Source organism: Muscardinus avellanarius, assembly GCF_963383645.1.
Source record: "Muscardinus avellanarius genome assembly, chromosome: 12".
NCBI lineage: Eukaryota > Metazoa > Chordata > Mammalia > Rodentia > Gliridae > Muscardinus > Muscardinus avellanarius.
The window spans coordinates 25,194,229-25,337,202 of NC_137798.1; the positions used below are offsets into that span (position 1 = coordinate 25,194,229).

Consider the following 142,974-nt stretch of genomic DNA (forward strand, 5'->3'; position numbering starts at 1 on the left):
TAACTCAAGAGATAGAAAGCACCTGAGTTCGATTCTCAGTATCACAAAATATAAAAGGATGTTGCCTTGGTCATGGGGGTCAACAGACCCTTTCTGACACCTTTTCCATCCGTCCTCTGAGTGCATTTCCACCGGCCACAGGCCAGCCAAGGAGGACTATTTGACTCCGGCAGGGTGATGGGCAGAGGGAAAGCAGGGGAGCTGGTAACACTTTGAAGCTGAGACCATTCCCGGGTGAAGCGAGCGGCGCTGCCAATTCCACACTGTCCACAGGGTGGGAGGAAAAGCCAACATTGTTGAGGGCAGAGTTTTTGAGAATTAGACCTATGGAAAATTTCACCCTGAAATTTTCGACCTAGTGTCTGTGTTCGGCAGAGAAAACAATAACAATGATAACACAAATAAACTATGTGACCTGAGGAGCAAGGGCCAGAGCGGGAAAACGCTGCTGCCTCGGACTCTCCGCTGCGCGCGAGGGCCCACAGCGCATCAGCAGCGCGTGCGCGTGCGCGTGCGCCGCCGCGGGGCATGCTGGGCATGCTGGGCTGCCGGGCCGCGCGGGGTTCTGGGGCGGGAGTGCGCGCGCACCTGCCAGGCGACGGCGTCTGCGGGGCCTAGACCAGGCTTCGCACCTTGGAGCCCTGCGGGTCCTGTGCAGTGCGCCTCCCCCCCCAAAAGGCTCCTTCAACTTGAACAGGGCAGGAAGCAGGGCCGGCTTGAGCCACTGCAGGTGTTTGTTTTAGGAAAATGTGGGGAGTTGCGTGTTGGCAGCACAGGCTAAGTATCAGGAAGAATTAATAATAATAATAATAATAATAATAATAGTATGGTATCTGAAACTGGGCAGCTGTCAACTCTATGCTGAGATAGATTCTGCCATCTTATTTTTATACTTATTGGAACAGAAGTCTTTCAAGCTTTCACACATCTTCCATGTTCATTTTTTAAAAACACAACTTTCTTGAGCCTGAACTAGGAACATTCACGTAGCTCTTGAAATTAAGCAACAGAAAAGGGTGTCACAAATTTTGAGGTAATCTACCTACGTGCGCCGCTGGAAGTGCTCTGATAGTATTTAAATGACTGCGCCTGTTTTTACTCTAATGCTGTTGCCTTCGCTTTTCTTTGTGATTTTGTGCTTACCTATTATCAACTGTAATTTTCTGCTTAATGTACATAGGCTGTTAGAATTGAGACTTACAATTAAACTGAGGAGGGTTAGAAGGGTGCTCAGGATGCAAACTTTAATGCTACCCTTTGTAACCAGCTTTTCGGATTAGCAGCAAACTTCCTCCTGGTTTGTGAATCCATACTACTAAAACCTTTTCCTTCAAACAAAAATGTTCCCTAATTAAGCAACTTTCTGCTAGTAACTTAATTCTAATGACACACAAGGAAATCGGAACAAATTCAGAGATGCATGTATAAGCCCTGTACTCCCTAACCTCCCTTCTGGCCAGCTGGGCCTTTTGTGCATTTTTTGGTTTTCACTGTGCCAACTATAGAAATATTAAAGTACAAAAAAGGTACTTTAAATCTCATTTAAAGTTCAAAAAAAACAAAGCCTTCAAATTTTAACTAATAACTTCCTGATTCTAGTGAAGTTACCTTTGCACGGCTATATAATCCCTTCCTGTAGATGTATCCAAGCTAATACGTACTTTGCATTAACACATAAACTCCAAATATGCCAATTTATCCATTCTTCTAATGGACACTGGTTTCAGGTTTTTACATTAAAAGTGCTGCACCAAACCTTCTGGACATGTCTCCTTGAGTACACACACCCAAATTCCTACAGGATAGAATGCCCAGGGCCTGGGTTAATGTATAAACATCTTCAAATAAGCTAGATGTCCCCAAGTGACACTCCACAATAATAAATTTCACTGCCACCAGCAAAGAATATGAAAGCCCACCACTCTAGACTCAGAAATATGCAGATTTGTTGGGGGGTGTCATATTTTGTTTTCATTTTGTCTATTTGATGTCAGGGAAATAGTATCTCAATGTTTTGGTTTTTTGGCTTTTGGTGTGTGTGTGTGTGTGTGTGTGTGTGTGTGTGTGTGTGTGTGTGTTTTATTTGGGATTGAACTCGGAGGCATTCTACCTCTGAGCTACACTCCCACCCCTATTCTATTTTTTATTTTGAAAGAGTCTTAAATTTCAGAAGACCTCATAATTTGTTGAGGCTGGCCTCAAACATGAAATCCTCCTGTTTCAGCCTTCCAAGTACTAGAATTACAAGTGTGCAGTACTACACAAGGCTAAATGTTTGTGTTGTTTGTTACGGTATTGGGATTGGAACCCAGGGGAATTCTACCTCTGAGCTATACCCCAGCCCTATTTTTTTTTATTCTTTATTTTATTTTTTTTTTTTATTTTTTGGTGGTACTGGGGTTCCTGGAAACCCTTCTACCTCTAGGCTACACTCCCAGACCTATTTTTTATATTTTTATTTGGAAACAAGGTCTCATTCAGTGGCTGAGAGTCTCACTAAGTAGGTGAGGCTGGCTTCAAAACTGCGTGATCCTCCTGTCTCCGCCTCCCAAGCGCGGGGATTACAAGCGTGCGCCACCACGCACAGCTTATTCTTTATTTTGAAACAGGGTCTCACTGAGTTACAAAGGGCCTCACTAAGCAGCTGAGCTGTCTGTGAACTGAGATCCTCCTAACTCAGCCTCCCAAATGCTGGAATTACAAGCGTGTGCCACCATGCCCGGCAGCTAAATGTTGTTTTAATGTGAAACTCTTTGTTACTTGTGAGAATGAACATCTTTTCATGTGAATGACTACATAGGGATCCTCATCTGTGAATTTGTTCATATTCTTTGATAATTGTCTTCATTTATATGGTCAATTATATGACATACAAACATAAATTTGAATTTTTTTGTTTGTTTGGTATTGGGAATGGAACCCAGGGGTTCCATTCAACCTATAACCCCAGCCTGATTTTTTATGCGTTATTTTGAAACAGGGTCTCAGTGAGTTGCAAAGGACCTCACTAAGTAGCTGAGGCTGTCCGCAAACTGCAATCCTCCTGTCTCACCCTCCCAAATGCTGGGATTACAAGCATGCACCACCACATCTGGCTTAGGTTTGAATTTTAATGTACATAAATATATCAACTTTTCCTTTTTTTTGCTTATGTCTACTCAAGTGTCTTATTCTGTGCTTTTAATACTTTCAAGGTCTTGCTTTTCTCATCCTTAATTAATCTTCCTAGCATAAATATTCTGTTTTCAATAGTTTTAAGATTTTCCTTTTCATATAGAGATCTTTAATTCATCCCTCCTAAAATAAGAAGCCTGAATAACAGTACGAGTTGTACAGGAAAAAGGGACTACAACATTAAAAAAAGCAAACATTCTAACAACCTCAATTTGATTGGAAATGGTAGTCTAGTTACATTTCCAAGTTATATTTAGCACCTTAGGGGTACAATACACATAAAATACACAGGGATGTATTTAATTTGCTTTTAGAATGAGATTTAATAGTTAATATTGACTATATAAAACAAAACCAACTAAAAAGGCAAAATTACTCAGAATAAGGATGGGTGTGTAGTTTAGTGGTAGAGCACATGCTTAGCATGCATAAATTGTAGGTTCAACCTCCAGCCCCAAAAGATAATAATCAATCATTAATAATATAGATATAAGAATTTTTCACAAAAATCTATTTTAAAAAGCAATGTAGAGATGCCACAAAATAGAAGCACTTGGTTTCAAGTGGTAGTTATACTAGACTTGAATACAGAAATAATTTTGATACATTGTACTTACAGCCAAAAATTTAGAATTTCAACAGAAGAGTGTGGACTCTTTCAAGGACAAACATGTTTCTTATTGTTTGTGTTTGTTTGTTTGTTTGTTTGTTTGTTTGTTTGTTTGTTTAAGCAAGGCCTTACTTTGTTGCCCAAGCTGGCCTCAAACTCCTGGGCTCAACTGGTCTTCCTGCCTCAGCCTCCTGAGTAGCTGGGAATACAGGTAGGTACCACCATGCCCAGATGTATCTTTTTCTCTTTCTTTAAAGATTTAACTTAGTTGTTTTTTTTTTTTTACATAAACTACTGAATGTTCATGAGTTGTATATTATTCATGAAGTAATTTCAAGAACTTCTATTTTATAAACTCTGACAGTACAATTTATTCTTACACATCATTTAAATTAGCGCGCGCGCGCACGTGTGTGTGTGTGTGTGTGTGTGTGTGTGTGTGTGTGTGTGTGACTGAAGATTGAACCCAGGGGCATCCAACCTCTGGGCTACACCTGCAGCCTTATTTTATTCTTTATTTTGAAACAGGGGCTCACTAAGTCGCTGAGGGCCTCGCTAAGTTGCTGAGGCTGGCCACAAACCTGTGATCCTCCTATCTCAGACTCCCAAGAATGAAGTGATGACTTTCCAACCATACCTGCATTGTATGTGCAATTTGAATCAATGATAAATATCCAGTAAGACTATATATAAAATGCTCCTAATAAAAGATTTCCTATTAAATGTCAGTAAACTTTTACATAGCTATTCCTCACCTGGTTTGTTTTGACAGTCATTCTTTATTGCCCCTAAAAGGACAAAACATAATCACATATAAAGAGTAGACTTGTGGGTACTTAGAAAGTTAGATGCAACCAGAATCGGGGCCTCCCATGAGGCAAGGCCGCTGCTTGAGCCAGCGAGGTCTGGATCAGTCCACTGGGTAGCCAGGCCACTACTGGGGCCGTCAAGAGTGGGATCGGCACTTGCAATGCGGCATGCACAGAGAAATATCGCAGAAAAAAAAAATCAGATGCTTCCCCTAATCAGCAATAACTAGGAGGAAAGGGGCAACAGGAAGAGGTTGAGCTATAGAAAGGGCCCTATAGTGAAGCAACTAGGTGACCAATCAGAGGGTATGGAATAGGGGAGGACGGAGCCTCTTTAAAATGCAGGAGGTACATAAACAAATGTATCAAAGTTAATCACCAAACAAGCATGGGATGGAGGGAGGGGGAGGGAATGGGATGGGGACTGGATGAGGGCTAATTGGATGATGTGTGCTTGTATATCCTCTCAAGTCTTGTATTCCAATGTGATGTATGATTACAATGCACCAATAAAAAAAAAAGTTAGATGCATACATTTTATATCAGTCTAAGTCCATTTCCAGGGATGCTAAAAAAATGATAAAAAACTTCCCAATAGGGATTTCAATTCAATTCACATCAAGTATTTTTTTGAGCATCTATTCTAGGCAAGATATTAGGGATAAGAAAAGAACATTTACAACTTAGCAAAGGATCTGAGAATGATAGAAGAAAATAATATTTTACTTTTTTGCCACATCTTACATTTTTGCAAGTTGATTCTAAAAAACTAATCCTGGAGAGGATTGATCTTTCATCTTCAAGAATCACGACATCATGCTGTAAAGAAAGAGGTAATTTTTAAACTGCCTTGAAGTTTGTGAACAGCTACTTTAGAAAGCTGAGTAAACCTTTTTTTTTTTTTTTTTTTTTTTTTTGGTGGTACTGGGGGTGGAACCCAGAGGCTTTCTACCTCCGGCCTATACTCCCATACTCCCAGACTTATTTATATTTTATTTAGAAACAGGGTCTCACTAAGTTGCTGAGAGCCTCACAAAGTGGCTGAGGCTGGCTTTGAACCTGTGCGATCCTCCTGTCTCAGCCTCCCAAACGTGGGGATTACAAAATGCGCCACCACGCCCGGCTTGAGTAAACCTTTTGAAATTTAAACATGAATGATTTCCTTGTATTATGTTCAGCAGTTCCCAGAATCAACTGACTGCAATTTCAGAGCCCTAGATCAGAGCTATTCAAATATTATTCCAATCAAAGAGTTCTCTATAAACTGTATCCCCATGTTTGCACTTAAGTTCCTTATCTCTCTTTTTTTCTAATCACAGGTACATTTTTAAAATCTAGAATCAAGCCTTGTGTGGTGGCACATGCTTGTAATCCCAGCATTTGGGAGACTGAGACAGGAGGATCTCAGTTTACAGACAACCTCAGCTACTTAGTGAGGCCCTTTTCAACTCAGTGAGACTTTGTTTCAAAATAAAGAATAAAAAATAGGGCTCGGGATATAGCTCAGAGGTAGAATGCCCTTGGGTTCCATCCCCAGTACTAGGAAAAAAAAAAAACTAGAATCATCTTACCTGCTTTGTAATTGTTTAACTCTGTAAAAATCAGAAGGCACTAGTGGATAGCCAACCTATATTTATGGTGCCCTGAGTGAAGACGAGTCAGCTTTGATACATGATGGACCAAAATCCCACTACCTAGGCTCCACACAGTGAGAGGAAAGCCATCAAAGTTTCTCTCCAACCACATTTTTTTAAATTATTTTATTTATTTATTTATTTATTTTTTATTTTTTTGGTGGTACTGGGGATGGAACCCAGGGGCCTCCTACCTCCGGGCTACACTCCCAGATCTATTTTATAGTTTATTTGGAAACAGGGTCTCTTAAGCCAGCTAAGGCTGGCTTTGAACCTGCACGATCCTTCTGTCTCAGCCTCCCAAGCTCAGGGATTACAAGCGTGTGCCACCAACGCCCGGCTTCTCCAACCACATTTTTAATTAACATCTATAAGAAATAAAGGCACCAAGAGACTCTTATGTGAAAGGAATCATCACACCACTAAATAAAAACTAAAAGAGGCCATTAAGGATTACCTGATTAGCTAGAAAAATTATGATGAATAAGTTAGTAAAGAAAAAACAAGCCGGGCGTGGTGGTGCACGCTTGTAATCCCCGCGCTTGGGAGGCTGAGACAGGAGGATGGCATAGGTTCGAAGCCAGCCTCAGCTACTTAGTGAGGCTCTCAGCAACTTAGTGAGACCCTGTTTCCAAATAAAATATACAAAATAGGTCTGGGAGTATAACCTGGAGGTAGAAAGCCTCTGGGTTCCACCCCCAGTACCACCAAAAAAAAGAAAAGAAAAAAAAGAAAAAACAAGAGTAATCAAAGAAAATGTTATTAAAACAATTATATAGGAGCTGGGCGTGGTAGTGCACGCTTGTAATCCCAGTACTTGGGAGGCTGAGACAGGAGGATCGCTGGTTCATGGCCAGCCTCAGCAACATATGAGGCCCTCCACAACTTAGTGAGACCCTGTTTCAAAATAAGTAATTAAAAAAACAGGAGTGGGGGTATAGCTCAGAGGTAAAATGTCCCTTGGTTCCATCCCCAGTACCACACACACAAAAAAAAAAAAATTATATAGGGATACACACTATAGTGCCACCTCCATACTATGCCTTATTTTAGAATTAAATTACTCTTTGGGAAATAGGGGTGAAGGTAATGTGCTGTAGGCCAACTGGAAGAAAGATCATAAGCAATGGAAACAAAACAATTATAGGCATGGTAGCACATGCCTTAATTCCATTTTTTGAGGGGCGGAGACAGGAAGATCCCAGGTTAAAGGCGCTCAGCAACATAGTGAAACTCGCAGCAATCTAGCAAGACCCTGTTTCAAAACAAAAAATAAAAAGGGCTGGAGTATAACTGGGAGATAGAACACCCCCGAGTTCAATCCCCAGTACTGAAAAGAAGGAAGAAGGAGGAAGAGGAAAAGGAGAAGGCCTTTAATAATCTTTTATGCAGATGTCAGAAATTGCCAGATAGTACAAAATGTAAGATAAATATATACACAGACTCTGATGATAAAATAGCTAATATGCTTTATAATGTTCTAAGCCCCATACATTTAACTAATCTTCAGAAGAACCATCCTAAGGCAGGTACTATTACTATGACCTTCTAAGCTATAAAGAAATTAAGAGAGCAGGGCGTGGTGGCGCACCCTTGTAATCCCAGCATTTGGTAGGCTGAGACAGGAGGATCATGGTTCGCGGACAGCCTCAGCTACTTAGTGAAGCCCTCCACAACTTCCTGAGACCCTGTTTCAAAATAAAGCAGAAAAATAGGGCTGGGGGTGTAGCATGGAGGTTGAATGCCCCTAGGTTCCATCCCCAGGACTGCAAAAAAATAAAATAAAATAAATAAATAAATTTTTAAATAAGATACTGAGATGTCAGAAAACTTGCCAAGGCTATATAACTGGTTAAGAGATAGAACATGGGATTAAACCCAGTGTGACTCCAGAACCTATGTGTAAGTACTATACTATGCTTCATCTCAACGTCTTTAATTGACTTTTTAAAAAAAGCCAGTCAACTCGCCGGGCGTGGTGGCGCACGCCTGTAATCCCCGCGCTTGGGAGGCAGAGACAGGAGGATCGTGCAGGTTCGAAGCCAGCCGCGCGCGCTGGCTTAGGAGACCCTGTTTCCAAATAAAAATGTAAAAATAGGTCTGGGAGTGTAGCCCGGAGGTAGAAGGGCTTCCAGGAACCCCAGTACCACCAAAAAAAAAAAAAAAAAAAAAGCCAGTCAACTCTAAGAGTATAGGGCTTAATTAACTTTTTACAAATAAAAGTTGTACAGCAACATAAAGAAAAATTTAAATTCATACTACTTTATTAGCTAGCTATGGAGTTACAAAACAGAATTTTCAAAGATTCACATACATGGCAAGCATCTCAATCTCAATCTAAGTCTTACCACAAAAGAAAAATGCAGTCATCATCTGTTATAGAACCAAGATTTTCAGCACTAAAGAGGTCCAGACTAGGAATGTAGACTCTTATGTGGTCCTGCTCTCTTCTGCAAAAGATAGCAAAAATCCAAAATTTTATTTCAAACACTGATATTAGTTTGAATTACTTCTATTTCTTGTATTTTACCCTGGCATCTACTTCATTCTATGCTGAGAAGGCAGACACAAAAATACAATCCTGTCCTATATAAGTTGTTTAAAACAACTTGAAATTATACATGTACATTATAAAGTTAGAAAACACAGGCTTACAAAAATAACAAGGTCATACATAAAACCTAATACTAAAAATAACATCCCCTAGTATTTAAGTATATACATTCTTTCAGATAATTTCTCAAGCAAACATATGCGTACAAAATTGTTTAAGCAGAAACATATTACTCTATAACTTATTTTTAACTTAATGTGTCACGATAAACTTTCCACTTCAATAACCATAAATCTATATCATAACTTTTATTTTTGTGGTACTGTGGCCTGAACCTAGGAATGTTCTACCTCTAAGCTTGGCCAATGCTAGGATTCTCTTATGTATAGTCTAATAAAATTTGTATTTATTTTCTTTTTTTTTTTTTTTTTGTGGTACTGGGGTTCCTGGAAGCCCTTCTACCTCTGGGCTACACTTCCAGACCTATTTTATATTTTTGAAACAGGGTCTCTTACGCCAGCGCGGCTGGCTTCGAACCTGCACGATCCTCCTGTCTCCGCCTCCCAAGCGCGGGGATTACAAGCGTGCGCCACCACGCCCGGCCAAAATAGTGGTTAGTTTAATCGCCACATTAAGTAGCTGATAGAATTATGTCAATTATAAGTGTTTTTTCTGTCGTGTTTAAATGTTTAAGGATTCCTGACTTTAGTTCTATCTCTAAGAGATTATCAAAAATGATCAAGCCAGCTGGGAGTTGGTGGCACACGCTTGTAATCCCCACGCTTGGGAGGCTGAGACAGGAGGATCACATCATGCAGGTTTGAAGCCAGTCATGCTGGCTTAAGAGACCCTGTTTCCAAATTTTTAAAAAAGTATAAAATAGGTTTGGGAGTGTAGCCCCGAGGTAGAAGAGTTTCCAGGAACACCAGTACCACCACCAAAAAAAAAAAAAAAAAAAAAAAGCCAGGCACAATGGTGCAAGCTTGTAATTCCAGTACTTGGGAGACTAAGACAGGAGGGTCACAGGTTCAAGGATAGCCTCAGCAAATAGTGAGAGTCTCATCAACCTAGTGAAACCTTGTTTCAAAATAAAATTAAAATAGGGCTGGGGGCATAGCTCAGAAGTAGAATGCCCCTGGGTTCAATCCCCAGTACCACAAAAGAAGAAGAAGGAGAAGGAAAAGGAAAGGGAGAAAGGAAGGGAGGGAGGGAATGAGAGAGGGAGGGAGGGAAAGATCAAAGCACAACAAAATGTTGGTCACACTATCAAATTCAAAATTCAAAAAAATTAACTGAGGTCATGGGATAAATTCAGTAAGAATTCCAAGAAGTAGAATTCAATTCCAGGTGTTTGCCTTGCTTTAGTCTGCTCAGAGCATGTGTTTAATCAGGGTGATCAGCTGAAACACGGACTTAGCATGCATTTCATCATAGCAAACTATAAATGACGGGTGAAGGGCAAATCACCACTGGATTCTCATCTCTATACCAGGAAAACCCTCGAAAGTTTGCAACTAGGGCTTTCTCAACCACCAAATTTGAACCACTAGACTGAACCCAAATCTAAGTAAAAATGAATGAAGAGCCTTCTCTTATACTTACCTCTGAGATCAGATGAATCAAGGAGTCAAGTTATACTAGAGGATAAGCTACATAGCATCATCTCTGGAAAATAAAATAGCAATAAATACACAAAGCTTATGTACATGGCAACTCACACTAGTGTGCCCCATATCAAGTCATGAAGAAAAACTGAATAATTGTTCATTCATTATTTGAATCTCCACTCAGTAATAAAAATTATTTGCTTTTGGAGAATCTCAAAATATCTAAAGCTCAACAGCAAATTAAGGCAGGACCTCTATACAAACCAAATTTTGTTAGAAGTTTGAATTAAACTGCAAAATAAGTCTAACCAACTTCTAAAAGTCTATAAAAGTCAAGAGTCTCACAATGAATATGCAAAAAGGAGTAAAAAATTCACTAGATTCAGAAAAATAAGAAGGTAATCCAAAATAGTCCTTCAAAACATATTTTAATTTCACTTGAGTCAATGTTGATTGTATTTAACCTTGCTTTACTCTTGGTACCCTGTCATGATAGACCTACCCTTGATGGAGGAATACTTAACTAGCATCCTTCAGAACCCAGGTCTGCCACAAGATGGCAACACAAGAAAGAGGCTTTCATTTCCTCTACCACAGACCCTGAATGTAATCAGAACTTCACAGGTGAAATTCAGACCAGACATACAGTGCATTACTGAAAAGCAACCTTCAGAATGTTCCTTATCCTTCACCTAACTACTATGTAGAAAAATCTTTAATTATGTATAATGATCATTTTAAACTCATTAGCTAGGGCCTGAGGATATAGTTCAGTGGTAGAGTGCTTGCCTAGCATTTTGTCATGCCCTAGATTATATTCTCAGCACTGTGGTGGGTGGAGGGAGAAAAGAAGGAAAGAAGACATTTTTTTTTTAAATACTAGAGATTGAACCCAGGGGCATTCTACCTCCAGTTATATTTTATTTTTATTTTGAAACAGGGTCTCACTAGATTGATGAGAGTCTCACTAGTTGCTGAGACTATCCTCATACTTGTGATCCTCCTACCTCAACCTCCCAAGGACTGGAATTACAAGCATGTGTCACCATACCCAGTTAAGAAATTTTTCAAGAAAGAGGAAAAAGGGTGGTGGGGGGAGAAAAACTCATTAAATTTTTAAAAAGTCACAGCCAGGTGTGGGGCACTCACCTATAATCCCAGTACTTGGGAGGCTGAGGCAGGAGAATCATAGGTTTGAAATCATCCTCAGCAACTTAGTGAGGCCCTCAGCGGCTTAGCGAGACCCTGCTTCCAAATAAAAAGTAAAGCACTGCTGGGGGTAGAATGGCCCTGGGTTCAATCCCCAGCATCACACAAAAAAATTAAAAATTAAATTTCTCAGTCACAATACTCACATTTTACTCAGTAGCCACATATGGCCATATTGGGAAGTAAAAATATAGAACATTTCTGTCATAACAGAAAGTTCCATTGGGCATCAGTGCCAGAAAGGACTCTGATATAACTAAAATAAGCTGATGGAAAACAGTAGCTATCATCTCAGAAGTTCCTACTATCTGTCAAGCCTATAGAAATCGTTTCATTTAAACTGTACAGCCTCATCTTTACAAGAACAGTGAGCTTCAGAGAAGGTGCATAAATCCACCTAACTGGTAAGAACTGGGATTTAGATCCAGGTCTGCAATACTCCATGCTTCTCCATGTACTTCCTACATGAAATAAGAAGCAGAGCTACAGAAGATGATCTGCTTTAGAACTGAGTGAGAATGACACACTGGCTCAGGAGGCCAGAAAAAAATCTGAGGTAGTGTTAAGTACCTCAGAGAGACTTACTTTAAGGGTTATGTGTCTTGTCACATAGCACAAAGCCCAGATGTAAATCATGATGTTGAATATGTGCTGCCCTTTCCAATGTGTGAAGCTCCTTGTATCACACGTGCCTCGCTGTCATTCTGCCCCACAAAGGCCATTCCATACTACTAAGTATCTTGTAAATTCTCCATAGGCAATCAGTGAACCACTCATTTTGCTGCTTGTGGGCAGTAAGTGCTTCAAAGTTCTGCTTGCATGGCCAGTCTGATATAAACTGAAACACTAAATCAGCAGATGCTCTCCCATTTTGTTTGTTTGCTTATTTGTTTGTTTGGTGTGTGTGTGTGTGTGTGTGTGTGTGTGTGTGTGTGTGTGTGTGATCCTGGGGATCAAACCCAGGGGCATTCTGAAACGGGGCCTCACTAAGTTGCTGAAGGTCTCTCACCAAATTGCTGAGACTGCCTTGAACTTGAGATCCTGTCTCAGCCTCCCAAGTACTAGAATCACAGGCATGCACCACCATGTCCAGCAAAATGCTTCCACTTAAAAACTGTATTACCACCCAATTTTACTCATTTCATTCCAATTTACTTCATGCTTACTGTGAGCCTAGCATTACAGAATACAGTAGTAACTCAAAGAACCTTTGATCTTTTCAGTTAGAAAATACACACATAGGTGTCAGAGAACTGAAGGCAGCATATCTTGCCCAATATTCAAAGATCTACCTTTTAGAGTTCCATCAGTCACTAACCCTCCCTGTTGAAAATGTCCAAATCCAAACCCATTTGACTTTCAAGGGGTCCACAGATGTCATGAAGATTTTCACAGAGCCACTTCTAGGCTGTCACACAGGTGCTGAAGCCCAGGTCTTCCCTCTTCTGTGGATTTCATCTTCAACCTGAAACAAAAACACAATGAGAAAAAATAAATGCGAAACTGATTGCGGCTGGCTTCGAACCTGCGCGATCCTCCTGTCTCCACCTCCCAAGTGCGGGGATTACAAGCGTGCACCACCACACCCGGCTAATTGGCAGTTTTAAAGAGAGTTCCATAAGGCATTGCTATCAGAACAGACTCGAGGCTTTATTTCCCACTCACTGTCAGCTACTTTAGCTAAGAGTACTCCTTTTTGTTTGTTTGGAGGGGAGCTTTTTTGGGGGGGGAATGGGGGAAGTTTTTTAGGGTGCTACTGGGGATTTAACCCAGGGGCATTCTACCTCTGAGCTACACACCCCAGTCTGGTTTGTTTTGTTTTTGGTGTTTTTTTTTTTTTTTTTTTTTTTTTTTTTGCGGTACTAGGGATGGAACCCAGGGGCATTCTACCTTCGAGCTATGCTCCCAGTCCTATTTTGTAGTCTTTTTATTTTTTGAAACAGGGTCTCACTGAATTGTGAAGGGCCTCGCTAAGTAGCTGAGGCTATCCTTGAAGGAGGATTCTCTGGTCTCCCTCAAAATGCTGGGATTACAAGAACACCCAGCCCCTGTCCTTATTTAATTCTTTGTTTTGAGACAAAGTCTTGCTAAGCTGCTGAGAGTACTCACTGTTTCAACCTCTAAATGTGGGAGGAAGCTACTCTAAGAGTATATAAAATAAAGCTGTGAAATCAGAAACTTAGATTAACCATACAGCTCATCGCAAACTCATCCCACCATTTCACTCATCCCAGTTCCACAGCTGGTAACAAAATTAAAGCATAGTGCCTCAGGGCTTTGAGTCAAGATGGCAAGAAGGTAAACTTGAAACCAGGAGGCAAGAGGCAGTAAAACCTTCCCTACTCTATAACTGTTTTGTCTATTTCATAATCCTTTGCCCACCTTAAAATTTATAAAACTCTTTCCATATATCACCTCATTTTGCAAGTTCTATGTCTTCTCCATTTTATACATATACAAGCGAAATGTGGAGACTCAGTGGCAGGGCTGGGGCTGGAGCCGAGTGGGAGAGCACTTGCCCAGCATGTGAAAGGCCTGCAGATCCCTGGTACTGCCACGAAGAAAGAGAGGAAGAGATGATAGAGACAGTGATTGATAGAGCGAATGAATGAGGATGGCAGGTAACTCAGCTTCCTGGTTAACATAATCTTTTAGAGTTTACTCTTTCCCCAAGTTTATTAAGGTATAATTGACAAATAGTATATCTATCATCTCACTCACTGTGCATGTGTGTGGTAAGAACACTTAAAATCTACTCTCTGAGCAATTATTAAGTATGCAAAACACCTCATTAACTATAGACCATGCTGCACTCCAGATGAAGATCTTCATGTCCATCTCCAGAACTTACTCCTCCCAAGGATCCGGAACTTTGAAGCCTTTGATCAACATCTTTCCAAACCTACCCACCCACGCCACATGTACCAACGACTTATGTGCAAGGCTATTCATTTCGAGAGAAATATCAAGATCATAAATTATTTAAATGTCTACTAGTAAATGCTACGTAAATTATGGTATATACATACATTAGAATGCCGTGTGACAATAATAACGAATATGGATATTCTTTGACCATACATAATATTAAGTGGGAAAATGGACATGTCCGTAGCACGTATAGAAGAAGGGAAAATAAGTACAAATGTCTGCTTATCTGGATATTACATATAGTAAGGATATACATTAAAAACTGCTACCTAACACTGTTTTTAGGGAAGGAAATTGAAGGGACAAGAATATAAGACTTCATTGTATGCACTTGATCTTGAATGTAATTACCTATTCAAAAACTACAATTAACAACAAAGCTTGATAATTATAAAGATTATAGGAGGCCTACAAATGCCTATGGCTATACTCAATTAGCTAGTCTAATACTGTCTTTCTCACACTTTCTGCCTATAAGGATAACCAACACATATATTCAAACTAATATGTATCAAAGAAAAAATGAGAATTTGGTGAAATTACCCTAAAGGTCACTAGGTAAAACTTTTTATAAGAAAAAAAGAAATTCAAAATATTTATTATAAGCATATATATTGCCTACTTCTAGGAAATTCTTAACATTTATTATATGCAAACTAGGGCTTGACCTTTATACATGTACTTGATCTTTGCAAGCTGAGCCCAGAACACTCCATGCTTCTCCCAAGGTCATCGGTGAACTGTGGTGCTAGAATTTGAATATCAGTTTGAACAAACTGGGAACCCTGGTCTTTTCCAATATAGCTTAAGCTTGTTAAGACACAGCACAGTGTGTGTCCAAGGAGCTCACTAGGCTTACTAAAATCATCTCTCATCACATTCTGCTCCGTAATCTCACCAAGAAAGCAGGAATGCTCTGAGAAAATACACTGTGCAAAAGCTCTCACAAACCCATGTGTGCACATGGGCTCTACAGAGACTCGTCAGACAATTAAAATGAACTGTGCTGAACTCCTCCCAAGATCTCCCCTCACCCAGGGAGATGTAAAACAAGACAACATTGGGACAATATTATGGTATTTTCCCTGCAAACAAAATAAAGCATTTTCAAAGAATACATTCACTCTGTACAAAAATCAGAAGCCACTGTAAGACAGGAAAATTCAGTACTGCAGAGGCCCCCATGGAAACGAGCCAGGCAGAGCATTTCACTGCTTTCCCCCAACCTCCACACAGACTAAATTAATCACCTAGCAACTTACACAAACTCCAGTATTAGCCTGGAATAAAGGCCTGCCACCTGGGTATGTGGCTCAAATGGAAAAAATATGCAAAACAATTTGAGAGCAAAATTAAGTGCACACTCACCAGCCCACCAAAACGAAGAGGGAGAGAATGTGGAGACAGGAAGTGGCCTTGGGAAGTGGCCTCTGAACTCGATTGGCTAGCGAGTTCAAAGAGGATGCCCTCCTCCTTTACCTTAAAAGGTGCTGGCAGGATGCAACGCCTCCTTCACCCACTTGTCTCTCTAGACTAGTGATGCCTCCTGCACTGTTTTTAAATTGAACTTCTTAAACCAAGTGTCCTCTTGGGTTAATGCATTTAGCACAAGCAAACACAGGCTGATTTGAACTATTTGTGCACATTCCTATTTTAGATGGGCCTTTTGCAGTCTAGTGCAAACAAGTGTTATCTTTTGTGGATGAATTCTTATCCTTTGTGAGTTCAATATGGTCAGGTTCTGCAAGGTCCCATTATAAACAGTCTTCATCCATCCAAGTTCAAATTTACTTTCAGGTTACTATTCAAGCTAACAGACTTCGTGAATAAGAGATGGGTGGTTAGCTGCTTCAGCTTCCAGGTAAAATTAAGCTGGTTTTTAATTCAAGCCTTGCATTCTCTTGCATACATCTAAGCCCCAGGTTCTCCAAATACAAAAAGAAAAAAATGATGACATCTTCTTATGACTGTTTTGAAGATTAAGTTAAATAAACCATATAATATACCCAGTACAATGCCTACTACCTGGGACTCGACAACATATAAGCTATTACTATTGTTATTACATAATTTCTTACCAGACTTATCTCCCTATACATATTATAACCTAGAGGGCAAAATGTATATTATATATGCCTCTAAGGACAAATTAAACTGTATATCCTTACTTTATCAGGTTTGCTTTTTATGCTTTAGAAGACTCACTGGCACAATAGTCATCATAATTCTTAATAAATACAATCTAATTTATACAGTTTAAAATGACACAAAGGCTGGGGGTATCACATGTGCAAAGCCTGAGGTTTGATCCTCAGCACAGCAAAAATAAATAAAAAGCAAATATATATACACATATTTTATGTATTTATGTATATGTTATATATGTATATATTTTCATATACAGATCATATTTTATGTCTATGTGTGTGTGTGTGTGTGTGTGTGTGTGTGTGTGTTTGTTTGTGTTTAGTGGTACTGAGGGTGGAATCCAGGGGCTTTTCTACCTCCGGGCTATACTCCCAGACCTATTTTGTACTTTATTTGGAGTTTACTTTATTTAAAGTTTTCCAGGCAGAGTGGTACATGCCTATAATGCCAGCTACTTGGGATGCTTGAGGAAGGAGGATTGAAAGTTGGAGGCCAGCCTTGGCAACTTAAGAAGAACATATTTCAAAATAATTTTTACAAATGGGGTAGGGGACCTAGAGATGTAGCCCAGTGTAGTATGCTTAAATGAAATTATATATATAATTGAGGGGGCACTACTGGGGATTACACCTAATGACATTCTACCTCTGAGCTATGCCTTCAGCCCTTTTTATGTATTTATTTATTGAAATATAATTTTGAGCCGGCCGTGGTGGCACGCGCTTCTAATCCCCGCGTTTGGGAGGCAGAGACAGGAAGATTGCACAGGTTCGAAGTCAGCCTCGCTGGCTTAAGAGACCCTGTTTCCAAATAAAAGATATAAAAATGGGTCTGGGATTGTAGCCTGGAGGTAGAAGGGTTTCCAGGAACCCTGCACCATAATTGTTAGATGTTTTTGACCTGCTACTGGAACAGGTTAATCAATCAATCTAATCCAATATTTATTAAATGCCTACATTTTTCATATTTATTTTCAAGTATTGATAAGCTTTGATGTGATTGTAAATGGTACCTTTTCTAAAAATTTTATTTATGGGTCAAGCATGGTGGTGCACACTGGTAATTCCAGTACTTGGGAGGCTGAGACAAGAGTCTTGCAGGTTCAAAGCCAGACTCAGCTAGTTAATGAGACACTGTGTAACTTAATGAGACCCTGTGTCAAAATAAAGAATAAAAAATAGGGCTGAGGGTGCAGCTTGGAAGAAGAATGCCTCTGGATTCAATCTCTAATCCTGCAAAGAATGGAAAAAAAATTTATTTCTACTTGTTTGAAGTTCTTTTATAAATATGTGGTTTATTTTTATATATTATTTTCTATTTGACTTTCTAGCTTCCATATGAGGTTTAAAAGTTTACCCTGTAGTTTCTTCTGGAATTTTCTTTTAATACTCATAATCAGATCACATACAAATGAGAATTTTTTTTCTTTCAAAACTACATATTCTAGAGCTGTACTCATGCCAATTAAATCCCAATTCCTTTTAAATTTTATTTTGAGGCAAGGCTGGCAGTAAACCTACCATCCTCCTGTCTCAGCCTCCCCAGTAGCTAGGATTATAGGCATGCACCAACTCGCCCAACTAAACTTACCATCTTTTGATGAACAAAAATACTTAATATGATCAAACTTACCAATATTTTGCTATAACCAGTGACTTTTGCGTCTTAAGAAACCATTACCTACTGCAAAGTCTAAAAGATACATTTTCTATCTACACACACACACACACACACACACACACACACACAGCCGGTAGCCTCGATAGGCAGAGCCTGCCTTGCTAGAGCCCTGGCTGCCTCTGGCTCCCGCTTCATCTCACACACTTCTTGCTCTCATTACTCCAGCCATTTCCTCTCCTCACTTACTGCTTTTTTTTTCTTGTCATTTCCTTAGGAATAAATCTCCCAATCTCCTCCGCTAGAATTTCCCCTAAGAAGCCGGGCATGGTGGCGCAGTTTGTAATCTCCGCGCTTGGGAGGCTGAAACAGGAAGATCGCGCAGGTTCGAAGCCAGCCTCACCTACTTAGTGAGACTCTCAGCCACTGAGTGAGACCCTGTTTCCAAATAAAATAGAAAATAGGTCTGGGAGCGAACCCCGGAGGTAGAAAGCCTCTAGGTTCCACCCCAGTACCGCAAAAAGGAAAAAAAAATTTTTTTCCCCTAATATCCTGAGTGGTGCTTGTTGAAGCTATACTTTCACATTTGCTTGTGCAATTGCTATTAATATCTGTCCCCAACTACAAACGCTACGGAGCTAAACTGTTTTATTCCAAGAACCCAGCAAAGTATTAAAACATGATAAAAGAAATACACTAAATATTTGTTGAAAAAAACAAATCGCCTAATTTTGAGCCATTTTTTCATCTCTGGAGTAAAACTTGCATTATTTTGATCTACTGTTGGATTTGATAGCTCTCAATTTAGCCTAACAGTATAATTTTTTTTTTCTTTTTGTAGTGGGGAGCATTCTACCTCCGAGCTACATCGCCAGCCCTGTTTTCTTCTTTATTCTTAAACAGGGGCTCTCAGCCTTCCTAGTACTGGGATCACAAGGAGGCCACCACGCCCAGCTAACAGTGTGATTCTAAATGACATTGGTGCAGAAATTACCTAGTGTTTCTTTTTTCTTTCTCTCTCTCTCTCTCTCTCTCTCTTTTTCAGCACTGGGGGGTGGAACCCAGGTGCATTTTTACCGCCGAGCGACACCCCCAGGCCTGTTCTTATTCTTTATTTTTGATTTTTTTTTTTTTAAACTTGCAAAGGGCTCGTTAAACTGAGGCTGTCGGAGAACCGCGATTCTCCTTTCTCAGCCTCCCAGATGCTGGGATGACAAGCGCCCGGCTCAGTCTTGGTTCTCCAGGTTAGGGCTCCTCATCATGACCCCCCTATCCCATGATTTTTGTGCAGCCGGGCAACCGGGAGGCGGTGCTCTAATTTTACTAGGTCCCAGACGACTTTGGCCAGGCATTCCTGAGACTTTCTGGCAACTAAGAAAAGGAGCTAAAAGTGGACGGGGGAGAGTAGTCTGAATTGGGTTATGAGGCCCTGCGGTGCCTCACCTCAGCCATTGAACTCACTCTGCCGGCCGTGAGTCTGTTCCAAGCCCCGGCGAGGGAGGCATCCGCCGGGGGCCGGGGGGCGGCGGCCCGGCTTCTCCTGCCCAGTCTGCCCTCGCGCGGAGCCCCGCTCTCTGGGAACTCACCTCCCCGCGCTCGGGGAGGGCCCTGTTAGGGCCGCTGCTGGCCCCAGTCTCAGACCTTCCCAAGGGACACGGGGAGTGACGCGGCGCACTCAGCTCGTAGCCCCACCGATGAGCTTCCCTCCGCCCTACGTGAAAGCCGGCTGCCGGGCAGCCCTTATAAGGCTCTCGTACCTAGAGACATTTCCAGATCATGGTGACTACCCATAACGCACAGCGACATGCAAATTTCATGTAAAGCGCCTCCCTCTGCTCCTCCCACGCCTCTGTCGAGCCACAGCGTTCCCGCCACAGCGTTCCCGCGGTCCCCGCGAGCGGGTGGATGACGTCAGCACCTGGACGCCATGGCGGCGCGGCGGCGGGGAAGCCGGGGCGGCCGGGCGCGAGGTTCGGAGCGCTTTGGGGCAGGTGGGGGTTGTGGAATGCCGGGGTCCGGAAATCGGAAAAACAACTGCGCCCTCTCTTCTAGCACCTCCCTCACCCACCTCCCCAGGGGCTGCACTTGGCTCCCAACCTACTTTTACGCCGTAAACTTTTAATATAATGAGTAAAGGTTTATTCAGCTCGTGATACTCCTAGGCTTCTTAAATTGTGTTTTTCATATTATGGTTCTTTAACCCAAACAGGAGGTAGAACTGTTAATACTGAATGGCACACAATTAAAATTGTGAGGTGCCTCATCATTTTATGCACCACTAAGTAAGCCTAAGCGCTTCTAATTAAGCCGTGATTCATTACTAATAATATGCCAGCCATTGCAAGATGCAGCCCAGTTTCAGAGAGAAGTAAAACTTGAAGAATTAGATACCACTGTTCTCTGGATTTAGAGCAGTTGAGGTACAAACAGATCGAAAAACTTTCCCCCATGGTTTCACAGCTAGAAGCAGAGCTGGGCTCTCACCTAGGCCAGACCCTAAAGTTTGAAAATAACTTTAACTCATACTACCTCAGGTAGTTTAACAGTAGGAATTTGAAGAGGGAGATGAAATTGTACATAATGGAACAAAAGAGATAAACAGACTAAAGAGACTTATATGTCAGTCCCTAGTGACTCCCTTTATTTTATTTGGCTGGAATAGGAATTTAGGAAAGATTATTCAGATCCTTAACAGTCCTGTGTCCGTTGTTAGGTTTTTTTGGAAACTTACAAACTTTTCTTTTTTTTTCTTTTTTTTTTTTAGTATTATGGGTTGAACCCTGGAGCCCTCTGAGCAATACCCCAGCTTTATTTATTTATTTATTCATTTGTTTATGTATTTATTTTGCAGTGCTGAGAATGGAACCCAGGAGCATTCTACCTTCGAACTACATCCCAAGCCCAATTTTTTAGTATTTATTTTGAAACAAAGGCTCACTGAGTTCTGGAGGGCACAAGTAGCTGAGGCTGTCCCCGATGGGTGATCCTCCTGTCCCAGCCTCCCAAGTACTGAGTTTACAAGCATGCGCCACCATGCCAGACTTGTTTTTTATGTTGAAACAGGGTCTTGCTAAGTTGCTGGAACTGTCCTCGAACCTGTGATTCTTCTTTCTCAGCTTCCCAAGTACCTGGGATTATAGGCATGCACAACCATGCACTCCCATGCCCCACCCAAACCATCTTAAGTCATTTCTTTTTTTTTTCCCCTGTACTGGGGATGGAACCCAGAATCACTGTACCTCCAAGCTACATCCCCCAGCCCTATTTTTTAGTCTTTTTATCTGTTTTTTTTTTTAATTTTTTATTTTATTTATTTATTTATTTTGTGGTACTGGGGATAGAACCCAGGGGCATTCTGCCTCCGAGTTACACCCCAAACCTATTTTCCAGGCTTTTTTATTTTTGAAACAGGGTCTCACTGAGTTGCAAAGGGCCTCACTAAGTAGCTGATCCTCCAGTCTCAGCCTCCTAAATGCTGGGATTACAAGAAGTTTTGTTTTTGTTTCCAACATAGGACCAAATTCACTCTGTGCTCACTTTTTCTTGTTTACTCGTTTTCTTGCCCTTCCGTAGCATCAAATGAAACCAAGAGAATGAATAATGGTAATACAGCAACAGAAGACTCTCCTGCCAAAAAAATTCGAAGATGCCAGGCATTGGGAGTGAAAAAGGAGCCTGCAGCTAGAGGAAAGGCTGCTAAGGATGGGATAGAAGACAAACAAGGTAGTAGGCCAGGGAGAATATAGGCGGCAAGTAGGTCTCTGGGAGGGGTGGGAGTGATGTCTTATTCTTTCAACTCATATTTTTTCCTTCCTTGATGATATAATTAATTGATTTCTCTATCCTTCGGGCATACCACAGTACTAATCTACCTTATTGAATCGTCATTTTTATGTATTTGAGATGGATTGAGACTAAGATTGTTTAGGAATGTCAAAGTTAATTATGATTGGTTTCTAACTATCACATCTACTTTTGATTCCCATATCAGTAATGGTATTTTTCTTTCCCCAGAATCTGTGAAGGCCTTGCTGATAAAGGGAAAAGCTCCTGTGGATCCAGAGTGTACAGACAAGGTGGGAAAGGTAAGAGACTCTGAGACCAATCCTTAGTTCATTGATTTCTCAGAGAATAGTATTTTGTTATTGTTGTTGTTGTTGTTTTTGTTGTTGTTATTAGGATTCCTGTCTGAGTATTGCTAGGATTTATTTTAGGAATTATCTGAAATTTCTCTAGTGAGTTTCTCCAAGGCTGAGAGGTAGGAGTGGGTAGGGTTTGGAAATAATAATCAGGGTGTTACTATGGCTACTTTTGAGAGTTGCCATCAGCCTTCCACGCTTCATTCTCTTTCAACCAGAAAATGATATCATTGTTAAGGAGAACCGTCTTCAAATGAGACACTGCCCTGGAATAGCAAGTGTTATTGATGATTAGGAAAATATTTGAAAAATACAGAAGAAAAGCTGCTGTGGGATTTTGTTTTTAAGTTGGAATTGTTTGTGTTTCTGTAATTAGAAAAAGGTAACATGTCTTCATTATGGTAATGACAAGCTATATGTAGAAAAAATATTTGGCCGGGCGTGGTGGTGCACACTTGTAATCCCTGCGCTTGGGAGGCGGAGACAGGAAGATCGCACAGGTTCGAAGCCAGCTGTGCTGGCTTGAGAGACCCTGTTTCCAAATCAAAAAGTATAAAAATAGGTCTGGGAGTGTAACCCGGAGGTAGAAGGGTTTCCAGGAACCCCAGTACCACCAAAAAAAAAAAAAAAAAGAAAGAAAAAATATTTGCATTATTTTTCCCCTGGAAGATAGATGTTCATGGTTCTGGGGAGTGAACCTTGAAGCATAATAAAATCTAAAGCTCCACAGGGCGAAGAGTATAATAATATCATTCTCTTTCTCTCTAGGCTCATGTGTACTGTGAAGGAAATGATGTCTATGATGTCATGCTAAATCAAGTAAGAGGAGAAGCCATTCTATTTATGGGAATTTCTTTTTTATAATTATCGATGACAGCACCTCAATGCACAGAAGTCCCTTTATTAACCAGTAGTTAAACTTGTAGGTATTTAGCCCCATCACAGTCCATCAGGCAGTAAAGTCTACTATGAGAAGATCTATTTGCAAACTTTAGGTTTTTTTATTGAATCAGTAAACTGTTGGTATTCTTTTGCACATTTTCTAAGAGATTTTTTGTTTGTTTTACTGGCTTCAGGAAACTTTATATAATGTGGAAAGTAGCTTTTTGTTTGTAACATACATTGTTTAATATGTTTTCCAAATTTGTCATTTGCATTTCTACTTATAGAGTCTTTGTCCATATTAAAGTTTTAAATTTATAGGTAAATATTTTAGCTTTTAACTAAACTTTCTGTCTTTTTGTGACTTAGATAATCTATTCATTTGGTTAATATATATTTCCTAGATATCACTTTATACTTGACTTTATGGATTTAACATATAATTTTAGTAGCTGACTCCTTTTTTACTACTGCTGCCACCTAAAATATCATAAGCAAACAGAAAATATCTTAAGGTCTCTTTTATTCTAACATCCAGTGACTTTATAATGTCACCAGGCAGAAAGTAAAGGTAGAAAAAGGGCAGTGTGTTGATAACGCACAAGCTCAGCCTCCTGGCTGCTGTGCCTTATCATGGACCACTGTCTCTTCATGCTGAGTGAGTTGCTTACAAATACCTTTTTTTAGATATTAGTCATATCTAAACAACTCCAAGTCAAGGTCAGGTGAAGGATGAGACAAATGTAGCAGTGGATTCTGCATATCCTTTGTCCCCTGACAACATTGTCATGATCTCAGCTCACTGTCAGATTTCTACAGCTGACAAACTACAGCTCTAAGAATTATCAAAGAGTTCAAAACTGAGCTAAACAATCATAATAGTTAGAGACCTGTGGAGCAGCAGAATTGATTTTATTTGGAAAATAATTATTGGAAGTAGATTAGGAGTTGGAAAACACAGATGACCTACGGAGGAATCTGAAGCAGGAAAAACCAATCGGTGTAGGACATTAAGGTCAGGTAGAGTTTTAGGAAGCTTCCAGGCTCCAACATTAATTCCTAAAAATCTAAAGTTAATAAATAAACCCTCTTCTTTCATTATATCCTTTCTCATACAGGAATTTTTTTTCTTCACTCTTTGCTATTCTTTTCTCAATGGAAATTACTGGTAATGTGACCAAGAAAGAGATGTTGTTTTATATGACTTACATTTGCAAAACTGTCTCCTTTGATGTTCATTATTCTCTCATTCATCATAGACCAATGTCCAGTTCAACAACAACAAGTACTATCTTATTCAGTTGTTAGAAGATGATGCCCAGAGGAACTTCAGTGTTTGGATGAGATGGGGCCGAGGTAATGACTTTTGTCATAGATTTTATGAGTTGTCATTCAGAAAGCCAGAAGCAGTGTAGGATAGGAGTGGCTGAGTTTAAACTGGGTAAATAGGGGGTCTGAGATTAGGGAGGGGACTAGGAGTCAAATTAGGCTTCTTCAAATTGGAAAGCAGTAGACATCCTTGTTGGGAAGATCCCATTAGAAAAACTAAGAGCAGCCCTTTGAGGCTGAGCACCATCCTGGGATTGGACTGCTAGAACTGCTTGTAGTCCATGGCAGTAAGTGGGTAACTTATATCAACATGATCAGTTCCCCAGTTCCTTTCACCTTTCCCTTCTCCTTTTTCCTATGCTTTTGTCAGATGTAATCAGAGAAACCTTAGAGAACTGGCTTATTACTATTCTTATACGTGGCATTTACTTTGCAGTTGGGAAAGTGGGGCAACACAGCTTGGTGGCTTGTTCAGGCAACCTCCAAAAGGCCAAGGAAATCTTTCAGAAGAAGTGAGTGCTAAGAAATGAGTTCTAAAAAATACCCTTCTTCTTCTTCTTGATCTATCTTCTTTTTAAAAAAAAATTAAGTATGAGCTGGATATTGTTGGAGCACGCCTGTAATCCCAGTACTTGGTAGACTGAGACAGGGGGATCAGCAGGTTCAAGGACAGCCTCAGCCTGTTTCAAAGCAAAAAATAAAAATGATTGGGGGTGTAGGTTAGAGCTAGAATGCCCCTGGGTTCAACCCTCAGTACCACAAAAAAAAACCCTCAGTAGGATATGGCCTAATGTTCTTTCCATTCTGACAGTCTATGATTAGAGCACTAAATCACATCCCTGATTAGTGATTAAATCAACCTAGAACTTTGAAACTGATGAAAAGAAGAAGAATCTAGTATATATAACAGACAACAAATAAACTTAGGAAATTTTGGAAAAAGTAGAGACCATCATAGGGTAGAGAATATCCAGTTGGAGATTTTAAAACCTTTACTATAATATGGATGAAGCACTTTTAGGACTCTTTGAGAACAAGTTTAGGGAAAGGCATTGGGTAGATCTCTTGTTTAAAATCTCAGTAGTTTTAATAGTGTTTGGGGACCTTTGGGAATGCAAGGATTTTCTTTTCTTTTTTTTTTTTTTTTTGTCTGTTTAATTTCTTTGTTTCAGAGTTTTTATATTCTCTTTAGAATTCAGGATTATGAAAAACAGATTTGTAAAGGAGCTCTTTGAGTGGAAATAAAATTTTTGGATATTTCCTATCTAAGGAAATAGTTTAAAATCCATCCCTAGTAGTAAGCCTTTATTTATAAGGTTTTCTTACCACCTTATACTCCACAGGTTTCTTGACAAAACAAAAAACAATTGGGAGGATCGTGAGAAGTTTGAGAAGGTCCCTGGAAAGTATGATATGCTGCAGATGGACTATGCCACCAATACTCAGGTAGCCTCTGAGATAACCACCTCTTATACAAAGGGTAAAATCCAACAGGATGGCCGGGCGTGGTGGCGCACGCTTGTAATCCCCGCGCTTGGGAGGCAGAGACAGGAGGATCGCGCAGGTTCGAAGCCAGCCGCGCGCGCTGGCTTAGGAGACCCTGTTTCCAAATAAAAATGTAAAAATAGGTCTGGGAGTGTAGCCCGGAGGTAGAAGGGCTTCCAGGAACCCCAGTACCACCAAAAAAAAAAAAAAAAAAAAATCCAACAGGATAGCTTAGGTCAGCCCAAGGTCTGAAAAGGTCCAAATATCTTGGGCCATTGTTACTTGTCACCTCAGGGAGAAGCATCAAGCATCTTACTAATATCAAAAAGGTAGAAAGAATGAGGCTAGAATGTACCTATCTAATCTCTGTTATTTACTGTGATTCTTATGAAAACTGAATCTCTACTTCTAGAAGTTTAATGTCATGAATGAAAAGAGTGGTAAATGATCTAACCATGAAAACTACCTTTAATATTATCTTAAATTTCTATTTCTGTAACAAATATTTCTGTAAAGGAATTAATTTTGACAAACTGAGATGCACCAGGATGTTGCAAATTGTTACATATCTTGAAAAAGGGGTGTTAATTGTACGAAGATCAGAAAGCCAGGTGTAGTGGTATACACCTGTTACCCCAGCTATCCAGGAGGCTAAGGATCACAAGTTTGAGGATAGCCTAGGAAATTAGTGGGATCCTGTCTCAAAATAAAATGGCTGGGGATGTAGCCCAGTGATAAATTCCCTCACAATGGTTCTATATCTCACCTTCTCAGCCTTTGGAAGACATTAAATTGCCATTACGCTGAGGAAGACAACTCCAAGGCATGCATGAGGCTGTGGGTTGAATCCCCAGTACCACAGAAAAAAAATCCAGAGGATTTGAAATATGATAGCTATCTTTACATACATAGTGACCATTGGGGGACCTTTTAGATGTACTGTGAGTGTTGAGTACTCTGAGTGGGAGATAGAACAGCACTCAGAAGAAGTCACATTGAGTAATTTTTTTAATAGTGGAATGTACCTGTATTCAAGCAGAAGGTAAGTGAGGTTTACTCTGTAGAATTCCCCTTGCAAGCCGGGCGTGGTGGCCCACACTTTATAATCCCAGCATTCAGGAGGCTGAGACCAGAGGATCGCGGTTTGCAGACAGCCTCAGCTACTTAGTGAAGCCCTCTGCAACTCAGTGAGACCCGGTTTCAAAATAAAGAATAAAAAAAGAATAGGGCAGTGGGTATAGCTCGGAGGCCAAATGCCCCTGGGTTCCACCTCCAGACCTGCAAAAAAAAAAAAAAAGAATTCTCCTTGCATGGTCTTAAAGTAGATCCTTTCAGATTTTTGATTGTTTACTTTGCTATAGGATGAAAATGAAACAAAACAAGAGGAATCTCTTAAAGCCCCCTTGAAGCCAGAATCACAGCTAGATCTTCGGGTCCAAGAGCTGATAAAGTTGATCTGCAATGTCCAGACCATGGAAGAGATGATGATTGAAATGAAGTATGACACCAAAAAAGCCCCACTTGGTAGAGCGTCAGATTCTGTTCTCTATTCCCTCTTAATATCTCCTGAATCTTTTAATGGGATATTTTATCACTATCATGATTTAAAGCTAGCTGACAGTACTGAATGACAAAAAGAAGATTGGGGGTGAGAGGTTATGGGTTTGGGGGAGAAACTGTTCTGAAAGTTGAGAGGTCATAGTCCCTGTGGGCAGGGTTATAAGCATTGCTTATAGGATGGGACCCTAGTTCAGAGTCTGATTTCTGGCTGGGCTTACAGGGAAGCTGACAGTAGCACAGATCAAGGCAGGTTACCAGTCTCTTAAGAAGATCGAGGATTGTATCCGGGCTGGCCAGCACGGACGAGCGCTCCTGGAAGCATGCAATGAATTCTACACCAGGATCCCACACGATTTTGGGTAAGACCTGTGCTATTATTTCACTTTGCTCTTCTACCCACCTATATTACCTGAAACATTTAGCAGCAACTACAGTCCTTTTAATCTTCTGTTCCTAAAGAAATTATTCTAAATAGATACAGAGCCAAAATGATTTGAAGATAACATAGTTGTTAGCTAATTTATAAATATGGGGTACAATCTCCTGGCGTAATAACAGCCATAATCTCTGACCAAGTGGAAGTTACTAACTCAACAGAGAATAGGTCTGACTGTCCAACCACTAAGCAAAACACGTTTAGGCATATCATCCCTTTTTTCTTAGGGTGACTAACCATACTAGCACCATTTCTGTGAACTCAAATGATACTAGATACATAAAATACATTTTTATCTTTGTTTATTCTTTATTCTGATTTTCATTCTATTTCTATTCCTTCTATTGCTTTTTAGAACCCTGTGACTTACAAATAACACTGAGTAGTTAACAGGTCTACTTCTGCCTATGCTTCTAGACAACACTATATCCAAAGTATTCCTTATTGATGTCAGTGTGTTGTGGCTTATTTTTTAAAGGATCCCATAAAATTTCAACTGTAGTCCCAAATGTGAAAATTTATGTAGTTTATTTATCCTAATCAGTATATACTTAATATCCTTTTATATGTTTAGAAGGTAAAGTCTTTTTATGAGGCTCTCTCTTTATAATAGAAACCCCCAGTTTCTAAGATCCATTTTCTAAAGGAACTATTTTTAGCTTGCTATTTTTTAGTCACAGTGCCTTTTAGCCACAAATAGAAAGCTCATTATGGATTTTATCTCTGTCCTTAGACTCCGTACCCCTCCACTAATCCGGACAGAGAAAGAACTGTCAGAGAAAGTACAGCTGCTAGAGGTGAGGTGTATATGGATTGGAAAGTAGTAAATCTCTTATCCCAGGTTCTCTCAAAATGATTCTATATCTCATCCTCTCAGGCTTTGGGAGACATTGAAATTGCCATTAAGCTGGTGAAGACAGAACTCCAAAGCCTAGAACACCCATTGGACCAACACTATAGAAAACTACGCTGTGCCTTGCGCCCTCTAGACCATGAAAGTTATGAGTTCAAAGTAAGAAAAGTGGCATTATGCTCGAAAGACCCACTCTTTCCATCCCATTACTCCCTGACTAATTCTGGTTAAAAGTACACTCTCAAATAAGACACAATTTCTGTTTACTAGGAATTGGGGGAGGTAGACCTCTAAATGCCTTATAAGAGCATTTGGGAACTGAAAGTACTGCCAAGTTATACCAAAAGCCCCAGCTTCTTTATTTCAGCCCAACCTCTCTTGTAGAGTCAACACCAGCCATTTCTCTCATTCTTTTCCACAGGTGATTTCCCAGTACCTACAGTCTACTCATGCTCCCACACACAGTGACTACACCATGACACTGCTGGATGTCTTTGAGGTAGAGAAAGAGGGTGAGAAAGAAGCCTTCAGAGAAGACCTTCATAACAGGTGTCTGTCTAGGTTTGGGAAGACATTTCCTTGGCTGAAGTACAGCTAAGGAACTTGGAGGGTGGCAGAGGCAGTTCTTAGCTTTTTATGTTAATGGCCTGTGTTTGCAGGAGAGCATCAAAGTATAATAATGACTTTTTCTTAGGATGCTTCTGTGGCATGGTTCCAGACTGAGTAACTGGGTGGGAATTCTGAGCCATGGACTTCGAATTGCCCCACCAGAAGCTCCCATCACAGGTTACATGGTGAGTAGAAAGTGAACTCTGGAAGGAACACAAGGGTGAAAGGACATGGTAATGTTCTCCATCCTCTGCCTGCTTTTTTTCTAGATTCGAATTAGGTGGTACTCCTCCCCAAGAATTAAACCAGCTCACAGATAACATGGTCATCTCTTACCATGTTCCTCTTCCTTTAAATTCCAAAAAATATTTGTTCATTTTTTCCAGAAGGCAGATATTCACAAGTGTTTCTACCTCTCTAGAACAGAATTGTGAAGTGTAATGGAATAGGCTCTATATTGTGTTTAAGAGAATGGAAAAACAGTTCAGTGATATGGGTTCTAGCAGCTGACCTTGGTCTGTCTTTTTGTATTTCAGTTTGGAAAAGGAATCTATTTTGCTGACATGTCTTCCAAGAGTGCCAATTACTGTTTTGCCTCTCGCCTAAATAACACAGGACTGCTGCTTTTATCAGAGGTGAGACAGAAACATACCCATCATCTCTAGTTTGTTTGGTTTGGGTTTTGGGCTTTGGTACTGGGGGTTAAACCCAGGAGCATTTTATCTTTAAGCTACACCCCCAGCCCTTTTTGTTTTATGAAACCACACCTCTACAGAGTTGCGGAGGGTCTCACTAAGTTGTTGAGGCTGCTCTCAAACCTCCTATCTCAGCTTCTCAAGTATTGGGATTATAGATGTGCCCCACTAAATCTGGAAAGTTTGTTATTCTTATTTTTTTCAGTAAGAAAAGCTTGACTTGAGAGGAACCAAGTAGAATTTCTGTTGCATTAGATTCCTCTGCTGGAGTAAAAGAAGAAAATTCAAGTGGGATTTTTCTGCTTGGCTTAAGAGCCACCTAATTCTCAATAGCATATAGGTATTCAAAGATCTTTTGTTTTGCAGGTAGCTCTAGGTCAATGTAATGAGCTCCTAGAAGCCAATCCTAAGGCAGAAGGATTACTTCAGGACAAACACAGCACCAAGGGATTGGGCAAGATGGCTCCCAGTCCTGCCCACTTCATCACTCTGTAAGTACTCAGAACCAAGACCAGAAGACTTCTTTGGGACAGATCAGACTCTTTACTTTCTGCATTTCAGCTTCTAAACCAAAGGCTAAACCAAAGGCTAAAGTTGACATATTTTCTTCTACTTGGCAGGAATGGAAGTACAGTGCCTTTAGGCCCAGCAAGTGACACAGGAATTCTGAATCCAGAAGGTTATACCCTCAACTACAATGAGTTTATTGTCTATAACCCCAACCAGGTCCGTATGCGATATCTCCTAAAGGTTCAATTTAATTTTCTGCAGCTGTGGTGAATGTTGTTAAAACAGAGGAACAGTAAGCAAGAAAATGAATAGGATTGTGCTTTTGAACTTCTTGATATTTTATATAATAAAAAATGTATAAACCTGCCACTGGATTCTCTGGGCTTTCCTTCTCTAAACACATACTTCTGACATTAATAATTTTCATTTCCAGGACAAGAAGCACCCACTGCTCTGTGTGTCTAAGAGGTAGCTTCAGGTTAGATTGCTCTGGATCCTGATACTTCACAACACTGAGGGAACTAAAGGGGCAATTGTTTTTCTCCTTTGACTCAATTCTGCCACTAGAGTATTTGTTGAGTATTATTATAGGAAGGATCATGACCCCAAAGACTGAGTTGTCCTTTTTTCCCATTCATCTTCTTGATTGCCTTTATCTAATCAACTGCAGACCAGATTTAACATCCTAGTCCATCAGATAGCCAAAAATTTGGGAAGCCCTTAGAAGAATGTCACTAAAAATAAATTTAGGGGAAAGGAGAGAAATAGGATGAATTTGTATGTATTCTGTTCCATCTAAGAAGTACTGTAGTCCAGATCAGGTCAAAGACTTCCTGATTATTTTTAAATACATGCAACAAATTTCCTTAAATAACAACAGTGACCTGATGCTTGCTTGCTTGTTTGTTTGTTTGTTTTGGGTGAAGGGAATTGAACTCAGGGCCTGGAACATGTTAATGACATGCTCAACCACTGAGCTATACCCTCACCATCTAATGAAGGTTGTTTACCTTTCCCCATCCTCATCCCTCTAGCTTCAGCTGGGGTGGTGTTTGTAACATGAAAGACAACTGTTGAGGAATGCTTGCGTCAGGTGGAAAGCCAGAAGACTCATTTGGCGTTGCCTTCAGTGCCCTGGCTTCCCACCTCTCATCTGGGCAGTTCTAAGAAAAGGACCGTTCTGTAAGGGACCTAGTGTTGTCGGGCGAGTACTGGGGATTGAACCCAGAGCCTCACACATTCTAGGCTTTACCACTGAGCTAAACCCCTGGCCATGTCCTGGTTCTTTCTAAGAGCCCTGATGTGCTGTTGACTCCTCTTCCCTCCCTCGATGACTTTCTCTTCCTCCAAGGGAGAGTTCTTCAGTCCTCTTCAAAGTGCTGGCTAACACCACTCTTTTCCTCTTCCTGGCGGGAACTGGGCCAGGAGGAACACAGGAATTCTAAAGCCCAGTCTCAGAGAGTACCTTGTAAAGATGTGGTTCACTTTCTTGTAGTTCTAGCAAGAATTAACGTTAAACCAGGAAAGAAACATGTTAGAACATAATTTTCCCTCTTGGTCTAACTCCACATGAGGACAGGCAGGACTACATTTAAGATTTCCTGACAACATAGAAGGGGAGGGAGGAGAGGAGTGGGGAGCAGAGTGAAATACAGAGGGAAACGCACCAAGCCATGTATGAATGTATCACTTTAAATTTTACTATGATGTGTAATTACAATGCACCAATCAGGTTTTAAAAATGCTAGGTATGCTGGCACACATCTGTGATCCCAGTACTTGGGAGGCCGAGCCAGGAGGTATTAAAGCTTTGAAGCCAACCTTAGCAACTTAGGCCCTCAGTAACGTGTGTGTGTGTGTGTGTGTGTGTGTGTGTGTGTGTTACTGGGGATGGAACCCAGGGGATTCTACCTCTGAGCTATACCCGCAGCCCTAGTTTTTAGTGTTTTTATTTTTGAAATGAGGTCTCACTGAGTTTCAGAGGGCCTTGTTAAATATCTCAGGCTATCTCCAAACCGCAATCCTCTGGTCTCAGCCTTCTGAATGCTGAGATTACAAGTGTGCACCACCACGCCCGGCTTAATTCTTTATTTTGAAACAGGGTCAGAGTTGCAAAGGGCCTCACTAAGTAGCTGAGATATCTGTAAACCTGGATCTTCCTCTCTCGGCCTCCCAAATGCTGGGGTTACAAGGGTGTGCCATTACACCTGGTTTCCTGTTTCAAGTTTTAAATAATAGAGCCGGGCATGGTGGTGCACGCTTGTAATCCCAGCATTCGGGAGGCTGAGACTTGGAGGGTTGCGGTTCGTGGACAGCCTCAGCTACTTAGGTCCTCTGAAACTTAGTGAGACCCGGTTTCAAAATAAAGAATAAAAAATAGGGCAGGGGGTGTAGCTCGGAGGTCGAATGCCCCTGGGTTCCATCCCCAGCCCTGCAAAAAAAAAAAAAAAAGGACTGGGGTGTAGCTCAGGGGTAGAATGCCCCTGGGTCCAATCCCCTGTGCCACATACATACATAAAATTTGCAGGGGGGAATATTTTTTCTGACACTTTATTTTCACTTTATTGAAAAAGCAGACAGTGGTGTCTTCAGGCTTTGCATCTCTAGCTCAAAGTCTTTCCAGTTGGTGCATTTTCATTCCCAGGACAGAAAGTATACGTTGCCCTGAGTGTCTCCCACAGCCAGGTGCAGGTTGGAGTTGGGCCCCAGCCAAGGTTCCAGGCAGCTCACTGCCCCTTCACATCGGAACAGGCCCAGCTAAAGGAGGAACAGAATGGAGGAGGTGAGGGCTACAACACTGGGCTCTACTTGCTAACTTACTCTTCTCTCAAATGAACACCTTTTATTTACAGGATTAAGTACAAGAAGGATTAAAGAGAATTTTAACGTTTTTGCCCTTCATTACCCTAAGTTCATTCTCTTGTAACAATCTCATCTGCCCCTTCTTGCACAGGCGTGCACATACACACACTTACCAGTTGCATAGTAGGTCTCTCCCACAGCTTAACATCTCTATCCTTCGAGGCTGTCACGAGCAGCCCGGGCAGCACGTGGAGGGCTGTGACAGGGCCGGCGTGAACCTGAAAAGGGAGTGTGTGGCACAGTGAGTCCTCAGGAAGGAAGCAGACCCAGAGCCTTCTCCCCTGCCCGTGGCCCTTCCCTCAAACTCACCTTTCTACACTGCCGTGTCTTTAGATATAAGTATTCTGGACAAATGCTGTCACTGAATTCCCAGCATACAGATGGCTCTGTCTGGGTTTCTGGAGGCTGGGTTTCGGGCATTTTTGCTTTTTCCTTCCAGATGTTCCCTGTGACCCATTCTCCTTCGCGGGTGCAACCAGCTAGGCTCCATAGCATCCCATCAGAGCTGGCACACAAGAATGAGGACTCTGCCATTTTAAGGGCAGGGTTAGAGCCAGGTGTCAGGCCTTGACATCCCATCAGCCTCCCCTAGGCATCTCTGGATTCCCTGTGTCCTCCCATTCACACTCACCAGATTCAGGTTTGGCCTGAGTTATTGAAATTGGGGTCCTACTAGGATCATTTAAATTCAAGTAGAAGTCTATGCCCTCTTCAAACTCTCCTGATTCCTTTTGCTTCTGTGGAAGGATAGGTAAGTTTGTTCAGCCTGCCCGTATCTTGTCAACGCAACAGTTTTCTGTTCAAGGATAGTCAGAACATTTTTTTTTTCTCAAAACTATAATACTGCCAGGCATGGTGGCACATGCCTGTAATTCCAGCCTCCCAAGGGAGGCTGAGACAGGAAGATGGCAGGTTTGAGGCCAGCCTCAACAATTTAGTGAGGTCCTCAGCAACTTAATAAAGCCCTGTTTCAAAATAAAAAAATAAGACTGAGGGTATATTTCAGAGGTAGGATGCTCTGGGGTCAATCCCCAGTACTTAAAAAAAAAAAAAACCCTATCATATAAAGCACACGAATCTTAGATGTACATCTCAAGGGATTTTTACACATGAATACATCCATGTAGTCAACCACACCCCCCCCCAGATCAAAATGTAGAACATTTCTGCTGGCATGGTAGTACATATCTGTAATCCCAGTATTTGGGAGGCTGAGACAGAAGGATCACTGGTTCAAGGCCAGCCTCAGCAAGTTAGTGAGACTGTGTTTCAAGATAAAGAATAAAATCAGCCGGACATGGTGGTGCACGCTTGTAATCCCAGCATTCGGAGACAGAGACCGGAGGATCGCAGTTTGCAGCCAGCCTCCGTTACTTAGCAGTGCCCTTTGCAACTCAGTGAGACCCTGTTTTAAAACTAAAAAGACTAAAAATAGGGCTTGGGGTGTAGCTCAGAGGTACAATGCGAGAGAGCTAGAGAGGAGAGGGAGAGAGGGAGGAGTAGAGCTTAGATGTAGAGTGTCTCTGGGTTCAATCCCCAGTATGTTAAAATATATATATATATATATATATGTAGAAATATTTCTGTCACCCCACAAGCTGCCCTCATGCCCTTCCCAGTCAATTCTAGGCCACCCCCAGAGCTAACGAAATTCTCACTTATGTCACTATAAATTAATCTTGCTTGCTCTTGAACTTGGTCTGAGTGCATTCATAGAGTACGGACTCCTCTGTGTCTGGCTCCTTTTGCCTAGGATATACTGGTGATAAATAATGTCTGTATTGTTCCACTCACCAACATTCAGTACTACATTTTTTTGCCACCATGTAGCATTCCATTGTATCAGTATTTCACAAATTATAGACTTTTAGGTTGTTTCAGTTATGATGAATAAAACTGCTATAAACATTCTTGTACCTGTCTTTTAGAGAACATGTGCATATATTTTTCTTAGATATATATTTAAAATCACTGGTCATGAATAGGCTTTAGCTGCTAACTTTAGTAGGTAGCATCAGGTCAGGATTTAATAAGCTTTCCAGGAACAAGGAACCTATCCTTAAAGAGAATATCTACTTTTGGCACACCATATCACTAAGTGTTGAAGACATATGAGGTAACTGCTAAATGTGATGACAGAGACAAGACGTAGTCCTTGTTCTTGAGGTGCTAATGCTCACAGTGCAAGACAAGAGAGGCATGACAAAATGCAATTGAGAAATCTAGAACCCAGGGCATGGTAGCATGGTGGCTCAGGCTTATAATCTCCATACTTGGGAGGCTGAGACAGGAGGATCACAGTTTGAAGGTCAGCCTGAGCAATTTAGTGAGACTATCGGCAATTTAGCAAGACTGTCCTAAAAATAAAAATAAGTAAAAATAAAAAGGGCTGGGGGTGTAGCTCAGAGGTACAGTGCCCCTGGGTTCAAGCCTTAGTACCCAAAACAACTAAAATTCTTAGGTTTGTACTTTTCTTAAAGAGTAGAATCCTTTTTTTTTGTACCAAGGAAAGCTTACACGGAAACCTAATATCCAATGCTCTAAATTAGAACTACTCTAGCTGAAGGAGGGTAAGGTGATTTGAATCCAACAGCCTTTCCCTTCCCCTAATCCTCCATGCTAGGCCTCGAGATTTAAAAACACTAGTCCTACTGGTGCTGGGGCCACTGGCCGGCATCAGAGCCTTCCGTGAGGTAAGGCCACTATTGAGGCCTCTGAGGCCGGGATCAGAGCCTGCCAAGGGGTTAGGCCGGTGCTGGGGCCTCCAAGGCCAGGATCGGAGCCAGCTGAGGGGTTAGGCCAGTGTCGGGGCCAGCGAGACCAGAATCGGGGCCTCCCACGAGGCAAGGCCACTGCTTGAGCCAGTGAGGTCTGGATCAGTCTACCGGGTGGCCAGGCCACTACTGGGGCCGTCAAGAGTGGGATCGGCACTTGCAATGCGGCATGCACAGAGAAATATCGCAGAAAATTAAAACCAGATGCTTCCCCTAATCAGCAAAAACTAGGAGAAAAGGGGCAACAGGAAGAGGTCGAGCTATAGAAAGGGCCCTATAGTGAAGCAACTAAGGTGACCAATCAGAGGGCATGGAATAGGGGAGGATGGAGCCTCTTTAAAACGCAGGAGGTACATAAACATATGTATCAAAGTTAATCACCAAACAAGCATGGGATGGAGGGAGGGGGAGGGAATGGGATGGGGAGTGGATGAGGGCTAATTGGATGATGTGTGCCTGTATATCCTCTCAAGTCTTGTATTCCAATGTGATGTATGATTACAATGCACCAATAAAAATAAATTAAATAAATAAAAACACTAGTCCTAGACAAACATCTGCTTTAACATGTACCCAAACAGGACTTACCAAGAAAGAAAGAGATCCAGAGTCTCCTAGCTGCAGGGAAAACACCCCATACTCCTGGTGTGTGGACAGTATCATAGGAGTTCCTGCATACTTGTTCCTGGTTTATAAAAAAGTAAGGGGCTAGCCGGGTGTGATGCGCACACTTGAAATCTCAGTACTTGGGAGGCTGAGACAGGAAGACTGCAGTTCTTGGACAGCTTCAGCTACTTAGTGAGGCCTTCTGCAACTTAATGAGACCTTGTTTCAAAATAAAAAAATTTTTTTAAAGGGTTTGGGATATAGCTGGGTTAGAATGCCCTTGGGCTCTATCCCCAGTACCACAAAAAAAAAAAAAAAAAAAAAAAAAAAAGCTGAGCCCGAGACTACCTCTCTAAGGCCCCAGTGTTTTGTTCTAAGTTAGATTCACCCTCAGGGTGAACACTACCCACTTTTTCTCCAACTCAGGAGAAAAGACCGTTTTGGATCTTACCATATCACAGAGGGAGCATCCCCCGGAATCATTTGTAGAAACTGCAAATCCGTGTTGACCATGATGAGGGAATAACCATCAGGGGCCAGGCAGAAACCTAGCAGGATGCCTACGTCCTGCAGAGCTCGGTTGAGGTGAAGACTATACTCAAAAAAAAAAAAAAAAAAAAAAAAAATGTACATGGACAGAGAAAAATCCTAGTTTAGTTAACCTCCCTCAATTTCCTATGGATTCCTCATTCGTGAAGTCTAAATCAAAACACATTACCTTTCCTGTGTATCTTGTTCCTTACTTTTACTTGTTTTTGTGGTGCAGAAGACAATATTATGTCTTCCCTGGGCTAGAACAACAGCTGATAAAGGCCCAGATAACTCCCCATTCTTCATACCCAACCTCAATATCAACTCTTTCCTACATTTTCTCAAATTCTGCAGCCCCAGGAGCTACTGTGGGCTTCCTTAATTAAAGAATAAAATTCATTCATATCGGGTTCACACTGCCTGGCCCAGAGCTTGGCTTCAAGTAGGCATTTGAGAATTATTCACTTAAATGGACATGATCAGGAGCAGAAAACAATTTCCTGCCCCATAGCATCTCTTGACCTAGTTCAGAAGCACAAATCGAGTTGTCTGAATAAAATCCCAGGTGTAAGGGGCAACTGTTCCTCTCTCATCCTCCCAGATGCCCGTTTCACCTGAATTTTCTGGATGTAGAATTCTTCTGTAGTTCCACTTGCCACTCGCTGATGTTTTCATCAGCGCTGAGAACATAGAAGGTGTGTGCCGAGGACCAGATGAGAGCACTGACCCGGCCTGGAGCCTGGTGTGCAGAACAAGTTCCAGTTTTTCAGTTCTGAAAAGCCAGGATTGTCCTTCTTTCCCCTCCCAGGCACACACGCCTCCTCTAACCCTGCCAGATACCATTCAACACGCAGCCAGGGCAGAATTCACATCAACCAAGAGCTAGGTTGCCTCACCGACCTGTGCTGTGGCCACAGCCTTAGCTTCCTGCCACAGGGTCAGCTCCCCATCTTGATTTCCAGACACTGCCACAGACCCATCTGGTGCCCAGGACACGGCAGTGATGGCTGCAGAACTCCTGGACACGTGTGTGGTATCTGGAGAAAAAAGAAAGCAATTCACTGGGACCCAGGCTACTTCTAGGTCAGAGAGCTGACATTATTCCCCCCACCCCAGGAACTGAACTAAGAGGTATTTTATCTCAAAACTGTACCCCCAGCCCTTTTTATTTTTTATTTTAAAACAGGATCTCGCTAAGTTGCTGAGAACCTGCTATTCCCCCCGTCTCAGCCACACAAGTGCTAGGATTAGAGGCATGTGCTGCCATGCCAGGATCCCTGGACCTTTGTCCCAGTAACACAGCCCACTTTCATGCCTTGCCTCTCTCCAGGCCTCACTCACCTGCCTCTTTAGGTACCTGCCAGAGCCGTACAGAACCATCCTCTGAGGTGGTGAGCAGGAGGCCTGAGGTCTCTGAGACAGCCGCTGCACTGACTGGGCCACTGTGTCCCTGCAGGGTGCAGGTTTGGCACACCTAGCAGGAAGGAATGCAGATGGACCATCGGAGGGTTGACCCAACAGCTGTTAAAGGTCCAGAAAACTCCTACTCATTCTTTATGCCCAACCTCAAACATCAGCAAAAGGTTACCCCACATGTGTTCTCCATCCTCCCCCCACCCCAGTTCTTCAGGGAACTCACCAAGAGTGGATACCACAACCGTGTGGCCCCGTCCAGTCCAACAGTCACCACTAGGAGCTCTGATCCAGGCTGTCCAGCTGATAAGACACAGAGATGGAGTCAGAAAATGGAAAGAGCAGGTGAGCAGGGATGAGGCGGCGGGGAAGAGGAGATGACATCTCACCACCTGGGCGGGGCTTCAGGGCAGCTGTGCAGTGGCTGATGGGTCCTGAGTGAGCAGGTATGCTGGTCAGCTCCACGCCCTGGTGGTCCCACGCTTTTAAGGTCCCATCCCGGCCCACGGACACCACGTGCTCCTCCTGCCCCCAAAGCCCAAGATCAGATCCGAGCCATACTGAGCAGGGCATAGGAAGTAGGACTCCAAGAGGTGAGGGCTGAGCATCAGGGACTCAGAAGGTGTCAAAGAGTGAGGAGAACTCAGGAACAGTGAGCTCAATGGCGCAGGACTGCAATTCTGCCATGATGTCCATGCAGTGTTTTTATGGTCCCCTCTCCATATCAACCCTCCGCCTCAACACTGCGATCAATCCCAAGTATCTCACTCTTTTTCACTCCTGCTTTGGGGACTAGATACCCAGTCCACCTGGGTATCTAGTCTCCTAAAGCCCCTGTACCCTCCCAGAGGCCCTGGCTCTCAATTGCCTTCTCACCACGGCCACCACGGCGCTCACGGCACTCTGATGGCCCAGGAACTGACCAAGCCGCTGTCCGGACTCTGGGTCCCAGAGTCCCACAGAGCCATCACTGGAGCAGGAGACCTGCAGGGGAGGAGTCAGAGGAATGGGATTGTCAGCATCCCTCCAGTCTCTCTGAATGTTCATAATGTGGAGAGGAGGGATGCACACCTTGCAATCAAGAGCACCAGCTCCCCTGGGTTCAAATCCTAGCTTCACCTTGTGATCTGGGACACAAAGCTATCAAAGACTTGGTTTTCTCAACTCTTCAGGGAAGATGATGATACAGCTATGGAGCTGGGTGCCTCTATACAAAGGATTATTACTCTGCTTGGTACACAGTGAGGGTATAATAATCATGATTGTTCTTGTTATTATCATAACATCAATGGCCAGGCATGGTAGTGCACGCTTGTAATCCCTGTGCTTGGGAGGCTGAGACAAGAGGATCGCACAGGTTCGAAGCCAGACTCAAGTACTTAGGGGGGCTCTCAGCAACTTAGTGAGACCCTATTTCCAAATAAAGTATAAAATAGGTCTGGGAGTATAGCCCAGAGATAGAAAAGCCCCTGGGTTCCTCTCCCAGTACCACCAAAAAAAAAAAAAAAAAAAACATAGCATCGATAAATCTAGATAAAGCTGGACTGCCAACGAGACTTCCTGCTGTCCAGAAGATAGGGAGGGGTGGGATAGACTAGATGAATCTATTCAAGTGATGTTCCTCCTCTCTCAGCTCTTTCTGAGAACAATGTGGGGACCCTATGCTGGGAAACTAGGCTTCACCAAGCCTGAATGTGTGGTTTAAAACTCGTTTTGAGCCTTAGAATCAAAGAAATCTTAACAGTACCTTTTACCTGCAGGGCCAGGGCATCCCAAACCCTGAAGAGATGGTAGCCCTAGAGCAATAGTACTGTGTTCTATTAAGAACATGGGCTTTCTCATCAGAATGTTTAATAGTTCAGCTTTATCATTGATATAACCTTGGAAATGTTTTTATTCTGAGTTCAGCATGTGTGTGTGTGTGTGTGTGTGTGTGTGTGTGTGTGTGTGTGTGTTTTACTCATGATTAAAATCAAGTGCACTCTACCACTAAGCTATATCACTATCTTTTTATTTGTGTTTTTGTTTGTGGTATTAGGGATAAACTCAAGTGTATTCTACTTCTAAACTACACTACCAGCCTTACTTTATTTTATTTATTTTTCTACATACAATCTACACCCCCAGCCCTATTTTATTTTTATTTTGAAACAGTCTCACTAGGTTGACGAGAGTCTCACTACTTGCTGAGACAGTCCTCAAACCTGCAATCCTCCTGTCTCAGCCTCTCAAGTACAGTGATTAGAGGCATAAGCCACCACACTTGGCTTATTTTTTTTTATTTTGAAACAGGGTTTTGCTAGGCTGCTAAGAGTCTCATTAAATTTACGAGGCTGGTTTTGAACCTGTGATCCTCCTATCTCAGCTTCCCCAGTAGTGGGATTACAGGTGTGTGCCACCTGACTTGACTGTTACTAAGGGGTGCTAGAAAAAGGGTGAACTGGAGAGTGTTGTCCCCCCGCCCTCCAGAGCCCTGCTGGGCTCTGCACCACCCCATCTCATCACTTACCAGTAGGTTGTCTGTGGTCCAAGCACAGCCAGTGACCCAGTCACGGTGACAGGCAGGAAGGGAGCAAATCAGAAGAGGGGCTTGGAGTGTCCTCACATCCCAGCAGAGGAGGCTCTGGATAAGTCCCAAGGAGAGGGAGCAGTCAAGACCACAGGAGGGAGGCAGGAACACCAGGGCCCCCACAGGCAAGATGTTTTAAGGAAAGAGGGAGTGAAGGAAGCACTCGTGGGCAGATCTGCTGGAGATTTTGCAGAACCGAAAGGCAAGAACAAGCAAAGGGAAATGGGCTGCTGAGGAACCCAGGAATCAGAGGGCTATGGGGCCATGGGCTTGCAGCTCACCCGATCCCTGCCCCCAGTGGCCAGGCGGCCTCCATCGGAGTTGAAGCTACAGCAGGTCACGGGGCCCTCGTGTCCCCGGAGCTCAGCACCACAGGGAAAGTCTTCTGCCTTGTGTGGCTGCGTCAGCAACTGCCTCGGCCACAGCCGCACCATGAAATCCTCTGCAGTGGAAATAGAGAGAGGGAGGATTCCTGAAGGAGGAAGGAAGCTGCTCCTGAGAGGCCTAACACAGGGGCAATCATGGGGGCTGAGGGCACAGCTGCCAGAGAGGAAAGCAGTGAGTCACGTAATGTGTGAGGCCCTGGGCGAGGGTCAGTCATCACAGAAATACAGCTCAGGCCAGGAATGCCGCTCCTTGTCTGTCTGTCAGTCTCTCTCTCTCTCCCTTTCTTTCTCTCTCTCTCTCTCTCTCTCTCTCTCTCTCTCTCTCTCTCTCTCTCTCTCTCTCTCTCTCTCTTTTTTGGTAACTGGGGATTGAATCCAGGGGCATTCCACCTTTGAGCTACACCCCCAGCCCTTTCTACTTTTTTATTTTGAAACAGGATTTTGCTAAGTTCCCAAAGCTGGCCTTGAACCTACAATTCTGTCTCAGCTTCCCAAGTCCTGGGATTGTGGGTGCTGTCTCTCTCTAACTTCCTCTGGCACTTCTCATGGCAGCTGCTCAAGACCTTTCCCCTTCTCAAAGGCCCAGTGTGATGTTCTGCTTGCTATCTGTGAGGGATCTCTCTCTCTCTCTCTCTCTCTCTCTCTCTCTCTCTCTCTCTCTCTCTCTCCCTCCCTCCCTCCCTCCCTCCCTCCCTCCCTCCCTCCCTCCTCCCTCCCTCCCTCCCTCTTTCTCTCTCTCTCTCTGAAACCCACCTATTCACACAGCAAAGTCTCCTACCAGATAGAAACATGAAGGGTTACTAGGAGTTAGGAAGCCCCAAGGAGGATTAAGGAGCAAGAAGAAACAGAGAGTATAATTATTATGAAAGATACATGTATTCAAAAGCACTGTGAAGGTTGCACGCACACAAAAATTGCCTAGATGTGTATATACAGATACACATATGTACATATAGTATAAACTGAAGGCAAGTGGAAAGTGTCAGTATATTTAGAAGGAATAATGATCTGGCAATCCTGCACACTGCTCAGTAGTACCTGAGGCAGAAGCCAGCAGCTCCTGGGAAGTGGCCAGTCCCAGAACTGGCTTCTGGTATCTGGACAAGAGCCAGAGGGACTGGAGAGAGCTTTTCTTGAGTGTCCAGCCCTGCAGGGACCCATCTTCTGCACCACTCACCAACACCTGGGGGCTTATCCAGGCCAGTGCAGATACTGCCACATCTAGCATTTGACACTGAGCCCCCTGGGCGCCTAGAGAATGAAAGAACAATTGGCAAAGTGCAGGGGAAGGGGCGCCCTCTCTTAGCAAAGGCATAAAAAACCATCCAGTTCCCCTTTTGTACCTGAAGAGATTCTATAGATCCTAATGCCATCTGCTCGGTACCCAACAGCAACCTGGTCACCATCTGGGCTTAGAGCCACAGAGAGGGCAGGAGACAGAGGAAGGGAGCCCAGACATCCCCAGGGCTGACCCAGAGACCCTGACCACACCTGAACCTGAAGACCAAGAAAAGGACTTAAAGGTACTCCGCCATCTGATCCTTCCCAACAGCTACAACCAGCCCCACTAGAGTCCCTCTTCCAGAGACTCCTTTCTTTCTTTCTTTCTTTCTTTCTTTCTTTCTTTCTTTCATTTTGTTCTTTTTGCTTTGTTTGTTTTTGTACTGGAGATTGAACCCAGGGACATTCCATCTCCAAGCTACACACCAGCCCTTTCTATTCAATCTTGAAACAGATTAAGCAACTTCTCACTAAGTTGCTGAAGCTGGCCTCGAACCTGCAGCCCTCCCATTGGAGACTCCCAAGTACTAGGATTACAAGTGTGTGCCACTCTGCTGGCTTCAGAGACTCTTCACGAGAACAGCTCATGCAAACACCACAGCCCTCTCCCTGCCGCGGCTGCCACCCAAGCTCCTCCTGTTCCCTCAACAAGGGTCCCCACCCTCACCCAAATATCCCCTCCTCTGAGTCCACCATAAGCCCGCTGTCCCCTGACCTTGCCGTCCTCTCCAGCTGTCAGCAGCTGGCATCCAGCACGCAGGAAATGCACAGCAGTGACAGAGCCGCAGTGGGCAGGGAAGGCGGCCAGCCGCATCCCCTCCTGCCAGGCCCACAGCTCCACCGTCCTGTCCAGCCGGCCAACAGCCACAACCCGCCCGGGCACGTTGAAGGCCAATGTAAGGACAGAGGCTCCTGGGGCCCCCAGTTCCTGCACCGGGGGGCAGAAGTGGAAACAAGCCCAAAATGACACAGAATACAGATGTCGTTTCCCAACTCCCACTCCTGAACACCTGTGTTTCCTCCCCAAGAGCTGCCTGGGGCATCTCACCTTGGTGACTTTGAGTCCATCCACCTGGAAGAAGCTGACGTTGCCAGCCCAGCTGCCTGTGGCTACTACCTTCCCCTCGGGGTGGAAGGCAATGCAGTTCAGGGACTTTGGACAGGTGTGCTCGAAGGCCAGCTGCCCACGGACTGTGTCCCACAGCTGGAGGAGAGAGGACCGAAGTCAGAGTGCTGAATACAGAGGCCTGAGCTTCTTGGTCCAGAGCCCCAAAGGCTGCCTTGTCCAGCCCCTGCCTCAGCAGGTAAGGCCTCCCTGGGCCAGGCAGTCAGCAGCTCTGCCATATTGAAAGAACAAGCTCACAGTTTAGAGCCCCTTGGTCATTACCTTCAGGCAACCTCCCAGGCACACGGTGGCCAACAGCCGGCAGTCTGGGCTCAGGCAGCAGCCAGTGACTTTGTACTGATGAGCCTTGATCTGCAGCACCCTATTGCAGGAAGACAAAGTCAAGCCGCTGGGGCTGCCGGCCACAGGGTCCACATGGGGAGAGGCCCCTTACCGACAGCCCTGCTGCAGGTCCCAGAGCTCCAGGAGCCCATCGAAGGCGGAGAGGAAAAGGGCATTGTCCGAGAGGAAGGCACAAGAGGAGATCCCGTCACAGCGGCTCACCAGGGACTTCTCCTCCTGTGAGAGCCAGTGGGGAGCTGTGGCTCAGGTCACTCCCTTGGCCCTCCACAAGCAAGAAGAGCTGGAGCCCTGGGCCCACTACATTCCCAGCCCAAACACAGGCCAAGTGCACCTCATGGTCCAAGCGGGGCCGCGACCTCAGCTCCACCCCAAACCCCATTCCTACTCCCCACGTCACAGGGGTCGGGATGGTGTGGGTGGGAAGAGGAGAGAGGAGCTGTGGCTGTGGGACTCCCCTCTCCAGCCCAATTTACTATGGCCCTCCCATCACCCCTGCTGCAATCTCTAGTTCTAGCTCAAACCAGAAGGCCTGCCCTTCTCTGTCCTGTGTCTCCTCTGTCTATATGACCCACACATCTCCTCTCTCTCTCTCTCTCTCTCTCTCTCTCTCTCTCTTCTCCTCTCTTCTCTTCTCTTCTCTTCTCTTCTCTCTCTCCCCCTCCTCTCCTCTCCTCTCCCCTCTCCCTCCCCCTCCCCCCTTCTCTCCTCTCTCCTCTCTCTAGAGGGTTCAATCTAGAGATTGAACCCGGAGCTGAGCTACACCCCTAGTCCTTTTTATTATTTTTAAATTTTGAAACAGGATCTTGCTATGTTGCTGGGGCTGACCTCAAGCCTCAAACCTGTGATCCTCTGTTTTAACTCCCAAGTACTGGGATTACAGGTGTGTGCCACCATGCCTGGCTTCTCCACTAGCTCTTTATCGTGTCAACAGCTGTGATTCGGTTCCTTTTTACCTTGTATGTCTCATCTCCCAGTAAGGTTGACCACTTGGTGGGCAAAGACAACGTGCTATGCCCTGTGCCTTTGTCAGGCTAAGTACACGGCCTGGGATGGAGGCTGTGCAGCAAGTACCAGGCCCTTTGATTTGATGTGAGGGGGGTAAAAGTGCTGATCAACCAGGGTGATGGGGTGTGTCTAGAGCTTGGGCATCTGCGAGGGTTTTCTAAAGTCACTTCTGCCCAGCTTTGCAAGTCACACCTGCCAGGTTCTCACATCCAACAGGTAAACGGTCCCACTAGCAGTGCCCACTGCTGCTCTCTGCCCATTGGGGGAGAAGGCCACAGCTGTGGGAGATGAGGGAACTTCCAGAGTCAGGCTGGAGCTGGAGAAAGTAGGAAAAAAAGAGAGGAATTAAGGGAAGAAAGCAAGTGGAAACCTACTGCATTTCCTTCCATGCCTGAAGCCGCTCTTCCACGATTCTGGTCTGCTCTTGCCTAATTTCAGAAAGGGCTGTTGTTGCCCTCTGGTGGGCTTCCCAGGATGTGGAGGCAGGGGCCTTACCTCGGCTGATCCCCCATGGCCTGGGGTTTATTAAGCCACCGTAGTGGACGCTGGAGGTGCCATCGCTGGGAGAGCAGAGGGGCCTGGCAGCAAAGAGGTGAGTCCAGGGGCTGGTTGGCGGCCTGCTGGTGCAGGAGTAGGGGGTACCGGTGTAGGAGTGACGCCTGCTGCCTCAGGAAGGTGTGGAATGCTGCAACATCTGCCTCAAAGGGCATTTGTTCCTCCTCAGAGACTGAAGACGCTACAGGGGGTAAGGGGGGTGTAGAATATCACTAGGGAGCCACTAACCTCAGCATCAAATTAAATATGATGTGAGATGGGCTTGGTTGTGCATGCCTGTAATCATAACACATGGGAGGCTGACAGGAGGATCACAGGTTCAAGGCCAGCCTCAGCCATTTAATGAAATCTTGTTTCAAAATAAAATATAAATCGGGGTTGGGGGCTCAAAGGTGAATGTTCCTGGGCTCAATCCCCAAAACTACAATAAATAAATAAAGCCTGGGAGTGTAGTTTGAAGGTATAATGTCCCTGCATTCAGTCCTTATTACCCCCACAAACACACAAATTATATATATACTATATATATAAAATATATAGTATAGCCTTGAGGTATAAAAGCCCTGGGTTCCACCCCCAGTACCACAAAAATAAAATAAGATAGCTGGGCGTGGTGGCGCACACTTGTAATCCCCGCGCTTGGGAGGCGGAGACAGGAGGATCACGCAGATTTGAAGACAGCCTCTCTGGCTTAAGAGACCCTGTTTCCAAATAAAAATATAAAATAGGTCTGGGAGTGTAGCCCAGAGGTAGAAGGGTTTCCAGGAACCCCAGTACCACCAAAATTAAAAAATAAAATAAAATGGTAAGTTTTTTTAAGTGTCACCCTTGGCCTCAGATCAGAAACACCTGTTCAAAGCATAAAGCTTTGGGCCCCACTTTTTCCCTGACCTAGGGAAGCAGAATCCAGGGATTTCAGGATCTACAATTTGAACACGTTTCCCAGATAATTGTCTGCCCACCAAACAAAGTCTGAGAGCTCCTATCTAAGAGATGTAAGCAAAAGGTCTCTGAGAACCACCTGCTCACCGCCCTCCAGGTGTTTTCAGCTTGGAAGGGAAATGTGGCTGTTTTCCCATCACACCTCTAGCCCAGGGCCCTCAGGAGCACCCTCACATTCTGTATCTCAGAGAAGAAACCTTCCAGTCCTCATCTCACCATAGAGAGCGTGCGCCTCCAAGAGCCGAGAGACCAGACCCAACTCCAGGTGCGCAGCCACCACATGGATACTGGTCAGGAACTTTGCAAGAAGTTTGTGGTTCCGGCTCTGGAGCTGGGGGAGTCAGATGAGATTCTTTAGGGATGTGAAGATGCTGTTGAGGAGGGGTTGTGTAGCCATGGGCCCCGCCTGTGCTACCAGGACCTAGATCCAGGACAAGTGGACCCGAAGAACAATGACGGCAGACAAACAGAAAGCAGAGAGGTAGAGGGAGTTTGGGGTGGAGTGAGGCAGGGTGAAGTGGTGGTGATAAAGGGGAGATGGGTCTAAGAACAGCCCAAGACGTTACTTGGGAAGAGGTGCCTACGGGGCCTGGGGACTAACCAGGTGGTAAGGCAGATCTCCCAGAGCTTCGGGAGGGCAGCTGCGGAAGGTGCCTAAGGCGTCGGGATCGCAGGTCTTCCAGAGCTGAGCTGTAAGAACAGAAGCTGAGAAGTGCTCACCTCACAGCAGCCCCAAGATCACCCTCCCGGGACACCAGCGGCATCATCTACCCGCTGGAATGGAGAGAGAGGGCCAGTAGGTGGGAGCACCGGGCCACACAGTCAGCGCCCGGTGGACTGGCTGCCATACCTGCGACAAGGGCGTGTGCTGTGCTCTCCAGCTCTGGCCTCTTCCCATAGCGACGTTTCACCGCTGTCCTCAGGGGCCCGTCAGTGAGGCAAAGGCGTGCACCGGGGCGCTCCAGAGAGCCCTCCCCCAGCAAGCTGTGCCAGAAAGGATGGAGAGGAGCAGGGGTCGGGGGGCATGTCATTGTACCCCTTCCCTCCTCAAATAGTGATAACGGGCACAGCAGTCCATTCAGGGCTTAGTGGGCAGGCATGGGGTACACAGAAGGAAGAATGGAGTAAAGAAAGGATCAAGGGGCCTGGCTCTAAGCTGGGCAGGCACAGTGGGGTCAGTGGGAGCTCGGCCAGGCGCCTGTACCTGCGCACACTCTGGACGAGGTAGGCAAACGGGCCCATGAGGCAGGAGTCTCCACAGTTACCAGCAGCCACTGCTTCTTCCCAGCTCACAGTCCCCCCGGGCAGCGTCCGCCAGGCACTCAGCACCGCGTGCAGCTGCTCCACCGTCACACCTGGAAACCCGGGCTTGCTGAGGCCCAGACCAGAGCACCGTGCGCCCTCTGCCTAAACCCACCAAAACCCAGGTTAGCTGACCGGGGCCTCAGCCTCCCGTCCTGCCCCACCCGCTGACCACTCCGCGTGACTTCAAGGGTGGCCAAGGCTTGCGGCAGGACGTCACGGCCATGTTCTTGCTCTAGCGTGTCCAGGATGTGCTGCAGCAGCAGGGGGACAGTGCCGGGCAGGGCCCGCAGCCGCTCGGACACCTGGGGGTTAGGACACTAGGTTTCAGTGGGGAGGGGGGACGAGGGAGGAGCACTGGGGAGGAAAGGAAGGGGTGAGGGGAGAATGGGGCCACGCCAAGGAGGAGAGATGGGGAGGCAGTAAAGAGCCCAAGAAGCTGCGTAGAGAATAGAACTGGGTAAGGACGTAGGGGCCGAGGAGCCACCAACCTGCTCGTAGAGTGCGAAGAGCCTCAGGTGGTCCGTGACCAGGCGCAGGTAGAGCGGCAGGCCTGACGCCCGCTTCACCAGCAGCAGCTGCATCTGGGGAGACGGAGGACTCAGCGTGGGCACAAGGAGCCGGCCACAGCCTGTCTCTGTCCCCAGCACCAAGCTTATGGCTCCTCCTCTGGGAGTGCCACGGGGGACAGGTCTACAGCATCCCCTCAGGACCAACCCTCCACCTCCCAGCCAGCCACTCCGGGGGAACTCCTGTGGCTCATCCCCTTATCCTGGCATGCCTGGAGAGGCCGCTCACTGGGAGGAAAGTCAGGGTGATCTTATAAGGAATCGTGGTTATCTTACCAAGCACTTCCCCTGGTAAAAAGTTTATTTTGGTATTGGGAATCGGACCCAGGAGCATTCTATCTCTGAGCTATCCCCTCAACCCTTTTTATTTTTTATTCTGAAACAGGGGCTTGCTAAGTTGCTGAGGCTGGCCTCAAACCTGAGATTCTCCTGTCTCATCCTCCCAAATACCGGGCAGGTGTGTGACATCATGCCCAGCATGGGAGTTCTAGAGAAAACAAAGGCGCATCCCACACAAGGCAGCCTCGGCAGCCTGCATCCACCTGGCTCCCAGATCAGCCTGCATCCACAGGGCTCCCAGATCCGCCCCCCGCCCAACCAGCCCTGACCTAGGTCCAACCTGGTTGTTAAAAGGCGACTCCTCCAGCCGCTTTCCATACAGCGCCAGCTCCTCTCTCACCAACTGGGCCTGGGAAGATGGCTTCAGTGGCCCCAGGGCCACCAGGTGGGCACCCTGGCTCTGCTCAAGGGTCTCCCCCAAGCAAGAGTCACTAGACATGCTCAGCACCAGGTGCACCCGCTGAGGTATTTGGGCAAAGGATGGGAAAGAAAGAAGAAAGGAGGGGGAACATTAGAGAACTCCTCTCTACCTGTGGCAACTCTTCTCCCGAACCTGCCTCCCGCCCTGCCTCCTCCTCATACTCACCCGGGGAAGAGACTTCGGGATCCAGTCTGAGATCATCTGTCCATTCTGGTCCACCAGCCGGTCAGCCCCGTCGATGATCAGGACCAGAGACTGGCGGGGTTGCAGGGACTGAGCGACGCTGGGCAGCAGCCTCTGCTGCAGCTCCCACACCAGGCCTCTGTGTGGAGGTACACGGGGGTGAGTGGGAGAAGGAGCCACCACGGCAGGACCGGCTAATGAGGGGACCCGTACCGGTAGGTGCTGGGGAGGGCACTCGGCTCCTGCAATTTTCTATGCAGATATGTGCAGAGGCGTCTGAGCAGGTTGAAGGCAAGCCCGTGGTCAGGGCAGGCCCCTGAGAAGTGAAAGAAGACTGAGGGGGGCACCGTGGCCCCCTCTGAAGCCCTCAGGGCTGACACGAGAGATGCCTGCATGGGACAGAACAAAAACACGGTTGCATTCTATTACATGCAGGAGCGCGGTGTGCCCAGCTCCTTGGCCCTCACAGCCCTCCGCCTGCCTGGGTCCCTGAGGCTCATACCAAGAAGGCAGTCTTGCCCTGTCCTGCCTGCCCAGTCACCAGGCTCAGCCTCCCCTGGGGCAGCCTCAGCCGCTGCACCATGTCCTGAAGGAGCTGTGGCCGGCCTGGACTCAGGGGCCTCTGCAGCTGCTGAAAGGTGGCCTGGACCAAGTCATCATCTGGGAGGGTCCCGGGCTGCTCCGACGGGGCCCCGGGCTGAGAGCACAAAGAGTAGTGACTACCCATGTTTCCAGGCCCCTCAGAAGCCCCAGGCCCAAAGCCCATAGAGCCCCCACCATGTTCCTTCCCACCCAGGCTGCCAGACCGCCTCACTCCCCTGTCCATTCCCCTGGCCGGGCTGCTGCCAACCTGCAGGTAAAGCTTCTGGATCATATCCCACACGTCCTGGAGAACCAACTGTCCAAACTCCTCCAGTGCCCCAACATAGGGCCGGCCAGCTGCCACACCCCCCCACTCACAGGAGTATCTGCAGGGAAAGCAAGTGCGGCCGGTCAAGCAGGCCGCACCTCCCTGCGCACGCGCTCTCTACCTCCCTCAGCTCACCTGTGCCAGGTGACCTCCTTCTGTCTGCTCAGGTAGCTCTTCAGTTCGGAGATCCGATGTGCAGCCTCTTCAGACTCAGCAGTGAAGTCAGGTTTCCAGGCATCTGGCACAGAGCTGACCCCCAACAATACCCCAGGAGTGGGGCCAGGTCAGACACTCCTGGCCTCGCCAACCACCAGCTATGGCTGCCACGCCCTGGCACTTGTGGCCATCCCCTGACCAGCTCCAAGGCTGGCTTGGGAGTCCTGTTTCTCTCTTTCAGCTCGCCCCTCCTGTACCCTGAATGTTAACGAGAAAAGGCTGCGCCTGCCGGGCCTTCCAGAAAAGAAGAACTGTCCCAGGATGCAGCAGAAGATACCTGAGGAAACTGGAATCCCGGAAGTACAGGAGAGCTTGGGCAGAGGGCTGCCGGCCTCGGTCCCGACTCAGGAACTGCATCACCTCCATCTCCGTCACGGAGCGCCCCAAAGGGTACTGCTGGGCCTGCGGGAAGGGCAGAGACAGGCGGTTCCATTCAGGGTCACACTAACCCCCCTCCTTGGACACCCGCAAAGTCTCAGTGCTCCCTCATCTCAGTGAAGTCCTCCTCCCTTCGGACACATACAACAAAATATAGATCACAGCTAACATGTACTGAATGCCTGATAGGCACTGAACATTTTTTTTAAAGAATTTATTTATTTATTTATTTATTTTGGTGGTACTGGGGCTGAAACCCAGGGGCTTCCTCCTGTGGGCTATACCCTCAGCCCTATTTTATAATTTATTTGAAAACAGGGTCTCACTAAGTTGCTGAGAGCCTCACTAAGTAGCTGAGACTGGCTTTGAACCTGTGTGATCCTCCTGTTTCAGCCTCCCAAGTGCTAGGATTACAAGCGTGCACCACCATGCCCAGCTAAAAATAGATTTTAATCCTTTTAAAATATTTATTTATTTATTTATTTTGTGGTCTTAGAAATTTAATCCCAGAGGCATTCTACTTCCATGCTACACTTGCAGCCCTATTTTTTTTTTTTTTTTTAGTATTTTTATTTTTGAAACAGGGTCTCACTGAGCTGCGAAGGGCCTCACTAAGTAGCTAAGGCTGTCTGCGAACCAAGATCCTCAGGTCTCAGCCTCCCGAAAGCTGCAATTACAAGTGTGAGCCACCACGCTCAGGTTTACTTCATTTATTTATTTATTTATTTATTTATTTATTTATTTATTTATTTATGTGGTACTAGGGATGGAACTCAGGGGCATTCTACCTCTGAGCTGCACTCCCAGCCCTATTTTTATTCTTTATTTTGAAACAGGGCCTCACTGAGTTGCAGAGGGCCTCACTAAGTAGCTGAGGCTGTCCGTAAACTGCGATCCTCCTTTCTCAGCCTCCCCAGTGCTGGGATTACAAGCGTGCGTCACCACACTTGGCTTTTATTTCTTTTATTTTTGGAGCAGTCTCACTAAGTTGCTGAGGCTGTCCTGAGACAATCTTCCTGTCTCAGTCATCCAAGCAGTGGGATTAGAGATGTGTGCCACCATACTCAGATCTTTAACTCTCACAATAAACCTGCAATGTAGATGTTACTGCTTCTCTTTACTATGTGGGAAACCAAGGACAGGTAAGAGTAAGCTCTTCCTACAAAGCTGTGCTCCCTGAAAATGGCAGAAGGCAGAGCAGAATCCAGATGCAACTGAGAGCAAAACTTAAACAGGCCTATCCTCAGCCTTACATCCCTCAGCCAGTCCAGAAGTACTTCTCAAAAGAATGTCCTCATGCAGGACCAGGCTACATGCAGAATTCCCACGACCCCCCACCCCCAGTACGGAGGATGGAACCCAGGGACATTCTACCTCTGAGCTATACCCCAAGCCCGATTTTTTATCCTTTATTTTAAAAGAGGGTCTCACTGAGTTGCAAAGGACCTCACTAAGTAGCTGAGGCTGGCTGCAAACTGCGATCCTCCTGCCTCAGTCTCCCAAATGCTGGGATTACAAGCGTGCGCCACCACGCCCAGCTTGGGCAAAATCTTTTGCTGGTGTTTCACTACAAGTCTCAAAGACCTGCCTGTGCACAGTCAGTCCCGGGGTTCCTGACAAACTGCAACTTTTCCCCAGGCCTTTCCTCCCACCCCTCCTTACCCAGCGGAAGTGAGGAAGGTCTGGGAGGTTGCACTCGGGGGGAACGTAGCCATAGCGAGAGCCCAGGATCCCCACAAACAGCTGCGAATTCTCCACCTCCCGGAGGCACACTTCCAGTTGTCTGCAGGGCAATAACAGGAACTTGCAAGAATCGCTGGGGCAGAGTGTCAGGGAATACCAGGGAGCCCTGCCCACCACAGATCCAGCACCTCAGCCCCTCTTCTCTGCGCCCCCGCACCTGTTCTTGCGGCTCTCCTCCTCCGTGATGCCCCAGCGCAGGTCGATGCCATGGAGGCTGATGCGGTGGGGGGCCGCTCGGGCCTGCAGTGCTGGCAGCACCGACCTCAGCAGCAGGTCCCGCTCCCCATGCATGTCCCGGAAAGTGGATGAAATGAAGAGCCGGATGCTGCGCCAACTGAAGGGAAGGCGAGGGTGGGCTCAGGCGAGCCATCAGCCCCTCTCAGCCCCACAGACACTGCTGCAATCGCCCGGCAGCACTGAGCACAGCCAGGCACTACTGGCAGCAGGAGTGCCCTGCCGGCCTCCAGGGGCCCCCGGCTTGTGGTCCCCTGTGCAGAGTCCTGGGTGAAAGTCCCTGCACCTCTCCTTTTTCAGCTAGTCACTACTATACACTTACTATTATTTGCTCACGATGACACAGTAAGGGAAACACTATCATTTTCTCTGTTTTACCAACAAAGAAACTATATCTTTGCCAGGTACAGTGGCACACACTTGTAATCCCAATACTTGGAAGACAGACAGGAGGAGTGCAGGTTTGAAGCGAGCCTTAGAAATTTAGCAAGACCCTCAGCAACTTAGAGAGATCCTGTTTCAAAACAAAATAATAATAGAAAGGGCTGGAGTGTAGCTTGAAGGTATAATGCCCCTGGATTCAATCCCGAGTACCAATAATGATATTAAAGTAAAAAGGACTAGGGGTATAGCTTGGAGGTAGAACACTGCTGGGTTCAATCATCAGTGTGGCAAACAAACAGAAAAAGAAATAAACCACAGCTTTGCCAGGCATAGTGGCACATGCCTGAAATGCCAGCAACTCAGGAGGTTGAAGGAGGAAGATTACAAACTTAAGACCAGCCTTGGCAATTTAGGAAGACTCCATCTCAAAATGAAAAATAAAAAGGACTGAGGATGTAGCTCAGTGGTAGAACACCTCTGGGTTCAATCCCTAGAATTGCAAGACAAAACAAAATAATGCTGGGCATGATGGCGCACACCTGTAATCCTAGTACTTGGAAGGCTGAAACAGGAGGATCACAGGTTCAAGAACAGCCTCAGCAACATAGTGAGGCCTTCCACAACTTAGCAAGACCCTGTTTCCAAACAAAAACGAAACAAAAAAAATTACAGCTGGAGGTATAGCTCAGAGGAAAATGCTGCGAGGTTCAATCTCCAGTACAAAAAAAAAAAAAAAAAAATATATATATATATATATATATATATATATATATATGAGGGGGGCAAAACAACTAAGCGTTAAGAAATTAATTAAAGACAGGTGTGGCCGGGCGTGGTGGCGCACGCTTGTAATCCCTGTGCCAGCCTCTCTGGCTTAAGAGACCCTGTTTCCAAAAATAAAAAAGTCTGGGGGTGTAGCCCAGAGGTAGAGGGCTTCCAGGAAGCCCAGTACCACCAAAATAAAAAAAAGCCAGGTGTGGTGGCACATGCCTATAATCCCAGTACTTGGAAGGCTGAGATTGAGGGTGGCAAGTTCAAGGACAGCCTCAGCAAGCAGTAAGACGCTCATCAATCTAGCATGATAAACAAACAAACGAATGAATGAATGAATAGGGCTGGGAGGTAGAATGCCCTGGGTTCAATCACCAGTATAGAAAAAAAAGAAATTAATTAAGCAACTAGCCCAAGATTCAAGCTACTATTTGATAGACAACGTCAGAGCTATTCTCCTAGGCCCTTCACCTACGCCTTGGCTGTGTGGCAGGGCGACACTGCCCCCTGCATTTTAACCTCCTTCCGCACATGGAGAGTTCCTGGTGCTAGAAAAGCCCTTGCCTGGGAAGGAGGAGGCACCTTAGCAGATAAAACAAGTGGCCTCCCAGCAGCCAGCTGTGACATCCCAGTGGTCACAGAGTTTTTCCAGGCTTTGACCACAGCCCTCCCAGTTCACAAAGGCACAGAAACCTAGACTGACCCATGCTGGGGGACAGGAGCCAAGGCGCTGGGCGCATCCTCTTCCAGTGGCCGGAGAGTCGGGACCTGTGTCTTCCCTGGGGGTGGTGGGATCTTGAATATTTTGTCCATTTGGCCCACATGTTCCAGAAGACGGGAAGCCCCATGCTCTGCAATGAACCTAACATAAAAAGCAACAAAACAAATGAGAGAAAAATATTCGAGGTCAAAGTCAAGAAGAGCATCCAAGGATGGTGAGCAAAGATATGGCCAGCCGAGGCCACCCAGTTAACCAGAGCTCCTGAAGAAGATGCCCATGGCCAGTGAAGGCAGGCTTAAATAAGACTTCAGGGTCATCGGAACGAAGGAGAGAAAAGAAACCCAGCTCCAGGCCCTCCTGCTGTGCATGGTAATGCTAAGATTTCTCTTGAAGCCCTATGTGGTGGTGCACACCTAAAATCCCAGTTATTTGGGAGGCTGAAACAGAAGGATTCCAAGTTTGAGGACAGCCTGGGAAACGTAGCAAGACCTTGCCTCATAATAATATTTAATAAGGGCTGGGAGCGTAAGTCAGTGGTAGAGCGAGCACTTGCTTAGCACATATGAAGCCCCTGGGCTCGATCCCACAAACTACACACAAACACAAAATGGCAAACTCACATGTCCCTGCTCCTCTTTCCTACTGGATATAATACAAACTTGGCTGAATTTAAAGATGGCTAGAGGTGAAAGAGCCATTTTAAACCATGAAGTAAGCCAAGCATGGTGGCGCGCGCTTGTAATCCCAGTACTTGGGAGGCTGAGACAGGAAGATCACAGGTTCACGGCCAGCCTCAGCTACTTAGTGAGGTCCTCTGAAACTTAGTGAGACCCCGTTTCAAAATAAAGAATTTAAAAAATGGGGCCAGGGATGTAGCTCAGTGGTAGAATGCCCCTAGGTTCAATCCCCTGTACCAAAAAATAAAATAAACCATGAAGTAGAAGTTGCTGATGGTTGGGTCATAAGATACGAAGTGCCCAGATCCCTGTAACACAGTTTTACTGCTCAATCTAGACAAATATAAAATGATAATTTTCTGTTTGGTGTGTGTGAGTGCATGCATGCTTGGGTGCATGCGTGCATGCGTGCGTGTGTGCATGCTGGGTATTAAGCCTACAGCTTTAAGCATGCTGGACAAGTGCTCTACCATGAGCTATATCCACAGCTCTTTTATTGGGGGGGGGGGGTTGGTATTGGAGATTGAACCCAGAGGCATTCTAACTCCAACCTACACCTCCCAGCCCAATTTTTATTTTTTGTTTTAAAACAAGGTCTCACACAGGAAGTGGTGGTGCACGCTTGTAATCCCAGCATTCAGGAGGCAGAGACCAGAGGATGACGATTCGCAGACAGCCTCAGCTACTTAGCGTGGCCCTTTGCAACTCAGTGAGACCCTGTTTCAAAAAATAAAAAGACTAAAAATTAGGGCTGGGGGTATAGTTCAGAGGTACAATGCCCCTGGGTTCCATCCTTAGTACTGAAGAAAAAAAAGCAAGGTCTCACTAAGTTGTTGAGAGTCTCACTACTTGCTAAGGCTGTCGTCAAACCTGCTATCCTCCTGTCTCAGCCTCCCAAGTACTGGGATTACAGGCATGGACCACCACATCCAACTCCCAGCCCTTTTCTTATTTTAAGATAGGGATCTTGCTAAATTATCCACGCTCGCTTTGAACTTGTGATCCTCCTGCTGCCTCTGCCTCCAGAGTAGCTGGGATTGCAGGAGTGCGCCATGCACCAGCTGTCAGATAGTTTCTACGGAAGCTCCAAGCTCTCCAACACCAATCTTGTACTCACTTTAGTATCGCGTCAGTACAGCCTGAGAGTGTCACATCTTTAGGATTCAAATTTAGCGACCTGGCAAAGGAAGAAGCAGTCACTAAGCATCAGAAGCAGGGCGTGGGACAGCCACCCTCCATGGCCCTGAGATGACCCCACACCCACACTCCTAATAGGATTGTGTGGCCAAGGACGGAGCTCAGTGGTAGAGCACTTGCTTGGCACGCATGAGGCCCCAGGACCAATCCCCAACACCACAAAACATTATCGTATTTATTTATATATGCTAGACTAGAGTGGACCCTCACAAGGGCACCCACAGTGAGGCCAGGCTAAAGTCTTCTGAGAAGGTTCTAGAACCTGAAGTGCAACAGAATTAAGAAGGCGGAGCCAGGAGGCGCCACACAAGTGGGAGTTTCCCAAGCTGTGCCGGGAGCAGCAGGGGGCCGGGGGCCACTGTCTCCCGGCACTGGGTAGGGAGCGTACGCGTCCTTACACATATGAGTTTTTTCTTAGGAGGACACCGACGAAGAGACACTTGGAATTCACATGCTGCCAGATGAGCTGCTTGGCTGCATCCAATATTCTGTCCTGCATCGTGTGGCCAAAGAGTACAACCCTGTCCACCTGTAGGACGAAAGACAGGGCCTGGGCACGGGGAACAACAGAAATGGGACTGGAGAGGTCAGACAGCGAGAGAAGAGATCTCCGAGGACTGGAGTAGAGCCCTGACAACTGTGGGGAGCTGCCTCTGGTCACTGTCCTTCAGCGAGGGAGCTGCTGCACCCCGACCTGGGGAGAACCAAGACGGAGATGGATACGGCGCTGATAAGCTGCAGCTGGCTCGTTCAGGCTCTCGAGAACTGGTGGCTTAAGTATGTGGCATTTTGCTAGTCAGTTGTTAAACACAACATTTTATTTTATTTTATTTCTGTTGCTGAGGAATGAACTCTGGGCCGTAGGCATGCTAGGAAGGCACTCTACCACTGAGCTACAACCCCTACCAACATGGCCATTTTAAACATCAATTTATAAAAACAAAATTAAATTAAGGACTGGGGGGAAGCTCAGAAGTAGAATGCCTCAGTACCAAAAAAAGGAAGAAAGAAAGAAGAAAGAAGAAAGAAAGAAAGAAAGAAAGAAAGAAAGAAAGAAAGAGAGGGAGGAAGGAAGGAAGGAAGGAAAGAAGAAGGAAAGAAAGAAAGAAAGAAAGAAAGAAAGAAAGAAAGAAAGAAAGAAAGAAATATAAGGAGTGAGATGTATCAGTTGCAGGGGGAGAAGGGGTTCACGAGCCTGAGCAGTACTCACAGGGACCCTCTGGACAGCCAGAGACAGCAGGTACTTCCCAAAAGTAAACAGGGACCATTCATCATTTCCCTCCAACTCCTGGAAGGATAGACCCATGTTACGAAGGCGCAATGCAGTGATCAATGGGATGTGGTTTGAGCGCCCCCCCAAAGGTTCACAGGGTCCATGTGTTGAAATCTGATTTCCACTGTGAGATACTGAAATGATGAGAATTCAATCCAAGCATCGTATTGCGGTGGGATCTAGTGAGAGGTCCTCTGGTCATGAAAGGAACCGCCCTTGGAAGGGACTAAAGGCAGCTCCCATGAGACTCCTGAGTCCTTGCAAGCTGTTATAAAAGTCTGAGCCTGACCCATGAATCACTCTCCAGCTCTTCCTCATGTATATGTTCTTACACACACTATCCACCATGAGATGCTCTGCAGCCGAGCTGCCAGAGTCATGCCCTTGGGCCTCCAGAACTGTGAGCCAAATAAACCTATTTTCTTTATAAATTAGCCTGCCTCAGGTATTATATTATAGCAATAAAAACCAAACTAATACAATCAATCAGAAAGAAATGCCATAGTCTGTTTGGGAAATCTTCAGAACTGTGTTATCTATGCCAGCACTAACCATCTGGGCTGTTCCAGGTTCATGTCCATTCTACATTTTTGGGGGGCAGCGATGGGTGTCTGACCTGAACTTGAGCCTGCAGCTTGATGGCAGTCTTCAGGATCCCTTCTTCTGCGTTGAGCACTGCAGTCTTCACTCTTCCTCCTCCACACAGCAGGAGCTCCACCTGCTCTGCCCGTGCTGCCATCATTCCAATCAGGAGCAGCACGTAGTTCAGGGGGGGCTGATTGGACAAGCATGGGGGGTGAAATAAAGCTACCCACCCTTGACCACCAGCCCTGGAGGCCAAACACCTCTAACCCCTTGGGGGACGCTTTTTAGTTGCGGTTTGGTTTTTGGTTTTGTTTTACCCCTTGTACGTTGCTCTTGGGACAGAGTTTGTCTGCATCGGCATCTGTCAAATAGACCAAGAGGGTGCGGCCTGGCAGCGGGGGCAGGCTGTGCTTCACAGAGAGGTTCACGGCCACCTCCAGGGCCTGTCGGTACCGGTCCAGCATCTCGGCATCATAATTCCACCGTCTGCAGGCAGGAAGAGGGACACGGGGCCCAGGGGCTTATCTGCCTGCCACCATGAGGTGGAGGACGAGACAGGAACTTACACTCAGGATCTTGAGTCCTCTCCCTCCCTCCTCAAGCACGACCAGGTCCTTCCACAGTCCGCCTCCACTGTCATGTAAAGCTCCCCTTCGCCCATCCTACAGGGCTCTTGTAATCCCAGAGAGGGGAAGTCACCTGGAGAGCCGCTCTCTGAAATCACTGGCTACACTCACCACACAGATCCAAACTCATTCATGAGGCAAGATTTAGCGCTCCATATTTTATTTGTTCTGTGGTATTAGGGATTGAACCCAAGGGCATTCTACTTCTCAGCTGCACCCCTTGCCCTAACTCATTGCATTTGTCTTGCTAGGTTGATGCCAGCCTCACTACTTGCCGAGGCCGTCCTCCACCCTGCATTCTCGTATCTCAGACTCTGAAGTACTGGGATTACAGGCAAGCACCACCACACCCAGCTTTGAACTGCTACATATTTTAAAATCATATTTGAAAGAGCAAATACTAACTCCCTTCTCAAAACTGGCAGTTAGGCAAGTGTGGCGGCGCATGCTTATGATCCCCGTCCTTGGGAGGCTGAGACAGGAGGATCGCAAGAGTTTCAAGGATGGCCTCAGTGAGGAGCGAGACTCTAATCAACTTAGTGGCTCTGATTCAAAACAATAAAACTGGGCGAGGTGCCCAAACTGGGGAGCATTGGGGATACCAGAGGGACTCCAGATAACAGAGGGGAAATCTCAGCAAAGCTAGAATGGAAGGACAGGAGAGGAAGAAGGCTGAGGTTGAGTAATGGAGGAGCTACATCTGAATATGTGTAAAAGTATGAATATAGCACGGTTAACCTGGACACTCACTGGTGGGAGGGGGAAGGGGAACCGGAGGGGGGGAGAGCACCAAGCACAGTCTAAATGTATACCATTTTTGATATGTTCCACATATAAATAAAATTTTTAAAAAAGAAAAAATTAAAAAAAATTGGGCGAGGGTTGTAGTTCAGAGGCAGAATGCCACTGGGTTCAATCCTCAGTACAAAACAAAAAAACAAAACAAAACACCTGGCAGTTAAGGGAGAGAAGTGAATCATCATCTCATCTTTCCTATACAGTCTCTGTGGCTGACTAACTAAGCAGCTTTAGTCGAGGGGGTAGGATCTTTTCAGATTTCCAACTAACAGATGTGGGAGAATGGACAGATAGAAAACTCCTCTGCTGCAACAGCCAATGAAGCACTTGGTTCTGACCAAGGTCATCACCGGATGAGACTTTAACCATCGTAAACAGATGAGGCTCTCAGCATCCCGAGAGCACCCATTAATCTTAGTATCATGGAACCACCAGTTTTCTGTGCCTCCTGATTTTGTATTTTTTTTGTGTGTGTGGTACTGGGGATGGAACCCAGGGACATTCTACCTCCGAGCTACACCCCCAGCCCTATATTTTATTCTTTATTTTGAAACAAGGTCTCACTGAATTGGGAAGGACCTCACTAAGTAGCTGTGGCTGGCCACGAATCGTGATCCTCCTGTCTCAGCTTCCCGAATGCTGGGATTGCAAGCGTGCGCCACCACGCCCAGCTCTCTGATTTTGTATTTTATCAAAACACACAAAAAACATTAAATAGTGTACACAGAATCACTTATAAAATTCTTGCCACATAAAGTAAATCTGAATGTATTCAAGGCTGTAGTGTCAATGCCTGCAGTATATGTAATAGAAAAACAAGTCAGGCATGGTGGTGCATGCCTGTAATCCCAATACTTGGGAGGCTGAGACAGGAGGAGCTGCAGGTTCAAGGCTGGCCTCAGCAAATTAGTGAGACCTATCTAAAAAAAAAAAAAAAAAAAAAAAAAAAAAAAGGTCTGAGAGGTCAAAATAAAAAATAAAAAAGGTAAACCAACCCTGGGTTCAATCCCCAGCACCACAAATAAATAGATTAATTAATTAAATAGCTGGGCATGGTGGTGAATGCCTATAATCCTAGTACTTGGAATGCTGAGACAGGAGGATCTCAGATTTGAGACCAGTCACAGAAATTTAGTGATATCCTTAGGAACTTAGCCAAACTCTGCTTCAAGATAAAAAAAAACAATAAATAAATAAATAAAAGATCTGTGGTGAAGCTCAGGAGTAGTATGTCTTTGGGTTCAATCCCCAGTATTAGGGAAATACACACACACACACACACACACGGGGAGAGAGGGAGAGAGAGAGAGAGAGAGAAAAGTAACAGAGAAGAAAAAAGAAAACCATGTACCAGTTTAGTGGCAAAGAGGAAACCAGTCTGCACTAAAAGAAAGAGAGATGCTCCAAGCCGGGCACGGTGGCGACGCTTGTCATCCCAGCATTTGGGGGCTGAGACAGGGGGATCACAGTTCACGACAGCCTCAGCTACTTAGCAAGGCCCTCTGCAACTCAGTGAGACTGTTTCAAAATAAAAAATAGGGCCAGGGGTGTATCTCGGAGATAGAATGCTCCTGGGTTTCATCCTCAGTACCACAAAAGAAGAAAAAAGAAAAGGCAATGCTTCGCAGACTCACAGGCCCTACGGGAGCCAACGAAACTGTCACAGATAACAGGATGGAGCCGAGGCACAGACTGTGTCCCTGATCTCTCTACGGGACAATGTTAAAGACTAGATCTGCTGTGCTAGCAATGACTGGGGCCAAGCCGGCTAAGCCACAGGATGGCTGACAAGCAGATCTTTACGAGAGAATAGCTGGCGGTTTCCCAAGCGACCCCCGAGCCCTGCCAGGCGCCTCTCGCCGTCCGTGGCTCCCAGACGGCGCGCACATACCTGGCTTTGTGCTCTTTCTGCTTCTCCCGCTTGAGCTGCTCGTACATCACAGGTATCCTCATGGCTGCCCGAAGCCACCGACAACTCAGGTTGTGCAGCTTCTTGGCCGTGGCAGGCCTCCTGACTTTTTTTGAGAGTCTGATCATTACCCGCCGCATCAGTTTTGTATTGGAAGGAAAGGGCAATGCTGCGTGAGGACAGGTAAACACCCGAGTCAGGCCGCGTCTCTTCCCTCATCTCGTCCCAACATCAACGTGTCCCCAGTCCTGACCTCCGGGGCTGGTAAGCATGCCCACCCCACACCGAGTCCCCAAGGCTAAAGACGTCAGGGGTGAGCCTCAGTCAGACAAGAGAGGCCACAGGAGCTGGAGGAAGTGGGTGATACCGTTATTTCTCAGCTGCGCCTCGAGGCTGTCGATCGAATCATGGGCATTAAGGAATCTGAAGGGAAATTGACGACTGTGGATCACAGACTTCTGAAAAGCGAGAAACAGGACGTGAGCAGAGGACCCGGAGGATGGGGGCCACAAAAACTCAGGGACCAGGACCTCACCAGGTAACCACATTGTTAGATTGGTGGGAGGCGAGGAGGGGGACAAAGAAATTTAGAGAAGAGATAAAGAGAAAGGGGAAAAAAGAGAAAGTAAGAGGTAAGAGCCCCATTTCTTCCACAGCACACTCTCTCTGAAGTCTAGGTTACTGAACTCAGAAAATAAAAAGGAGCAAGGAGCCGTGGCATGCACCTGTAATCTCAGTACTCGGGAGGCTGAGACAGGAGGATTGCAGGTTTGAGCCCAGCCTCAGCAATTTAATGAGACCTCAGCAACTTAGCAAGATCTGGCTTCAAAATAAAGAAGGCGGGGGTTGTAGCTCAGAGGTAGAAGGTCCCTGGGTTTAACCCCCAGTACTGCCGGGCGTGGTGGCGCATGCTTGTAATCCCGAGTTTGGGAGACAGGAGGATCGCGCAGGTTCGAAGCCAGCCGCGCTGGCTTAAGAGATCCTGTTTCCAAATTAAAAATATATTTTTAAAAAATAGGTCTGGGAGTGTACCTGAAGGTAGAAGGGTTTCCAGGAACCCCAGTACCACCAAATAATCATCATCATCATCATCATCATCATCATCATCATCCCCAGTAACAAAAAGGAAAAAAAAAGGAAAGGAGAAAAAGAAAGGGAAAAATAAAAGTTCTTACATTCAACTATAATTTCTCTGAGCGCTGGCTGAATCCCAGACCTGTCCTTCCCAGGGCATCTGTGTTTCTACACTCATTCACAGCCCACATGAAAAAAGACTGGGGGCCATGACTTCCCTCAGCCACCTGGGAAGCCTGGCGGCAGCAGCATCTCCACACCACAACTAGTCACCGAGCCACAAGTAACCCACCCGCCCCTCACACGGACCGCGTGCTGGAGTCTCTGGAGAATGAGCTCATGGTGGCGGCTGCTGATTCCAACCCGCAGCAGGTTGCACAGGTTCCGAAGCATGGCCATGAAGGGAAGCTTCCCGTTGTCTGTGGAAGGTAGGGCGTGGGGTAAAGAAGGCATGAGAGCCCCGCCTGAGGGTGCACACCTTCATCCTAGTACTTAGGAGGCTGAGACAGGATGACACGTTTGAGGCTAGTCTCAGCAACTAGGCAATACCCCTCAGCAACTTAGTGAGACCCTGTTTCAAAGATAAAAATAAAGCCGAGTGTGGTGGTGCACACCTGTCATCCCAGCAGTTGTTTGGCTGGGAGTGTAGCTCAATGCTAGAATGCACGCTTAGCACAAACGAGGCCCGGAGTTCAATCCCCAGCACTGAGGAAGAATTGTGGCTGGAGGCTTCCAGAAGGATTAAAGCTTCTAGCTACAATCACAGTGAATCTTAGGTCAGCTTTAAAAGGTAGCATCGTTCTCCTGACGGAAGCTGTTGCCGGTGTGGACCGGCGCTGAGAGTGTGTGGTCAGAGTGGAGGACTGGAGGCTTGTTCTCCACAGTCACCTGAATGCACCCCTGGGAGCCTGCAGGGAAAAAACCACACCTCCTATCTATAGTTACTGTATCAACTGCCTGTGGAGATGGGGTCCTACATGTTGCCCAAGCTGGTCTCAAACTTCTGGGCTTAAGTGAGCCTCCTGCCTCCTCAGCCTCCCACCCAGCTGAGGCTACGGCGGCACCGCCACGCCAGGCTCCAGTCATAGTTCTGATTCACAAACTGTATGGAACAACTGGCTGGTAAACCTCCTGAGAAGGACGTTTGGGAACTCATGCGCCGTCGCAGCCAATTTCAACTCAAGCTTCTCTCAACTGTTTCTATGCATGAAAGGTTTTCTGTGTATGAAAGGTCATTTTTATAAGAAATAAAGTCTAATAGCATATTTATAATCCCAGAAAATTAGGTATTTATCTTTCAGATTAAGAAATTTACTTTTTCCATTCCAAAATATTTTTAATTATTTATAAATATATATTATTGATGGCACCTAAGAACTCCCAAAAAGAGTCCCTATATCTAACTATATTATATATATATTACAAATATACATATACACACATATATACGTGTGTGTGTGTGTGTGTGTGTGTGTGTGTGTGTGTGTAATGCTGGGAACTGAACCCAGGAGCACTCTACCTCTGAGATTCAACTGCCAGCTCTATTTTACTTTTTATTTTTCTATTTTGCTGAGTTGCTGATGGTCTTACAAAGTTGCTGAGGTTGAACTTGAACCTGTGATCCTCCTGTCTCAGTCGCCCAAGTACTAGGATTACAGGTGTGCACCAATACCTGGCTTTTATCTTATCTTTTTATATCTTATATTTTATCTATATATCTATATATAGATATACGTCCTTTTATTTATTCATGTTTGTTTTTATATCTACATTTATATTTTATGCATTCCCTAAAGCACATAATGTATTAGTACAAGAATGTATTTTTATATTTATTTATTTATTTATTTATTTATTTATTTATTTTGCGGGTCTGGGGCATCTGACCTCCAAGCTACACTTTCTGCCCTGTTTTTTATTCTTTATTTTGAAACAGGGTCTCACTGAGTTGCAAAGGGCCTCACTAAGTAGCTGAGGCTGTCCTCGAACGGTGAACCTCCAGTCTCAGCCTCTCAAATGCTGGGATTACAAGCATGCACCACCACGCCCGGCTTTAAGAATGTATTTTTTAAAATACATACAAATATATTCTGAAGCATTTGAAAAACTGTTTTATATGATCTCAAAATCCTGCAGTCCATGGGATTAAACTGGGCATTTGCCTTGGCCAAGGTAAATGACATAGTTTAAGCTGTTTTGAGCTGGGTGTGGTGCCACATGCTTGTATTCCCAGTACTAGAGGGCTGAGGGTGCAGCTTGGAGATAGAATGCTCCTGGGGCCAATCCCCAGTACCACAAAAAAAAATTTTTATGCTATTATTAGGGTTTGAAACCAGGGTCTCATACATGCTAGGGCAAGCATATATCCTCAGATCTTTTTTTTTTTTTTTTTGATTGATTGATTGAGTTTTTGTGATGCTGGGGATTGAGGGCATTCTACTTCTGAACTACACCCCCAACCCGATTTTTCATTCTTTACTTTGAAACAGGGTCTCACTAAGTCGCAGAGGGCCTCACTAAGTAGCTGCGGCTGGCCGCAAACCTGGATCCTCCTGTCTCAGCCTCCCAAGTACTGGGATTACAAGTCTGTGCCACCACACCGGGCTCTTTTTGTTTAGAGACAGGGTCTCATTAAATTTCCATCCTGGCCTAGAAGTTGCAACCCTCCTGCTTTAGCCTACCAAGCAGCTGGAATTACAGGTGTGAATCGTGGTTTCCAGCTGACATAGGGGTTAAACTTTCAGGGCCAGTCATTCTCAACTAGAGGAAGAGAGCGGTGCTATACGTACAGAATCATCTCCCTATACCAGCCGCTGTCCACGTCCCTTTAGCCACTACACCCTAACTTATTTCACCTGTTGGAAAGAGGTTATCAGGTGAGGTGTGTGTATGTGTGTTTTCATTCCCAGGTGGTTCCTCCCAGGTGGTTCCGGTAGACATACCACCAGTGAGAGCGACAAAGTGAGAGAGTGACACGCAGCTGTGCTGACTCTGAGTGGGAGGCACGCGGAGTCCAACGTTCCAAAATATGAAGCCTACAAAACTCAGTCAAGCCAGGCGTGGTGGCGCATGCTCGTAATCCCAGCATTTGGGAGGCTGAGACAGGAGGATTGCTGTTCGTGGACAGCCTCAGCTACTTAATGAGGCCCTTTGCAACTCAGTGAGACCCTGTTTCAAAATAAAGAATAAAAAAAGGGGTTGGGGGTGTAGCTCAGAAGTAGAATGCCCTTGGGTTCCATCCCCAGTACCACACACACAAAACAAAAACCTCAGTCAAAAGGTCTAAATAGCTAGAAGGTTTTCAACAAAGAGATATTAACTTTAAATTTTCAAAGATAAAAATGGAAACAAAGTGTGTGTGTGTGTGTGTATGTGTGTGTGTGTGTGTGTGTGTGTGCGCGCGCGCCTACATATATGCATATATTGAAGGTAACCTGGCCCTTCCTAAATTGAATTTGTTTATTTTTTCAGTATGGGCAAATGACCTAACATTGCCATGCCCTAAGTATGAGCTTCTGTAGAGACCCCAATATGCCAGAAGCAAATCCTACCTTGTTTGAAACGAGTTGCACAGATATTAATACAAGTGCAGTCAGAGAGGAGGCACGGCTTCTGTCCTATATTGATAAAGACTCGTGTACCACCTAGCCACATCTGGAGTGATCAGCTATCGATGACACCAGCACTACTCTAAGCAGGCGCACTGTCCACTCTTGTGGTCAGCGGCAGACTAGATACATCCAATCATTTCCAGTGATGCAGCCACCGGGCAAGAGAATAACTGCCTCACACCATGGGAATCTTCAAGGAAGGGTCTGAGATGTAGAGGCATGGGTGGGAAGAGAGGAAGGTCGGCCTACCTATGAGTTCCTCCCAGACAGAAGCTTTGTTCCCTCGCAGGCTCAGCTCCCGATCCCAGGTCTCCGGCCTAGACAGCTTCATGCGCTTCCCAGCTCTGCTAGAATCCCATGGCCCGGGGAGGTGACTCTGGGAAAAGAGCTGTAGGTTGGAGGGGTACCTGGAACAGAGAAGAAGGCACACATCATTTCAAAGATGGCAGGAAATAGAAAAGGCAAGTGGAGTCGGTCAGAGCCGATCAGTCACGCTTACAGGCCAGATCTGCCCAGACCCTGGCGCTGGGGTGAGCACTACCTGACCGACGAGCCTGACCCGCAGGCAGGTTTGGGACGCAGCCTCTCACCTGCAGCCCAGCAGGGCTTGCACGTGCTGGGCAGGCTCGTGGATGTGCAGTCGCTGTACCAGCTTCTTCAGGGTGAACCTTGACTGCTTCTGTTTCTTTGGCACTGCATTGTAGGCTTCCTCAAACTGTGGAAACACCCCAGGTCCCACAGGGATCACTCACTTCATCCATGATCATGAATATTCTTCAAAAAGCAGAGCCTAAGAGCATCCTATACCTAAAGGGTCATTTCTTTCCTCTAGGTAGGTTCAAGCAAAGAGCAGGATAGAAGGTAACAGTCTGCAGCAACGGGAGCTCCTGTGTCGAGGTTAAGACAGCAGCTCCTAAGCAGAGAGCAGTGGTGCGCCTGTAGTCCTGGCTGTCTGCGAAGCTGAGGACAGAGATGGCTTGAGCCCAAGAGTTGGAGGTCAACCTGGGCTGACAGAGAGACCCTGTCTGAAGAGGGAAAAAAAGGATAGCAGCAGCGCTTTGTGGTCCCTGTGTTTAATTCACTCAGGATCAAACCATCCATGGTTGACATGGGACGAATGGCTTGATAAAAGCAAGCTTGAGAGAGAATGAGCAGAGAAGGTCCTTGTCCTTAGAGGAAGGGAGAGGGAAAGCAGGTCTCACTTATATTACTGAGCCTATAAACAGGCAGACGGAGGCATCCACGCAGGCGGTGAGGCATTAGACAGCTGAAAGCCTCTGTGCTGGGAAAGCTGAGCTTAGGATATGCTAACAAGATGAAAAGACCAGTTGACCAACTGAGAATGCATTTTCTCATAATACCAATATATATTTTCCTCTATCACTATATTTCTTAATATTTTCCTATTTCACTATATGGTAATAGAGATTATACCTAACAGGACCTGAGTTCATCTTCACAAGCCAACGATGTCAGTTCTGCTATTATCACCTTTTTGTTATTTTATTTTATTGTGGTACTAGAGATTGAACCTAGGAGCATCCTACCTCCAAACTACACCCCTAGCTCTTTTTATATTTTTGTTTTGAAAGAGTCTCACTAAGTTGCTGAGAGTCTCACTAAATTGCCGGGGCTGGCCTTGAACCTGCAACGTCCTGTTTCCACCTCCCAAGTGCTGGGGTTACAGGTGTGCACCACAATGCCCAGCTTTCCCCCATTTTATATACGAGAAAACTGAGGCAAGAGAGGTTACGTCATAGTCGGGTTGGGCACTGTGGCGCAGTGGCGCGTACCTAGCCTGGTTCTGTAATCTTAGACAGGAGGATCACAGTTTCTAAGGACAGGCTCAGTGGGTAATGAAACTTTTATCAATCTAGGGAGACCCTGTTTCAAAATAAAAATAAAATAGGACTTGGGGTATAGCTTGGAGGTAGAATGTCCCTGGGTTCAATCCCTAGTAACACACACACACACACACACACACACACACACACACACACACACACACGTTGTCATTTTCTAAGATCTCATAGCCAGCAAGGGATGGACATAAGGTTCAAACAAACCCAGATGAGCTAAATTCACCTTCTGTACCTCTTTTTTTTTTTTAATACTGGGGATGGAACTGAGGGACATTCTACCTCCAAGCTCCACCCCCAGCCCAATTTTTTATTTTTTATTTTGAAACAGGGTCTCACTGAGTTGCAAAGGGCCTCACTAAGTAGCTAAGGCTGTCCACGAACAGTGATTCTCCTGGCTCAGCCTCCCAAATGCTGGGATTACAAGCGTGTGCCACCACGCCCGGCTTTTCTGTAACTCTTAATTGCTAAGTCCAAATCCTTATTTGTCATAAAAGTAAAAAAAAAAAAATGTTTGTTTTAAAAACTTCCTACGGAAGTTAAGTATTTCATAATTTTGAGTGTGCATGTGGTACTTAAGATTAGACCCAGGGACATTCTACCCCCAAGCTACGCTCCCAGTCCTTCCCATTCTTACGTTTTTTGAAACAGGGTCTCCCTAAGTTGCTAAGGCTGGCCTCAAACTTGCCATCCTCCTGCCTCAGCCTCCCAAGGACTAGGATTACAGATGTATATCACCATGCTCAGCTTCTATATATATATATATATATATATATATATATATATATATATATATATATATATATTGGTACTGGGGTTCCTGTAAACCCTTCTACCTCCGGGCTACACTCCCAGACCTATTTTATTTTTTTTAATTTGGAAACAGGGTCTCTTAAACCAGCGAGGCTGGCTTCGAACCAGCATGATCCTCCTGTCTCCGCCTCCCAAGCGCAGGGATTACAAGCGTGCGCCACCACGCCCGGCCAGCTTCATAATATTTTAAACTCATTTATCCAATTGAGGATACCACTTATCAGTAAAGTATAATACCAATGAGAGCAAAATAGAAAAACAAATAAAAATGAGCCTTTCCCAATATCCTCAGAACTAGATTACATAACAGTGACTCAGAACCCCCAGACTAGAAGTGGCACCTGCCTGCCTCACTCGCTCTTTGCATTCATAAACCTAATGGAATTTTGTTTCTAAATATTAGTCCAGAAAAGACTATACCTGTTCATATATATCCCCAGAACAAGGGACTCACCTTTATCTGCTCATCTTGAAGAGGCCAAAGGTGCCCTGGGAACTTTGGGTTTTTCTCAGAAAATGGACGCTTGGTCTTCTATGGGGATAGGAGAAGCAGTTTCAAACAGAGAAATGGAGGTTGGCCCCAAAGACACCCAATCCAATAGCCCTGACGATCCTCGCTACAAAAAAATCAATTAAAACCGCCAGCTGGAGAAGAGGCCTGCCCTCTCTTACTGCCGCCCGAGCTCTGCTCCCAACTCCTTTAGCTCCTGGCATAGGCATGTGTCATCTGCTTACCGCAGAACCCCCAGACCACCATGTTCCTTTGCCCCCCCTTTCCAGGGAAAAGGGGCCTGGACTGGGAATGATGGGGCACTGACTGGGGGCCGGGGCGGTTGGCGGGGGCGGCTCTTGGCACGGTGCTTCCGAGGATTGTACTTAGCCAACTGGTACTCATTGAACTGGGCAAATTTGTCCTTCATAGCAGCACGGAGGCAGGCAGGCAGGGGCACCAGCTTGTTGCAGTCTTCTTCAGCCAGGCCCTGTCAAAGAGAGAGGAGACCATCAGAAGCAAGACCAATCCATCTCCACCCAAACAAAACAAGACCATGGGGCTGCAAGAGACCATAGAATAGAGAGCAAATTCCTAGCCCTGGCTCTCAAAAAAGTTTTTTTGTACTTGTGGAATTGGTGATTGAACCCAGGGGCGTTCTACTTCTGAGCTACACCCCCAGCCCTATTTTTATTCTTTGAGATAGGGTCTCACTAAGTTGCAGGGGGCCTCACTAAGTAGCTGAGGCCGGCTGTGAATCTGCAATCTTCCTATCTCGGCCTCCCAAGTACTGGGATTACAAGCATGCGCCACCACGCCCTGCTTTCAAATGACATTTTTCATGGTGCTAGACAAGTCAATCATCTTCTCTGATTTTTGTTTTCTTCATTACAAACATTACAGCCCTTCTCGACAGTGTCCTCCCTGCTAGGCAACCCAGCCTGGTACAGGGAGGGGTGATTCTGTTGGACACCAAGGCTGAGGGAAGGGAAGGGAAGCCAAATTGTATGAGGACTATCTCCAGGGGTGCAGTGAGTGAAAGAGAGGGAACCCGGTGAGGGCCAGAGCTCCAGGAACTGAGTGCCATACCTGGTAGAACCTTGCTACCTGGATCCAATCGGAAGGCAGGTGGACAATGGCACAGAAATACCTGCGCAGGTGGGGACGGCAGACTGGGAGGAAGGCAGCAATGGCCAGGACTCTATTGGCCAAATCCCGGAGGTTGAGCTGATGCCTGGCATACAAAGATGCCTACGGTACAGAGAGGGCAAGGTTGACATCTCAGTGCTCCTCCCAGTCCCCTGCCCTAGACAACCCTGATTGTTGGGTCTGCCTGCATGAAATTTTCCCAATCCCTCCATATTGTTGCAAAAGATAAAAGCCCGAGTCTCTTGGCATTTTAAGTCCTCCATACTCTGGCCCTATCTGCCTTCACAGCATATATATATATATATATATATATATATATATATATATATATATACACACACACATATATATATACATACATACATACATATATATACACATACATACATATATATATACACACATATATATACATATATATACACATATACACTAGGGATTGAACCCAAAGGCATTCTGCCCCTGAGCTATACCCCCAGTCCTTTTTATTGTGAAACAGGTCTCATTGAGTTGCTGAAGCTGACCTTGAACCTGTGATCCTCCTGTCTCAATCTCCTCCAATCTCAATCTCAAAACTGCATTACAGGTGTGTACAACCACACCAGACTTCCAGCATGTCTTCTTCTGAGTCTACTGACTCTCTTCCAGGTGAAGCAAGCCCTTTCCCTCTTTGGAAGATTGTTCATATCAGTATATATATATATATATATCAAAATCTTACCAAGGGTTCAAATTGCTGATTAAATCTGCTGTGTTCCAAAGCTTCAGGGAAAACATTTCCCCCTTCTCTGCTCCTTCTGAAACATGCACTCCCTACTATCCCAGTTGAATTCATATGATATTTGGGAAAGTGGTCTACTTTCCTAACGTAAGTGCCTTAAATACCAGAGCCAAGTTCCATCATCTGTTAATATGACTCTCCCAGCCCACCACTGTATACTAAATAAACCAACCCTAGTATTCCCTTTCCTAATCTCATCTCCTCCACTCTTCCCAGAGCCCCAGGAAGTAGGCCTCAGACTCACCCAGAGATTCTATTCTTTTGCTAAGTGAAGCCCCCGGTACACCATATGACAACAACCCCACCTCCCAGCCTCCAGTCCCATCGCCCTCTTCCCACCCCAATACCTTGAGGATGAACTCGGGCTCCAGGGGGGCGAGTTCACTGCAGACTTCAAGGATGGACTCCTGAAGGACGTCAGCTGCGTTCTTCATTATTACATCGGAGGCCAGAGCACTGTACAGCAAGCTCATCAGCACCATCTAGGATTTGGGAATGAGAGGGAGGAGAGGAGTGACGTAGCAGGATGAACAGAAGCATGCATTTGTCCACGCAGAACAACTTGCAAAATGACGCAGAGAACCAGCGCCAGGTTCTGGAGGACTCTGTCCAACTGAACAGCTAGCACAGGGGATTAGGACGTGAGAAGTGAGAGCTGGATCATGTCCCCTCCTTCCCCTCCCAACTAGGAAGGGGCCTTGGTCTAGATCTCCACCCCAACCTCCCCTCCACCTCCACTGCCCTCTGTCCAACTCTGCGAGTTTCACCTTCTTTTCCTGCAGGACCTGGTCAACTGGCTTGAGATGAGATTCCGAGTCCCCAGAGGTGAGTTTCAGGGCCAGGGCCGCCATCTCTTCCTCCTCTCCCAAGCTTAGACAATAAAATGGTATTTGGTCCGTGGTGCCTTCCTTCTCTTCTGGCTTTCTCTCTTCTTCTGAAGAGAACCTGCTATGACCCTAGGGATGGTGGCAGTTAGAAATCCCAGCACCCATGGACATGACGGCAGCTCCCAGAGACAGAAAGGGCCACATCTCTAAGCTGGTGCTGGCAAACTCTGCTCCCTTGTACCTCAGCCTGACCAGCACCGACCCGCCCTGTCTCTGACTCCGTGCTCTGTCCTGCCACTGTTCCCTGCTCACCCTCTAGGCCCTCGCCAGGAGCTCCATGGTCCTCCACCCTGCTATTACCTCCTCTCCAATGCCATAGCCTGGTCCCCTCACACTCCTCCTAGAATGCTATTAAGACAGTTCTGGGCTAGGCGAGGTGGCACATGCTTAGAGTCCCAGCATTTGGGAGGCTGAGACAGGAGGATCACGGTTCACAGAGAGCCTCAGCTACTACTTAGTGAGGCCCTTTGCAACTCAGTGAGACCCTGTTTCAAAATAAAAAATAAAAAATTGGGCTGTGGGTGTTACTCTGAGGTAGAATGCCCCTGGGTTCCATCCCCAGTACCAAGAAGAAGAAGAAGAAGAAGAAGAAGAAGAAGAAGAAGAAGAAGAAGAAGAAGAAGAAGAAGAGGAGGAGGAGGAGGAGGAGGAGGAGGAGGAGGAGGAGGAGGAGGAGGAGGAGGAGGAGGAGGAGGAGGAGGAGGAGGAACCACGTCCCATACTAATCCCCTAGCAACCTTGAGCTGCAGAGCCTCATCGAGCCTCCGCTTGCTCACTTATTACCTGACAGTACCTGACAGCTACTGGAACAGTAAATAGAGTGAAGCCTATTTCACTCTTCACAAATAACAAAGCCTTAAATCAGTGTAAAATGGCGATAGTTTTGATCCTTAGTTATAATTATATATATTATATATACTTTTCATGTTTTATGCAATATACATATATATTTTATATATTGTGTGTGTGGTACTGGGGCTCAAATCCAGGGGCATTCTGCCTCTGACCTATACCTCCAACCCTTTTTTTATTTCAAAACAGGTTTCTGAGAGTCTCACTAAGTTGCTGAGGCTGGTCTTGAACCTGCAATCCTCTTGTCTCAGCCTCCCAAGTATTGGAATTACAGGAGTGTGCCACCATGCCCAATTTACTGTGTGTGTGTGTGTGTGTGTGTGTGTGTGTGTGTGTGGTACTGGGAATTGAACTCAGGGGCATTCTACTCCAAGCTACATCCCTGCTCTTTTTCTTTTTAATTTGAAACAGGGTCTCACTAAGGTTGCTGAGAGGCTCACTATGTCGCTGAGACTGTCCTTGAACCTGTGATCTTCCTGCCTCAGCCTCTCAAGTACTGGGATTACAGGCCTGCAACACCACACCTGGTTTTTTACTTCATTTTAAACGTGAGGAAACTAATAAGACTTTGAAGAGTTAAGAATCTTGTCCAAGATTGTATACTTTGTAATTAACAGAGTATGAGGCTGAGGCTAACTTTCCTTCACCCCAATTCCAAGTCTACACAGAAACAGTGTACTTGTCTACTTCTGTGAGTGTGAACAGTGGGTGTGTGTTTGCACAGGTAAAGGGAGGGCACTGAGCTCGAGCAGAGGCCTGCCTCATCTCAAAAGCACCGGGCTGACTCTGCTGTATTAATAGGCACTGACTTTCCACCCAAGCAGAGGCTTTGAGGACAAGGACTATTTTTGATCTACTGTTTTTCATTTACTGAACTGAATTACAGTAAGAGATAATTACTTTACATTAGTAAGATGCTAATGAAGACAGCCCTTAGATAAAGAGCACCTCAGAAGAGGCTCTGAGGAGAGAAGGAGCTAGAGACAGAGCAGAAAAGAGGGAAACCGAGGCACCAAAAGCTAGTGAGAAGAGCATATAAGAAGCATGGCCGGAGTCGAGATGAATGTCCAGGACTATTACCAAAGTTGTTTTCTGAACTCTTTCTGTAGCAGAGATGGACTTCGGGACATTGGGGCAAGGCAGTGTCTCTCCCCCAGAGAGACGCTGAGCCCTCCAGCTCAGAGGCTCAGAGAGCAGGCAGCTGCTAGTGCTGTGGCTGCACAAGTCAGCCTGCATCATGTGAGGTCTCTGGAGACACTGGAGCAAGGGGCTGCCGGACACGATGCTCTCTCCACTGGGGAGCGTAGCTAGGCACCGGTTCTCCAAGGAGAGGATGTCTGAGTGAGCAGACTCATGCCCATGCGGTCTTCCTATGGTCTTCAGGGCAGGAATTCTGATGTTCTCCAAGGAGAGGATGTCTGAGTGAGCAGACATATGTCCATGTGGTCGCTCCAGAGACCTCAAGTCAGGTAGCATGGCCAGGCACCGATTCTCTAAGGAAAGGATATCTGGACGGGCAGACACCTGCCTCGGGCATCTCTCCATAGCTACAGCCCAACTTCTATACGCCTAGAAATGAACAAAAAAAGATGAGTGATGAGTATTTGGCTGGAAAGGAAGTGTATTTACACTGGGAGTGTATCTTCACCATATCGTACCAGTTGTTCTGAAGACAAAGAAGAACCCATATTTTTTTTTTCTCCCGGACTGGAATCCAGGAAATATTCTAAAGGAAGAGGTTAGGAAAGGACAAAGCAGAACCTTAAGAACAAAAATTTTTTTTAATGGCTGGAGGGGAAGTTATTATAGTCTGGATCCAAAATGTCCTCAAAGGCTTATGTGTTGGAGACTTAGTTCCCAGTTAGCAGCACTGGTGGGAGGTGGTGAAGACTCTAGGAAATGGGGCCTAATTGGAGGAAGTAGGTCATGGGGGAGTATCCTTAAAGGGTGTGTCTTGTCTCTGACCCCTTCTCTCTTTCTCTTTCTCTCTCCTCCTGGCTACCATGAGGTGAGCAGCCATGGCATTCAGCCTCATCTGAGGTCTAAAGCAATGGAGACCATCGGCTGAAGCCTCTGAAACCATGAGCCAAAATTGCTCCTTATGTTAATTTTGCTCTGGTATTTTGTCACAGTGACAGAAAGCCAACTCTAAAAAACTGGTTGCTGTGACTCTACCTCATGGTGTGGTTCAGCAGCTTTTGGAACTGGTTTGCATGAGGAATTTGGAAACGTTTATAGAATCAGGCTAGAGATGGTTAGAGCATTACAGACACGGCTTAATGGGAAATTTTGGTGAGAGTTCAGAAAACCAGAATGTTGATAGTAATTTAGATAGTAGCTAAGCATGGTAGCACATGCTTGTAATCCCCATACTTGGGAGGCTGAGATAGGAGGATTGCAGGTTCGAGACTAGCCTCAGCAATTCAGTGAGGCCCTCAGCAGCTTAGCAAACCATATTTCAAAATAAAAAATAAAATTGGACTGGAAGTGTATCTCAAAGGTAGAATTCCCTGGGTTCGATCCCCAGTACCACAAAAATAAAATAAAGTAATTCAGACAGTAAAGGTCAGGCTCTTGAGGCTGCTGATGGGAATGAAGACGTTCTATTGGGAAATTAACTAGAAGCCAGTTCCAACAGTATTACATTCTGGCAAAGAACTTGTCTACATTTTGCTCATGTCCAGAGATTTTGTGTGAATTTGAGTTTAAAGGTGGCCAATTGCCAGGCGTGGTGGCACACGCTTGTAATCCCCACGCTTGGGAGGCAGAGACAGGAGGATCGCACTGGTTCAAAGCCAGCCTCTCTGGCTTAAAAGAACCTGTTTCCAAATAAAAAAATATAAAAATAGGTCTGGGAGTGTAGCCCGGAGGTAGAATGACCCTGTGTTCCATCCCTAGTATCACCAAAAGAAAAAAAAAAAAAAAGGTGGCCAACTAATTAATGTAGCAGACAGAAGAAATGTCAAGGCGGCATAACATTCAGGGGGTGGCGTGGTAACTGATGGCTGCATTTAGCCATATTTACAGTGAGAATCATGAGGAGAAAACAGAGCAGAAGGATTTGAAAAACCTGCAATTTGGCCAGAAAAGCACATGCAAAATCGGGGCCAAGGAAAGTGTGGTTGCTGAAGGAACTGCACCATTAAAAAGAAGCCAAGTACTCTAAGATGCCTTAGGAACGCCTCAGGAATTGGTCAGACCCACTTACTACAGGCTCAAAAGTATAAACTTCTTTTAAAGACTTTGCTTTGAGAAGAGTGTCTGAGCAGCCTTCTCCCACAAAACCACCTAGGAAGTCGTTTCTGCAGGATTCATTCCATCGTGTTCAGCCATCCAGACACTTAGAGGTCTCTGCAGTTCTGAAATTGGGCCCAGCTTCTTATGGCTTGAGCCAGTGGCAGAACTTAGCGTGGTCCATAGGATGCTGGTTTTACAGACACGAAAAATCGAACAGCTGTGAAGTTCTGGACATTTCCACCCAAATTTCAAAGGAAGGGCCGGGAGGTCAGGTGGTATGTGGAAGGGTCGCGGTTCCTGCAGGCAGCCCCAGGGAGGACAAGGCTTCAGGTGAGCAGCTTTGCCCCACCACATGCTCCCCAGCCTCATCCGTGGCCTGAAGCAATGGGAACGAGTGACCACGGCCTGAAACCTCTGAAACCATGAGCCAAAGTAAACCCTTCCTCTTTAAGTCACCTTAGCCCAGGCATTTTGTCACAGCGACAGAAAGCTAATCACCACGTGAATGAATATGTCTTCTCGTGAGGGAGTAAAGAAGACACTATCAGCCGGGCGTGGTGGTGCACGCTTGTAATCCCAGCATATGAGAGGCTGAGACCGGAGGAGCCTTAGCTACTTAGTGAGGGCTTTCTGCAACTTAGTAAGACCCTGTTTCAAAATAAGCATGAAAAATAAAGCTGGGAGCTGGGCATGGTGGTGCATGCTTGTAATCCCAGCATTCGGGAGGCTGAGACTGGAGGATCATGGTTCATGGACAGCCTTAGCTACTTAGGCCCTCTGCAACTCAGTGAGACCTGGTTTCAAAATAAAGAATAATAATAATAAAAAAAAATAGGGCAGGGGGTATAGCTCGGAGGTCAAATGCCCCTGGGTTCCATCCCCAGACCCAAAAATAATAATAGTAATAATAAAATAAATCTGGGGGTGTAAGTCAGAGATACAATGCCCCTGGGTTCCATCCCCAGTACTGCAAAAAAAAAAAATTGGTATCAGTGCATTATAATTATACACAATAGTGGGACTCGCTGTCACGCATCTGTACATGCACAATGAATGGGCTTCTTGATACGGCCGTGAATACAAAGGCACATCTTGGCCCTTATCTTACTTCACCACTCAAGGAGAACACAGTGTCAGTGATCACTCTCTCATGGAAGCTCTTTCTTCCTTTGGCCTCCACAGTGCTACCATCCCCATTCTCTTTCTTCTTATAATTGCAGTTAGGACTCCTTAGTTCTTCTGCTGTTCTTTCTTAAAATTGACATGCCTGACAGTTCTATTTTAATCCTCCTACATACTTTCCTGAGGTGGTATCATCTGATCTGTGGCTCCAAATAACATTTCCATGCTGGCAACTCATAAATTTATTCCTTGACCTAGATCTTTCTTCTGAGCAATGTACACACTTATGTATTTGCCTACTGAACAGCTATCTCTACTTGGATTCCAACTCAAAGGTACCCCAAGTTCCCCAGATCCCAAACACTTCACCGCTCCCTCACTCCTACCTCTGCCCCCAATACATCTCCCTTTTCCATCACCTCTATTCACAGGACTTTGCAGTGAGCCAGACCCCACATTGAATTCTGGCGCCTCCACCACCGGACCTTAGGCTTTAAATTCTCTTTTGCCTCTGGATGTTTTTGTTTCTTTATCTCCAAAATTAAGATAAATGCCTACCTCACAGAGTTGTTACAGGAATAAATGAGAAAAAATTAAGACTGAGACAGGTGGATCACGTAAGTTTGAAGCCAGCCTCAGCTACCTAGTGAGGCTCTTAGCAACTTCGTGGGTTCCTGTTTCCAAATAAAACATAAAATGGGTCTGGGAGTATAGCCCAGAGATAGAAGGCCCTGGGCTCTATCCCCAGTGCCACACACACACACAAATTATACATATACATATATATATGTATGTACACATATATATATATATATATATATACACACACACATACACACACACACATATATACACACAGACATATATACATACACATACACATATATATGAACACATATATACACATATATACATACATATATATATGAACACACACACATATAGAGAGAGAGCAATACCTGACACTTACAAAGTGTCCAATAAATGAAGGCTATAGTTTGTTTTATTTTCCAGTGAACTATCACATCACACTGACTCTACTCTTTCACTATCTCGCCAACGTAGGTACTTTCCTCTCACCACAACCTTGGTGGGAACGCTCTAATCCTTGTGATGAGTGGTGTTCTGTACTGGAGGAGCTGAGAAGCTGCATATGGAGCTCCCCTCGATACCTCAGCCGGCACCTGTGATGTCATTTTATTATCTTCATCATAATTAAAAATCATTCAAGCATAGTGGTGCATGCCTGCGATCTCAGTAATTGTGAGACTGAGACGGGAGGATCACAGGTTTAAGTATAGTCTCTGCAACTTAATGAGGCCCTCTACAACTTAGCAAGACCCTGTTTCAAAAAAATAGGGCTGGAGATATATATATATATACACACACACATATATATCATATATCATATATATCATCATCTTGTGCTAGGTGTGTTGGTGCATACCTGTAATCCTAGAATTTAGGAGACAGAAGGATTGCAAGTTCAAGGCCAACCTCAGGAACTTAGTGAGATACTGCTTCAAAATAAAAAATAAAAAGGCCTAGGGTGTAGATCAAAGGTAGAAGTCTCCTGGGTTCAATCCGGTACCAAAAGAAAAAAGGCATCTTGTTTATTTGTCTATTATTTTCTCCTCACTGAAATCAAACCCCTTTTTGTCTCATCCCCCTCTGTATCCCCAGTATTGCACACATAACTAGTTCCTGATCACCTCCCAGCCTCATTTCTTACTGATACCCAAACAACCCCAAAGCTTTTTGTGTGTGTATGGTACTGAATTGCCAAGGTATTTTTTACTCTGCACAGACACAAATCTAGAACACTCTTCCTTCTATCTATACAACACCTCTTCTAACCCTGCCTTTACCAGGCCAAATTCTACCTCTGCTCACTCTGTAGACCTCAACGCAATAGTCCGTCCTTCCAAGGGGAATGCTGACACCCAGCGCCTGGTTCAGGTGGTCTGCTCTAGATCTGCACCTCACCTGCACTCCCCTAGTCGTGGAACAAACACATCACCATTTGTCTTGTGTCCTGCTAGAAGGGAAGGTCCTGTGCACAGAGCTCCTTTAAGCCTTGCTCATCATCCTTTCTACAATTCAGGGGCTTCTGAAATCTGGTAGAAGCTATAAAGCTTTTTATACAGGAAAAAAAAAAAAAAGCTTATATACTTCTTAGCATTAAATTTCCAAGAAGTCCATGAAGCCCACTCTTGGATCCTCCAGGATTTCCACAAACTTCAAAATAAGACTCTCTGCTTAAGGAAATGCCATAATTACACTAGGAGGAATGTGCTAACTTATTTATTTGGACAAAGATTTACCTTCCATTCATATTGAAATATTTTAAGCCTTGTGCAAATGAGTTTATGGTCAGAAATGTAAAACACTTCCAAGATGATTTTAACAAGTCCAGGACTAGAAAAGACAATCGTAACACTTTTTTTTTTTTCCTGGGTACTGGGGATGGAACCCTGGGGTATCCTACCTCTGAGCAACACCCCCAGCCTTAATCTTTATTTTGAAACAGGGTCTCACTGAGTTGCAAACAATCTCACTAAGTAACTGAGGCTGCCCCAGAACCGCGGTAATCTGGTCTCAGCCTCCCAAATGCTGGGATTACAAGTGTGTGCCACCACGCCTGGCTCAGTGGTAACTCTTTAGACATCAGTGTGGATAGCAAGAATGATGGCTTCTGAGCCAGACACATAGGCACAGGCCCACAATCTCGGCCATTCAAGAGGCTGAGGCAGGAGGATCAAAAGTCAGCCTCTGCAATTTAGCAGAACCCTGTCTTTTAAAAAAAAAAAAAAGCAGATGTGGTATCACATGCTTGTAAGCCCAGTACTTGGGAGGCTGAGACAGAAGAATTGCAGATTCAAAGATGGCCTCAACCGGGATCGGAGCCTGACGAGAGGTAGGCTGGTGCCGGGGCCAGCGGCCAGCACTGGAGCCTGTCCAGAGGCAAGGCCGGTGCTGGGGCCTCCGAGGCCAGGATAGGAGTCTGTCGAGGGGTTAGGGCGGTGCCAGGGTCAGCGAGGCTGGGACAGAGCCTGCCTTGAGGCTAGGCTGGTGCTGGGGCCACCGAGGCTGGGATCTGAGCCAGCCAAGGGGTTAGGCCGGTGTGGGGGCCAGCGAGGCCAGAATCGGGGCCTCCCATGAGGCAAGGCCGCTGCTTGAGCCAGCGAGGTCTGGATCAGTCCACCAGGTAGCCAGGCCACTACTGGGGCCATCAAGAGTGGGATCGGTACTCGCAACGCGGCATGCACAGAGAAATATCACAGAAAATTAAAACCAGATGCTTCCTCTAATCAGCAATAACTAGGAGGAAAGGGGCAACAGGAAGAGGTTGAGCTATAGAAAGGGCCCTATAGTGAAGCAATTAAGGTGACCAATCAGAGGGTATGGAATAGGGGAGGATGGAGCCTCTTTAAAACGCAGGAGGTACATAAACAAATGTATCAAAGTTAATCACCAAACAAGCATGGGATGGAGGGAGGGGGAGGGAATGGGATGGGGGCTGGATGAGGGCTAATTGGATGATGTGTGCCTGTATATCCTCTCAAGTCTTGTATTCCAATGTGATATATGATTACAATGCACCAATAAAAATAAATTTTAAAAAAAGACGGCCTCCATAAGTAGTAAGATGCTCATCAACATAGTGAGACCCTGTTTCAAAATAAAAATAAAATGGGGCTGGGGGTATAGCTCAGAGGTAGAATGCCCCTGAGTTCAATTCCCAGTAACACACACGCACACACACACACACACACACACACACACAGCTGGGTGAGGTGGCATGGTGCAAGCCTGTAATCCCTGTATCGGGGAGGCTGACACACGAGTATCACAGGTTCAAAGCCAACCTTAGGGACTTAGCAAGGCTCTCAGCAACCTAGCAAGATCCTGTTTCCAAATAAGAAATAAAATTGGGCTAGAGGTGGGGGTGTAGTTCAAAGGTAGAGTGCCCCTGGATTCAATTCCCAGTACTACAAAAAATAAAATAAAACAGGGCCGGGCACGGTGGCGCATGTTTGTAATCCCAGTACATGAGAGGCTGACACAGGAGGATCTCAGGCTTGCGGCCAGCCTCAGCAACTTAGTGAGATCCAGTTTCAAAATAAAAAATAAAATAGGGCTGGGAGTGCAGCTCTGAGATAAAATGCCACTCTCAGCATCAAAAAAATAAAATAAAATAGGTGAGGGATGTAGCTCAGTTATAAAGTGCCCCCCGGGGTTAATTCCTAGTTCTTTAAAAGAAAATAGAAAACGAGGTCTCAAAAGAAAATTTTTTGCGCACTGGCATTTTCGAAGAGAGATCTAACTGAATCACAACTGAGAAGTTAAAGTTCTCCTCCCCAAGTGAAAGGCCTCTCCCCACCGCCCGGCCCCTTCCCCCAGAACTCTCTTTTTCTTTTTTATGGTATTGGGAATGGAACCCAGGGTCATTCTACCTCCAAGCTACACCCCTAAGTGGGCTGAGGCTGGTTGTGAACCTTCGATCCTCAAGCCTCATTACAAGCTTGTGCCACCACGCCCGGCCCGGCCGGAGATAACGCTCGTCAACAGTTTTACACTAAGCTCCGGATAGTTTCTGTGCATTAGGAATACATGCATAGGGTCGGGTCTCCACCACCACCTGCTTTAAACCAACAGGACCATAATTTCGAGCCTGTTCTGGGCCTGGGCTGTCGCGGGGACCTGGCGGGGCCCCCGCGGCAGCGCCCGCCGTGGAGCAGGGGTGCCGCCCGGGGCTGCCCTGTTACGAAGTGCTGGGTGGCGGCTACTTCCTCCTTCCGAAGAGCTCGCCCGGGCAGGGAGGTGAGCCGGCTCGCTCTCCCGCGTCCCTCCCTCCTTCCTCTTACGCCTCCCTCCCTTTCCTAACCTCGCCCCTCCCTGGCGCCCCGCGCCCACCGCCTCGGGCTGGGCCCTTCCCCGCGCCGCCCGTCGCCTGGGCTGGGCCGGCGCTCTACCTGGCGGCGTCCGAGCTGCGGCCGGCGAGGCGGGCGGAGGGCCGGGTCTCGCTCTCCGCGGCGGCGCAGGAGCCGGCCGGGCGCTTGGAGGGAGGCGTGGGCCGCGGGAGGAGCCGGCCGGGCCATGGAGGGAGGCGTGGGCCGCGGGAGGAGCCGGCCGGGCGGTGGAGGCGGCGGCCGAGGGCGGGCCCGGGAGGAGCCTGGGTGCTGCTGTCTCTGGGGCCTGAGTTCAGTTCACTTACCTTTTTCTCTTTTTCTTTCCTTGGTCCCCTCTTCTCTCAGGCATTCAGCTCTACCAAATTCACCTCCTCGTTTGCTAATTTTCATCTCCTTCCTTTTTTTATTTTTTTAATTTATTTTGTGATACTGGGGATTGAACCCAGGGATAATCTACCTCTGAGCTACACCCTCTAGCCGTGTGTGTGTGTGTGTGTGTGTGTGTGTGTGTGTGTGTGTGTGTGTGTGTGTGTGTTTGGTACTGGGGATTGAGGTAGTCTACCTCCAAGCTACACCTTCAGACCGTTTTTATTTATTTGAAAACAAGTTGGAAGCTGGCTTTGAGCTTGTGATCCTCCTTTGAACCTGCGATCCTCTCAAGTACTGGGATTACAGGCATGTGCCACCATGCCCGGCTTATTTTTATTTTTATTTTTGAAAAAGGGTTTGGCTAAATTGCCGAGGGTCTCGCTAAACTGCTGAGGCTGGCCTTGAGCCTGCGATCCCCCTGTTTCAGCCTCCCAAGTAGTGGGATTACAGGCATGCACTATCACAATCTGCTTTTTTCTCTTTTTATATCTTCAAGCACTGTTTATTGAAAAAGACAAGCATGTTCGCTGCCTATTTGTGTACCTTTTTTCCTGGTACCAAAGATAATTGGGAGCCAAGTATGGAAGTGCAGGTTCAAGGCCAGCCTCAGCAACCTTGTGAGGGCCTCGGCAACTTAGTAAAACCGTTTCAAAAGAAAAAAATAAAAATAGGGCTGGGGTGTAGCTTGGAGGTAGAATTCCCCTGAGTTCAATCCACAGTATCACAAAATAATAATAATAATAATAATAATAATAATAATAATAAATAAACAATAATAAAATTTTAAAAGGGCTGGGCTATAACTTGGAGATAGGATGCCTCTGGGTTCAATCCCTAGTACCACAAGCTAGGGGTGGTGGCACACATTTGTAATCCCAGTACTTGGGAGGCTGAGACAGGGGGATCTCAGGTTCACAGCCAGGCTCAGCTACTTAGTGAGACCCTGTTTTAAAATAAAGAATTTTTAAAAAGGACTGGGGGTGTAGCTTGGAGGTAGGATGCCCTGGGTCCAATCCTCAGTACCAAAAAAAAAAAAAAGAAACAAAAACAAACCAAAAAAATGGAGATGAAATGAAAAGTCCAAAGCAATCAAAGCAATGAACCCTAAAAGAAGTCTTGATGTCAAACAGAGCAGGAGGAACTGAGTGCCCCCGGCCTCCCGCCTTTCAGAAGAGAGATCGGAGCGCTGGACCTGGTAGTATGTGCTTTTAATCCCAGTAACTGGGAGGGTGAGACACGAAGATCACAGGGCCGCTGTCAGCCCCAGAATATTAGGCCCTCTGCAACTTGGACCCTGTTTCAAAATAAAAGAATAAAATAGGGCTGAGGGTATAGCTGCGACATAGAATGCCATTGCATTCCATCCTCAGTACCACAAAAAAAAGGAAGGAAGGAAGGAAGGAAGGAAGGAAGGAAGGAAGGAAGGAAAGGAGAGAGATCTGAGGTTTACCAAGCATGTGTCTGAGCCACCATGAGCAGCTAATGCAGGATGGATGTGGAGCAAGATACGCCAGGAGACTTGTGAACATGTTTGTATCACTTTGAATTTCACTGTGATGTGTAATTACAATGTACCCATAAAAGTATAAAAACTAAAAAATAAAGAGCAGGGCCAAAAATAGCATAGACATAGAATTTCCTCATGTGAAATCAATTAGCTGTCTTCTGGAAATTATCACTTTCCTTAGAAAGGGAACAAGTGAGCCTCAGGTAACAAGGCAGCTTCAGCTCAGAATTGGTGGCACTCTGTCTTCTCTATCAACTGACCCAGAGCTGCCTTCCTCCCGTAGACCCCTCCACGCGACCTGTCAATCCAGCACTCCCCACTGTGGCTGCATGCCGTGCCCCCAAATGCACATACTGAAGCCCTAAATCCAGGTGACGTCTTCTGTGGTGGGACCTTTGGGAGGTGAGGTCACGAGGGTGGAGCCCTCGTAAGTGGGATTTGTGCCCCTTCCGGACAGGCTAGGAACTCATTGGCTAGCTCTCTTTCTGCCACCGGAGGACATTGGGAGAAGCCAGCCATCTGCAGCCTGCAGGAGGGCCCTGGCCAGAACCGGCCCACACGGGCATCCCGGGCCTCCAAACCAAGCCGCAGAACCTTGAGAAACAGCTGTTGCTCTAGACAGTCTGTGGGATTTGCTATATCAACTCAAACCAGGGCACACCCTTTTAAAAACAAACATTGTACGCTCCTTTTATTAACCTGAAATGAAATTCATATGTAACAACCTCCACATACAGTTTAAAATATTAAGCCAGATGCTCACTTTAGCAGCACATATACTAAAATGGAACGATACAGAGAAGATTAGCATGGCCCCTGCGCAAGGATGACACGCAAACTCGTGAAGCGTTTGTTTTTTAGGAAACTGGATGCTCCCTCTAATACGCAGAAGCTAGGGAGAAAATGGGTCATAAGAGGAACTCTAGACGAAGAAGGAGATACTATAGATGAGCAAATACGGCGACCTAACTGAAAGGATGGGAGGGGGAAGAGGGAAATTCTCTAATGTACCTGATGTACATTAACAAACATTAAAGTCAATCATTAAGCCAAACATGAGAAGGAGGGAGGAAGAGGGAATGGGGCAGGAACTGGGTAAGGGATAACTGGTGATATGTGCATGTATACCTCCACCATCTTGTACTCCATTAAGATGTATGACTACAATGCACCAATAAAAATTAAAAAAAAAATTAAACCAGGCATGATGGTGCACACTTGTAATCCTAGTACTTGGGAGGCTGAGATAGCAGGATCATAGGTTTGAGGCCAGCCTCAGCAACTTACTGAGGCCCTGTTTCAAAATAAAATAATAAAGCCAGGCATGATGGTGCATGCTTGTAATCCTAGTATTTGGGAGGCTGAGACAGGAGAATCACAGGTTTGCAACCAGCCTCAGCAATGTGTGAGGCCCTCCGCAACTTAGCAACACCATTTCAAAATAAAGAATAAAATAGGTCTGGGGGTGTATCTTGGGGGTGGAATGCCCCTGGGTTCCATTCCCAATACTACAAAAAAATAAAAATAAAAATAAAATAGTGCCGGAGGGTGTAACTTAGAGGTGGAATGCCCCTGGATTCAGTCCCCAGTACCACAAAAAATAAAAATTAAAAAATTAATAAAATGTGGGGCCGGAGCCAGGCATGGTGGCACACACTTGTAATCCCAGCATTTGGGAGGCTAAGACAGGAGGATTGTGGTTCGTGGACAGCCTCAGCTTCCTAGTAAGGCCCTTTGCAACTCAGTGAGACCCTGTTTCAAAATAAAGAATAAAAAATAGGGCTGGGGGTGTAGCTCAAGGTAGAATGCCCTTGAGTTCCCACCCCAGAAACATACACACACATAAAAAAAAAAGTGGGGCTAGGGATATAGTTCAGTGGTAAAGCATGTGTTTAGCATGTGCAAAGCTCTGGGTTCAATCCTAGCACCAAAAACTAATAATAAAATGTCCTAACTGGGTATGGTATCATGCACTTGTAATCATAGTACCTGGGAGACTGAGACAGTCTCACCTACTTAGCGAGGGCTTCCATAACCTAGTGAAACCTTATTTCAAAATAAAGAATAAAAAAACATGGCTGGAGCTATACCTCAGAGGTAGAATGCCCCTGGGTTCAATCTCCAGTATAAAAAAAAAAAAAAAGTCCAAAAACAGGAAGTTGGTTGTAGTGATGCATGCCTGTAATCCTAGTACTTGGGAGGTCAAGACAGGAAGATCTCGAGTTGGTGGCCAGCCTCAGCAACTTAGCGAGGCCCTCTGCAACTTAGTGAGACCCTGTTTCAAAATAAAAAATAAAATAGGGCTTGGGTATATCTCAAAGGCAGAATGCCCCTGGGTTACAAAAAAAGAGTGCTGAGAGAGAAAGACAGACACAGAGAAGAATAGTAGAAGGTGGTTAGATAGATACAGATAATCGAGAGATATGAATTTTGACCCAATGTCCAGAGATTCTTCTCCAATCAGACAGTAACTGCCTAATTTGTAAAGAATATTTCAGCTGGGTTTTGGAGGAACCAGATAAACTATCTTTGCTTGAAACAGAGAAGTGCTTTCAACTGATAAGACGTTCACAAAGTGCAATCAGTTTTCTTTCCCAGGAACAGAGATTAATGCACACGACCAATATTTGCTTCTTTGAGTCCTGCTTTCTTAAACAACCGCTCACTCCCTTGAACTGAAGGTTTTTGTTTTTTGCTTGTTTGTTTGTTGTTTGCAGTACTGGGGATGGAATCCAGGGCCATTGTACCTCCGAGCTACACCCCCAGCTCTGTTTTAGTCTTTTTTTTTTTTTTTTTTTTTTTTTGAAACAGGGTCACCCTGACTTGCAAAGGGCCTCACTAAGTAGCTGAGGCTGTCTGCGAACCACGATCCTCCAGTCTCAGCCTCCCGAAAGCTGGGATTACAAGCATGCGCCACCATGCCTGGCTGGGTTTTTCTTCAAACTATAATCATTCATTAAATAAGGAGCTTTGTCAATCAAGTAACTGTTCTCAAACTCATTTTTTGCTGGATTGAATTCATTTAATTCTCAAAGAATTATCTTATTAAAAAAGTTTTTTGGGGGACTTCCGGGAAGATGGCGACCGAGAAAAGCGGGGCTTAAGAGTCCCGCTAACAACCAATCTCCATTACCACAAAAAGAGCGCCTTTCATAGCCAGAAAACACCATCACCAGAAAAACAAAAAAACCACCAGGCTCCAGAGAGAAAGCGGACTGAGAACAGAGCTCAGGGCCACAGAGGAGACACACGCGCCCGAGGACGCGGCAGCAGCGCCATACTGCCGGCGGCAGCGGCGAACTCAGCGGACGGCTACAGCAAGCCGAGGTGAGCCGATGCGGAACAGCCAGGCGGGATCTTTCGGCGCAGACAGCATTTAAAGCTCCCAGTGGCTGAGCTCAGCACACGCTGCAGGGATTCAGAGTGGAAATCAAAACCAGAGAAGAAAAAATACGCCAGCCTCATGGCCGAGGGCGTGGCTGCGGCGCCATATTGCCACCGGCGGCGGCAGCAGCAGTGAATTCACCGAGTCCAGTACAGCTACATCTACGTACTCAAGAACAGTGAGTCAAATTGCGGGCCACAGAGGAGAAATCCCAGTATTGTGCCTCCTGGGACTTGACCCAGTGAGGGAGTGGTGGTGGCAGAGATATCACACCATAGGAGAACGTGCAACCTGGCACCCCCCATAGTTTAAAGCAGCCTCTATCAACTCCCTGGGTCGGAGACTCTGTGATACAACCCAGTAAAGGAGTAGTAGGGTCTGAGATAATACAGACTCGAGATCCAGAGCACCTTAAGTGAAGCCATAGTGACCCAAGGGAAGAACCCAGAGAAGGCACAAACCTCCGAAATCATGGGAAAGAGGAATAACACTGAAGTAATGAATGTGCACAACCCCACAACATCAGAACCTGATAAAACAGAAAATCAGAGATTTCTAGAAGATCAAATCAGGAAAATAACTGTAGAAATAATAGAGGTGCTTCGAAAAGAACTCAGAGAGAGCCAAAAAGAGATAAAGGATGCAATTAATGAAGTAAAGGCCTCAATTCAAAACACAAACAACCGATTAGACCACATGGAGAACAGAATCTCGCTCTTAGAAGATGAGCAATCCAAAAATGAATGCATAGTTTCTAATCTAGAAAAAGATATCCAACAGCAGGAATCTGACATTGAAGAAATATGGGCCCATCTTAAGAGAGCTAACCTAAGAATAATTGGAATAGAGGAGGGAAAAGAAAGTGATACCAAAGGGATCAACAATCTCTTCAAGGAAGTAATAGCAGAAAATTTTCCAAATATAGAGCAAGAGGTTGATACACAGATCCAGGAAACTTATAGAACTCCCTTTAGACAGGATCCGAGAAGAGGATCCCCACGCCATATAATTGTCAAAATGACCAATGTGGAAGCCAAGCAGAGAATCTTAAAGGCAACAAAAACAAAGGGCCAAGTGACATTCAGAGGCAAACCAATTAGAATCACTCCAGACTTCCCAAACCAAGTCATGAGAGCCAGAAGGGCTTGGAGTAACATATTCCAAACTCTGAAAGAAAACAACTTCCAGCCAAAAATTTCCTATCCAGCAAAACTTTCTATCAAATTAGATGGAGAAATAAGAAGCTTCCATGACAAACAGAAACTGAAGGAATTTATGTCTTCAAAACCAGCGCTAGAGAAAATACTCAAAGAGATTAACTACAAAGAAGAAATAGGTAACACTCACCAGAACCAGAGAAACAAGAGTTTCCATCCAACAGATAACTAAGATTGGTTATCTGTGGAGATTCATTATTTATGTTAGTCTTTTACCTATCTCTAAATTGTATTGTTTGCCTTTATTGTTGTTAATTTTTAGGATTTCTAGTTGGAATATTAATATACCTTCAGATATAGCATTTGGAAATATTTTATCCAATTCTATTAGTAACTTTTAACTCTGTTTACATTGTCTTTGGATATACAATATTTTCTTTTATTTTTTAGGGAGTTTGTATATTCTTCTGTTGCCTGTGCCATTGAAATCATATCCAAGAAATCACTGCCAATTTCAATGTTGTGAGGTTTTATGACCCAGATTTTCTCCTAAAAGTTTATAGTCTTAAGATTTATATTTAGGTCTTTTATCTAGTTTGAGTTAATACTTGTATGTGGGATTAGGTAAGGGTCCAATTTTATTCTTTTCCATGTAATTATTATTTTTCAACAATATTTAGTTAAAAGATTATTATTTCCACCACCAAATCTTCGTGGAAACCTTGTCAAAAATAACTTGACAATATAGGGAAGAAGTTAGCTCTAGGCTTGTATTTAACTCCAATGGTCTATATATCTGCCTTTAGAATAGTACTACACTGTTTCAATTATTGTAGCTTTATATGGTTTGAAATCAGAAAATATACATCTTCTAGCTTTGTTTTTGCTTCGAGATTGTTTTGGGTATCTAGAGTCCATATTCCATATCAGGATAGATTTTTTTCTGAAAAATAAATATATGATAGTTTCACCTAAAAAAAAGAAAAAAATATTCTCTGGTAAGAAAGAAAGCAAAAAGAAATATTGAAATGTTATCTTTAAGACATCAAAAGCTTGGTATCAGACAAATGAAACTGTTATGTGAGATTATCATTTTTAATTTTGGATAAATTGCTATAATACTAGATGTCAACCACTAAGCCAAGCATGGGAGGGAGGGATGGGGAGAGAATGGGGTGGGGATCGGGTGGGGGCTGACTGGGCGATGTGTGCATGTATGTCTACAAAAGTTTGTATCCCACTATGATGTATGAATACAGTGCACCAATAAAATAAAATAAAATAAAATTAAATTAAATTTTAAAAAAAAGTTTTTTTTGCAGTACTAGGGAAAGAACCTGGGGGCACTCTACCCCCGAGCCACATCCCCAGCCTTATTTCTTATTCTTTATTTTGAAACAGGGTCTCACTGAGTTGCAAAGGGCCTCACTAAGTAGCTGAGGCTGTCCTCAAATCGTGATTTTCCTGTCTCAGCCTCCCAAATGCCAGGACTATAGATGTGTGCCACCACACCTGGCTTATTTCCAAGTTCTTAAAAGATAGCTCGCTCTTTTCTTCAAATACAACCAACACCCCTCATCGTGGATCAGTGCCATTGAGCTGCAGCGGTCAACAGATGAGCGCAGTATCCAGACTGCGTGGTCCCTGGGATGGAGTGCATCCCCTCTGTCTATGGAAGCCCTTTGTGGAAAGGTCCTGCCTATTAAAATTGTTCACTGCTGGTCATTTTAGGACATACTCACCATCCTCTTCTACTCAGATTTGACAAACATCTGCCAAGCACCTGTCAAGGGCAAAGGGTAGCGCTAATACCTGTGTAAAACATGCCACCTTCTCAAGGATTCAGAGATGGGCATATGCAGAAGCCACAAAAACATAAGGCAGCGAATGAGAAGTGCTGTATCAGAATAAGGAACAGACTATGGGTTGGGCAGGTGGGGGAGGGATCTGGAGCCACTTCCTGGAGGAGATGGACTTGGAACTGGGAAAGGCTGCTGTCTTCTGAGCTGAGAGGGGAGCGAGCGGGGAGGAGAAAGCAGATGGAAAGGCCATTGATTTTACCTGATTTATTTCTCTTGTTTTTGAATATTTATTTGGTGCTAGGGATTGAACTCGGGGCATTCTACTCCCTAGCTACACCTTCAGCCTCTTTTATTTATTTATTTTAAATTTTGAAAGAGTCTCACTAAATGGCTAAGACTCTAGTCAAAACTGTGATTCTCCTGTCTCAGCCTCCCAAGTCCTGGGATTATAGGAGTGTACCACCTTTAATACTTTTACATTTACCATAGCCACCACCAAATTTACCATATCACAGAAGTTGTGGTATATGAATAAACACTTACTCCATTAGCCCTTGACACCCCAAACGAGCCCTCCTGGGCACCTGAAAGTAGCTGAAACCAATCAGCAGTTTACAAGAACTGCAGGGTCCTCTCCCTTCTGATTCCTCTGACTCTAGTGCGCTGAGACCAGATCTTTAGTCATTTTATTTATTTATTTATTTATTTATTTATTTATTTATTTATTGGTGGTACTGGGTTCCTGGAAGCCCTTCTACCTCCGGGCTACGCTCCCAGACCTATTTTATACTTTTTTTTTGATACAGGGTCTCTTAAGCCAATGCGGCTGGCTTTGAACCTGCCTGATCCTCCTGTCTCCGCCTCCCAAGCACGGGGATTACAAGCGTGCGCCACCACGCCCCCTGGCTATTCATCTTTTTTAAAGAGTCATTCCCACTGACTAGTCTTTCTTATCAGGTGTGGTATGTTAAAGCAGGCCATGGATTCTTTGCCTCCCCTCTCATTGAGGAATGGTCTGATTCATTACTTCTTGAATCGAGGCTGGCCTAGTGACTTGCTTGACCCATAGAATGTGGCAGATCTCACATGCGGGGACTTCGGGATAGGTCAAAGGAACCTTTTACCCAGGACTTTGAAGCACTCCCTCAGGAAGCCCTCAGTTGCCGAGTAAGTCCAGCTCCCCGGGGCTGCATGCGGAAGATGCCACATATAGGTGCTTCAGTTGACAGTCTCTACGGACCTCAGTCTTCCAGCCATTCCAAGCAGGGGCCCAGACATGGGAACAAAGCTCTCCTAAGCCCTCCAGATCAGCTGCCAACTGAAGATCCTCATATACTTCCTCAACCCTGCTTCATTTTTTTTTTAATATTTCTAAATTGTTGAGAGCTGGCCTCAAACCTGTGATCCTCCTGTACTCCGCTTCCCAATTATTACAGGTATGCATCACCACGCCCTGCTCATCATGTAACTTCTACTAGTGACACAATGGACAGAAGAATATGTAGTGGAACGCTGCCTAAATGTAGTGAAATAAATGACATACAAAATGGTGAAAGCAAGCCGGGCGTGGTGATGCACGCTTGTAATCCCAGCATTCGGGAGGCTGGGACAGGAGGATCACAGTTCGAGGACAGCCTCAGCTTAGTGAGGCCCTTTGCAACTCAGTGAGATACTGTTTCAAATAAAGAATTAAAAAATAGGATGCACTTCCGGGAAGATGGCGACCGAGAAAAGCGGGGCTTAAGAGCCCCGCTAACAACAAACCTCCATTACCACAAAATCAGCGCCTTTCATAGCCAGAAAACACCATCACCAGTGAAACAAAAAATCACCAGGCTCCAGAGAGAAAGCGGACTGAGAACAGAGCCACAGAGGAGATACACCGGCCTCGTGCCCGAGGACGCGGCAGACGCGGCAGCAGCGCCATACTGCTGGAGGAACCGGCGAATTCACAGGACGGCTACAGCAAGCCGAGGTGAGCCACTGCGGAACAGCTAGGCGGGATTTCTCCGCGCAGAGAGCATCTAAAGCTCCCAGTGGCCGAGCTCAGCACACGCTGCAGGGATTCAGAGTAGAAATCAAAATCAAGAAGAAAAACGCCAGCCCCATAGCCGAGGGCGTAGCAGCGGCGCCATATTGCTACCGGCGGCAGCAGCAGCGAATTCAGCGAGGCCAGTATAGCTACATCTGCGTACTCAAGAACACTGAGTCAAATTGCGGGCCCCAGACGAGAAGTCCCAGTACTGTACTCCCTGGGACTTGACCCAGTGGGGGAGGGGCGGTGGCAGAGATATCACACCATAGGAGAACGTGCAACCTGGCACCCCCCACAGTCTAAAGCAGCCTCTATCGACTCTCTGGGTCGAGACTCTGTGATAAAACCCAGTAAAGGAGTAGTGGGGTCCGAGATACTACTGACTCGAGATCCAGAACACCTTAAGGGAAGTCATAGTGACCCAAGGGAAGAACCCAGAGAAGGCACAAACTTCCGAAATCATGGGAAAGAGGAATAATACTGGAGCAATGAATGCCCACAACCCCACAACATCAGAACCCGATAAAACAGAAAATCAGAGATTTCTAGAAGATCAAATCAGGAAAATAACTGTAGAAATAATAGAGGTGCTTCGAAAAGAACTCAGAGAGAGCCAAAAAGAGATAAAGGATGCAATTAATGAAGTAAAGGCCTCAATTCAAAGCACAAACAACCGATTAGAACACATGGAGAACAGAATCTCACTCTTAGAAGATGAGCAATCCAAAAATGAACTCATAGTTTCTAATCTAGAAAAAAATATCCAACAGCAGGAATCTGATATTGAAGAAATATGGGCCCATTTTAAGAGAGCTAACCTAAGAATAATTGGAATAGAGGAGGGAAAAGAAAGTGAAACCAAAGGGATCAACAATCTCTTCAAAGAAGTAATAGCAGAAAATTTTCCAGACATAGAGCAAGAGGTTGATACAAAGGTCCAGGAAACTTATAGAACTCCCTTTAGACAGGATCGGAGAAGAGGATCTCCACGCCACATAATTGTCAAAATGACCAATGTGGAAGCCAAGCAGAGAATCTTAAAGGCAACAAAAACAAAGGGCCAAGTGACATTCAGAGGCAAACCAATTAGAATCACTCCAGACTTCCCAAACCAAGTCATGAGAGCCAGAAGGGCTTGGAGTAACATATTCCCAATTTTGAAAGAAAACAACTTCCAGCCAAAAATTTCCTACCCAGCTAAACTTTCTATCAAATTAGATGGAGAAATAAGAAGCTTCCATGACAAACAGAAACTGAAGGAATTTATGTCTTCAAAACCAGCGCTACAGAAAATACTCAAAGAGATTAACTACAAAGAAGAAATAGGTAACACACACCAGAACCAGAGAAACAAGAGTTTCCATCCAACAGACAATTAAGATTGGTTATCTGTGGAGATTCATTATTTATGTTAGTCTGTTACCTATCTCTAAATGGTATTGTTTGCCTTTATTGTTGTTAATTTTTAGGATTTCTAGTTGGAATATTAATATACCTTCAGATATAGCAATTGGAAATATTTTATCCCATTCTATTAGTAACTGTTAACTCTGTTTACATTGTCTTTGGATATACAATTTTTTTTATTTTTTTATTTTTTAGGGAGTCTGTATACTCCTCTGTTGCCTGTGTCATTGAAATCATAACCAAGAAATCACTGTCAATTTCAATGTCGTGAGGTTTTATGACCCAGATTTTCTCCTAAAAGTTTATAGTCTTAAGATTTGTATTTAGGTCTATTATCTATTTTGAGTTAATATTTGTATATGGGATTAGGTAAGGGTCCAATTTTATTCTTTTCCATGTAATTATTATTTTAACAATATTTAGTTAAAAGATTATTATTTCCACCACCAAATGTTCGTGGAAACCTTGTCAAAAATAACTTGACAATATAGGGAAGAATTTAGCTCTAGGCTTTTATTTAACTCCAAGGGTTTATATATCTGCCTTTAGAATAGTACTACACTGTTTCAATTATTGTAGCTTTATATGGTTTGAAATCAGAAAATATATATCTTCTAGCTTTGTTCTTTTTCAAGATCATTTTGGGTACCTAGAGTCTATATTCCATATTAGGATAGATTTTTTTCTGAAAAATAAATATATAAATATATGATATTTTCACCTAAAAAATAGAAAAAAATATTCTCTGGTAAGAAAGAAAGCAAAAAGAAATATTGAAATGTTACATTGTCTTTGGATATACAATATTTTTTATTTTTTTAGGGAGTTTGTATACTCTTCTGTTGCCTGTGCCATTGAAATCATATCCAAGAAATCACTGCCAATTTCAATGTTGTGAGGTTTTATGACCCAGATTTTCTTCTAAAAGTGTATAGTCTTAACATTTATATTTAGGTCTTTTATCTATTTTGAGTTAATATTTGTATATGGGATTAGGTAAGGGTCCAATTTTATTCTTTTCCATGTAACTATTATTTTTCAACAATATTTAGTTAAAAGATTATTATTTCCAACACCAAATGTTCATGGAAACCTTGTCAAAAATAACTTGACAATATAGGGAAGAATTTAGCTCTAGGCTTTTATTTAACTCCAATGGTTTATATATCTGCCTTTAGAACAGTACTACACTGTTTCAATTATTGTAGCTTTATATGGTTTGAAATCAGAAAATATATATCTTCTAGCTTTGTTCTTTTTCAAGATGGTTTTGGGTATCTAGAGTCCATATTCCATATTAGGATAGATTTTTTTCTGAAAATTAAATATATAAATATAGGATAGTTTCACCTAAAAAAAATAGAAAAGAAATATTCTCTGGTAAGAAAGAAAGCAAAAAGAAATATTGAAATGTTATCTTTAAGTCATCAAAAGCTTGGTATCAGACAAATGAAACTGTTATGTGAAATTATCATTTTTAATTTTGGATAAATTGCTATAATACTAGATGTCAACCACTAAGCCAAGCATGGGAAGGAGGGATGGGGAGGGAACGGGGTGGGGATCAGGTGGGGGCTGACTGGGCGATGTGTGCATGTATGTCTACAAAAGTTTGTATCCCACTGTGATATATGAATACAGTGCACCAATAAAAATAAATAAATAAATTTAAAAAAAAAAATAAAGAATTAAAAAATAGGCCTGGGGTGTAGCTCAGAGGTAGAATGCCCCTGGGTTCCATCCCCAGTACCATATACTTGGTGGGACACACTTATAATCCCAGTACTTGAGAGGCTGAGACAGGAGGATTGAGGTTCAAAGAAAGCCTCCTCAACATAGCAAGACCCTGTTTCAAAACAACAAAAAAAAAAAGTGGCTAGGGATATATCTCAGACGTAGAAGCCTCTAGATTTAAGCCTCAGTGCCACAAAAATAAATAAAATAAAATAAGTGAAATACACAGAAGATTCCTTCTCCATGGTTTAGCTTTCCAAGACTTCAGTAACCCACAGCCAATAGAAAATATTAAATGGAAAATTCCATAAGAAAACAATTCATAAAGTTTAAAGTCTTTTTTACTAAGTTATATTGTCATAGTTGTTCTGCTTCATTATTAGTTGTTGTCAGTCTCATACCATACCTTATTTATTTATTTAGTGGAACTGGACATGGAATTCAGAAGCATTCTACCTCTGAGCCACACCCTAACCCTATTTTTATTTATCTTTTTTTAATCTACAGTATTGAGGATTGATCCCAGGGGCATTCTACCTCTGAGCTACATCTCCAGACCTATTTTTTATTCTTTATTTTGAAACAGGGTCTCACTAGGTTGCTGAGAATCTCACTAAGTAGCTGAGGCTGGCCACAGACTTTTGATCCTCCTGTCTCAGCCTCTCAATACTGGGATTACAAACTTACACCACCATGCCCAGCTTTTATGTATCTATTGATTGATTGATGGGTTGATTTTGATATAACGATTGAACCCAGGGGCATTCTACTTCTAATACCAAGGCCTTATTTTATTTTTTGGTTTTGAAACAGGGTCTCATTAAATTGTGGAAGGCTTCACTAAGTATCTGAGGCTGGCTAGGAGCCTGTGAGCCTCCTGTCTCAACCTCTCAAGTATGGAGATTACAGGCATGTGCCCCCACACCTAGCTCTTATTTTTTATTTTGAAACAGGCTCTCATTAAGTTGCTGAGGCTGTACTCAGAATGACAAACCTGTCTCAGCCTCCCAAGTACTGGGATTAAAAACGTGCACTTACTATGCCTAGTTCTGATTTGTAATTTTATCATAGATACGTTTATAAAGGAAAAAAACATTAAATACATAGGATATGGCACTGTCTGAGGTCATAGGCATCTACTGGGGTTCTTGAAATGTATCCTCTATGGATATGGAAGGACTATTATAACAAAATGGTTTGTTTAGGGTGTGTGTGTGTGTGTGTGGACTATTATAACAAAATGGTTTGTTTAGGGTGTGTGTGTGTGTGTGTGTGTGTGTGTGTGTGTGTTGCTAGGGATTGAACCCAGGAACATTCTACCTCTGAACGATACCCCCAGCCCTATTTTATTTTTTCTTAATTTTGAAACAGTCTCCTAAGTTGCTGAGGCTGGCCACCAACCTTCAATCCTCCTATCCTAGCCTCCCAAGTACTAGGATTACAAGCATGCTTCATCACACCAGGCAAAATGTTTATTTTAAGCCGGGCATGGTGGTGCACACTTATAACTGCAATACTTGGGAGGCTGGGACAGGAAGATCAGAGGTTCAAAGCCAGCCTCGGCAATTTAGCAAGGCTCTCACCACCTAATGAGACCTTGTTTCCAAATAAGAAAATTAGGCTGGGAGTGTAACTTGGAGTTAGAATGCCCCTGGGTTAAACACCCTGTACCAAAATAAATAAACGCACAAGCAAAATGGTTCTTTTAGGAGATTAAATTTTGAGCACCACTATGCTGTCCCCCAAAGGCCCATGTGTTAAAGTAGCAGATCACCAGCAACTGATACCATTGGGAAATGGTAGTGTTCCTAATTTCGTCCCCAAGGGACCTAATTTTCCCTTCTCAGAATAATAAGACCACAATGATTCCACAGTAAAGGAAGGTTTATTCTTGACCATGAATAGGAGAAGCAGGAGGAAGGCTCATGGACTGCCTTTGTGACCCACTGGGGATTGGTAGGTTATAGACAGAGGATAGTAAAGATTTTAAGGAATTCGAGGACCATCTTTTCATTCCTGTGGTGGTTCTTTCTGGTTGTCATCATGACAACTGTCAGCCATCATGGCACCTGTGGGGTGTGTCAAATAGCAGATGGAAAAGAATGAAGTTAGAGGTTGTCCTGTGGTTACTCTGGCAACCTGCCTGAGGAGCATCTGGCCTTCAGGCCCCTGTCCTAAAGAGAAGCACGATTAGGGCAGGGTCAGAATTCACCAAGGTTACCTAGGCAGGACCAGATGAGAGCAAGGTAACAGAATCTTAAGAGGTGGGGCCTTGCCGGGTAATCCTAGTACATGGGAGGCTGAGACAGAAGGATCTCAGGTTGGAGTCCAGCCTCAGCAACTTAGCCAGAGCACGTGTCAAAATAAAAAGGGCTAGGGGTATAACTTGGAGGTCCAATGCCCTGGGCTCAACACCAATACCTCGGGTGGGGATGGGGGTGGGGGAAGGTGAGGCCTACTGAGAGGAAGTTAGGTGACTGGGGCATGGCCTTGAAGCGGCTACTGGGTCTTTCCTCTCTCCTCCTCTCCTTTGCTTTCCTGCCGCATGAGATGAGTGGCCTACATCACACGCTCCCCATGCTGCTCCGCCTCACAACAGGCCCTAAAGCAAGGGGCCCAGTGACCATGGGCTGACACCTCTATAACTGTGATCCAGAACAAACCTTTCATCAAGATGACTTATCTCAGGCTTCTTTTATTTTAATTTGCAATTCTAGAACTGGACAATATATGATTCCATAAAATAGAATAAATGGTCCCATGGGCAGTACTGGGGATTGAACCTAGGGGGCCCCATACATGCAAATCTACCACTGAGTTAAATTTCCAGCCCCTTTAAAATATTTATTTGTTTGTTTGTTTGTTTATTTATTTTTGTGGACTGGGGATTGAACACAGGTGTAGTCTACTTCTAAGCTACATCCCTAGCCCTTTTTATTTTATTTTTGTTTTGAAACAGGGTCTCACTAGGTTTCTGAGAGTCTCACTACTTGCTAAGGCTGGCCTCAAACCTGTGATCCTCGTGTCTCATCCTCCCAAGTACTGGGGTTAGAGGCATGGGCCACCATGCCCAGCTTGAAATTTTTATTTTAAGATAAATAGCCCAGGGTGGCCTCAAACTTTAAAACCTTCTGCTTCAGCCTTTTTGTGTAGCTGGGATTACAGTTGTGCACCACCACACCCAGTTTCTTTAGCATTATTTTGTACAGAAGGCCACTGTTAAAATGCATTGCTGCCCTGAGGCTTTTTTTTTTTTTTTTTTTTTTTGTACTGGGGATGAAACCCAGTGACTTTCTATCTCCAGCTACACTACCATATCTTTTTTTTTTTTTGCAGTACTAGGGATAGAACCCAGGGGCGTTCTCCAAGCAACACCCCCATCCCTATTTTTATATTCTTTATTTTGAAACAGGGTCTCAGTGAGTTGCAAAGGATCTCACTACGTAGTAGCTGAGGCTGTCCGCGGACCGTGGTCCTCCGGTCTTCACCTCCCGAATGTTGGGTTACAAGTGTACGCCACCACGCCTGGCTCATAATGTTTTGTTTGTTTTTGGCTTTACTTGCAAATATTAAGATTAACTTCCCTTATCTCTTCCCCTCTCCATCCTCTGACTCCTACTATGATTAGAAGGGCTTTTTGATTATTTGGTTTGTTTCTTTGTTTGGAATGCTGGACCAAACCTAGTACCTCATGCATGCCAGGCAAGCACTCTACCACTGCGCTACATCCCAACCCCAGGCACTTGCAATTAAATTTATAAAATATTAGAAAGTGTGTGTGTGTGTGTGTGTGTGTGAGAGAGAGAGAGAGAGAGAGAGAGAGAGAGAGAGAGAGAGAGAGAGAGAGAGAGAGAGAGAGAGAGAGAGAGAGAGAGATTGAACCCAGGGGCTTTCTACTTCCGGGCTATACTCCCAGACCTGTTTTATATTTTATTTGGAAACAGGGTCTCACTAAGTTGCTGAGAGCCTCACTAAGTAGCGGAGGCTGGCTGCAAACCTGTGCCATCCTCCTATCTCAGCCTCCCAAGCGTGGGAATTACAAGTGTGCCACCACGTCCGGCTGAACCCAGGGCATTTTATCTTCAAGATATATCCCCAGCCCGTGTGTGTGTGTGTGTGTGTGTGTGTGTGTGTGTGTGTGTGTGTGTGTGTGGAGGGGGTACTGGGGATATAACCCAGAGGTTTTTCTACCTCCAGGCTGCACTCCCAGACTTCTTTTATATTTTATTTGGAAACAGGGTCTAAGTTGCTGGGAGCCTCACTAAGTAGCTGTGGCTGGCTTCAAATCTGCATGATCCTCCTGCTCAGCCTCCCAAGCGCGGGGATTACAAGCGTGCGCCACCACGCCCAGTTTTGCATCTTGGTCTTTATGTGTGGCCTTTTCACCCAGAGACTACTGTCATGAAAAACATTCTTTATTGTCCAGACTGAGAACCACACTCCTTTATTTCCTACAGTGTAAAGAAGGTGAGTGACACTATCTCGAAAGTCTCCCTATTCCATGATTCTACTGAATAATCTTCCTGTGCAGGTTCCACTCTGTCGTCAGCGTTGCTGCTCCGGCTCAGAGCAGCCCTTTGAAACACTTGGCTATAGGCTCCATCTGGGATCGAGCCACGCCCCTTGGAAACTATCATTTGGCTCCTGCAAACCACTGGATTAAGAGAAGGCCACCCGGGAGGTGTGCTGACTCTGGAGCCAGGGGAGGAGATATTTTCAGGTAAAAGCCAGTTTTCAAGCCAGTTAGTCCCTGCAGAAACATGAGGGAGAATGAGAATGAGCAAAGATTGTCAGCCAAATTATAGGGAATTTAATTTTGATTGCTTTTTATAGTAGAGAAACCAAACAAGGCCTGGGGTCATAGCACTTGCCTATGGGTTGGGGAGGGGTTGGGAAGGCAGGATGATCATGAATCCAAGGCCAAGTTGGGCAGCTTAGCAAGACTGTCTAAAAATAAAAAATGAAAAGGGCTGGGGGTGTATCTCAGTGCAGAATGCTTGCCTGATATATTTGAAGCCATCGGTTTGATATGTAGAACAGAATGAGAAGAGAGGGAGAGGGAGAGGGAGAGGGAGAGGTAGAGGGAGAGAGAGAGGGAGAGAGAGAGAGAGAGGGAAGGAAGGAGGAAGGAAGGAAGGAACGAACGGGAGCAACTCAGACAAAAATGATTTAATCACTGTAAAATCTTTATTTAAGCCTGTATTTACATACAAATCCTAAAGAAAATGTTCACAGAAGTTCACCCAATTATTACAATTTCTCATCCCTTACAATTTCCTGCTTCCCTTTCTTCTTCAAGCTTTTTGTTTTATCTTATATATTCTACTTACCCTTTCTTATTTTCAACTACATTCTTTGTCTATCTTAAACAGATATAGAAAAAACCTTAGTAAAATGATGAGATCTCAAAGTGATAAATAACACCTATATGTAAATAAGTACCTAAACACATCAGGTACTTCTGAGGCAAGAATGCAAAAAAGTACAAAGGAGGCTCCACCATTACCTCTGGGAGCTTAAAAAATATCATCTATTTATTAATGTTTTATTTTGAGACAGTGTCTTGCTAGGTTGCTCAGGCTAGCCTCAAACTTGTGATCCTCTTGCCTCGGCCTCTCAAGTTGCTGGGATTACAGGTGTGTGTCACTGAACTGGCTGGACTATGAAACGCTATTAACCAATAGGAAATTGACCCACACAACGAACTGATCCTTATTTTCCATGAGCTGCCCAGAATGGGAAGATTTAGAGACGCAGTAGAGTGAGGGGTATACAGTGAAGTGCAAGCCGTGGTCTTCAGAAGGGCTCCAGAGAAGAGGGAGGCAAGGAGGATTCTCTGAAGGATCTCTGGAATACAAGCTTTGCCCTTCGCTTTGAAGAAATGTCACGGCATATCTCCCCCTCTTCCCTCCCCCTCCCTCCTCCTCCTCCTCCTCCTCCTCCTCCTCCTCCTCCTGCTTCTTCTTCTTCTTCTTCTTCTTCTTCTTCTTCTTCTTCTTCTTCTTCTCTCTCTCTCTCTCTCTCTCTCTCCCTCTCTCTGTCTGTCTCTCTCTCTCTTTCTTTGTCTCTCTCTCTCTCTGTCTCTCTCTCTCTCTTTCTTTGTCTCTAATGCCTACCTCCTCTAACCGGTGAATTTCTACATATGTATTTTTGTTTTTTTGCAGTGCTAGGGATCAAACCTGGATCCTCACACATGCTAAGCAAGTGCTCTGCCACTGAACTACATTCTCAGCCTCAACCTGATGAGTTTGTAGATGCCTTCAGGATGTAGTTCAGTTACGCTTATTGGTGATGCCTTCCCTAACAGAAGCTGCCTTGAGCAGAGTTCACGCCTCCATCCTCTGGACCCTCACTGGACTCTGCTCATACTTCTAAGTCTACCATGATATGACACTTAGATTACTTTACAAGTCTGTTCTCTGATCAGGAAGTCTCTGACCTTTGAATCCTTGGCGACTCATAAACTATCTAGCATAGAATAGTCAATGAATAACCGTGTGAGGGAGGAGCCGGGAACAGTGGCACACATCTGTAATTCCAGTACTTGGAAGGCTGAGACAAGAGCACCCCAGGTTTGAGGCCAGCCTTGACAACTTAGTGAAACCTTGTTTCAAAGTTAAAAAATAAAATAAGGCTGGGAGCACATCTCCCAGGAAGTAGAAGGCCCCTGGATTCAATCCCAGGTAACACACAAACACACACACACACACACACACACACACACACACACACACTAATGGTGTGAGGGAGGAAGAAGAGGCAAAAATAAAAAACAAAACAAAAAAGCCCAAAAAAAAGACAGGATGAAGGACGCTTCAGATTCAACCTTCTCTGGCGAAGAAAAAGGGAAGCAGATTAAAAACAAAAATCTCCGGGGAAAATAGTCGACTGACAAGGAAAAATGGCTCCCCTGAGACCTCCTGCCTCTCGCTCTTTCATGAGCCATGGGACCTCACACCACAAATGTCCTGTTAGCATCCCTGATGCCCCAGCTCCCCAAGGGGAAGGAAAGAAGCTGGACAGGACTCCAACTTCTCTCACCCACCCATCCCCTCAAACCTCGAATCACCCCTCTTCCACTCTGGCTGCCTCCCTGCCTCCTGGGCCTTCTCCTCTTCCCCAGAACACACAGCTCTCCCCGTTCCCACCTCAGTTCCCTGGAGGGCTCTGCAGGCCCCTCAGGCCCTGTGCTATGCAAGTCCTTCCGCCTCACAGGCAAACCAAAAGGCTCTGGGGAAAGCCCAGCATCTGGGTTGAGGAACGCCAGACTTGAGAAAGAATATTGTGCATGGGGGTTAGGCCCCAGGGATAGGAGAGCAGCAAGAGCACGTGCCAGGAGAGGGCGGGCTGGCAATTCCTCTCACATCCCGCAAACTCGTGGCCTTGCCACATTGCTCTCCCAGATCCAGGGTGAGGGGCGCTTCTCTAGCAGAGCTCTATGGCCCCTGTGCTTTGGCTACCAGAGCTGATTCCTCTTTTATATTCCTTCACAATGCTCAGCACATGCTAGGCAAGTGCTCTACCACTAAGCTCCAACCTTGGACTTTTTTTTTTTTCATTTTTATTTTGATATTCTGAGACAATGTTTTTGTGTATGTGGTACTAGGGATGGAACCCAGGGGCATTCTACCTCCAAGCTACACTCTCAGCCTAGTGTTTATTCTTTATTTTGAAACAGGGTTTCACTGAGTGCAGAGGGCCTCACAAAGTAGCTGAGGCTGTTTGCAGACCTGCAATCCTCTTGTCTCAGCCTCCCAGGTACTGGGATTAAAGCATGCGCCCCACCACACCCAGCTGAGAAACAGATTTTTCTAAGTGGCCCAGGCTGGCCACTGATTACAGGTGTATGCCATTATGACTGGTGGATTTTTTGTGTGTGCTTTTTTTTTTCATGCTAGGCAGGGGTGCTGTACCACTGAGCTTATACCACCAGCCCCTGTTGGAGTTTTTTTTTTTTTTTTTCTGGTGGTACTAGGGGTGGAACCCAGAGGTTTTCTACCTCCGGGCTATACTCCCAGACCTTTTTTATATTTTTATTGGAAACAGGGTCTCACTAAGTTGCTGAAAGCCTCACTAAGTAGCTGAGGCTGGCTTCGAACCCGTGCGATCCTCCTGTCTCAGCCTCCCAAGCGTGGGGATTACAAGCGTGCGCCACCATGCCCGGCTGAGATTTTTTTTTTTAAGTACTGGGGATTGAACACAAGAGCATTCTATCTCCAAGCTACACTCTCAGCCCTTTTTACATTTTATTTTGAAACACTGTCTTGCTAAGTTGCTGAGGGTCTTACTAAACTGCTGAGGCCGGGCTTGAACCTCTGATCCTCCTTTCTCAGCCTTCCAAGTACTAGGATTACAGGTGTGCACCTGGCTTAGAGTGTATGACTCTTCCCAACCGGATGCACTTCCCCCACTAAGAATCCTTAAGCTGTGGAACTGCTCCTGGGTTGCCTCTCCTACTCAAATACTCAGCTTCCTGCCCCTCCCCAACACCCTGTCCCCAGGAGTTCCGCACCCACCTTTTCCTCAGTGGAGATCGCACATACAAAAGCAGTTTATGAACTGTAAAGCACTGTGTGAAAATAAAATGCTATTGGGAATAAAGTCTTCTTTTTCTCTCCTCTTCTTCTCTGTCCTTTTCTCGAGGTATTTCTCATCCCTTCCTCCTCCCATACACTCTTCTCCCCCTTCACCCAGCAGGCTTGGTGTGGTGCAGGGTGGGAGCCATGGCTGTGTGCTGCACCGTGGGGAGTGTCAGGATGCAGGCAGGCATCTCAGCCCGCGGCCTCGGCAGAGTTCCCAGACAGAGCCATCGGCCCAGGCCGGGGCAGTAGGCATGGATCAGGTGGGAGAGCGCATAAGTACGGTGGCTGTAGCCTCCCAGCACCAGTAGCTCCCCCTGCAGCACAGCACCCGCAGCCCCCACGTGGGGGGAGGGCAGGGGTGCCAGGCGAGTCCAGCTATCAGTCCTTGGCTCATAGGTCTCAAAGCTCAGCAGGTCCCCAGTCTCACCTAGCCCACCTGCCACATACAGTCGTCCGCCCAGAGCAGCCATGACATGGCCAGCCCGGGGCACCCCCATTGGGCTCAAAAGTGTCCCTGGCTTCTCAAGCTTGGGGTCATAGTGCAGCAATGAGGCCAGGAACTGGCCAGTCCCGTTACAGCCACCGCTCACGTACAGTCGACCCTCCAAGACGGCGGCTGCGTGGGCAAAGCGTGCTGTTGGAAGCTCAGGTGCTGGCCTAAGGGAGAACAGGGCACAAGATCAGGCAACTATCATCCTCAGCGCTGCCTCTGTTCCAAGCGAGCCTTCTCCCCATCGCCCCTCGCCTGCTCACCTCCAGACATTGAGCCCAGGGTCATAGGCCTCCACAGAGTTCAGGGCAATGCCATTGTACCGGCCACCCAGGGCATAGAGCTGTCCGTCCAATGCCACCAGGGGAAAAAAGCTCCGAGCCTGGCACAAAGGAGCCACCTCCTCCCAGTCCTCTTGACTGGGGTCCCACCTGGGTATAGTGGGACAAGAGATGGAAAGAATGACTCTGGGAGCCCGTGGCTGGCTAGGTGAGCAATTTCTCTCACCCACCTTGGGGCCTGCCACACACCCTGCCCACTGTTTGAGGGCCATACCTGAGAGTTGACGCCAGAATGTTGGAGTGGCTGTAGAAATCTTGTCCCCCACACACATAGAGGTCATTTCCAGCCAGGCTCGCAGCCCCATGCCGGAAGCGCCCCGGGTCAGGCAAGGTGGGCAGCCGCCCCCACTCCACAGTCCGTACCAGTCCTATGCCGCAGCGGAAGGCCCGGGCCCACCACACTTTTCGAGATGGCTGTCGTTGGGCCAAGTCAGGTGTGAGCTCATCCCCACCAATCACCACCAGTGCTCGGTCAGGCATCCTCCACCTCTCCTGACCTGGAACCTCGGCCTCCACCATCAGCTGGTGCAGCAGGTCTGGGGGCAGCGGTGCAGGGAGCCCAGCCGCCCGCACCTTCCGCAGCTCCCTGGTGCACATGCGGCCAAAGCGGACACAGCGCAGCAGGGCCTTGGCCTCCGACTCTGGGGTCTCAGGGTTGGCAGCTAGCCAACACCGTGCAGCCTCAAAGGCCTCAAACTCCTCCTGCACATGCAGCTCGTCACTGTCCAAGAGCTCGGCCAGGCAGGCAGCTGGTAGAGAAGGGAAAGTGGGACACGAAGCCACAGTGGGCAGGTGGCTGAGGAGGTAGTGACGAGCTTTGCTCCAGAGCCTCTCCAACCCGGGGGCTTCACCCATGGGGAACAGGGCCAGGCAACGTGTGGGGCTGAGGCCTCGTGCCAAGGCTCGCTGACACAAATCCAGGCAGGAAGAACTCTGGTACTGCAAGGCAGCCTGGGCAGCTCTCAGCAGGCCTGGCCATCTTGCCCGCACAACCCCGGAGTAGGCAAAAGAGACAAGGAATCGCAGGTCCTGGGGAGAGATGGTACGCAGAGACACTTGTGTTCCCTGGGATTCCCTCATCCCACTCAGGAGCATGGCCCCAAAGAACTCACTGCCACAGGCCAGGGCAGCTCGGTGCACTGTGGAAGAGGAGAAGAAGCAGAGGACTCAGCATCAGGCCCGATCCAGATGTGGCAAACCCAGCACTGGACCAACCACCCCAGGCCGCAGGCTCAGATCACAGTGCGCTGGAGTTCCATGGAGTGCTTAGGATGAAGCTTCGGGGGCCCCACCCCCAGGGATTCTGATTTAGTAGGTTTGGGCAGAGACCGGTGGCATTTGGACTTTAACAATTTCAAGCACCCTGCATGATTTTTATGTTAGTGGCATGAAGTTGCTTTGGATTTTGGAAACAGGTTAGTTAGAAGATTCTTTTACTGCGGTACTGGGAATTGAATGCAGGGCCTCAGATATACTAGGTAAGCACTCTACCACCGAGCCACCTTCCCAACCTCTGGGAGAAGCCTTGGTGGAAGAAGCTGTGAAGATGCTAAAGATGGCATTTGCTAAAAGTGTGGACAAAATAAACTGAATAGACCAATGTGCACCATATAGGTCTGTCTATTGTTTCTGGAATAAAGTTCTTTCTTTTACAATTGCAAGAGCCACAGCTGTCAGCCCTTCTGTTGGATTTTGCTGGAAAACTGTTACCACTCAAGAATGACCATCGCCCTAACCTCATCTGATGGCTGTCACCCTTCCTTCCTTCCTTCCTTTCCTTCTTTCTTTTTGGTACTGGAGGTTGAACCCAGAGGCATTCTACCTCTGAGTTATACCCCCAGACCTATTTTATTTTGAAGCAGGGTCTCACTAAGTTGCTGAGACTGGCCTCAAAATTGTGATCATTCTGGCCGGGCGTGGTGGCACACGCTTGTAATCCCCATGCTTGGGAGGCTGAGACAGGAGGATCACACAGGTTCCAAGCCAGCCTCAGCTACTGAGTGGGGCTCTCAGCAATTTAGTGAGACCCTGTTTCCAACAAAAGTATAAAATAGATCTGGGAGGATAGGCCAGAGGTAGAAAAGCCCCTGGGCTCCACCCTCAGTACCACCACCAAAAAAAAAAAAAAATTGTGATCATTCTGTCTCAGCCTTCTGAGCACTGGGATTACAGATGTGTGCAGCTATGCCCAGCTGTAACTTAAAACTTTTCTTGTGCCACATTACAACTCCATTTTCTAATTTTATTTATTTATTTATTTATTTATTTATTTATTTTGGTGGTACTGGGGTTCCTGGAAACCCTTCTACCTCCGGGCTACACTCCCAGACCTATTTTATATTTTTTTTATTTTGAAACAGGGTCTCTTAAGCCAGTGAGGCTGGCTTTGAACCTGAGCGATCCTCCTGTCTCCGCCTCCCAAGCACGGGGATTACAAGTGTGCGCACCACTCTCGGCTCATTTTCTAAAGTTTATGTGTCTTGACAATGCACAGCCCAGCAGAAGCAGACTGGATGGTGTGAGATGTGCCCTGTTCTAATTCGTTAACACCTCTGAGTTTAATGTTCCTGTCTGCACCTAGGAACAATGGTATGACCTCACTAGCTTTCAATGAGAATTAAAAGAGATGTGTGTGTGTAAAATTCCTGGTACCCTGAATCTCACTAAATTTTAGTAAAACCTAAGTAACAATTTATGCTGAGAAGCAGAGTTAAGTGCTATGACCTGGTGATTTTATGATTCTGGATGAACAGTACCAGTCCTTGCTCATTAGCTGCAGAACCCACAAGTCTGCCCTCGTGTCAAGCACTTAGGATCGTTGAGGGTTTGCAGCTGGGGCCTCGGTTTTTTTCCTGTATACTGAATATAAGATGCCAAGAAGGGCCTTAGATTAAGATGTTTTGAGTCAATCGTTTTGTGTCTGTTCTACTGCCAAGAACTGTACCCTTAGCTCCAGCCAATTGGCTGTAAATTCCTTGTTACTGGGCAGGAAAAAACCCACAGCCTGAAGGATCAATTTAAACCCGTCAATGTGTGCAGAAAACAACAACTCTACTGCGCCTGCGCAGATCTCGGTGACGCTGGCTTGGCGCCAAAAGTCACCCTAGGGAAATTCTGGCTGCAGCAAGGATCAAAGCCGCAATGGTGGAGATCAAATCACCTGCTGCGTGCACACAGCATGCCGGTAGCATGCACCTGCGGTCATGCAATGCCTCTCACAACGGGCCCTCACCCCGCAGCCTGTAGCCTTCGGCCTCCAGCTCCAGGTCGCACCCGACGCCCTCTCGGTACAGAAGCTCGATGCTGTGCAGGTTCTCCCTAAGCTCCTCGGCCTGGCTGACCTGCTTTTTATCTTCCCCCGCGTGGCCTGCCCCTTCGCATCTCCGCTGCGCTGCGGCCTTTACCCGGGGCGCCCCCAGGGCCTCGGCCGCAGCCAGCACATCCCCCCGCGAGGCGGGGCCCAGCACCCCCTCGTAGGCGAAGGACAGCACGGCCTCCCAGCCCCCCGGGGCCACGTCGAGGCTGCAGCGGGGCCGCGGGCCTCCACCGCCCAGCAGCCTGCTTCGAAAGAGGCTGCTGACTGCGGCCAAGATCACCCGATGCACCCCATATACCCGTCCCCCGACTGACACCTCTTCATCTAGCAAGAGCTTCTGCTCCCGCAGCCGCTGGGCTTCCGCGAAGAACTGGCTCGGGTGCTGCTCGCTGCGCAGCCCCTCGGGCTGCGACGCCTCTCCCCCGTCCTCATCCTGGTCCTCCTCCTCCTCTTCCTCCTCCTCTTCTAGGGACAAAGCTGGAGAAGGGAGGTTTCCTGGGCCCGGGGGTCCGGGGCCAGGCTCTTCCCGAGGAAAGGAAAGTAAGCCGGGATCCTCGTCTGGGGAGGGAGGCCAGGTGGGTTTTCTCCGAGCAGGCAAAGCGAATCCAAGGCCGTCCTTCTGCATTGGAAGGGAGACCCGTCCCAGGTCCGAGGGATGGTGGGCGCCGTCCAAGACGCTCATGGCCCAGGTTTGCCGGATTGCTGCAGGTGAGCAGGCAAGAGAGAAGGTCATCTTAGCCTACAGAGAAGCTAGAGGAACCAAGTCTCCAGCTAAAGGAGCTGTCAGTCTCTCCCCGTTCCAACCTTCAAGGTGACTGGAGGAGTGAGCTGAGCAGGGCTGGAACTCCACTACTGGGGTCCAAGCATGCTAGAAACATGCGTGGAGAGGTCCACTACCCCCACCCAAAACCTCCCATCTTCCCCCAGCCTCTTAGTACCCCGCAGGCGACACCAGCCTCTGCTCTGCTCTCACTGGAGCGCCTGTGGCTCCCGGCTGCTGTGTGCAGAGGGAGCTCACCCCTGTCCCAGCCAGCAGCTCCACCTGGCTAATTATAGCCGGCTAGGGAGGGCTAGCTAAGGACTGGGCTCCCAGTGCCCAGAACTCTGACACCCAATCCCCTGGGCCGTCCTGAGATGACTCCCCCACCCTTCCACCTGTAGGTCACTAGGGGGTGCTGAGTGAGGAGAATTCCGAAGCCAAGGAGCATGTGGACGACCCTGAGAGCGAAACAGGCCAGAAGGGTGGTGTGGGTTTCCGGGGTAGGGGTGGGTGAAGAATCTGGATCACACTGAACTGGAGAAGAGCGCAGAATGTCTTTTGAGTTAGTCGTGGGCTTCGCTGTGCATGATAAAGCTGGGACCTTAGAGTGAACAGTACTGATGTGAAGTACAAATAGCCCAGCTCTGCCCATGGAGGGCAGAGGGGAGGGGTTACTGAGGGGAGGGGGTCAGGGTTATATGACATAGGTAACTCACCTTGGCACCGCTTCCTGAGTCCTCAAGTGAGACCCCCAAGATCCAACCTGCATCTTCAGAAGAATTTGGGGGGAGTCTATCCTGGGCCACTGGGTGAGTGAACACACACATCCATTGTGTGTCAGTGGGGACCAGTGTCCTGGGCTAGATGGACTGGGATGCAGTTATTTTCACTGTTGAGGTAGGACATCAACAACCATTCCCTCTGCCCTGGACAACACCTTCTTTTTCATCCTGAAATCTGAGTGCCTGAGTGCTTGGCTGAAAGCCCCTAAAATGGGGTAATCATTTTGCAAGCCAGTTCTGAGTGTCACCCTAGGGAAAGAATTTAGGAAGGAGGGCAGCAGTGTGCTTCCCCTCCCCTCTCCACTGGAGGTAGGACAGGTCAAAGGCTGCTAGGGGTGACTCCCTGGCTTATATAAAGGCCCTTCCAGACTGCAAAGGCTGGCCAGGCAAGCAGACCTAACAGGCAGAGAGGCACATTCATCTGTTAAAATTCAGGTGGCTGGGCATGGTGGCACATGCTTATAATACCAAACTTGGGAGGCTAAGACAGGGGGATCACAGGTTCACAGCCAGCCTCAGCTACTTAGTAAGGCCTCTGCAACTTAGTGAGACCCTGTTTCAAAATAAAAAATAGGGCTGTGAGTGCAGGAAGTAGAATGTCCCTGTGTTTAATCCCTAGTACTGAAAATAAAATTCAGCTGAGTGGGCTCTCATTGGTGTGGAGTAGAAAGATGACTTATTTTTTTGGTACTGGGAATTGAACCCAGGGGCATTCTACCTCTGAGATATGCTTTATTTTTTATATTTTCATTTATTTACTATTTTTCCTTTTTTTTTTTTTTTTGCAGTACTGGGATGAAACCCAGGGGCATTCTACCTCTGAGCTAAACCCTCAGCCCTATTTTTTATTCTTTATTTTTGAAATAGGGCCTAAGTAGCTGAGGCTGTCCACGAACTGTGATCCTCCTAGCTCGGCCTCCCAAATGCTGGGATTACAAACATGTGCCACCACACCCAGCTTATATTTTTATTTTGAAACAGGGTTTCACTAAGTTGCTGAGGGCCTTGCTAAGTTGCTGAAGCTGGCCTTAAACCTGCACTTCTCCTATCTCAGTCTCTCAAATACTTCGATTATAGGTACATACCACCACCTGTAAGGCAGGAAAAGGTGATTATATCAGCACATCCCCTCCAGTTTCTGGAATTGTCTTGTTCTCCTGCTAATATCCTGGGTGCACTGGTCAACCAGGGGTAGCATTCCCTGAGTAAGCCTAGCCCATGGGCCACACTCCCCCAAACGGTTTGTCAGAGAGAGGAAACCCACTGTTTTCTTGGTTGGTGGAAAGGAAGATAGCTAGCTTCTGTACCCTCTCCCCAGGTCAGACATTTTGACTGACTACTCTCATGGCCTCCCCACAGCAAGACAGTGTGGCCAGCATCCTGATTCTCCCCAGGAAGTGGAAGAAATACAACCCATCGTTGTACCTCCAGCTGACTTCTGCCTGCCATCTGCCTACAAGGTCAGGGGCTTTGGCCCCTATGCTGAGTCCATGGCAACCCCACAGTCCCTGGACAGCTCCACCACAACTAACCATCCCTGGAGGCTCTGTGTGACTCCCATGGTAAGACCCATGGCCTGCAGGGAACTCCCAAATTAGGATAAAATCTGCCTGGGCCACCACTCACCCTCCATTACAACCCCAGGACTGCCCTCCCCCCGGCCCTCCAGGCCCGGTTGCCATCCTCCTCCTTGCAGACATTCTGGCTTGTGAAGGGTGTTGACTTTTCAGTCAAGTGGCTGCTGTTTCAGCCAGGGGACAGCATGACTTCCATCTCTGCAGAGAAGCCCCAGCCACACTCCCAAGGAGATCCAGAGAGAATTCCCAGGCCAGAACCTGCAAGGCCTCAATGTTTTGGGTGGGCCACGGGAATCATGGTTAACAGACTGCAGCTCGGGATTCCCAAAGTCTGGGGTTCTAGGCAGATGAAGGATAATTTTGTTCCAGAGAGCTTGAGGGTGCTTCTGAGGAAGGGTGAGGGAATGTGTCTGGAAACCCCTTCCTCCCTCACCACTCCGCCCCACAGATGTGCTGCATGCACACTGTCTAGGGTATCATCTTCTACCTGCAGCTGCCTTGGGTTCCACTCACGTAGGTACGGGTGTGAGCTCAGAGCTCTCCGGGCAGTAAGAAGGGATTGCAGGGATATGGCCTGGATAAATTCATTCCCATCCCTACCCCACAGCTCACATGGCTCATTATCCTGCTCTCAGCCTGTCACTTTGATTACTGCTATATCTCTGTCAGTCATCTCCTCCAACGGCAAGGTCAAGGCTGGCGAGTCTGTTGTGACTGGTAACTCTTGGGGCTCCCAGTCCCGTCAGGCATTGCTGAGGTCACAGACCAGCTCTTCTTTCCTCTCCTCTCAGGTGACACACATTTCCTCATCTCAGACATCTTGGGTCCAGAGTTTGACAGTCCCATGGGGAACATCTTGGCCTTTGCCAATGACATAGCTGTGGCTATGCATAGTGGGCTTTGCAGACACTCTTGGATCCATTGCAGGTAATGCCCATCCCTTCCCTTTCTGTGCATCTCTCTTGAGCCTACTGATGGTAGAAGGTCTAACTCTGCACCATGACTCCAGCCTAGGCAAATCTTTTTTTTTTTTTTTTTGGGTGGTGGTACTGGGGGTGGAACCCAGGGACCTTTCTACCTCCAGGCTATACTTCCAGACCTATTTTATACATTTTTTGGAAACAGGGTCTGGGTAAGTTGCTGAGAGCCTCACCAAGTAGCTGAGGCTGGCTTCTAATCTGTGCGATCCTCCTGTTTCAGCTTCCCAAGCATGGGGATTACAAGCATGTGCCACCATGCCTGGCCTAGGCAAAATCTTTAAGAATTACATGTAGCCATCAAATCAGCTAATAAATATTTTGTAACATCTATGCTCTGCTTTTCCCAGGCACATGGAGTACAGCTGGTGAACATGGATCTGAAAGACAAGTGGTAGGTGTAACTGTGACCATCCTTTCGGGTGTAGCACTGCAGTGCGAGTCTAAGAGGTGCAAGAGGCGAGGTGCAGGTGAGGAGCTGAGGGTGGCCAGCAGTACTAACTAGACAGGTGGGAAGGGCCAAACAGCAATAGAAGCAGCTGGGCTATTGTGGGGATGGGGTAAAAGTAGCTGCTGCCTGAAAAAGCAGAGCTAAATATTGAGGAAGTTACTGCTGGAGCAAATTCTCATTGTTGGTAACCTGAAACTGGTTTGGGGCTGGAGGTATAGCTCAGTGGTAAAGCACTTGTCTAGGATGTACAAAGCTCTGGTTCAACCTTTGGCACTGCAAAGAGAAAAAAAGAAGAACAAATTGGATGATTTTGCTGGGAGACTGCACATCCTTGCTCTCTAAGGGGAGAAGGAAAGAGGCCTTACTCTGAGGGCCAACTGAGATGAGCATCACACAAGACCAAGAGAAGAGAGCAGGTGAGAAATGCTGTTTACTGTTTACAGGTGCAAAACTTTGAAGCCAGGCCTGGTGGTGCACATTTGTAATCTCAGTACTTGGGAGACTCAGACAAGAGGATCGCAGGTTCACTGCCACCCTCAGCAACTTAGCAAGGCTCTCTGCAACTTAGTCCAACCCTATTTCAAAATGAAAAATAAAACAGAGCTGGGAGTGTAGCTTGGAGGTAGAGTACGCTTGGAATCAATCCCCAGTAACACACACAAAACAAACAAACATATAAAACGTTGAGATCCACCCCTTTGGTGGCATGGGGAGAAATATTTTGCAGTTTGAGCCATGAAGGAACAGGATAATGAGGCCTGGTGGCACATACCTGCAATTCCAGTACTTGGGAGGCTGAGATCAGGCTAGTTCAAGATCAGCCTTAGCAATTTAGCAAGATTCTCAACAATCTAACAAGACCATTATTAAAAAAGAAAAAAAAAAAGAAAAGAAAAGAAAAAGGGCTGGGGGTTTAGCTGAGGTAGAATGCCTTTGGGTTCAAGTCTCATTACTGCCCCCCCCCCACACACACAAAGAGATGCCCATTTGGCCAGAGCTCCTCATGAGAGAGAAGTGAGAAAGGGAAATAGAAGGTGAAAAGGAGCAATAAGATGGGCTGAGGATTGAGAGGCTGAGACAGGAGGATTGCAGGTTCGTGGCCAGCCTCAGCTACTTAGTGAGATGCTGATTCAAAATAAAGAATTAAAAATAGGCCTGGGGGGTATGTGGCTCAGAGGAAATATGCCCCTGGGTTCAATCTCCAGTAAGTACCACAAAAACAGAAGTAAAAAGAAAAGATGGGCTAAGGAGAATAAAGAAATAGAGTAAATAACCCTCTCCCTCTGCTCACATTTCTTCTGTTTTGTTACCTGTGGTATTTCAGGCCCAAGTGATTTTCTTCCTGATCCTCCTGTCATCTATCAACTTCCTGCTGGGGACATTTCTCCCCACAAGCCACAGTCAACACACCACTGGGTACCAAGGTGAGTCAGAGGGAAACTCGCTGAGAGATGTATTAAGGAAGCTATGTCTCAGACCCCCCTCCCCCGAACAGAGAGACCTCATCAGCCCAGAATAAAGTCTCAGAAAAGGGCCCTTGACTTCTGATTGTGTATGTCACTTGAATAGGACTAGTCAGAGTCCTATTATGGCTGGCAAGTTTCCAAAATTCCCTCAATCTTTCTAGCCTAACCTATGTCACTTACACTAAACTAATGGGGGAAAGCATCCTGGCGGAGTGAAGGGAAGCCAGGAGGCGCTCCCTCAAACCTTTCCCCTCTGTTCTTTCACATGGAAAGTATTTTCTTGGCAAATGTGGTTCCACAATAGGGTGGCTCAGCGGGCAGTTTTAGTATGTTTTCCATACTCTTCCTCTCGGCCATCAGAGTCCCGCCTGGGGCCAACATCTCTGGGGACCTCAAGGAAAGAAGGCTGCCCAGGCATGGGCACACTCTCAGCCACCCCATCCTCTCCACTAAAGGTCCTTTCTCAGGACCCTGCTGCAGCTATCCCCAAGAGAACCCTCGTTGCCATCATGTGGACATATTATCCTTACTGGGCACCTGTCACCACCAGTGAGGCGTTCTATGCAGATTGACCTGGAGCCATGGTTTCTGCCTCCTCAAAGGACTAGGCCATAAACAATTAAGTAAGAGGCATTTATCAGTAACATTAAAAGTAATATACAAGCCAGGCATGGTGGCGCACACTTGTAATCCCAGCATTCGGAAGGCTGAGACTGGAGGATCACGGTTCACGGACAGCCTCAGCTACTACTTAGTGAGGCCCTCTGCAAATTAGTGAGACCCTGTTTCAAAATAAAGAATAAAAAATAGGGCAAAGGATGTAGCTCGGAGGTCAAATGCCCCTGGGTTCCATCCCCAGACCCCCACACACACAAAAAAAGTAATATACAGCTGGCTGTGATAGTGCAGGCCTGTGATCCTAGCAACTTGGGAGGAGAGGGCAGGACCATTCTTGGAAACTTAACGAGACTCTGTTTCAAAATAAAAGTGAAAAGGGCTAGGTGTGTAGTTTAGAGGTAAAGTACCCGTGGGCTCAATCCGCAGTACCACACATACATAAAAACAGCATACAGGAAGGCAACTCCTCACACCGTCCATTCACTACTTCTCCCCATCACTGTTAATAAACTGTACTGTGTTCTTTATCAAATTTGAACCCTCCCCCACAGACACTGGCAGTACCCCTTCTCACCCTGGTAGTACCTGCTTTAGGGTGGGGTTTTCTTCCCATGAAGGACCATTTAGCCTCAGAAAATGTGGCATGCACCTGTAATCCCAGTACTTGGGAGGGTGAGACAGGAGGATCACAGATTCAAGGAGTCTCAGCAACTTAGCAAGACCCTTAGCAAATTAGTAAGATCCTGTTTCAAAACAATAAAAAGGTTGGGGGTGTAGCTTGCCCATAAAATGCTTCTAGTTCAGCCCCCAGTTCCAAAAGAATAATGGTGTCAGAGACACCAAGACGCATTTACGTGAACAAGAAGGACGAGTTGCCATCATGAGAAAAAAAAAAAGGCGGGAGTAAACAGAAAAGATAAGTTCAATTGTGAACATATTAAATTTGAAGTGCTGATTAAGTATTCAAGTGGACGGGGAGCTATTCAGAATAAAGATGAGGTTGGAACTATAAAACTGAGTCATCCAAATGGCTTTAATGCCTAAGAGTGGATGAAACCACTTCAGGTGCTCACTTAAAGAGAGCAGTCCCCTTGCATTCTGCAAGGTTCACAAAAAGAGAAGCCAGCCAAATAGACAAACAGTATTCAGCTAGGAAGCAGAGCAGATTTTTTTTTTTTTTTTTTTTTTTTAGTGATACTGGGGATGGGACTCAGGGCTCTTCTACCTCCAGGCCACACACCTATACCTATTTTATTTTTTATTTGGAAACAGGCTCTGTGTTGCAGTGTGCTTTACTAAGTTGCTGAGGCTGACAGCAAACCTGTGATCCTCCTGTCTTAGCCTCCCAAGTACTGAGATTACAAGCGTGTTCTGCCATACCTGGCTAGAGAATATATCCTAAAGCCAAGTAAAGAAAATATTTCAAAGTAGTGTCAAATGCTACTGATTATATATAAAGTCTAATGCTACTGATAGACTTTATGAGATGAATAAACCACTAAATTCAGCTACGACCAAGCCATTAGTAATAAGAACAGCTTTCATATAGGTTTAATAGGGAACTGGTGAAGAATAATTGGAAACAACTCTTTTGCTATAAAGTAGAAAAACGGGAAGCAGTTGGAAGGGGAAATGGGGTTAAGAGTGCATTATTTGCAAAATGAGAAACATAACAGAATATTTTATGTGCTGATGGGAAGACTCAAGAAGGGAAATACTGACTTTACAGAAAAGGAGGTAGAATTGCTGAGCCATGTCCTTAAAAACTAGAGGATACAATGTCCTGCACAAGTGCGAGGACAGCAGCACGGACGGCACTGACAGCAGTTTCTCATCCTTGATACCAATGAACTTTTAGCTCAGGAATCCATATGTGCGGGGCTTTCCTGCACATGTAGGCTATCTTACAGCTTTCCTGGCTTCTCTACAGTAACGCCTCCTCCAGTATTACAACCAGATGTCCTCTGAGGAAGAAAATGAGCCCTGGCTGAGAACCACTGGATTCTCAATGGGCAGCAGAGTACATGAATACAGATGCCAGACGGGGATTCGATGCATTGTAGGCGCTTGTACATGTATTCTCGTTGCTTCTATTCTCTCACTGGATAGAAACCAAGGTGAGAGTGAGAGCTGGGAGGGAGACACTGGAGAGCGGAGGTTCAGTTATTAGAGAAGACACGTGAAATGCCTAGGCAAACAGTATCGTGGGGCAGCATGAAGGACTCACTTCAGTGTCAAGGTGATGGATTTAAAATAACAGTGGTCGGCATAGCTGATTTTTGCTCATCTTTTCAGCTCCGTGGATCTAGTTGTGATGAGCCGGGCGTGGTGGCGCGCACTTGTAATCCCAGCATTTGGGAGGCTGAGACAGGAGGATCACAGTTTGCAGACAGCCTCAGCTACTACTTAAGTGAGACCCTGTTTCAAAATAAAGAATAAAAAATAGGGCTAGAGGTATAGCTTAGAGGTAGAATGCCCCTGGGTTTCACCTCAGTACTGAAAAAAAAAAAAAAAGTAAGTGATGAGTTGAGTGTGACAATATAACAGCAGCAAGAGACGAGGCGTACGCAATACGAGCTGAAGAGGAAGCACGTGGGGAACAGAGTCAGTGAAAGGGAAGATCAAGACGGTAGGTCCTGGGGAAGGGCTACTTCCTGGACTCAGCATACCGAAAGGAAAGATCTAAAAAGGAAGGGGGTGATGGTAGCAGTAGAATGAGATGAAGACATACAGGACACATATGTCTACAATTTGAATAAGGGAAGGAAGACCTATATAGATACTGAGATCAAGACTTTTGATAAGAATGGTAATGTTTCAAAGCAATATTGGGGATGAGGAAGGATGGTCCAGAAATTCTATGAAGAAAAAGGAGGAGCACAGCTGCATCACCCCCAGGCCCAGTGGCACAAGGTGTGGAAGAGAAACCACCACCCCTACCAAGGCCATGGAGCTGCCGGAGAAGCCACGCCTCAGCTGGGTGTGGTGATGCCTGTGCATGTAATCCTAGCTACTAAGAAGGCTCAGGCAGGAGGATCATAAGCTCAAGGCCATGCTTGCCAACATAGCAAGACCCACTGTCAAAAAGGGCTGTGGATAAGTAGTAGTATAAAGCCCCTGGTTCAAACCCTAGTACCATGGTTGTTTGGGGGGACCAGGTTTCAAAAGAGAAAACAAAGGCTGACTGACTCCTCTCCTTCTTGAAGTGGCCCATATTCACCCTTGAATGTATATTCCTTGCTTTACCCCAAAAGATGTCTCTCTCTTGAAAGAGCTTTTATCACTCTTGAATGTGTACCTGCTTTCCTAAATAAATCTCTCTCTAAAAAAAGAAACCAGAACTAAGGCCGGGCATGGTCTGGGAGTGCAGCCTGGAGGTAGAAGGGCTTCCAGGAACCCCAGTACCACAAAAAGAGAAAGAAAGAAAGAAAGAAAGAAAGAAAGAAAGAAAGAAAGAAAGAAAGAAAGAAAGAAAGAAAGAAACAAACCAGAACTAAAATGTAAAGGGAATTCAGAAAAGAGGCTACAGATACACAGAATTTTTTTGTGTGTGGTACTGGGGATGGAACCCAGGGGTATTCTACCTCCAAGCTACACCCCCCAGCCCTATGTTTTAGTCTTTTCTTTTTCTTTTTTTTTTTGGTGATACTGGGGTTCCTGGAAACCCTTCTACCTCTGGGTTATACTCCCAGACCTATTTCTATACTTTTTATTTGAAACAGGGTCTCTTAAGCCAGTGCGCTGGCTTCGAACCTGCACGATCCTCATCTCTGCCTCCCAAGTGCAGGGGTTACAAGCATGCACCACCACGCCTGGCTAGTCTTTTTATTTTGAAACAGGGTCTCACTGAGTTGCAAAGGGCTTAAGTAGCTGAGGCTGTCAGCAAACCACGATCCTCTGGTCTACACCTCACAAATGCTCGGATTACAAGCGTGCAGCATCACACTCAGCGTACACAGAATTTTGCTCCAGAGAATATGAGTTTCAAGAGCTGGAAGGAGGCAGGAGATGGAGACAAACATGAGGGTGGAGAGATATTGAGGTGTAAAAAGTGGTGAGTTGGTAATTTGGGACTTCTAGTGGTGATCAATACAAAATAAATAAAGAGCAAGATATAATTCTAGTAGGTGTGTAGGGAGGGAAGCGTATCTTGGGCCCCCTCAAGTCTGTCAGTGGAAATCAAGTAGGAGTTTGCAAAAGAAAATGTATGAAAGACAGGCAGTTTTACTCTTGAGTTATAATCAAGACCTATCCCCAGGCTATGATGAGTGAAGTCTTAAGTTCCTACTTCAAAGAATTTAAATGAGATGACTGTAATGCAGTCAGCACAATACCTAATAGTAAAATACTCTAGTTATGATGACACTATTGTTAAGACGTTAGGACAGCACCTGTTACTACCCCTCGCACCGGGCTCCTGGGGAGCAGCCTCCCAGGTGACTACAGCCAGCCAGGATTGCTGCCATCTCTTGCCTCCTTATCCACTGACCGCATCAATCTGAACCTACCCAGTACTAACTCTGTATTGGAACCAAACAACACGATCCAATCACAAACATACAAAACAAAAATATTTTATTACTGAGTCGGCTGGAGGTTCCGTAGGTGACCCAGGCTGGGGCATGGAGTCCGTGGCCTTGCTGAGGCTCCCACGTCACCGGAGATAAAGGGCCAGGGTCCTGTGAGCTCCACTTAGGGAACCACCTAGTCTGATTCTGTTCATCTTGTCAGTCTCTCCAGGTCACTTCTACTTCATCTGTTCGATACCTGTGGAAAAATAACAACTTGGTGGAGGAATACCCTTTAGCACTGCCTATCTTCCCTACCTTCTGCTCCTAGACTGTCTTCCCTGGTTTTCTGCCTACCTCCCTGTCTAATCCTATCTACCTTCTCAGTGTAGTGGATTGCTCACCTCTGTGTGACCCCAGAGTCACAGAGGGGAGTCCTGTGTCCAGCCTGAAACATCTCCCAGCCAGCCTGGGCTATCATGGCTCCATTGTCAATGCAGAATCTGAGAAGGAAAAGAGGTGAAACTTGTGATCTAAGAGCAGAAAAATCACAATAATGGGAGAAGAAAAATGAAAAGAGCCTTTACCTCTCATCAGTGGCAAAAAGTTGGGCTCCACGTTCTCGGCACATTGTCTCCATCATCTCCTGTAGCCTCACATTACCTACAGAGAGATGAGGTTCGAACTTGGCTTAGCTTTAGCCATCTCTCTATGGTCCGGTTGCACGCCTCATGTGCACTTAGGACAGTGAAGCTGGGGACCAGGGGCAAGGACTGGGGACACACGGTAAAATGAAACTAGTTATTTCCCCAAACGCTTAGAGATTTCAACATCAAGAGGAAGATACATAATGCCAAAATAAGAAAGAGGAACAACGTTCAATGATACATACACCCCACGCCTCCCACGATGAGGGCCTCCTGGGAGCCACAGTGCGCCATGGCTCGCTCTGTGATCTCTACCAGCATTGCAAACACGGTTTCCTAAGGAGGAAAGACAGAGCGGGACAGTCAGCGAAACATCAGAGGGACACCCAGCTAGTTCTGCTCTACTGTAATAACAGCGGCTTCTGCTCAACTCTGTTCTAGCGGCTCATTCCATTACCTGCAAGGAGAAACACAGATCCTCAGGGGTACACTCGCCTGTGGCCAGCATTCGCTGGGCTACATCCTACAAATGAAGGGGGGAAAAAAGAATGAGTGTGTCTTTGGGATTTCCCAAGAACAAAAATTAGCACACTTGAATGATCACCATGTTTTGTCACAATTCAAGTCATCAGCACATCCTGTACCGCACACCGCCCTTCACTGGCAGCTAGCTATAGGATGGGCAACGTTCATTTAAGATTAATGATCATTTCTTGAATGCTTGTCCTGGCATCCACTACCTCTTACTAATCCTACTTAATTTCTCTCCATAGCACTTAACACTATCTAACATGTAATACTTTACCTAACTCCCTCCCTTAGAATGTACAGTTCATGTTGGCAGGGATTTTCCCCTTTGGGGTGCTGCGGATAGAATCCAGGGCCTTTCAAGTGCTACAAAAGCGCTCTATCATTGAGGTACACTTCCAAAACCTGGGCAAGAATTTCTGTTTTGCTCTGGGCCATGTCCTTATTATCTAGAACCATGCTGATGCACAGAAGATATTCATAAATATTTGGTGAGCAGAATAGATATGCTGTTTTAAAAGTGTCCAGTGCTCCCATCTCCTTACCTCTCATACTCACCTCAATGAATGACAGAATCCCTGAAAATGAGACATCCATGCCCTTTACAGTGTACGGCAGCTCAATGAGCTTCTTGCCTCTGTGTAGGAGTGAACAGAGGCACTAAGCCTACAGCCAGCTGGCTGCTCCCAAATCCTCCCAACCCTCATTGCTCTATGTTCAGGGAAATCCTCAAAGTCCTAACAGCCAGACTTCGTCCACCTTATGGCCTCTTACCGCTTTGCCATCTGTTCAATGTTGTAGCCTGGACTTGGGTTATTGGAAATCTAGCAGAAGAAAAAAATTAGAATTAGATAACTATACAAAAATTAAATGTACAATTTAAAATATATATCCATATATTGTACATATATGGGTAGAGTCACCATTCTGAGGTACTTCACCATACCAAGGTCAAGAAAAGTTATCAATACATATACTGTTTGGTACTAGGAATTGAGCCCAGGGGTGTTCTACCTTCGAGATACCTCCTAGACCTATTTTATTTTCTATTTTGAAAGTGTTTCACGAAGTTGCTGAGGCTGGCCTCAAACCTTCAGTTCTCCTGTCTCAGCCTCCCCAAATACCTTTAAAGGTGTGCACCACTATACCTGGCTCAATACATAGTTTTAAAAGCTAATATGTTTATAATAAAGTATATATACATGACAAATGGGTTCATTAAATACAAAGTGCCTATTTATACAATCATAAAAAAGGAAGTCATAAACAGAAGATGAAGTCAGATATGCAAAGTATGAGAAGCTACTCACTACTTCCTCCCTCCATTCCTATTGTGCCCCCAAATCTGCCCATATCCTTTGCCCTCTGCGGCCTCAATGGCTTACCTTCAGCACTCGAGCAAAACGATCCAGACAGTTGCCCACAGCAATATCGATGGTTTCCCCAAATATTCGGTAACGATGTTCTGAGTAGGCAATCACCTAAGGGCGATGAGGAGGTCCATGAAATCTCAAGTCTGTAAAGAGGAGTATTGGCTTTGGGGTAGAATATAGCAGCATACCAATATGGCTATTAGAGTTTCCAATAAGAAATAAAATGCTTTCCCAAACACTGAATGCGTATTTTTGCGTGTGTGTGTGTGTGTGTGTGTGTGTGTGTGTGTGTGTGTGTGTAACTGGGTATTCTACCTCTGAGCTACATCCCCAGCCCTATGTTTTTATTATTTATTTTGAACCAGCATCTCACTAAATTGTGGAAGGCCTCACTAAGTAGCTGAGGCTGTCCACAAACCTGCAATCCTCCTGTCTCAGCCTCCCAAGTACTGAGATTAAAAGTGTATACCACCATGCCTGGATTCTGAATTGGTAATTTTTATATAAATCTTATCTGAGAAGCCTAAATGCCCTGAAACTCCCCAGAACAGATTTCTGATCTACAGAAGGTAGCCTAGTGACCTATCACTACAGTTTGGGCAGGCGCAAACTGTCATTTGTCCCTTAGAAGCAATCTTTTTTTTTTTTTGGTGGTACTAGGGGTGGAACCCAGGGGCTTTTCTACCTCCAGGCTATACTCCCAGACCTATTTTATATTTTTATTTGGAAATAGAGTCTCACTAAATTGCTAAAGCCTCACTAAGTAGCTGAGGCTGGCTTTGAACCTGTGTGATCCTCCTGTCTCAGCCTCCCAAGCACAGGGATTACAAGTGTGTGCCACCACACCCGGCTTCTAGAAGCAATATTGATGTTAACTAGAGAACAAGTTTTCCTGCTTAGAGGCAGGAAACAGGAATCCTACCAGTGCAGTAAAATTAGGATATAAGAGAATAGGTAGAATTAACTCAAAAATCTCATATAGGCTAAGGCCCATCTAACACCAATGGCAATCAACTTCTGTTCAATCTTCACATGTAAGCAACTTTGAGCATAAAGATACTTATTACCTCTTGACACATATGGATTCCTGGGGGAAACAAAGTACCTGGATCTATAAAGTGCTTTTTTAAAAGTTTTGTAGCCGGGCATGCAACCTCAGCTAATTAGTGAGACCCTTTGCAACTCAGTGAGACCCATGTTTCAAAATAAAGAATAAAAAATAGGCTGTAGGGTGTCGCTTGGAGGTAGAATGCCCCTGAGTTCCATCACCAGTACCAAAAAGAAAAAAAAGTTTTGTAATTTTTTTTACACTCATAGAATAACAAATTCCACATCCTTATCCCCAGTAACATTTAACATTACACATAGTTATCCTAAAGAAAAAATCAGGTACTGTTCCTTAAATTTAATCGCTAAGGTTGATTTCAAAAATAAGCTTTAGCCAGGAGCAAGCGTGCACACCTATAATCCCAGTACTTGGGAGGCAAAGACAGAAGAATCACAGATTTACAGCCTCACAACTTAGCAAGGCTCTTTGTAACTTAGTGAGACTCTATTTCAAAACTAAAAAATAATAATAATAAAAATAATAAATAAATAAATGGGACTGGGGTTACAGCTCAGAGGTAGAACACCCCTGAGTTCAATCCCCAGTAGCACTCCACAAAAAAGAGCTTAAAAAAAAAAAAAAAAAAGAAAGTCTTGCTTGTGGGCATGGTGGCGCACGCTTGTAATCCCTGTGCTTGTGAGGCAGACACAGGAGGATCATACAGGTTCGAAGCCAGCCTCACTGGCTTAAGAGACCCTGTTTCCAAATAAAATATAAAAAGGTCTGGGAGTGTAGCCCAGAGGTAGAAGGGTTCCACCCCCAGTATCTCACTCACACACACACACACACACACACACACACACACACACACACACAATATATATATATATATATATATATATGCTCTTCCTTTTTCAATTAGAAATTCCTTATTTCTATAATCACATATATAAAAGTTACCTAATGTTTTCTTTGTCCTATTCAAATGCATGCATAGTCACAAACTCTGTGGTGAGATTTCTATAATACTCACAGTTCCATCTTTGTTCTTGCAATTCCAACAACTCAGGAAGAACAAGGAAGGTGCTTCTGAATGCTTCAGAAATGACAATGGAAAGGCAGAGTACTCTATATACCTGAGTATTTCCTCCGCTGACGTACAGCACAGTTGGGCTGGTGGCTCCAGTTATGAGGCGGCCCATTTCAATGTGACCTATACAGTGGTTCACACCAATCAATGGCTTATTCCACAGCTGGGCCACAGTACGGGCCACAATAGCCACAGAAACCAATGGGGCACCCATGCCAGGACCTAAGGGGACAAATCTGGGAGTTAGAATCCTAGAATTAGAAAAACAGTGAAGGAAGTAGGAAATGTGAGAGCACACAGGGAGAGTAGCAATGGCAGAGGCAAGGTGTAGCTGCTTTAACTTGGCCAGGCTCTAGGACTACCCCTCCAATGCTGACCACTCTCCTAGTCTTACCTTTAGTGTAAGCAATGCAATCAATATTCTGGGAGGTTAATCCAGATTCTGTTAGTGCCTCCTGCAGGAGGTCTAGGATAACAGCTCGGTGGTGCCTGGCAGTATCACCTGGAAGGAATCCTAAGAAACAGACACAGGTCAAAGGTCAAAGGGTTTTTCTGTAGCAAAGGTAGGTAGAAAAAACAAAACCACAGGTTTTAATAATATAGGAAGAATCCTTTCATCCCCTGACATTTTTAGACATTCACTTTCCAGCCTCTACACAGGCTGTTTAGCTTTCTTGGGCCAGGTGCAGTGATGCATGCTTATAATCCCAGTACTTGGGAGGCTGAGTCAAGAGGATAGCAGGTCTGAGGGCAGCCTCACCAACTCAATAAGACCCTCAGCAGCCTGAGGAAACCTGTTTAAAAATAAAAGTTAAAAGAACTGGGGGTAATCCCTGCGCTTAGGAGGCTGAGACAGGAGGATCGCACAGGTTCAAAGCCAGCCTCAGCTGGCTTAAGAGATCCTGTTTCCAAATAAAATATAAAATAGGTCTGGAAGTGTAGCTTGGAGGTAGAAGGCCCCTGGGTTCCATCCCCAGTACCACTCAAAAAAAAAAAAAGAAAAAAAAAAAAGAGCTGGGAGTTTACCTTGGAGGTAAAATACCCCTGGGTTCAATCCCAAATACAAGAAGAAGAAGAAGAAAAAAAACTTCATACTATATAACTGTCACTCAGCCTTTGGGATTCAAGTAATTCCCACCTCATACTCTTTGATGGCCTCCCCTAAAGACCCCTACATATAATTGCATATGTACTTGTATGTGTGTGAGACACACACTGGAGATTGAACCCAGAGGCATTCTACCTCTGAGCTACAGCCCCAGACCTTTTAATTTTTATTTTGACACAGGGTCTAAGTTGCTGAAGCTTGACTTAAACCTGAGATCCTCCTGTCTCAGCCTCCCAAGTAAAGGGATTACAGGCATGCACCACCATGCCTGGACATTACTGTATTTGACACATAGCAATTACAGCACTGTAATTACCTGTATTTTCCCTGATTTAACCACAAGTATCTCAGAACACTGGCCATTTTATTTACCTTTGTATTTCCAGTGCTCAAGTGCCTAGAAGAGTTAGTAGTAAGCACACAGATTAATCTATCACAACATCACGTGGTCAGAGACTTTTCAGGTATGTGCAAAAAAGCTGCCCACTCCTATATGTGCAAGTGTTTTGGGGACGATTAGAAAAAAAATATAATACTTTACAAGTAATGTTAACTAAAGGTTATGATGCGTGTAGTACTTTCATTTCCTTTTCAAGACCTGGTAATAGTTATATTTCCCATTTTACGAGTAAACAACAGGCCTGTAGTGGTGGCGCACTTGTAATCCCAGTACTTGGGAAGCTGAGACAGGAGGATCTCAGGTTCCCAAACAGCCTCAGTAACTTAGAAAAGCCCTTAAGCAGCTTAGTGAGACCCTATTTCCAAATTAGAAATAAAATGGGACCGGAGAATGTAGCTCAAAGGTAGAATGTTCCTGGATTGAATCCCCAATACCAATAAGCAAATGAAAGAATGAATGAATAAATAGTAAAGAACAGATGTCTAAAATATTGAATACGAATATTACAAAGACAGGCAGGCAGTTCTGTCTAACATCTAAGCTAGGAGTCTTTCCTCTCTCATTTCTCTCCTTCTCATTCTAGAATATTTTATTCCATCTCTAGGATCCGCTACAGTCTAAAAATGTGCTTCTGTTCTGACTCCACAGCAGGCTCAAAGCAACTGTTTTTGAAAGTTCGGCACGTAAAAGACTCAACATTCAATAAATTCCGGACGAACCCAAAATATCCAGGTTCAAAAGCCTACGAAAACCTCAGACCCGCATTAAAAGCTGTCAAAGCTGATTGGGCGCACCACGCCTCACCCAAGTGTGTATAGGAAGCTGGAAAGTGATCCGCGCAGAGCGGCGCCGCAGGACTCACCTGTGCCCGGGGGCGTGATGTACGTTCGCCGCGGGTTCGCCAGCACCTGGCCATCCCGCACCACTCCCACGCCTATCTTGTTGGCGCTGCCTTCAAAGCCCAGCACCGTGGGCATGGTGGAGTCCTGGAGGAAACTCCTGCAGGCTCGTAGTAACCGCGGAGGGGTGGAGGCCCTCGCCAACTCGCGCCGAGCGGAAGAATGCGGCACGCTGAAGAAGAGAAGCGGCGGGGCGCGGAGACGGGGCCGCCAGCATCGCCGCGACGAGCGCCCGAGAGGGCTGCGGCGACCCGCCGGCGCCCAGCGCGCCGCGGCCGGCGAGGCCCCTCCGGAAGCTGTCTTCTTATCTGCCGGGGACGCCGGGCTGGGCTCTGCGCCTTACAGCCCTCTGCGTTCCCCGCCTCTCTCCCGCGGCCCCTCCTAGCCTTCTTCACTGATTTCTTCTCTCTTGCACAGCGTTAGGATCTTCGGACAGGGTGACAGAATGAGTCCCGAATCTGGCAAAACGTTAAACAGCCCGAGAATGCAGCGTTGGGTCCTCCTGTTTGGGGAGGAGCTAGAAGGGGGCGGGCGCTTCGCTGTCACGTGGTATTAGTCAGACCAATCACTCGCATCTCTGGCCATGTGACCACGCCAGTTACCCACGTGGGCGCACAGTGTGCTCCATTCTTTGTGCTGGGGTGAGGAGGAACCAGGTTGGAAGCAAAGCAGGTTAGTATATGGCTGCTGTCCTTGTAGGGGGTTCGTAGGCTGCCGCCCAGCAACCCCCACTCAGGACTCTTAAATTAGGTCGTCAATGGTCTGGGGGGCAAATCTTGCGAGGAATATACAAGGCGCTCCGAAATGATCTAATGTGGGTGAGGGGCACGATGCATGGAGGCGGGGGAAGGAGTCGGGAGAAAACGCAGCTTGAAAGGCGGGACTTAGTACGAGGACACCCGCGGGAGGAGCCTCACCCCAGCCTTACCTGATTTCACTAGTTCTTTGCGTCTGTAGGCAACGCGGTAAAAATTTTGTTTCGGTGGGCGACGTGGTACTGGTGCCGGAGGCCATTTGTTGCAGGAATGCCAAAGCGTGGGAAAAAGGGAGCGGTGGCTGAAGACGGGGAAGAGCCCAAGACGGGTAAGAGAATGAAATAAGTCTTCCTCCCCACAAACTAGGGTGAGGTGCTTCTGAGTTCTTCTGTGAAAGGTAAATATGGACCGATCATGTTTTTGCAGGAGTTTGTTGAGAAGTCAGGGCCACTACCGATTCTCCGTGGGGCCATAGTTAACCTTTGTAAATTTTTGTTTCTAAGTCTTTGAGACTCTTTCTGTCCTGTTGAGGGGCTCCCTACATCTTTCTGTTTAAGCCTCCCAAGTACTGGAATTCTAGTAGGCATGCACTTACCGTGCCTGGTCCATAGTTAATTTACAGTGGAGGTTGAAAACCGCCAACTTTAATCATAATGTTACTCATTTCATAGAGCCAGAGGCCAAGAAGAGTAAAGCAGGAGCAAAGAAAAACGAAAAAGAGGCAGCAGGAGAGGGGCCAATCCTGTATGAGGACCCGCCAGATCAGAAAACCTCACCCAGTGGCAAATCTGCCACACTCAAGATCTGCTCCTGGAATGTGGATGGGCTTCGGGCCTGGATTAAGAAGAAAGGTTTAGATGTGAGTGGGATTCAGGGAGGGGAAAGACATACAATTTTGAATGATCTTGCAGTTTAGCCGCTTTCCCTCATTTTCACCTCTAGGATGTGCTACTTTCTTCTAGCATGTAGTTTTCTGGGGGTTTCACCAAGTCTTGCCTCAGTGTCCATTCCTTCAATTCCATTGCCATTGCCTTGTTTCACATCTTTTCCTCTTCCCCAGAATGTTGCAAAAACCTCGGTACTGGACTCCCTTTATCTCCAGAATATTCTCCAATAACAAGCACTTAATCTTCACCAGCTATCCACTCCCTATATGTCTCCTTACTTCAACATGCAAGAATTGTTATTTTTCTCCGTTAGTTGTTAAGTTACATAATGTGTAATAGTTTATTAAGTATAATGTTGTTTGATAGTTGAACTACTGTGCTGGAGGATTGTCTGTATCTGGGTATAGCTAGTATATAGTACATAGATTGTTCAGTAAATATTTGCTGAGTTGACAATAGCTTTTCCCTTACAGTGGGTAAAGGAAGAAGCCCCAGATATCTTGTGCCTCCAGGAAACCAAATGTTCAGAGAACAAACTACCACCTGAACTTCAAGAACTGTCCGGGCTATCCCATCAGTACTGGTCAGCTCCTTCAGACAAGGAAGGATACAGTGGTGTGGGTCTACTTTCCCGTCAGTGCCCCCTCAAAGTCTCTTATGGCATTGGTGAGACCCTATTGATTCCTTAATGCCCAAACTCTTCCAATCAATGGTTAATACTCCATCCCTGCATCATTGTTTACTCTGTGTTCTCTACTTTACAGTTTTGTGTGCTGATTGCCGATTCTGTGTTGTTTCTGTAGGTGAAGAGGAACATGATCAGGAAGGCCGGGTGATAGTGGCCGAATATGACACATTCGTGCTGGTAACTGCCTATGTACCTAACGCAGGCCGGGGTCTGGTAAGACTGGAGTACCGGCAGCGCTGGGATGAAGCTTTTCGCAAGTTCCTGAAGGACTTGGCCTCCCGCAAGCCTCTTGTGCTCTGTGGGGACCTCAATGTGGCTCATGAAGAAATTGACCTTCGTAACCCCAAGGGAAACAAAAAGAATGCTGGTTTCACTCCACAAGAACGCCAAGGCTTTGGTGAATTGCTGCAGGCTGTGCCACTGGCCGATAGCTTTCGGCACCTCTACCCCAGCACTGCCTATGCCTACACCTTCTGGACTTACATGATGAATGCTCGCTCCAAGAATGTTGGTTGGCGCCTTGATTACTTTTTGTTGTCCCATTCTCTCTTACCTGCATTATGTGACAGCAAGATCCGTTCCAAGGCCCTGGGCAGTGATCACTGTCCCATCACCCTGTACCTAGCACTGTGACAACTCCCTGGAATCACTTCTAAGCTTCAGAAATAGTTCCCCACCCCCAGGTATTTCTTTAATAGCTCTCTAGAGAAATCCACACTTTCTCTTCTGTAAGAAAATGGATCTTCAACCAGGCTACTATGACGGATAAAGGTTCAAGTCCGAAGCTTTTGTTCTGTGGAAACCCCCCTCTTTTTCTTTAAAAAAAAAGAGAAGCCATTAAACAAAAAGCTACTGATGACTTCCTTTTAACTATATGAAAATAAAAGGCCATAGTTTCATCATTGCTGTGTCTGTATTTTAACTCTGCAGAGCTATAAAATCCATCTTTTCATACATACAAGTTAACAACTGGAAAAGTTTAGAGTTGTGACCTTATTTATTTACAAGCACAGGATAAATCCCTAACCTCCCCCAAGACAAAGCAACCCTACCCAGGCCCAGTTAAATACTGCAACTGGGGGGCAAGGAAGGTTGGAAGAAGGACTTAAGGGAAATATGGGACTGAGGAAACACCCCACATTAAATAGTTATATATACATCAGTTCCTGTGGTTCTGTACAGAGCAGCGGCTGGCCCTACCCCCACAGGACACAAAGTTGGAGAGGAGGCTGAGGGTATTGAGGCTAGAGCCAGCCCCTGGTGAAGTGCAATAGCAGCAGCAAGGTCCTAAAGGTGCACAAGAAGGAGGGGGAACCCCCAGGGCTACCCACCCCCACCCTGCCCTGGAATGTGTAAGGGACAGGAACAGCTCTCAGGGAGCACATAGGAAGGACAAGGCTAGAACCGTCTCCAGGATCCAGGATTAGGAGCGATACTTTGCCTACTCCACCCTAAACACAGCAACCCTTGGAGGGAAGCAGATGGTCAGCAGGGTCTGACCCACCCCTCCGAACCTAAGTGAGGGCCTGGTTCCTTCCTACCTCTCCCCAGGGAAAAGGAAGGTAGCTGCTTGGCTTCCTCACAGAAGCCCAGGGAGCCCTTTACCCCAGGCTCCCTATGTAGTGTCACTGTCCCCACCAGGGAGGGGCCAGGCACAGTCTCTGGATCATCCAGGGGCTCAGGAGAAGTTCTGGACAGGGTGGCTGACCTTCATACAGGCCCAATAGAGGGCCCGGCCCAAACACAGCACAGCCAACAGGATGACAAATGCCCAGGCTGCATAGATACCTCCATATCGCCGTGCGTGCTTCCATGTGCCAAACTGGTGAAGAGGAGGAAACAACAAGATAAGGTTACTGTTGATAACTCACTACTTCCTAGACACCCTAGGAACAGCAAGAACCCAAGCTTCAGTCTGTTCCCTATCCTGTAACCATCTTCAGGGACCTATCAAAAGGCCAGGTGTTCAGCTCCCTTTCCCCAGGCTGGAAAATATACCATCCCAGACATCTTTCAGTATTTCTTACACCGGACACCTGAGCTGAGCTTCCTAACAGCCCCTCAGAGCCACTTCTCTATTATCCTAACCTCAATAGAGGACAGCTACTTTTTTACTCGTTCAGTAACGATAAAGACTATCAGTCACCTTCAACTTTAGCTCATCTATGCCTTAAAATACTGCAGTTATCGGACGTGTGGAGCACACCTGTGATCCCAGTACTTGGGAGGCCGAGACAAAAGATCAGAGGTTCGAGGACAGCCTCAGCAACTTAACCCTCATCAACCTAGTGAGACCCTGTTTCAAAATAAAATAGGGCTGGAGGTACAGCTCAGAAATAGAATGCCCATCTCCAGTACCCACCCACCCACAGCCAGGTGTGATGGCACATGCTTGTAATCCTCCTACCTGGGAGGCTGAGATAGGAGGATCGCAAGACCTTGTTTCAAAATAAAAATAAAACAGAACTGAAGGTGTAGCTCAGAGGTAGAATGGCTCTCGGTTCAATTGCCAGTAGCAAGAAAAAAACAACTCTGCGGTTTCTTTTTTTCTAGGATACCAATTTCCTAAATCTTAGCCTATGAGGAAGCTGACAAAGGGCTGGGTCAAGATTACTCACAGCAAGGCCAGTAGCAGTGACTGCCAAGAGTAAGCCAAGCAAGAAGCAACAGATACATCTTTTCCGGGGATATCTGCGCCCAATAGATGACCTGCAGAAGGCAGGCAGAATAAAACAACAGCCTGTTGTTTTTATTCCACACATCATCCAATTACTAGCTCAGTCCCTAATCACTTACACTTTTCTGCAGTGAGGGCAACGTGCCAAGGTTCGGTCAGTGAACTCTGTCCACTATGGAGAAAGAAAAAGAAATTAATTACAGAAGGAAGGACCTCTTCAGTGAGAACCCTGGGGCAAGGGAGGATGAGAAATGTATCGCTACAGGACAGACCCTTTCAGGATTCATTATCATTATGCCAATTCTTCCCCCAGGGTTTCCCAATACCAGGGGCAGGCTTCTCTTACCAGAAATGTATTTTTGCAATGTCCACAGATGACCCTGACACCTATTGGTTGTGGATCTGGACTTGAAGGTCCTGGATGCACGGGACCAAGGTTAATGATTCTTTTGCTATAGGGAAAAAAAGACTACGTGAAAGAGATTTTTAATCCTAAGAATTTCCACACTGTCCCTCCTTCACATTCCCCACTCCCTGCCTCTTTATCAAGTTCTTCTTCTATACATCTAAGATAAATATGCCTCTCAACTCTATCCCAGGGAATCCTTGAGGAAGACCACTTCATACACTCCAATTCCCCTTTAACCTCAGGATAATTTGTCCAGCCCCAAAGCTCTTCATTCTCCTAAAGAACACCATTTCATCCCAATCTTTTTTTTTTTTTTTTTTGGTGGTACTAAGGGTGGAACCCAGAGGCTTTCTACCTCCGGGCTATACTCCCAGACCTTTCTTTTATATTTTATTTGGAAACAGGGTCTCACTAAGTTGCTGAAAGCCTCGCTCAGTAGGTGAAGCTGGCTTCGAACCCGTGCGATCCTCCTGTCTCAGCCTCCCAAGCGCGGGGATTACAAGCATGCGCCACCACGCCCGGCTCATCCCAATCTTTTTATTGAGAAATGAGGAAGATAGCTATACCATTCTTAGGGCACAATGCTTAAAAAGCGATTTCTCTTCTTTTTTTTTATGTGCAGTACTATGGATGGAACCCAGGGATATTCTAACTCTGAGCTCCACCTCCAGCCCTAGTTTTTATTCTTTACTTTGAAACAAGGTCTCACTGAGTTGCAAAGGGCCTCACTAAGTAGCTGAGGCTGTCTGCGAACCGCGATCCTCCTGTCTCAGCCTCCCAAATGCTGGGATTACAAGCAAGTGCCACCATGCCTAGCTATTCTTTTTTATTCTCTATAAACAATCATTCTTTCTTGCCTTCTCAATTTGCCCTACTTATTACCCCTTCCCCACCTTAGGCCTCTTACCAGTAGGGCCGAGGACAGGCAATCCGCTGGGAAGTCACTTTGCAGATAAGGAGACAGTTACAGGGGCATCGGACATATTTTTTCCCTGGGGGTGCATTCTTGATTGGCTAGAGAATAATGAGGACATCAGCAAGCAAACCTCTAATCCCAATCCCTTCCAATTCCCTCCAAGAATACTTTCTGAGAAGAGATCAGATAGATAAGGTCCTAGCCAGTAAAGGGAAATGAAAAAGACGAATGACATCTGCGAATGAGAACCACACTTAGGTGTTCAAGCTGCGTGAAAGTGAGGAATGGCGAACATTTGCTATGGTGAATGGCTTCTGGGGAAACTGTTACGTGAGACTACTGGAACTGAAACTCGGTTGCATGATGAGCCTTCAGCCAATGCCTAAAGCCAGGCATCTAGAATCAAGAGATCAGAAAGAGGATCCGGGAAACAGGCCCGTTTTGCAGCCCTGTGTAACTCACGGTGGCTTCGTTGCAGACACCACATTTGACTACATGCTGATGCATCTTGCCTTCCACGTTGATGAAAGACTGGCAGACTCGGCAGGTGATCATGGGGGCGTTCCCACTGTCCGGGCTGGTCAGGGGTGAGTAGGGGGGTGGGTCCTCCCCAGGCAACACGGCTGGATGCCCCTCAGGAAACGAAGGAAATGCTGAAGAGGAACCAAATAAAAAGAAGGGCTGGGATCTCTTGGCCACACACCCCACTGGGGTAGAGAACTTTCTCTGATCTTCAACCCCTCTGACCGAACTCGGAGGGCTTCTCAAGATCCGCGTTTCGATCTCCTTGCTCAGAATCCCGTTCGGTTCCCAGGCTCTGCCGAGATTGCAGCGCCAAGGGAGCCTCGCCGCTCACAGGTGCACCAGCCGCGCACCTGGCGCTCGGCCCCGCCTCCGCCCGGCCCCGCCCCTCCGGCGCCCCCGGGACACCTCGGGCCCGCCCCGGCTTACCCTGGGGCGGGGCATGTTTACCGGCTCCATACGGTGGTGCGGAGGGGGTCAGGCCTCCGCCGGGCCCAGCCCCACTTCCACCCGGCCCCGCTAAACCGTTGCCGCCGGCGCCACTGTCGGCGGGCTCGGACAGCAGCGGGGAACGCTCTCCATCTGCGGCCATGGCCGCCACCGCCTCCCGCCGGGGTCAGCGATCCGGCTCCTTCGCCGCCGCCGCCGCCGCCGCCGCCGCCGCCGCCGCCGCCGCCGCTACCGGGTCCCCAGGGCGCCTGCGCGCCGCGCGCCCAGCTCACCCCGCAGCCAGTGGCCGGTCCCGCCCCGGTCCGTCCCGCGGCACGTGATAGGCTGTCCCCGCCCCCGCCGTGCTGTCATTGGTGGAGGTAAACCAATTCCCGGTCAGTGAAGGCAGTGCTCCTTTTCCACTGGGAAGCGTCGGGGCAACGTCACTGCCACATGACCCATCATCAGCGGCTGAGTTTGCAAAAACTGCACGTGACTGGAGGTTCTGCGAGCCATTGGAAGCGTGGCCCATCGCGCTACCTCCAGGCCAGGGGGTGGGGCTGGGCTGCATCTGCGCCCGGGTCACGTGCTCCACGGAGCCGCACGCCCAGGGGTGAGTGCGTACTGTGCTTCTCATTGGTCCAAAGGCGCCACTATAAAGTAAGCTTCGCGTTATAATTGGCCTCCCATTGGCTGATGGCTTCCTTTCCCTCATCCTGTGATCGTTGACACATAGTTTGATTGGCCCAAACTTAGCGCCAGAACTTCAGGGGCGTGGCCCAGGCACTTTAAGGGGAGGGGAAATAAAGAAGTGCCAAAGTTTGGCTCTTCAGAGCAGCCGGCTGAGGAGCCAGAGGCAACGTTACCCGCTGTGGCACCTTCCAAAAGCCAGGGTAGCAGTCGGCCGCCCTGGCATTGGCCTGTAGTCCCAGCTACTGGGGAGGCTGGGGCAGGGTCCCACAAGTTCAAGGGCAGCTTTGGCAATTTAGAGAAACCCTGTCTCAAAATAAAAGGGCCGGGGGTTGGGGTAGCTCAGTGGTAGAGCTCTTATATCGTTCGAGAGGCCTCAATCCCGTGTGTCTGTCTGTCTGTCTGTCTGTCTTGGGTGTATCAGATGTGAGAGGAGGGAGGATAACAATGTATTAGTAAGAAATTGTTTAAGAAATTAAGGATTATCTCCAGCCGTTATCGCGGGAGTCACTCAGAGGACAGAAGAATGCTTTCCCTACAGACTACCCACTTTCCTCGGCCCAGGGGTGTAGCTAGAACATTTGTAGAGCTATCACCTAGATGCACCAGGTCCTAGGTTCCGCGAATGCCGCCACCACTGCGATGAAAACTCATTGTTTTACCAATTTTGTGATAAAATTTTTTTTAAATCCTTGGATATGTGCATCATGTGTTTATTTATTGCATTAGCCAATAAAATCCAAAGATATTTTAATCCCAATGTTTGGCAGATAAAGACAGGAAATTTAACCATGCGTGGATGCTAATGAGGGTTATTCTAATAGGTGTTAACGAGCACCTTGAGCCTTAAGACATTTAAACATACCCTTTTCTGTTCATCCATATTTATCCATGCTCAACTTTCACGGCAAAGGAGATAAGATCGCTCCTTTTCAAACATATCAAAATATGGACATGGTGGCTCGCATGTGTATTTCCAGTAAGTACTTAGAAGGCTGAGATTGGAGGATTGCAGGTTCCAGGCCAACCTCAAAAATTTAGTGAGACCCTGTTTCAGAATAAAAAAATAAAATAGGGTTGGGAATGTGGTTCATATCTAGAATGCTATGATAGTAGAGTATCATAGTAAGATACTCTACTACATGGATGCCCCATGATCAAATGTACAGGGTTCTGCCCTCCCAAACTGAAGGAAACTTTTTTTTTTAATTGTTCCAACTTTGTTGGGTGTTTCAGAATAGAATAGGGACTAAAGGTGATCAACTCTTTGTCCTGAGAAATATGATTTGGGAAGTCTTCCTAAATTATGTAAATGAGCTGGACATGGTGACACATGTTTGTAATCCCAGCATTCCGGAGACTGAGGTTGAAGGATCACAGTTCGCGGACAGCCTCAGCTACTTAGCAAGACCTTGTTTCAAAATAAAGAATAAAAAATTGGCTGGGGGTGTAGCTTGGAGGTCAAATGCCCCTGGATTCCATCCCCAGATCTGCAAAAAAATTTAAAAAAAATTAAAAACTAATTGATAAGTTGGGTCCTGCACTCATGTGACTTTGTGTCACATGACCTCTGCAGGGCAAGGGAGGGGCTGAAACCCCCTCGAGAATTGGGCGTTCCCGCGAGTAAACCCTCCTCTTGCGAGATGCATACCTTGAAAAGGAGAGCCCGCGTCCTCAAGCTTCGGACAGGCGCGCGGGCCCCACGGTGCCTCGCCCTGATCCCCGGGAGAGCCGTGCCACTAAAACTTTACATGCCATGTGTACCGGATCTCTCTCGTGTTTTTCACACTCCGCCGTACACACATTATTTTTATTTTACTCGCATTAATTTTTTATTTTACTTATCACTAATTATGTAAATGTAGAATGAGCTGAGTTTTGCAGTTACTGAAATGTTCTCATAGCAAGTACAGGATAAGAAGGGCCACAGTAATAGAAGAACATACTGAGAGGTTACAGGGAGATATTTAGTTCTGAAATCACGACCTTAGGAAATGTCTGATTGCTCAGAAGGGCGATATTAGTGCAGGTCTATAACATTTGGGTCTCTGAGAGTAGTATGTCAATGAAAAACCCCTCAGATGAGGGTCCTACCTTTCCTGTTCCCAGACAGCAAAGCAGAGCCCTGGGGATCTCTCAGTAAGCAAAGGCATAGCCCAGCAGCAGCAGCAGCGTCTCCTGTGACCTTTATGGGACCCTGAACCACACCTAGGTTTCCTCCAAGTCATCGCCTGAGAAGTAACAGGGAATTGAAAAATCAGTGAATAACCAGTTTGTCTAAAACCTCTTCTAAGAGCCAGGCATGGTGGCACACGCTTGTAATCCAGTAATTGGGGGGCTGAGACAGGAGGATCGCAGGTTCGAAGCCAGCCTGAGAAGCTTCGTGAGGCTCTCAGCAATTTAGTGAGACCCTGTTTCCAAATAAAAATATAAAACAGGTCTGGAGGTGTAGCATGGAGGTAGAAGGCCCCTGGGTTCCATCCCCAATACCACAAATAAATAAATAAATCCTCTTCTAACATTGAAGAAAGTACAGATATATATATTTTTTGAACTGCTTTCCCAGCATGTATGCTGGCTGCAGGGGCTACATCCTTCACCTAGGTTCTAATATTTAGTTTTTCCATGGTAACTTCTACTTAGAAGCTACTGTCTTTCCACTGATTATGTCTCTAAATAAGAATACCCACCACCACTGCCAACACACACTTAAATAAGCAGAGTGAGCCCAGCGTAGTGGTGGACACTTGTAATCCCAGTACTTGGGAGGCTAAGACAGGAAGATCGTAGATTCAAGGCCAGCCTCAGCTACTTAGGCCCTCTGTAGCTTAGTAAGACCCTGTTTCAAAATAAAGAATAAAAGCCGGGCATGGTGGCGCACGCTTATAATCCCCGCGCTTGGGAGGCTGAGACAGGAGGATCACGCAGGTTTGAAGCCAGCCTCAGCTACTTAGTGAGACCCTGAATCCAAATAAAGTATAAAATGGGTCTGGGAGTATAGCCCAGAGGTAGAAAGCCTCTGGGTTCCACCCCCAGTACCACCAAAAAAAAAAAAAAAAAGAATAAAAAATAGGGCTGGGGTGTAGATTGGAGGTAAATGCCCCTGGTTTCGATCCCTAATTCCATAAATAAATAAATAAATAATAAATAAATAAAATGGGAAAAAAGAAAATGAAAGAAAGAAGCTGCAAAACCAGGAAGCGGTTGTGGCCTGCAGGGGTCAGGCCAGTCTGTGGCTCTTTCTTCTGTTTTAGACACACAGATGCTCAAGTGTTCATTCAGAGGTTAGAGTAGGTGTCATTATTTGCACCCTGGTTGCACATATGATCCCACACCTGTCTTTTTGTGACATCCGCATCTTAGTCATATTTTGTATTAATATAAATCTGATTTTATCATATCAAAATGCGGATAAGTGAGGCTTGAAGGATAGGTCAGTGGTAGGGTGCTTGTCTAGCATGAGCAGGCCCTGAGTTTGACCCTCAGAAGCCCCACCCTCGCCACACCCACACCCACACCGAGCCAATCCCAGCGCGCGTGCTGGTACACGGTGTGACAGTATTTACGAAGCTGAGGCAGGAGTACAGGTTTGAGGGCAGCCTCAGCAGCTTAGCGAGACCTGCAGCAACTTAGGGAGACCCTATTTCAAGTTACTTATTAAATAAAGTAAAAGGGCTGGGGGTGTAGCAGGGAGCTAGAATACCCCTTTGTCCAATTCCCAGTACCTAAAATAAAATAAAATAAATCCCTAGCTGGGTGTAGTGGCACGGACTTGTAATCACAGTATTTGGGAAGCAGAGACAGGAGGATCACAGATCTCCAGCCATCCTCAGCAGCTCAGTGAGGCCCTCTGCAACTTAGTGAGACCCTGTTTCAAAATAAAGAATAGGGCTGGAGCGGAGCTCAGGGAGAAAGTCCTTGGGTTCCATCCCCCATGCCACACACACACACACACACACACACACACACACACACACACTCCCTCTAGTTCTTGAGTGCTAAACTTCCCTCACAGGACCCATTCCTTTTTCTACAAATGGACTAACTACCCACTACCTACCTATAGTTCTGGGCAGAGTACTTTAGGGAAATCTAAGATCAATAAACTCAGTCTTTCCCTTAGACATTATGGTCTGCTAGAGCTAAAAAATATATATTATATTTTAAATATTTTATATTTTATAATATAATATTTAAATATTGTATATTTTATTATTTTATATCAAATATTTTATATATTTTGGGGTATATATATATATATATATACCCAGAAAACAAGGTAATTTTTGAGAAGATTTCTAAAAGAGGTCAAAGAAAATGTTATCAACATAGAATAACTCTTCTGGTCTTTGGTTACTTATTGCTGTATAAATAATACAACAAAAAATAGGGCTGGGGTGGAACTCAGGTAGAAAGCCCTTGGGTTCTACACAGTGATATTTTTTTCCTCATGTTTCTGTGCTATTGAATAAATGGTTCTTTTGCTAATCTCGCTGGGGCTCGTTCATGAAGTTAGGAGTTGACTGGAAGCAACTCCAGATGGCCTTTCTCTCACGTGCGGTAGTCGTGCGTGTTGTGTTGGCCGGCCTTCTTTATGGTGTAGTGATCCTTCAGGTGACTGTCCAAGCAGGATCGAGAAGAAGCCATGGTGTCTTTAGGCCCAGGCTCCAATCTTTCACAACTTTATTTCTACAATATTTTGGAGGTCAAAGTCATAAGGGGAACTAGAATTTGTGTCTTGTTTTGTTTTATTATTTACTTATTTTTTGTGATACTAGAAAGTGAATGTAGCTGGGCGTGGTGGCGCACGCTTGTAATCCCCGCACTTGGGAGGCAGAGACAGGAGGATTGCGTAGGTTCGAAGCCAGCTGTGCTGGCTTAAGAGACCCTGTTTCCAAATAAAAATATAAAAATAGGTCTGGGAGTGTAGCCCAGACGTAGAAGGGCTTCCAGGAACCCCAGTACCACCAACAACAAAAAAAAAAAAAAAAAAAAGAAAGAAAAAGAAAAAGAAAGAAAGTGAATGTAGGGGCATTCTACCTACGAGCCATAGCCCCAAGCCCATTTTTTATTCTTTATTTTGAAACAAGGTCTAAGTTGTGGAGGGCCTCAGTAAGTAGCTGAGGCTGGGTGTGAACCTGCAATCCTCCTGTCTCAGCCTCCCAAGTATTAAGATTATAAGCTTCTACCACTACACTCAACTTGTCTTTTTTCTTTTTTTTCTTTTTTTTTTTTTTGGCAGTACTGGGGATGGAACCCAGGGGCATTATACCTCTGATCTACACCCCCAGCACTATTTTTTATTCTTTTATTTTGAAACAGGGTTTCACTGAGTTGCAAAGGGCCTAAGTGAACCTGGATCCTCCTGTCTCAGCCTCCCAAATGCTGGGATGACAAGCCTGCACCACCATGCCCAGCTAGCTTGTTTTAATTTCTGAAGAAAGGTTTATTTAGTTCACAGTTTTTAGATTTCACTTCTTGATATTACAATTTATTATGGCCATAGTTTTCTCTCTTTCCCTTCTTCCTTCCTTCCTTTCTCCCTCTATCCTTCCTTCCTTCTTTTTCCTAGTGCTAGGGATTGAACAGATGGCATTGTGCATGCTAGACAAGCACTCTACCTTCTGGCTGTATACCCTTAGCCCCAGTAGCCATGCTTTTCAGTCTACTGCAAATGAAAAGAAACTTATCAATCATGCATGACATCTAATCATCTATTTTTGTGGAAGAACCCCTTGAAAAACTCACACCCAGGGTAGGGGAAAAACATTGACAGTATAAAATGTGAATGCAGCGGGGCGTGGTGGCGCACACTTGTAATCCCCGCGCTTGGGAGGCGAAGACAGGAAGATCTCGCAGGTTCAAAGCCAGCCGCGCTGGTTTAAGAGACCCCGTTTCCAAATTAAAAAAAAAAAAAACTATAAAATAGGTCTGGGAGTGTAGCCCGGAGGTAGAAGGGTTTCCAGGAACCCCAGTACCACCAAAAAAAAAAAAAAAAAAAAAAAGTGAATGCTAGTAAAATTTTTTTTTGGGGGGGGCACTAGGAATTGAACCCAGGAGCATTCCACCTCTGAGCTGCACCCCGAGCCCTATTTTATTATTTTTTTATTTTTTGTATTTTGGTACTGGGGATGGAACCCAGGAGCATCGTACCTCCGAGCTACACCCGCAGCCCTATATCTTATTTTTTATTTTGAAACAGGGTCTCACTGAGTTGCAAAGAGCCTCACTAAGTAGCTGAGGCTGTCCGCGAACCACGATCCTCCTGTCTTAGCCTCCCAAATGCTGGGATTACAAGCGTGCGCCACCATGCCCGGCCCTATTTTATTTTTTTATTTGAAACAGGGTTTCACAGAAATTGCTGAGATTAGCTTCAAAGCAGCCTCCTAGGTACTGGGATTACAGGTGTGCATCACCATGCCCAGCTAAGACTATCTTTATTTTGCAAATGGGGAAACTGAGATTCTGTAATCTAGTCATTTAAGCTAAGTGAGAATTGAAATAGAGCTAAAAATTGGGCCACCAAAAAGAAAAGAAAAAGAAGGAAGGAAGGAAGAAATCAAGGAAACTAAAAGTCTAGGTATTTTGACACAGAGAGGAGAGAGAATTAGAAAAAAAGAAGAATAAAATAAATAAAGCCAGGCATGGTGGTGCATGCCTGTAATCCCAGTACTTCAGAGGGTGAGACAGGAGGATTGCAAATTCAAGATCACCCTCAGGAAGTCAGCAAGACTTTCAGCAACCTAGTAAGACCCTATTTCAAAACAAAAATAAGAATAAGAAAAGGACTGGGGGTGTAGCTTCGAGGTAGAATGCCCCTGGGTTCAATCCCCAGTACCAAAGTAAATAAATATACAATTAAAAAATAAAAAGGCTGGGAATATAGCTCAGAGATAGGATGTCTCTGGGTTCAATCCCCAGTATCAAAAGAAAAAAGACTATTTCCTAGAGCTGTCCTAACAGAACGCCACAAGCAGGATGACTTAAAGGGCAGGCATGTCTTCCTCGCCGCGCAGCTGATTACCCAGGATTACGGTGTGGGCCGGTTTGCTTACTTCTGAGGCTTCTCTCCTTGGCTGGTGGCGGTCCCCTTCCTGCCTGGTCCTCCAGGGGCCTTTTCTATGTGTTCGCTTCCTTGGTTTCTCTTCCTTTTCTCAGAAGAAACTGGAATACGGCCCCACCCTGTGATCTCATTTAGCCCTAATGACCTCTTTAAAGGCCTCCCCTGAGTGTGGTCAGATGGAGGGTGGGCCTTAGCCTATCACAGGACACAGAGAAGGGAACAGGTATGATTTTTGTTGTGGTTATTGTTGAATACTGGGGGTTGAACCCAGAGGCATTACACCTCTGAGCCCTACCTTATTTTATATTGTTTTTTATTTAAAAACAGGATCTGAGAGTATCTCTAAATCGCTAAGTTTCTGAGGGTCTCTCTAA

At 45.8% G+C, this 142,974-nt stretch overlaps 6 protein-coding genes across 10 annotated transcripts; 2 read left to right on the forward strand and 4 right to left on the reverse strand.

Moving 5' to 3' along the window:
• Nucleotides 1-20,220: 20,220 nt before the first annotated feature.
• Nucleotides 20,221-31,061, forward strand: PARP2 (poly(ADP-ribose) polymerase 2; the record flags this gene model as incomplete). 2 transcript variants are annotated; one of them, XM_080706828.1, is made up of 16 exons in its annotated part: nt 20,221-20,263; nt 21,867-22,035; nt 22,285-22,378; nt 23,201-23,251; nt 24,574-24,670; nt 25,080-25,155; nt 25,987-26,089; nt 27,490-27,652; nt 27,909-28,047; nt 28,858-28,921; nt 29,002-29,136; nt 29,399-29,526; nt 29,672-29,771; nt 30,123-30,221; nt 30,648-30,772; nt 30,902-31,061. In XM_080706828.1, 16 exons carry the CDS (start codon nt 20,221-20,223, stop codon nt 31,059-31,061), a joined length of 1,746 nt encoding a protein of 581 aa, XP_080562954.1. The 2 variants fall into 2 exon arrangements, with proteins under 2 accessions (XP_080562954.1, XP_080562955.1); XM_080706829.1 differs by having other exon boundaries at nt 21,867-22,019; nt 22,308-22,378.
• Nucleotides 31,062-33,425: 2,364 nt separating this feature from the next.
• TEP1 (telomerase associated protein 1) lies at nt 33,426-92,636 on the reverse strand (the record flags this gene model as incomplete). The annotated part of the gene is made up of 58 exons (XM_080707069.1): nt 33,426-33,548; nt 33,767-33,871; nt 33,963-34,180; nt 34,285-34,390; nt 37,016-37,112; nt 37,485-37,625; nt 38,179-38,303; nt 38,465-38,601; nt 38,906-39,038; nt 39,204-39,280; nt 39,370-39,502; nt 39,854-39,961; nt 41,487-41,600; nt 41,828-41,988; nt 42,971-43,183; nt 43,276-43,429; nt 43,929-44,141; nt 44,262-44,417; nt 44,601-44,700; nt 44,773-44,897; nt 45,879-46,002; nt 46,182-46,422; nt 47,400-47,514; nt 47,785-47,873; nt 48,034-48,167; nt 48,388-48,538; nt 48,658-48,790; nt 48,977-49,069; nt 49,674-49,853; nt 49,980-50,136; nt 50,211-50,386; nt 50,500-50,694; nt 50,848-50,965; nt 51,043-51,156; nt 51,401-51,525; nt 53,164-53,284; nt 53,402-53,578; nt 55,337-55,495; nt 57,149-57,208; nt 57,627-57,757; nt 58,439-58,516; nt 59,118-59,276; nt 59,404-59,572; nt 62,402-62,588; nt 62,787-62,877; nt 63,803-63,912; nt 67,354-67,511; nt 67,695-67,819; nt 70,231-70,308; nt 70,595-70,756; nt 71,356-71,517; nt 72,544-72,678; nt 72,964-73,152; nt 73,867-73,920; nt 75,016-75,504; nt 80,188-80,290; nt 82,952-83,486; nt 92,552-92,636. 58 exons carry the CDS (start codon nt 92,634-92,636, stop codon nt 33,426-33,428), a joined length of 8,601 nt encoding a protein of 2,866 aa, XP_080563195.1.
• Nucleotides 92,637-105,289: 12,653 nt separating this feature from the next.
• KLHL33 (kelch like family member 33) lies at nt 105,290-110,014 on the reverse strand (the record flags this gene model as incomplete). Its single annotated transcript, XM_080707070.1, has 4 exons — nt 105,290-105,842; nt 105,939-106,106; nt 106,231-107,155; nt 109,249-110,014. The coding sequence occupies 4 exons, from the start codon at nt 110,012-110,014 to the stop codon at nt 105,290-105,292; spliced, it is 2,412 nt and encodes an 803-aa protein (XP_080563196.1).
• A 10,620-nt stretch (nt 110,015-120,634) lies between these two features.
• Nucleotides 120,635-127,642, reverse strand: OSGEP (O-sialoglycoprotein endopeptidase; the record flags this gene model as incomplete). Its single annotated transcript, XM_080708281.1, has 11 exons — nt 120,635-120,730; nt 120,876-120,974; nt 121,059-121,134; nt 121,364-121,454; nt 121,576-121,641; nt 122,205-122,283; nt 122,421-122,470; nt 123,032-123,127; nt 125,204-125,379; nt 125,552-125,671; nt 127,528-127,642. 11 exons carry the CDS (start codon nt 127,640-127,642, stop codon nt 120,691-120,693), a joined length of 1,008 nt encoding a protein of 335 aa, XP_080564407.1. The 3' UTR covers nt 120,635-120,690.
• Nucleotides 127,643-128,157: 515 nt separating this feature from the next.
• On the forward strand, nt 128,158-130,527 carry APEX1 (apurinic/apyrimidinic endodeoxyribonuclease 1; the record flags this gene model as incomplete). The annotated part of the gene is made up of 5 exons (XM_080706830.1): nt 128,158-128,236; nt 128,522-128,647; nt 128,991-129,178; nt 129,680-129,872; nt 130,010-130,527. Exons 2-5 carry the CDS (start codon nt 128,590-128,592, stop codon nt 130,525-130,527), a joined length of 957 nt encoding a protein of 318 aa, XP_080562956.1. The 5' UTR covers nt 128,158-128,236; nt 128,522-128,589.
• A 1,045-nt stretch (nt 130,528-131,572) lies between these two features.
• On the reverse strand, nt 131,573-135,010 carry PIP4P1 (phosphatidylinositol-4,5-bisphosphate 4-phosphatase 1; the record flags this gene model as incomplete). Of its 4 annotated transcripts, none has more annotated exons than XM_080706953.1 (7): nt 131,573-131,716; nt 132,513-132,603; nt 132,691-132,743; nt 132,918-133,023; nt 133,888-133,994; nt 134,359-134,549; nt 134,869-135,010. In XM_080706953.1, the coding sequence occupies 7 exons, from the start codon at nt 135,008-135,010 to the stop codon at nt 131,573-131,575; spliced, it is 834 nt and encodes a 277-aa protein (XP_080563079.1). The 4 variants fall into 4 exon arrangements, with proteins under 4 accessions (XP_080563079.1, XP_080563078.1, XP_080563081.1 ...); XM_080706952.1 differs by having other exon boundaries at nt 134,848-135,010; XM_080706955.1 differs by lacking the exon at nt 132,918-133,023 and having other exon boundaries at nt 131,605-131,716.
• Between the last annotated feature and the right edge of the window lie 7,964 nt (nt 135,011-142,974).